A 144,179-nucleotide genomic window follows, 5' to 3' on the forward strand; every position below is an offset into this window, starting at 1 on the left:
TTTAATGAGGCTGCTAAGCTATCTACTGATGCTGCTTTGTTTTACACAGAGGAAATACCACTGACTGATTTCGAAATTCTTGATAATGGCAGAGGCATAGGCTGCACATTTTGTGACAATTTAATTCTTCTCTATGCCCCTTTAGGATCTGGCTGTTTCACAGATCATGCGCGATTTTATAAAGACGATATTGTTTATGTTTTTCGTAAAACTCTGCAGAACCTTCTGTTAGGCGTAGATTCTAATTGTGTTTTGCGTCCTGTGGTTCAGACCTCTACTCTCGTCAGGTATACCCATGTTACGACGACTTCCAGCACCAGATTCGAGCCGGCCGGAGTGGCCGTGCGGTTCTAGGCGCTACAGTCTGGAACCGAGCGACCGCTACGGTCGCAGGTTCGAATCCTGCCTCGGGCATGGATGTGTGTGATGTCCTTAGGTTAGTTAGGTTTAAGTAGTTCTAAGTTCTAGGCGACTGATGTCCTCAGAAGTCAAGTCACATAGTACTCCGAGCCATTTTTGAGCAGATTCGACAGCTTTTATTTTTCTGATTGCTTATGTGGACAGCTGTTAACGATAGACGTATTATCAACTTGTTCCACTAATCACTGTGCCGTAGCTATCATTTTAAATCATGTGCTCCCCTGGATGTTAAACGCCTTGCTCTTTAAGGATCCTTCCCTCTCGATTATCGTTAGAGAGGTTTAGGTCCGTAGCTTGCTTTTGCAGGACCGTTATCCTTCTCTTATGGATTGGTGATCAGGGCATGCTAAGCCTTTGCTGTTAATGCGTCACGGTGCTGAGAGGGCGAGGGATCTCCGTCAGACACAGGAATTTTATTATTCCGTTTTGCGAAAACTTTATGACGGTGCCAGACAAGCTCCCCTTACGGATTATGGATGTCCGCCATGCTAAGTTAATAAGGCAACAAATGCAAGGACTCAGGGTACGATCGAAATCCCGCTCTTTCCTACCGGGTGAACTGACCTCCTTATAGCCGGCTGGTGTGGCCGAGCGGTTCTAGGGGCTTCAGTCTTGAACCGCGCTGCTGCTACGGTCGCAGGTTCGAATCCTGCCTCGGGCATGGATGTGTGTGATGTCCTTAGGTTAGTTAGGTTTAAGCAGTTCTTTAGTTCTAGGGGACTGATGACCTCAGATGTTAATCCCATACTGCTCAGAGCCATTTGAACCATTTTTTGACCTCCTTATATCACCCTATCCTCTTGAGGACGCGTCGAAAACGAGCGTGTATCACGTCCCTTACACCGATGGTCACGTAATGACGACCCAACGTGACGTTTGCAGAGCGATCTATAATTACTTTACCGACCTTTATGATGTCCCTGCTATTGATACGACTGTCCCTGATGCATTTATTTCTCTCCAGGTTGTGTAGTTACTCCCGCATTAAATGATGAATTTGTAAGTGACTTTACTCGCGATGATATATATCGTGTTATTATTGATTCAGCATCGCAAAAATCGCCAGAACTCGATGGTATTCCAAAGGAATTTTATGTACTTGTTTGGCCTCTTATAGATGATACCATTACGTCACCGGTAATTAATATGATTACTCGGGGAGGTGGGGGGGGGGGGCGTTTGATTCCTGACCTCTTCAAGGTTTGTAAAATCGTTCTAATTCCGAAGACAACCGGACGTCAAGACACTTATGAATTCTGCCCGATCTACAACTTAATTTCGATTCCAAAACTGTCACCCGGGTGGTTAATAGCAGTTTGTCGATACTGATAGAGAAAATTCTTGCTGTTCGCGAAAGCTGTGTACCTGGGCGCACTATTCTGACATCTGCAGTCGAATGCCGGGATGTCGACGAGGTGCTGTAGCGATATCTGTCTCTGGAGTCTTGCGTTTCCTTGATTTTAATAAGGAATTTGACCGGGTCACTCACGGTTTCTTGATGCCGATGCTCAAAGTGACCGGTTTCAGTCATACTGCGTGTCAGATATTATCCAATCTTTTTACTGGTATTCTCGCATCTGTCGTACTGAATGGACAACTTACTCCCAGCTTACCGCAGGGGAGCACCTTCTCCATGTCGCTTTTTTCTTGTCCTTGGAACCTCTGCTTCGCCGTATTGCTGATCAATTACGTGGCTGGAAGGTAATACGAGAAACCTTCCCGTTACGAGCGTATGCGGATGATATTATGGTATAGCTACGTCGTATCGCCGGCAGGTGTGGCCGTGCGGTTCTAGGCGCTTCAGTCTGGAACCGTGTGACCGCTACGGTAGCAGGTTCGAATCCTGCCTCGGGCATGGATGTGTGTGATGTCCTTAGGTTAGTTAGGTTTAATTAATTTTAAGTACTAGGCGACTGATGACCTCAGAAGTTAAGTCGCATAGTGCTCAGAGCCATTTGAACCATACGTCGTATCGATGACATATCTTTGCTCAAGGATATATTGGAATCCTTTTGTTCTCTGTCTGGGACCCGAATTAATGGACTGAAATGTACCCTGCTACCTTTGCAGGATTTTGAACAAGCTCTTATTCCATGGACAACGGTAGTTGCTCGCCACAAATCGTTGGGGATTTCCGTGGATCGCTGCCCGATGAAAACGGTTGAACTCAATTGGCGGGAGCTGATGACCCGAATTCAACACGAACACGAACGACGTTCCCTTAGTCTTCTTTCTCGGCTGAACTTCTTCTGCGTCCGGACTTTCCTGTTTTCCCTCTGACGAAATCTAATGCGATCGTGTGGCTCCTATGGCTATATAGTCGGGTGTGACAACGATCCCGATCTCCTTGTCTTTCTCGACAATATGGTTCAAATGGCTCTGAGCACTATGCGACTTAACATCTGAGGTCATCAGTCGCCTAGAACTTAGAACTACTTAAACCTAACTAACCTAAGGACATCACACACATCCATGAACGAGGTAGGATTCGAACCTGCGACCGTAGCGGTCGCTCGGTTCCAGACTGTAGCACCTAGAAACGCACGGCCACCTTCGACAATATGGTGAACGCTCATTGAAGTGGGGGACGCTTCCACGTTGTTGTTGTTGTTGTTGTTGTTGTGGTCTTCAGTCCTGAGACTGGTTTGATGCAGCTCTCCATGCTGCTCTATACTGTGCAAGTTTCATCATCTCCCAGTACGTACTGCTGCCTACATCCTTCTGAATCTGCTTAGTGTATTCAGCTCTTGCTCTCCCTCTACGATTTTTACCCTCCACGCTGCCCTCTAACACAAAATTGGTGATCCCTTTATACCTCAGAACATGTCCTACCAACCGATCCCTTCTTCTACTCAAGTTGTGCCACAAACTTATCTTCTCCCCAATTCTATTCAATACCTCCTCATTAGCTATGTGATCTACCCATCTAATCTTCAGCATTCTTCTGTAGCACCACATTTCGAAAGCTTCAATTTGCTTCTTGTCCAAACTATATATCGTCCATGTTTCACTTCCATTCGTGGCTACACTCCACACAAATACTTTCAGAAACGACTTCCTGAAACTTAAATCTATACTCGATGTTAACAAATTTCTCTTCTTCAGAAACGCTTTCCTTGCCATTGCCAATCTACATTTTATATCCTCTCTACTTCGACCATCATAAGTTTTTTTGTTCCCTAAATAGCAAAATTCCTTTACTACATTAAGTGTCTCATTTCCTAATCTAATTCCCTCAGCATCACCCGACTTAATTCGACTACATTCCATTATCCTTGTTTTGCTTTTGTTGATGTTCATCTTATATCCTCCTTTCAAGACACTGTCCATTCCGTTCAACTGCTCTTCCAGGTCCTTTGCTGTCTCTGACAGAATTACAATGTCATCGGCGAGCCTCAGAGTTTTTATTTCTTCTCCATGGATTTTAATACCTACTCCGAATTTTTCATTTGTTTCCTTTACTGCTTGCTCAATATACAGGTTGAACAGAATTGGGGAGAGGCTACAACCCTATCTCACTCCCTTCCCAACCACTGCTTCCCTCTTCCCTTTCATGCCCCTCGACTCTTATAACTGGCATCTGATTTCTGTACAGATTGCAAATAGCATTTCGCTCCCTGTATTTTTCCCCTGCCCCCTTCAGAATTTGAAAGAGAGTATTCCAGTCAATATTGTCAAAAGCTTTCTTTAAGTCTACAAATGCTAGAAACGTAGGTTTGCCTTTTCTCAATCTAGCTTGTAAAATAAGTCGTAGAGTCAGTATTGCTTCACGTGTTCCCATATTTCTACGGAATCCAAACTGATCTTCCCCGAGGTTGGCTTCTATCAGTTTTTCCATTCGTCTGTAAAGAATTCGCGTTAGTGTTTTGCAGCTGTGACTTATTAAACTGATAGTTCAATAATTTTCACATCTGTCAACACCTGATTTCTTTGGGATTGGAATTATTATATTCTCCTTGAAGTCTGAGGGTATTTCGCCTGTCTCATACATTTTGCTCACCAGATGGTAGAGTTTTGTCAGGACTGTCTCTTCCAAGGCGGTCAGTAGTTCTAATGGAATGTTGTCTACTCCCGGGGCCTTGTTTCGACTTAGGTCTTTCAGTGCTCTATCAAACACTTCACGCAGTATCATATCTCCCATTTCATCTTCATCTACATCCTCTTCCATTTCTATAACATTGCCCTCAAGTACATCGCCCTTGTATAGACCCTCTATGTACTCCTTCCACCTTTCTGCTTTCCCTTCTTTGCTTAGAACTGGGTTTTCATCTGAGCTCTTGATATTTATACAAGTGGTTCTCTTTTCTCCAAAGGTCTCTTTAATTTTCCTGTAGGCAGTATCTATCTTACCCCTAGTGAGACAAGCCTCTACATCCTTACATTTGTCCTCTAGTCATGCCTGCTTAGCCATTTTGCACTTCCTGTCAATCTCATTTTTGAGACTTTTGTATCCCTTTTTGCCTCCTTCATTTACTGCATTTTTATATTTTCTCTTTTCGTCAAATAAATTCAATGTTTCTTCTGTCACGTAAGGATTTCTACTAGCCCTCGTCTTTTTACCTACTTGATCCTCTGCTGCATCCACTACTTTATTCCTCAAAGCTACCCATTCTTCTTCTACTGTATTTCTTTCCCCCATTCTTGTCAATTGTTCCGTTATGCTCTCCCTGAAACTCTGTACAACCTCTGGTTTAGTCAGTTTATCCAGATCCCATATCCTTAAATTCCCACCTTTTTGCAGTTTCTTCAGTTTCAATATACAGTTCATAAGCAATAGATTGTGCTCTGAGTCCACATCTGCCCCTGGAAATGTCTTACAACTTAAAACCTGGTTCCTAAATCTCTGTCTTACCATTATATAATCTATCTGAAACCTGTCAGTATATCCAGGCTTCTTCCATGTATACAACCTTCTTTTATGATTCTTGAACCAAGTGTTAGCTATGATTAAGTTGTGCTCTGTGCAAAATTCCCACTAGGCGGCTTCCTCTTTCATTTCTTACCCCCAATCCATATTCACCTACTACGTTTCCTTCTCTTCCTTTTTCTGCTATCGAATTCCAGTCACCCATGACTATTAACTTTTCGTTTCCCTTCACTATCTGAATAATTTGTTTTATCTGATCATACATTTCTTCAATTTCTTCGTCATCTGCAGAGCTAGTAGGCATATAGACGTGTACTACTGTCGAAGGCGTGGGCTTCGTGTCTGTCTAGGCCATAACAACGCGTTCGCTGTGCTGTTTGTAGTAGCTTACCCGCATTCCTATTGTTTTATTCATTACTAAACCTACTCCTGCATTATATGGCTCTGAGCACTATGGGACTCAACTTCTGAGGTCATTAGTCCCCTAGAACTTAGAACTAGTTAAACCTAACTAACCTAAGGACATCACAAACATCCATGCCCGAGGCAGGATTCGAACCTGCGACCGTAGCGGTCTTGCGGTTCCAGACTGCAGCGACTTTAACCGCACGGCCACTTCGGCCGGCTACTCCTGCATTACCCCTATTTGATTTTGTATTTATAACCCTGTATTCACCTGACTAAAAGTCTTGTTCCTCCTGTCACCGAACTTCACTAATTCCCACTATATCCAACTTTAACCTATCCATTTCCCTTTTTAAATTTCCTAACCTACCTGCCCGATTAAGGGATCTGAAATTCCACGCTCCGATTCGTAGAACGCCAGTTTTCTTTCTCCTGATTACGACGTCCTCCTGAGTAGTCCCCGCCCGGAGATCCGAATGGGGGACTATTTTACCTCCGGAATATTTTACCCAAGAGGACGCCATCATCATTTATCCATACAGTAAAGCTGCATGCCCTCGGGAAAATTACGGCCGTTGTTTCACCTTGCTTTCAGCCGTTCGCAGTACCAGCACAGCAAGGCCGTTTTGGTTAGTGTTACAAGGCCAGATCAGTCAATCATCCAGACTGTTGCCCCTGCAACTACTGAAAAGGCTGCTGCCCTTCTTGAGGAACCATATGTTGGTCTGGCCTCTCAACAGATACCCCTCCGTTGTGGTTGCACCTATGGTACGGCTATCCGTATCGCTGAGGCACGCAAGCCTCCCCACCAACGGCAAGGTCTATGGTTCATGGTGAACGCTCATTGGAACTGGCAGAGGCTTCCACGTTATCGTGCTTTATTTGTAAATATTTTGGACCTTGTCTTTAATCGTCAAGGAATTGGGTAGCTTTGTTTGTATGTTCTTTTCTTCCTTGCTCTGGAGTCTTCTCTCATTGTGTTCTTCCTAGAGAAAAAAATGTTTTCTTTTGAATCCCGGAATTGTGGAATTAGTCTCTCTAATTTTATATTCATAAAAAATAACAAAAATAGGAAAAAATAAAAAATATAAAAACTGCTAGAAATAATAAAAACATGAATAACTAAAAAGCCAACCTAGTACCAAGTCCATGTGAAGGACCAGCACAGTGACATGTCTCGGCTTTCGACACTTTCCCTCCTTGTCTCCACCCAGCCTGGAGCTGACAGTGTCCGCTCGATTCCCAGCTGGTCGGAGGTTTCTCTCCTCTCGGGACCGGGTATCGTGTTCTCCTTATGTTCATATCGTCAGACATGACATTCCACTATTGAGATGGCTGTATGTGCACGTCAATAAAGCCAATAAATTAAAAAAAAAAATCCGTACACAAAGCAATTTTGAATGTCAGTACGCATGCCCAGTTAGCGATCCTGACACATCAGCTTACGTCAACACCACTATCAAAATATTCCCAAACATTATACGTTTACTTCAGAGATCATATGTAGTGTATGGAAATATATTTGTTTTGATGTTCTCTATTTCCTGTATTAATTTAAACGAATAGTTTCGAAAAAACACGTATGCCGAAAAGATACGTTAGACTCCTGAGGAGCCGGCTGCAGTGGCCGAGCAGTTCTAGGCGCTACAGTCTGGAACCGCGCGACCGCTGCGGTCCCAGGTTGGAATCCTTCCTCGGGCATGGATGTGTATGATTTCCATAGGTTAGTTAGGTTTAACTAGTTCTAAGTTCTAGGGGACTGATGACCTCAGATGTTAAGTCCCATAGTGCTCAGAGCCATCTGAACCATTTTTGAACATTTTTAGACAATTGCCTCGAATAACTAGTCCAACAGGGCACACATGAAAAATATATTTTGGACATCATGGCATCAAACAAAATAGTTTTTGTGTCACGAAGGAGAAACGGATTATCATAATGACACTAGAGGGACGATAGTCACTACAGGCAGAAAGAAAACTACAATCTATTTAAGAATGGCAGAACTAGCAGACAGCCAGTAAAAATTTATATAAAATACAGACTCCGAACGGCTCTGGTTGAAGTTAAAACATATTATAAATTGCGCTCGAGGTAAATCTGCACCAATAAAAGTAACAAAACAGAACCTTGGTTTTATGGTACCGATCGTAGAAACCGAACGAGATGACGCAGAGGATGAGACGCCGGACTCGCATTCGGGTGATTTCCCTGAATCTCGTAAGGCAAAGTCGGAATGGTTTTTTTGATAGACACGGCCAATTTCCTTCATCATCCTTTCCTAATCCGAGCTTGTGCTCCGACACTAATGACCACGATGACGACGGGACGCTAGAAACTAATCTTCCTTGATTCATTTCGAATGAGAGAGGACGGCGGTACAAATGCCTGTATGGAGAATCTGATTTAGGTTTTCTGCGGTTAACTTAAGTCGCTTAAGGCAAATTACGTTGCAAAGTACATGGCCGAGTTCTTCCCCATCCTCCCCCAAGTGCTGCGTCTCCAATGACCACGTTGTCGACTAAACGTTACACCCTAATCTTCCTTGCTACCAATAGGAGAAACATTGTCACACCTCGGCTACAAAAGAGAATGCAGGGAAACTAATAGAAGAAATATTGTGGAAAATCGTACATATTTAACAAATGTTATGCACAAAGCGCATAACAATTTCCCCATCTGATCCCGGTGAAAGTCTGCCAGAAAATCCTACAAAGTTCAGCTCAAATGTATGGACCCAAATTTTATATCCAATATCTTGTGGATTGTTCTGGTGCTGAAACTGAAGACGTTAGACAAGAAGGCTAAATATCAAATACCACATTTAAACTCGTATTCACCCATGAGGATATTACCATACGAAATTTATTTTTTCAGTGCTATATATTGAGGTTTCCATGGTTTTATGGTAAGAGAAATTATAAAAGTAGCTATCAGTCATAAAATGTATGACATTGTTTCAAAACATGTCGTTGTTTCTTACCATTATCGGTTTCGAACTTTTTGTTCATCATCATTTTTCATTACCAGCTGTTAATCAGCAGTCGAAGTTTTGCATGCTATGGTGGACTGTAGTGGAAAGTAATTTTATCTTGAGAAATATTCGAAATGAAGATAAAGGAACAGCTCAAGTAAAAACCAACAGGATAAATTAATGTCCATGGTAGATGGAGATCTTGTGCCTACGTCATCAGAGACCTGTAAAAGCAAGCCACGTGTGCCAAGGCTAAACATTTCATCTGCCACTGATCTAGTTCGCGATAAGCAAAAGTGTGTTTTGGCCCCCACTGCAAGTACGTTTATTTCGTCGCTTCGTGAGTGATAGCTTTGATCTTTGATTTATTCATGTGATGTTCATGAAGTATCGCTCAAACCTCGTCAGCTGATAAATAGCTTTTGTTTTCCAATAAGTTTACTTCCTGCAACATTTCGCAAATGGCTGTGTCTGCTACGACGACGAGTTGTACGGAAGATAAGATGACAATCGTCAACTTATCCCTCTAATATTTTCGCTAGTTCATAGTATTATTTGACCACTCATCAAACTCCTCAGATTTTTAAACAATACTTTATTGACATTTTTACTGCACTGTAATTAAAATTTTAGAGTCCACAATAATCTGTACAGTTTTTTGTATTCTAATGATTCTGGTTCAATCCAGCCACCCTCTAGCTGCTTCAACGTTCTTCGCTCATCCTCCACCTGACTTTTTATCTTCCGAAACTCCTGACTCCGTAAGGAACAAAACTCAAGGCGACTCAAGATAAAACTACCTGTTATGGCCGGCCGCGGTAGTCTCGCGGTTCTAGGCGCTCAGTCCGGAACCGCGTGACTGCTACGGTTGCAGGTTCGAATCCTGCCTCGGGCATGGATGTGTGTGATGTCCTTAGGTTAGTTAGGTTTAAGTAGTTCTAAGTTCTAGGGGACTGATGACCACAGATTTTAAGTCCCATAGTGCTCAGAGCCATTTGAACCATTTTTTTTACCTGTTATGTATCTCACTAGCACTCCAATGAAATAAACAGGAACAAGGAAAAAGTTGGAAAAGAGAGAGAATGAGAGTTGGTAAAATACTGGATTCGCCAAAATTAAATGCGCCGAACTGTGGTGTTCTGCTAAACAGAAGAGCCACTGGAGTTTCAAATCAGCTTTGACCCGTCAGAAGCTTCCGAGTCCTTTAACATCCTGTTAGCTGATACATACGAGACCATAGAGAAAACTACATTAATTGTGGTGAAATAGAGAAAATGAATTATAGTTTCCACTTTATATGTGCAAGTAGTGAGCCAACGCCGCGTGTGATTTGCTATCAAGAGTTTTTAAGTGACTGAGGTAGCTTAATACGACTACTGCAGTTAAGAAACTGTAGGTGGCTGTGCAGTGCTGGAAGTGTATTATGTGGCTTTCACTCCGTCAAAATCAGAATACTTTTGTGTTTGTTTTAGTCTCTAGAATACAGTATGGCTGAAAAATTATCCGCTGGGGTTTTGCGAGAACAATGTCATCTTACTTCAAAGAATTTACATTATGTTCCTTGAGCATCATTGTTACACTTTCGTATGAGCTCTACTTACGCGTTACGATCCTAGATACGCTACGCTATCAACAAACTGGTCTCTTGTTGAGAGAAATGTGTTTGCCGCTAGGGTGACTGCATCGAAGAATAAATATGCACACAAAGAATAAATACATAGAATATTAATAACGTTTATTTTATTTAAAAAGCTTACAGGGTTTTCAACTAACAAATTTGGAGGTATTACTTTCCAGGAGGCCTTCGTAATCACAAACGTTATACGAAGCACAGCCTCATGTTTTACAACAACAAAAACAGCAGAAGGTGCTGAAAGCTGCCTATGGCGATAACCAGTGCCGATTCCTTCATGTAAGTCCAAAATCAATTACTAAATTTAAATTCTGACTAGGAAACATAATGTGATCTTACGTTCACTATTCTCCAGATACAACACTCTCCTCTACCGTGATCCGAGCAGTTGCGATTTTGCCTCTTTTCAAATGACTTACGGCATTGAGTGCAGATGGGCCAACCGGCCGTTTAACCAGCAGTGCGTGGAGGTTATGGTTCATTCCTGACGTGGTCTGTGATATTACACTGGTGTTTTCCGTGCTGTTACGTGACACCACTCATTCATATTACTGTGGACGTTAACCATGACGTTTACTTGCAGTTCCTTCTACATCGTCATGATCAGTATGCTGTAGACACTCCTGCTTTTCAAGATGCCAACAAACATGATCGCAGGGCTGTACGCATACGTTCCTGGTTTCAGGAACACACAGGCATTCTGTCACATCTCGACTGGCTAGTTAACTCGCCCGAGGTTTTCTCATGGAAAATGTCTGAAACTCTTTGAAACAGTTGGTAAAAAGTAGTGATCGACATCCCCTCGCTTCACTAGATCTACGAGATCAGTAAGTGACTTCATCTGGACATGAAATAACTGAAGAAACTATTGGACACTCTTCCTAGTCGAACTGAGAACATTAGCATGGTCAGGAAACCAAACAGAACCATTTGATATTCTACAAGGGCGTGCTTGAAAAGTAATGTCTCCGAGTATTTTATGTTACAAATCTTACAGATTTTTAAATAAAACAAACTTTATTAACGTTCTACATCTTTATTCTTCACGTCTACATATTTATTTCTCCACATAGTCAGCCAGACAACGAACATATTTCTCCCATCGATAGACAAGTTTGTAGATACCTACACTGTAGAATGTCTGAATTTGTCGACGGAGCCACAGCCTTACTTCTACTTGCAAAGCTCCTTCACTATTAAAGAGAAATCCTCGAAGGTGTTCTTTACGTTTTGGAAACAGATAAAAATGGGATGGGGCCAAGTGGGGGCTGTATGGAGGATGATCAGTGACAGAGAACCTGAGGCATCTGATTGTTGGAGATGTCCAGCGCTCGTGTGTGGTGTGGCATTGTCATGCTGAAGGAAAGGATGCTCCATGTGTGGACGAGCTCTTTGAATTCCCATCTCGAGTACAACACCCTGTTTTTCACTCAGCGACGGAGTTAAATTACACACCGCCATGTTACACGCTACAATTGGGAACGCTCCAGCGGCAGAGGATTGTAACCTGCGACAGCGAAGCGAGAAAGCCGATCGAGTAATATGCATGACATGTAATGCCTCAACCGATATTGAGAACAGATTAAAAAAATTCGGAGGGGTTACTTTACAGCATATCCTCGTATATTCGCTTTAGTCGATAACCATTCTAACTATTAATGACAGAGTTGCAATAATCCAGACTGACAGCGGGATAACACTTGATTCATTACGAAATTCGAAGAGTCATAACTTTTTGATTGAAGACATACTATCCAAAATCAGAAGATTACAGAAGCACAGCTGGAAGGTAAGTTTAGGTTGGGTTCACACTAACACACGGGTATGGGTAGTGAACTAGTTGATAGTCTAGCTAAGAGAGCAGCCCGATCACGCAGAACAGTTAGTTGCACTCAACTACCTATACGTGCAATAATGAACAGACTGAGAGAAGAGTTTAGAAACAAATGGGAGATTGAGGGGCAACGAACTGTAAGCAGAGCAAACACGAAATAGTATTTCCCTACGGTCGACCAATGTTTACACTTAAGCTACCACAATTACCGAATTAAACAGCCATGTTAGGAGGCCATGGAAAACTGAAAGCCTATTATAAACGTTTCCTAATATGTGAAGAGGCGCTGTGCACATGTAATGGAGAGGATCAAACTATTGATCACCTACTTTGTGACTATAATAATTCAACGTCAGTGAGCGATACTGTCAGGAAGAAGATAACTGAATAATGACGACGATGGCCCATAAATAAATCAGACTTAGTTCATAAATTCACAACAGGTTTTTATACATTTTGTAATTCGATAAGATTCGCAGTTGGATGAGAATACTTAGTGTCGTCTATAACTTCATACATGCCTTGAAACACCTGCATGTATGGTGGAAGCCTAACAGCTTTGTATTCGTAGCTCGCACAGTCACTGACTCAGTTGTTAGATTGTTTCAAAACACAGAGTGCTCATATCCATAATTCAGTGTTCATTTAAGCAGTGAATATCTTAAAGACACAAATCATTACACGTAGATATGAATTTTATATTTAAGCTGATTGTTAAGTTTTGGCACATTCTAATTTTATATTTGGGACGTAACGCACCTGATGAAACCACATGACTTGTATGAGCCTTGTTGATCTCAAATTCAGTTGATAGCGTTTTATGTTAACTTTCAAACACTTAATATTACATTGTAATGGGACATGTTTAATAAATGGATAAAAAAAAGAAGCTATTAATGTGATTTCTCCCGGGAATGAAAAATATTTTTCCGATGTGTTTATATTGGAACATTATCGGTCTTGTTACGCCATCTTGGGCCATAACCTATCTTATTTTCTCTTCTGTCGAAGTCTCGCCTATCAGTATAACATAATGTGTTCGGTTAGCTAAAAAATCTTCGAACATGTCATATATTTGTGAAGAAACTGTGTATGATTGTATATCGGTTCTCCATAGAAAAGAAGTACATAAAAGAAACTGTTGGCGTATCTCTCCGTACCCGCAGATAACGCGTTTAAGTGAAGTGTTACTGGCAAAAGCGAACGGCTGAGCGGCGCCTTCGATGAGAATCTCTTGTCCGGCATTACTGGCGAGGCGCGATTCGATTAGATCGGGTCGTAGGCGCGTTAAGAGGCCGGTCGCAGGTAGCGCCAGCCATCTGATAAGCCGTAATGACCGCCGGCTCATCACGCCGCCTCCGCCGGCCGACCGCCGCCCGTTTCCACGCGGCTGCGTTTTCATTTCGTCTTCCGATGGCCGGGATTTCGGAGGACGACCCCGCCGCAGCCACTCTCCGGAAAATCCGTTGTCGCCAAACGGTCCTGCCAGTTCACTGCTTCCCTCTACTCTTTCCGAATGGCTCTCCGATTTCTGCAGACACTTTCCGTGTCGTTGATTAAGCGCAGTAAAATAGCTGGTAGTCAGTTGTGTTCATACACCAATGTACACATTCACTCTTTCTCGTATACAGTGCGTCTCTTTGCTAACTCCGTTTTGAGTAATTTCATTACAGGGAATTGGAGTTCGATTACTAAATAGCAGGAATATAATCAAATAAAGGAAAACTCTTTCTTTTCGTTGGTGTAAGTCAGACATATAGAACAGGTATGGACGACGCCTTCATTTAACGGTAATACGCTCGTATAACGTCAAGGTATCGAGTCTGAAGCGAGCTGTAGCTCGGTACGTTAAATAATCGTCAAGATAAAGGTTGTCGAAGATATTTCAAACATAGTCTACGAACCAGACTATATTTTTTATTTTTGTTAAAATTAAATTTCACAACGGTAGGGAAGTTATAACAGATGGATACAAGGGTTAGGAAAGGCCATTGTTTTCTCAAAAGAATCCAGCAAAATTTTCATCGGCTGTGGTTACGTCTGTTGATTGGGATCCTTTAAGTTCACATCCATAGTTTGATGCTGATGCCAATGGCGGTTACTACTACTATTGATACTGCAATTGTCACCCCATATGCTAAAATCTTATGACACCAATGAAGTGTCTATCGTCAGTCTGTTTATGTATACAGGCTGAAGCGAAATTCTCGCACTCGGGCTTCGCAGCGCGGCTCCTCACATACCAGCGATAAAAAAATGTATGTCACAAAATTTCGTCCGGCGAGTACATTCGGCAGAAGAAGGACGTTAAAGGGTGGCAATCTCGCAACACTGTAACCGCATGTATGGCAACTACCTCTCACAGTACAAGTCACTAGTGCTGTGCAGTGGACATAGTTTTGGGTTAGCATGCAGGAGATAGATGGTTCGATCCTGGGTCGAAACATATGTTTTTTAGTTGGTAAATGTCCAAGTGGTACTGTATCTGGCATCTTAATTGTCAACAGCGAATGCAACGGGTCCTCTAGAAAACATTTGCACTTACATACTACAATCGTAGAAATGGAAGATTGATCAGCGTTGAAAGTAGCCCTTTCCACGTCGTGGGCGTGAATTTTTTTTGACCACTTTATCTACTACATGCGAAACCTGTTTTCTTTGTACCCTCCTCCAATGGTCCCACAGATTAGTACCAACTATTATTCTTGCCTCGTTCAGGTTCTTTGCATTTCGTTAGGGCCTTCATTACCAGTAGGACTAGCAACGCGCTTTGCGAATAATGTCCAAACTCGGTTATTATTCGTATGTGTTATCACCATGGTTCCACTAATTATGCCTTTCAATATCAAGTCTGGTAACTGAATGCTGTTTAGTACGTATCTCAATGCATTCATATTGTTATTGTTACTATTATTCTGTCGATGGGATTGTGGAAACGTCACGTCTATTACCATTAGGGGAAACAGTGTAATTCGAAACCGAACATATCACAATTAGCGGTATCGGGATGAATCATGCTGAACAATACCTGTCAGGGATAATGCACGTTAGGTGGAACAGCGCACAGGACTGACCGAGTGTTTATACTGTATGCGCTGTCCATCAAACAGGGACTACTTGCGAGTGCAGTAAGGCGCCCGTGACAGACACCAATGTACATGCGTACACGTTCCGAATTTTCTCACTGTAAACGTCTAAACCAGTGTGGTAGACGTATGTTATACACAAGCGATGAATATGTGGATATGCTTCTGGTCCTTGGTGCATCTGGCAACCGGGCTGGTGTTCCTGCTCGTGAATATGCTGCCAGATATCCTCGTCAACGCCATCCAGATCAAAATGTGTTTCGTCGTCTGGAGCTGCGCCTTCGAGAATCAGGTTCCCTCATTCCACCACTGCGTGGCAGAGGTCGTCCACGGACTCGCTGTACTCCAGCTACTGACGAAGCTGTTCTGGAGGCCATACACCAAGAACCTCAGCGATGTACACGTAGCGTAGCAGGGCAGCTGCGTGTCTCGCGAGGCACGGTCGTTCACGTGCTGCACGAGCATGAACTGCACCCCTATCATTATGCTTTCACGCCACACCTGCGTCCTGCAGATCGCATTCAGCAGATGAAATTTTATGAATGAATGGTTCCAAGTACAACAGGAAGCCAACTATCACTTCGTGGACACCGTAACACGGTCGCGTGAAGCAGCGTTCACACTTGAGGTTGTCTTCAATACGCACAATGCCCACCATTGGTGTGAGGTTAACCCGCACGCCACCTGCCACCGTGGATATCAGGTTCGCTTTGGTATCAACCTACATGTTGCCTGACCGGTTGGCTGCACGACGGTATTATGTAATCCTCTCAGACTATCTGCCTGGTAGATGTTCCGCTATATATCTTGAATTAATGTGAGATAGCATTTGCATAGAAAATTTCCTGTGAAATAGCTCGGACGTGGAGGTCCAGTTGTATGGCCACAGCGTTCACCTGGCCTAATTCCCCTGGATTTCTTCCTGTGGGGACAACTGAAGGAGCACGTGTACTCTACTCCACCGAAAAATGTGGAAGAATTGGTAGCGCGTGTTCATGTTGCTCTTGTTACTGTGGACGGTGCTTTGCTTCAAAGTGTTCAGAGCTGTATTGTCTGTCGGGTTGCGCATCGTTTGGACGTGCATGGAGGTCACTTTGAGCATCTGTTGTTCTGGGAACAACGTATTCTGTTGTAAAGGTCATGGGTTATTAATGTGGACATTATCATTGTCACTGGTTGCTAATGTGTTAACGTGAGCGCTCGTATTACCTGTAGTATAAATGGTAAGTAGATGTTGTGTTATTATACTGTGCCATCATCTTTAGCAACTCGAAATTGATATTGGTTTTGTAGTTATTCTGTCCTATGACAGGCAATTTTTTCCAACTGTCTATTTCTTAATTGCCTAACCACGTATTTTTTATGTTCAGCGTTACAAAATGTTGTAAATTTAGGATACATGTGACCTAAGAAACGGTGTATATTGCAGTATGACATGTTTGAATGAAATTAGCAAATAAAAAATAATGCACCCCAACCCAGGATTTAACCCTCGACCTCATGCATGCTAACCCAAAATTCAATCCACTGCACAAATTGTACAGAAATACTGCACTAGTCTGACCGAGATGGTTACCATGCATCTGGTTACAGTGTTGCAAGATTGCCACTCTGTAACGTCCTCATACTGCCGTATGTACTCGCCAGGCGAAATTTTGTGAGAGACATTATTTTTATCCCTGGCATGTGAGGAGTCGCGTTGCGAAGCCCGACTGCGCGAATTTCGCTTTACCCTGTCTAAAGCAGTGTGTGTGTGTGTGTGTGTGTGTGTGTGTGTGTGTGTGTGTGTGTGTATGTGTGTGTGTGTCTGAAATTGTCCCCCAAACACCCCTGGCACGATTTCAACCAAATTTGGCACAGAAACAGCAGGCCTCACGAGTATCATCACTGTGGGATTTATAATCTGCTATCTCTAATATGAGCGGAGATATAGGATAAAATAGTATTTGCCTACAAAATCAACCTGATATGCAGGGCTGTCTACATGTCAGGGGCGAGAAACAGTTTTCCAGGCCAGAACATGTAGACTGCCTGCATGTTGTGGGAATGGTATTGGCCTCCTTTACTGAACTGTATTACAAGAGCTACATATGCCAGTGAGAATGGATGGGGACAGACTGATACGGATAGAGGAGGGGATGGACAGAGGAGAAAATGAACAGAGAGAGGAGAGGAGGGTGATATGCATGAGACAGGTGAAAGGTGTAGAGAATTGTGGGCAGGTGGAAAAAGAAATGGTGGTAAAGAGGAAGAGACAGGGGGGGAGAGGAGGATAAAGTTAGAGGGAGAGGGGAGGGATATATGGTTAGAGAGAAGGGGTAGATGGAATAGACTAAGAGGGGGGGAGGAGCAGATGAAGAGACGGAGAGAGTGTGGGGAAGGAGATAAACAGATAGAGGTGGGAAGATGAGATGAGCTGAGAGAGGGAGGAAGAGGTGGACACAGAGAGCGTGAAAAGGAATTGTGTTCAATATATGTGTCGAGCAGCCGGCCTGAGTGACCGTGCGGTTCTAGGCGCTACAGTCTGGAACCGCGGGACCGCTACGGTCACAGGTTTGAATCCTGCCTCGGGCATGGATGTGTGTGATGTCCTTAGGTTAGTTAGGTTTAAGTAGTTCTAAGTTCTAGGGGACTGATGACCTCAGAAGTTGAGTCCCATAGTGCTCAGAGCCATTTGATCCATTTTTTGTATCGAGCACATACACGAGGAAAGCCATAGAAAAGGCTAGTCGCACTATAAAAGAACTTAATGTAATTTTTTACCGTATCATTCTCACTCATTTACATCGAAGCATACGAATCCTACTTTTTGGGGTTACGTTTGCGTCATTTATTTCAAATGCAATAACAAATAATCGAACGAAAGCCTGAGGAAACGTGTAAGAGCTGTCTGGTGATTTGTGGTAATTAATGACTCAACCAGTTTGAAAAGACTGAAAAATCTCTTGCAGCTATTTAGAAAGTACTTAAGTAGTTGCAGCTACATTGTATAAAAAAAATATGAAGAATTTATTTGAAGATCAGCTAAAACTAAAAATGTATCCTGAAGCGATCTCTTATTTGGCCTCTAGTCAGCCTTTAAACGCATTGTACGAGAAACATGTGACTCATTTTCTGCTGATGTATGACCTTCACTTCGTCCATTAGCATAGTGCGTCAAACGAGTGTCTACATAGCGTAAACGACTATGTTTAACAGTTTTTCTGTGTAGTATTTTGGTAATGCTATTTTTTGGACTGCAGGGCGAATAAACGTTAAACACAATCAGTTAAAATGTTCTTTATTGAAATTATTTTGTTCAAGCATCTCACAATAATGTGTACCCTCAGTGAGCAGGAATTCATTGGCCACAACTCTATCCAGAGGTACGATAGAACGAGCGTGACTTTTGAACTGTTCTTATTAGCTACTGAATGAAGCCGTGACAAGAAATATGCTCAATGATAACTACCGTAAGATGGACAATGTTGTGTATGGGATACAAACAGTGTTGACGCAGTTCTCACATTGTTGTGGAAGTTTCGATACTAATCTGTTTGACAACGAACACTGTTAATGAATCGTGATGGTTGGACTTAATCAATCAGCAGTGCCTGGATAGTCTCCACACATTCCAGCAACGTCTGCCCATCTATGCCATTGTATTCATATCCCAAGAATTTGCTGTGGATCGTTGTATGTAAATGCCACTACAGACTAGTTTTTTAAATTTATTTTTATTTAAGGACTTTCTGTGTTTTAGCTTTTCATTGTAATGGTTAGTTATTGTCTGATTTACACTCAACATAGCAGTTTATTGTAGCAAGTACTCCTCGATCACTCACATATAAATATTCTGATAACTTACAGACCAAAAGAAAAATAAATTAATGACAACCATGATGACAAGGACTGTCAAATCAATATCTCACTGCTGTTAATTTATGGTGTTTCGGTAAGCTCATACACGTTTGCTTACACTTGTCGTATTTCAGGTATCTGTCAGCTTGTTGGCTGTTTCCGTTGTGTCTTCGGTGAGTAACCTTCACTCCTGGATTGCTAGGCCGCTCAAGAAGCACATCGGCTGTGGAAACGTATTCCTTCCTGCTTCGACGATGACTAGGACTCCGCAACATTGTACAATATGTCTGACCGTCGTTTCATAGTCAACTTACTTTCTGGAGTGACGCAGAATTAGAGAATTATCCTGCTAAATTCGTTTGATGTTTCCTTGCTACTAATACTGTTAGCAGACGGACGAGGTGTGGTTTACTAACTCACTGATGAATCGATTTCAGTAATTCAGCCTTTTTTTTTTGCAGTGCTCACCGCTGACCACAAACAGATAGCAAAGCAGTGTAACTGAGGTGGAACGAAACAGTATAGGTGGAAACTTCCCTAGTTTCCAGTTCGCAGCTTCTATAGATGGCTGAAGTAGCTGTTTAATGTCGATTCAATCCAACAATGAAATGAATGTATTGAACAGGCTGTAATCCACTCCAGGGGCTCAGTGAGTCGTCATTATCGCCCGGTATGGTCCACCCGCGTTATGACAAAATCATGACGAAGCTACATTTAGAGTTTCGTGGTCTGATGGATTGATGGTTGGTTTCTATACTTGGGAGCTGGGTTGGATTCCCACTTCAGCCAATGGTTTTTAATAGGCAGCAAACAAATCCTGCTCACCTCTGGCAACACCAGGTGAATAATATAAGATTTCACCATGATCACACATTCACATTAAGCGTGACGTCCATTTGCTATTGAGTAGAGGTCAGCTTAGGCCACGACAGAGTAGAAGTGTCAGCATGCAAAAACTTTGTCACTAAATATCTTTCTTACACTTAGTATGTAAAACAAACGCCATTTAATGTCACAGCACACGTATTCCATTTTTTTAGCTTGAAATGTGGAATATATTGGTTTGGACTGGGATTCGAACTCGGATCTTCCCTTTTGCAGAACTGTTCTGTTCATGATGACACAATTCCATCAAATCTTTGTCTGCTCAAGATTAAAAACTCCTCAACGTCTCCGCGAAAGGCGCGTGTTTGGGTTCGAATCCTGGTCCAACGCAAGAATTTTATCATGCGTTTTCAAGGGTTAGCCTGAACAAATCTAATTCCTGGTGGAAAATCATTTTGGTTATCGTCGTCTCTTCATTCGTTGTCAACAGTAACGATATGGGACGGTTTCAACTGCCGACAAGACACAGAACATTTCACCACACCATTTCAAGATCACATATGACACACCTAACTGCTGGTGAAAAAGGATTTGATAGACGACGTTCTTCATGTTTAGTCAAAGAAGATATGTGTAGTGTTCGATTCCCAGTCAACACTGAACTCTTAGTCATGTTACTTCTGGTACTATGATGCACGCATATCGTTACTGATGAAAGAAATCTGTATTTAACGTCGATTTTCACTAGAAAACAAAGGCGACAGGTATTGGTTTCTATTCCTGGGCAGGCAAAAATTATTCCTTCAGCTGTAAGTAGGCTCTTTAGGTTATCTTATTGGTAACGCCACGTAGCACTCTGTATGAAAATCACAGGCTGTGCTGTGTGCAGTCTGTGGCTAGTTTGCATTGTTGTCTGCCATTGTAGTGTTGGGCAGCTGGATGTTAACAGCGCGTAGCGTTGCGCGGTTGGAGGTGAGCCGCCAGCAGTGATGGCTGTGGGGAAGTGAGATGGCGGATTTTTGAGAGCGGATGATCTGGACGTGTGTCCATCAGAGACAGTACATTTGTAAGACTGGATGTCATGAACTGATATATATAATATGGCTTTTGAACAATATTAAGGTAAATACATTGTTTGTTCTCTATCAAAATCTTTCTTTTGCTAACTGTGCCTATCAGTAGTTAGTGCCTTCAGTAGTTTGAATCTTTTATTTAGCTGGCAGTAGTGGCGCTCGCTGTATTGCAGTAGTTAGAGTAACGAAGATTTTTGTGAGGTAAGTGATTTTTGAAAGGTATAGGTTAATTTAGTCTGGGCCATTCTCTTGTAGGGATAATTGAAAGTCAGATTGAGTTGCGCTAAAAATATTGTGTGTCAGTATAAGCACAGTCATGTATAATTGTTCAAAGGGGACGTTTCATATGTCGACCCTTAACCGAGGATACCTCACTGGAATCTTCTGATTTGTTCTTGTAGTTTGTGTAATTAGTGTAGCCTTTGTTTATTGCTAGCGCGTAATTGTAGAGAAATTTCCTTTGTAGTTGTAGTTTTTAATTGTTGTACAGTAAAACAGTTGTGGCATGCATGTAGATTTGCACCAAGTATTCCGCAGCTGCGCTTGCAATTAACGAGATATTATTTTCAATGCTGTGTTAATGTGTTTTCTTATTTTGCTCTTCAAATTGTGCTTTTCTGTGTTATCGTGTGAAATATTGTAACAATTATGGCGTGTGAAAAACGTAATACTAGGCTGCAAAGTAAACTGAGAAATGACAGTGAAGACGAAAGCAGTGTGTTAGCGCCACCGTGTAATGAATTAACTAATGTTCAACATAGTAATTTGGTAATTGTGCATGGGGAAATGGAGCGGGCGGCAAACAATGGTGTAGACAGTGAAACAATTAGTGAACAGGGAAGCATTATAGATCAATCGGTCGGCCTCATGAATCGGGAATGACAGGACACAATCTTGCAAATACTGCAGATTCAGGTTTGGGTCCTCATCGTTTTCTCTAATAAGTCAAGACACATTTTCCTGCTTGTCAAAATGTGAATGTTGCCGGTGCAATTTCACTGCCGAAAAGCACTGAGGAACATGTTTCACACACCAGGGCATTGTTATTACAGTTAATGCAACAAATGGGAAAAAGGCTACAAAAGTTAGACACAACGCTTGAACAAAATCAGAAACAAATGGGACAAAATCTTCAAAAGTTAGACTAGTGGAACATACGCTTGAAAAAACACATGAAGATTTAACTACTGAGTTACATAAAATCGAATCGAAATGTCAAAAAGTCTGTAATGACGGAAAAACACAAATTTGTGAGCATTTCCAACCTATTTTTTCGCGGCATGAAAATACATTACAGAATCACGAAGCAGCCATAAAAGAACTGCAAACTATTGGTAATGAAAATTATGAGACCTGGAAAGCTAAAATTGACTCAGTTGCATCTACCGATTCGGTTACGCAACTTGCAAAAACTCAGGAAAACTTAAAGGAAACAGTAGATACGATTTCAACACAAATGGACACTCTGAAACTTGGTTCAGAGAAACACACTGAGGAAATAAGTACACTATCGGAGAAAGTAGCCGAACTTTCGGACCAGTTCACTAACTTATCTGTAAAGGTAGATGATGATCTGAATGACAAAAGACCTGTAGCCATCACTGACACAGAAGAGTATGAACAAATTAAGAAATTCAAACAAAATCAGAATCAAATTAGTACGCAACATAAAAGAGAAATCCGGGAAGTACAAGATCAGCTGGCACAAGTAATACAAAAATTACATGTTTCAGAGAACACTCGCGCTCCAACACGGGAAGAGGGTCTTAGAAATACGGAAAAGCCACAAAATAATAACACAGGGCATTTTGGAAATTATGAAAGAAATTGGCAAGGTGCACCGAATTTTGAGATGGAACCGCCGACACGACGTAACAATGACCGATATGCTACTCGTCGACACGATGATTTTGACTATAAGCTGTTCATTACTACACGTAAATTCAAAACATTTAAGAATTCTGGCAACGACATTCACCCACAAGCAAGGCTCCATCAATTCTCTGATTGTTTTCCTCCCAACTGGTCATTAGAGCAGAGATTAGAGTTTATATTTGGCTACTTAGAGAATGAACCAGCTGAAAGAATGCGATCGGTCAATCACGATTGTCACAGTGAAGGAGAATTTTATCATGCCTTCTTCTCAGCATATTGGTCTCAAGCTACACAAGACCGAGTAAAACATAGCATCATAATGATGAAACATTTCGAACAATCTGAATTTTCCAATCTTGTGAAATATTTTGAAGACATGTTGCACAAGAATCAGTACCTGTCAAACCCATACAGCCCCTCAGAACTCATCCGCATTTGTTTCATCAAATTACCTGAACATTTATGACATATTATTTTGGCAGGACGTTGCAAAGACGACATTGAAGCTTTTCAGGGACTCTTACAAGAATTAGAAATTGACACTGACAATCGCGGAACGCGAAAACAGGAACACAAGAATTGCAGGTCACATCCGTCGCAATTCCGCGATGAAAGAAATAATAACTGGACACGACAAGGCAATTCTCACAACACAAATCGTGACCAAAACAGACACCACCCGTGTGACAACCGTTGGCAGAGTAGTAATAATTACAGGGAAAGATCACCTCTCTGTGGCAGTGACTATCACAGAGACAATCAGAGAAACAGGCAATATGGGAACCAAAATAAATATTATCAAGGGAGACAGAATAACTTTAGATGCAACGGTCCAGCGCGCAGTTACGATTCAGGGAGAAATTCTCCACCACGTGACCGACAAGAAAGAAACTATGGAATCTGCCTACTTGACGACAGACGATATGATCGTAACGACAGACCTGAATTGCATCAGAACTGGCGGGATTCAAACAGGGCAGGGCCCTCTCGACGAGGTGAATTTGTAGAAGTTAGGTCTCCAAATACCAATAACGACGCGTGCCATCAAAGAGACAATAGGCAATGACTCATACCGCTGGCAGCCACAAAACGTACTTACGAAACTGACGACGCAGCTGCCGTAGCTAGTAATTACGTAAAAATGGAAGACATTAGGGACATCTTACTCCAGGAACATGACGTAAAACATAACAACATTGCATATCCTGTGATTCACATTACAATAAATGGCGTAAAATTTACGGCAGTACTTGAGTCTGGCAGTCCCATTTCAGTAATTAGTGAAACAGCCTTTAGCAAATGCAACAAATCGAACGATTGCCCCACACTTCCATTACGTAAGATTAAATTACAAGGTGCAATCTTTGGAAAAAGTGTAGATGTACGCCAACAAACCAACTTAGAATTCTTTTGTCAAAGCCACAGCTTCCCTATGAACTTTCTTATTGTTCCATTATTGTCGACAGAAATTATATTGGGAGTAGACTTTTTGAACGAATACAAAGCAATCTTAAACTTCCACGATGCTGAAATAAGTTTAGAAAAAGAAGGTAAGTCAATAGCTTTGAAATTTGAAGATTGGCTCTCAAACCATGACGAAGAAATTAATCGGCTTTACCTCCTGTTAGACAACAGTTCGGAATTTTCGACGGAACTTGACACTAATAATCACTCTGCAAGTACTGACAGGGATGATATCGACGGCGCATTTGATACTAATGAGTTAATTCAGAATAAAATTCAAACAATTGAGAATTGTAATGATTTTGAGATTTTACTAGCACATTCCACAGTTTTTACTCACAAAGCAGGAACAATCAAGGGATTTCAATACCAATTTCGTGTTCGTGAGCATACTAAATTTTGTGTTAGACCATACGTAATTCCGGCACATTATAGGGACCGTGTTAGAACAGAAATACAATCTATGCTTGACGAGGGAATTATTGAGCCTGCAGTAAGCTCATACAACAATCCATTACATGTTGTTGAGAAGAAAAATGGATCGATCAGGCTTGTCTTAGATTAGAGACAAATCAGTACTATCATCATTCATGAAACAGACAGGCCGCAAACGTTGGAAGAACTTCTTCAAAATTTTAATGGTGTAAAAGTGTTGTCTTCTATTGATCTTAGATCCAGCTTCTATCAGGTCGAACTTCATCCAGAATGTAGAAAATACACAGCTTTCCTTTGTTTCGGCGTTTGTTACGAGTTTCGGAAACTTCCTTTTGGTTTGAAAATTTCTTTGGCAGCATTCATTCGCGGACTAAATTCCATATTACCTGAGTTTCTTAAAACGTTACATCACCTTATATGTGGATGATATTCTAATAGCAGAAGCTTCATGGGAACAACATAATCGCATCCTCAACAGTTTGTTACGTATTTTTGCAGAATCTGGAATTAGTTAACTTGGAAAAGTCTGAATTCGGTAGGACAAAGGTGAGGTTTTTGGGACATATTATTTCTTCTGAAGGCATTCAGCCGGATCCTGAAAAGGTAGAAGCAATCACAGCCATTCCAGTTCCATCCACAAAAAAACAAGTCCGCAGTTTTCTAGGTCTCGTAAATTTTTACCGTCGTTTTCTGAATATGCAAATTCTAGTTACACCAAAACTTTGTTCTCTCACTGGAAAAAATACTATTTGGAACTGGGACGAACAAGCACAGTTGGAATTCAATTCTTTGAAAGAAGCGTTCCATAACGCGCCAATACTAGCTCATCCAGATCTGTCACAAGACATCTGCCTTAGCACGTATTCTTCTAAAGTCGGTCTTGGTGCCCATTTATTTCAAAAATCCATAGAAAATGACACTACTGTTCAGAAAACCATTGCTTTTGCTAGCAGAGTGCTAACAAAATCTGAAAAAAATTATTTCGTTACTGAATTAGAAGCTTTAGCTATCGTTTGGGCATTTAACAAATTCCGTTTCTTTCTTTCTGGTAAGCACGTAAAAGTGTACAGTGATCATCGTGCATTACAATTTCTTGTGTCTTCAAAATTAAATCATGACAGGTTAAAACGTTGGGCATTGTTTCTGCAAGAATTCCACTTCACAATAGTCTACATTCCCGGCAAGGAGAACATTGTTGCGGACGCACTGCCACGCGCACCGGCTGGGCTTGAGCAAACTAACACAGAAGGCAACCTAGAGAAAAATTTCAGTATTCTTTACATTCAGAAAGTCGCCTTTGAAAACTTCATCACCACATCTTTAAAGGACATTGCTCATGAACAAGATAAAGATCCGATTTGGAAAGACATCAAAAGTAAATGGCATGAAAAGACACACACAGATTCGGCTTTATTATCTGGTTAGGAACAACATACTGTTCAAACGCTGCACTGTTGATGACAAGCTATGGGTACTTTGCATTCCTGACGATTTTGTTAATAAGCTCATTTGGTTCATTCATTTCAGCTATGCACATTTTGGTCCACGAAAATGTTATCATATTCTTAGGACGACTTGTTATTTTAACAATATGGAAAAGAGAATTCGAAGAGTCTTGTCTATTTGTAAACTTTGTCAAAAGGCGAAACCATCTACTATCTCACATCGTGCTCCGTTGTTTCCTATTATTCCTTCTAAATTAAAAGAATTTGCTGCTGTTAATGTCTTGGGACCCCTTGTCAGAACATCTAATGGATTTTCGTACGTTCTAGTCGCTGTTGAACTTACTTCAAAATTTGTTTCTTTCACTCCGTTACGTAAAGCCACTGGACGGTCTGTATCCAACGCCTTTGTTAAAAACTTCTTACGTGAAGTTGGACACGTTAGTAAAGTCATTTCAGATAACCCACCGCAATTCAGATCTGCTGTTTGGTCACGCATGCTTCGGAACCATAAAGTCAAACCTGTTTTTATTTCATTGTACTCACCACATTGTAACCCGTATGAACGGATTATGAAAGAAATCAATAAGCTTTGCAGACTTTGTCACAGAAAGCATCAGTATTGGGACAGATATTTACACTTATTTCAAAACGTGCTGAATGAAATGCCTCATGACTCCAGTGCTTTACCACATATTCGTGTACTGAAGAATGAAGAACCATCGAACAGAATCAGAGAGCTTGTACCTTTCCCAAATACACGTAAACTTCGACACAAAGACATAATTGATTTGGCTATTAAAATTATAAAATCTGCAGCAGACAAAAGGGGAAAACTACACGGTAAAGCAAATGCAAAGAAATTATATATTGGTCAGAAAGTTCTCATTAAAGCTCATTCATTGTCAGATAAGAAGAAGCACTAGAGTCACAAATTCTTTCTAGTTTACAATGGACGTTACAGAATCCGACGTATACCACATGATAATTGCGTTGACGTTGAAACTCTGCGTACTAGGAAGAGTAAAGGTTTACACCATATTTCACATGTGAAACCGTTTATTGAAAGATAATCTGCAATGTTTGAAGTTAAATATCCAGTCAAGAACTAAGAGAACTTATTTAAACAGAAATTACAAATGCATTGTTATAGTGAGCAGACGACACAGTGTTCTTATTTGTACATTCTTGCTTGTTAGTTGCACGATCACGTAATGACTATAAGGATCACATACTTAGAACATACACTGGTACTGCTAATGAGATTTTAATGCAACATTTTGGTTTACTTGAAAAGACATCCTTTATTTGAAGTACATTCTGTGGGATTAAAGATGACTTACCATTTGGTTTCTTTGACAGCTACACGATTATATCACGACGCTACTAATGTGTGACACAATTTACATTGTTACTTTTATGCTGTATCTGCTTTATATCTGCACAGTTTCTTCTGAATTCTTCTGGAAAGTAAAACATGTTTTAGTAGAAACTTTTGTGGTATAGCTACAATGAGACAGCCTTTTTCGTAGCACAACAATATGTTACAGTATAGTACTTTCTTGATCACGGTAATGTACATAATAACTACGATATCTATACGCAAAGCGTATCACATTCGTTTATGATGAGGTAAGTACATTGACTTCAGCAGAACTTTGCTTACAGAGGACGATAACTACGACACTTCCACAGAATTATCTTACAGCAAGGCGCACATTTAGCACTACAGGACACGCATTTGAGTGATTAATTTTGTACTTAAACCATTTATTTTTAAAGATTTTTGAATTACAAAGAAAGTTTTCCGTGATACATTTCATTCCATTGCTGTAATCTGTAACACCTGAGGGTATAATTACATTAATCCTAAGGGGGGTACACACTTACTTTGTGTACCATTTGTTTGGCAAGCACAAGGAGCCCTAGCTAATATGGTATTTGCTCATACAACTTTACACATTGGTACCATATTTCTCTAACACATAAATTACGCAGCTATCTGATCATTTAACTGAGAGAGACAAACATTTATTTTACTACATCAGTGACAGATGTTTACGCAATTACACAGTTGGATAACTTCACACTTATGAAACTGTATTTTGTATGTACATTGTGAACTCTTCATATTTTTTCAGAACCATTCCGATACTATGAGAGCTTTGAATGATGTATTTGGTATGAGATGATGATTTTTAAAGTACGTTTGAGGTAGATGACACTATTGAAATGAGCAGAGAATATTTTTTTAGGGTTTGAATTTATTGCAGAAAGCTATGACGTTTTTGAGATTTGGCGGAGGTTTTATGATGTTGTTATTACGACGACGATGTGTATTATGCTGTTGAGGTATGTTTATGATCAATAAGTTGATGCTATATGAGGAATTTGATTATGCTATGTATCTATTATGATGAAATATTGAAGAAATGTCGACGAATATGTATATGTGTAATAAGGTAAGGAATAATGAGTAGTGGTTAGGGACGCTGATTTGTGAAAAAGGATGCTGGAAACGAAGAATCATACTTTAAGAGTCATGAAATGTGTGTACGTGCGTGAATGTATCACAATACCGGCGAAAATTTTTTGCACAATGTTATATTCATATTTTGTTTCTACACATTTGCAATGCAAATTCTCGACCTGTAAAATTTTTTATGTGAGACTGTCACTGTAGTGCAAACTGGTGTCGTAAATATTTCGGTAAGAAAGTTAAGTGCCCTTCACGTAATGTGTCGTGGGCACCCAGCTGCACGACAGTCGCCTGGAAAAAAGTCATTAGTGTGTGCCTTTCAGAGGCACAGGTGGAGAAAAAAAGGAGGCCATTATCCTCACTATTGACATTTCTTTGTAGAAAGCATCGCAAATACGACACGCTCAAACTTGAAAACATATGATTATATTGTGGAGCTCTTAATTTATGATATTTACTAAAATGCCTAATGAAATGTTGAGAAACATTTTACATTTAGTTGAGAGTTTGCTCATTTTGTTTAATATCTAGTTTCTAGCTGCACTGCAGCATTGGTTAAAATAAAATTTTATAGATGTACTAATATAGATATTTTACGCCTACAGATCCAGTAAATAACAACTTTATGATCTACTTCAAAAAAACGAAGGAGCACAAAAAGACATATCCCTTCACAGGACTTGCATACATAATTTTCTTTTCAACTAATTGGTAATATTTTTCATAGAACAAGTTGTGGTGCACCACTTTAATTACATAGACATTAAGATGTGAATATACATTTCCCTTATCTGCATTGTTGTTTTTAGTGTAATATTTTTTCTGCTTGAGCTGTGTCATATTTAGGTATAAGTTATTGCATTTGCTGCTGCTGTTTGCCAGGCCTAGTGCTACTGAATTTCAATTTTTATTACTCTGTTAATCCAGTTTTACTACTGATTTATTTTTCTTGTTGCTGCACATTGGCTCATATTAGTTGTGTTGCATTTGCTTGGTAATTTAGATTTACTGTAGCTTGCTTTGCCAATTTGCATTTTTTGTCATTGCTGTTTGTGTTAATTGTTTTGTGCTGCTGCATTGCCTCGTCCCTTAGTATATATATCTGAGATCAGTAGATTTAAGTTAGCTTAAGAGGTGGTAGACTATATAAGAAACTAACTATGATGAATAGGAAGAAATACATTGAGAAACTATAAGAAAATGGTTTGGCCAAAAAAAGTATTTTGAAAGAGGATATGAACAAAAAAGTAGGGTTTAGAGACAACAGGTTTAGGTAGGATTTCCTTGGAAATAAATGATGAGGTAAGATAATGGAAAATAAATAATGAGGTAAGAAATAATGAACATATAAATACAGAAAGCATGCTTTGATAGGATTTTTTTGGTGGAAACAAATGTTGAAATAAGACGAAAGATCTATGGAATGAAGTTCTTAGGTTGGACCGCAGTACCAAATGTTACACTGAAAACAAACCCTGCCCTTTCCCCTTGTGTTATCCCACTATGTGTTCGTGTACCCTTGGGTATTTGTGTTTTTCCTGTCTTTATGTGTTTAGCTGATGAGAGTTATATTGTAGAATTTTTCTAATATTATGTTATTTACTTTGTAAAGATGTTTAGACATTATTTATTCTGTTTTGTTTTAATGCTCATGTGTGAAGTTGATGTTTCAAAAGTTATTCTGATCTTTTATATATTTACTTATGTCATAATTCCTGTAACACTGATGTATATGTTCATTTCTGTTCTTTTGTAAAGCCCCTATTACTACAAATGTTATCTGTATTATGTTCTTTAATGATGAATTTTGTACCTTTGTTAGTGTATTCTTATGTTATAAAATTGCAAATGACACCAGTTCATCAAATTAAGTAACTTGTAAGTTACATTTCACTGCACACGTTTCTGCTGGTCATAGTATATGGACAGTATGTGAGTAGTAGGGACTGTTAGTGTTTGCATGTGTGATATAATTCAGCAAGGGACTGGATAACAGCTTTGCTGGTTCTAAGGACATTTCAAAAAAAATTTTTGTGAGTGGACAAGTGGTGGTTTATGGACTTGCTATATAGTTAAAGACTCTTCGATGGTGATTGTGCACCTGCACAGTCACAACAGATGGCTGTTGGCCGTCTCTACAAGGACTACAGTGGGTCTGCATCTCTGGTGGCCCACCAATACCATTATTTCTACAAGGACTACAGTGGGTCTGCACGTTTGATGGCACACCAGTACCATTATCTCTACGAGGACTATAGTGGGTCTGCCCACCAATACCATAATATCTACCAGGACTACAGTGGGTCTACTCTGTGACGACCTACCTACCAATGTTCTTCAACACTTCGACTGACTGCTATGGGTTTGCTCTGTTGTGGACCAATACCTGTCTGCATGTCAAGAGTCAGCACTGTCTTTCTGTTGGAAGGACAACACTACTTCTTCAAGACTGCATTGAAATCCACTACTTCCGTGTGCATTTTCTTTTACTGCTCAGACATTGAGAAAAACACTGCTATTTTACTGTGATGAACGATCAGGACTGTCTTTATGGACTGTGAGAAAATTTTACTTTTGACCAACATTGTATCAATAACTGTGTGCATTTGATATCTTTGTTATTGTAATTATGAAAAATTTCTTCAAATCTGTATTGGCCACTGCCCAAAACAATTTATAAAATTTTTTGTGGGGAGCATGGGGGTTATGTAAGTAGGCTGTTTAGGTTTTCTTATTGGTAACGCCACGTAGCACTCTGTATGAAAATCACTGGCTGTGCTGTGTGCAGTCTGTGGCTAGTTTGCATTGTCGTCTGCCATTTTTTAGTGTTGGGCAGCTGGATGTTAGCAGCGTGTAGCGTTGCGCAGTTGGAGGTGAGCCGCCAGCAGTGGTGGATGTGGGGAGAGAGATGGCGGAGTTTTGAAATTTGTAAGACTGGATGTCATGAACTGCTATATACATTATGACTTTTGAACACTATTGAGGTAAATACATTGTTTGTTCTCTATCAAAATCTTTCATTTGCTAATTATGCCTATCAGTAGTTAGTGCCTTCAGTAGTTTGAATCTTTTATTTAGCTGGCACTAGTGGCGCTCACTGTATTGCAGTAGTTCGAGTAACGAAGATATTTGTGAGGTAAGTGATTTTTGAAAGGTATAGGTTAATTTAGTCTGGGCCATTCTCTTGTAGGGATTATTGAAAGTCAGATTGCGTTGCGCTAAAAATATTGTGTGTCAGTATAAGCACAGTCATGGATAATTTTTCAAAAGGGACGTTTCACAGCTCGTAAATTCAGGATCAAACTTCCTGCTACTGCTGAAAAAAATCGGTAACTAACAGCTGATTGTATTTGGTTAACAATTGAAATAGGCACTGAGTTCGATCCCTATCCAAAACAAAACTTTACCTCCCATCATTTCAAATTTTTTGCTTGTGAGTGAAAGTACATTTAACATCTTTCATGGTAAGTTAGCAGGGACAATAGTTGGTGGATAGTAGTCCTGACTCAGCACATAGATTGTCGTCATGCAGCTAAAAGTTCAGATTTACTACTGATACTAGTTAAAAATAAGGTACTCACATCTCTTTTTGACTAATAAGCAATGTTCAAGTCTCGTCATGCATGGAGGCTTTGCTTTGTTTGCATTGCTTATAGATACTTGGTTTGAATCCATATCCAGAACAAAATAGTTGATGATGTCTTTTATAGTTTAAACATAATCACAAATAGTTACTCATTACTTTTAATGACACTTTGTGTTAAATAACAAGAGCGATAGATATCTTTCGAAGTGCACTACTGGGGGGGGGGGGGGGGGAGGGGGGGAGCAAATAAAAGTGACACGGACGAGTGGTGGATACTATTGGTGAAGCATTAGCAGAGGAGGAAAAGAGCTACAGCTACTCTCAACGAGCTGGAGCAACTGCCCACACAGCCAGCTGAATCTTGGAGCTCATTTACACAACTTTCAGCCTGACAGAGTTGTTAGAAGAGGACAGCCTGGTCGCGGCGCTAGCTGGCCACCCCGGTCACCTAGTGTGTCATCAGTGTGCCATTACTTCGTGTGGGGAGCCTTCAAGTCTTAGGTGTATCGCAACAAACCTAATAGTCTTCAAGAACATTTCGGACGAGACTGCAGCAATTCCAGTAGTCAAGCTTCGATCCGCCTTCAGCAACGTGCTGACCAGAGCCCAAAAGTGTCAAGAGATGACTGGTGGTTACTTTCAACATCTGCTGTAGTCAGGCTAGTACTCTATGTCCTTCCCTCTGCTATGTTTCTTTCTATCCTGGAACTCTGTTCTCTTGACCATTTTTATTTATCCCACCCTCAAGACCCAAGTTCCATCATGAATACAGTGAAATTACTAGTGATACGTTGTCAGTGGTTTCCATAGAGCACCTGACGTTGTTAACCATGGTCTTCTAACTGTTTAGTTCATTAAGAAATTTATGTAAACGACGGTTAATAGATGGTTGAAAACATCTCTTAGAGTGGTAAAATACTTTGGATTGTCATTGAATTGTGCGAGTCCAGGTATTCTAGAAAAATCTCTTGTTCGGTAAAAAATTTAGTTTTGGGGAAGGATTACGGAATGATTTATGTGGTTGAGTTAGGGGTTTTATTTGTCTCAGAAACTAATGAGAGTGGTAACATTTTAGAAATGTCACTCATTGTTATAAATTTGAGTTTACATGAAAGATAGTTTCGTTATGTGACTGCATGCAAATCTGGCTGAACGCACTGCAGGTCATTCAGATACTTTTGAGCTTGATAGTACCTTATAAATCTATGCAGACTGCACTTACGCTCAAATCTGAAGTTGTCGTTGTTGTGGTCTTCAGTCCTGAGACTGGTTTGATGCAGCTATCCATGCTACTCTATCCTGTGCAAGCTTTTTCATCTCCCAGTACCTACTGCAACCTACATCCTTCTGAATCTGCTTAGTGTATTCATCTCTTGGTCTCCCTCTACGATTTTTACCCTCCACACTGCCCTCCAATACTAAATTGGTGATCCCTTGATGCCTCAGAACATGTCCTACCAACCGATCCCTTCTTCTGGTCAAGTTGTGCCACAAACTTCTCTTCTCCCCAATCCTATTCAATACTTCCTCATTAGTTATGTGATCTACCCATCTAATCTTCAGCATTCTTCTGTAGCACCACATTTCGAAAGCTTCTATTCTCTTCTTGTCCAAACTATTTATCGTCCATGTTTCACTTCCATACATGGCTACACTCCATACGAATACTTTCAGAAATGACTTCCTGACACTTAAATCAATACTGGATGTTAACAAATTTCTCTTCTTCAGAAACACTTTCCTTGCCATTGCCAGCCTACATTTTATATCCTCTCTACTTCGACCATCATCAGTTATTTTGCTCCCCAAATAGCAAAACTCAGTAAATCTGAAGTAGAACGACAAAAACTGCACTGGTGTTCTAGTGAAATCGCTAAGATTAAACGCTATAAGATAAGAAGAGCCTGTGCTCTAACTTTGTGAAAGGATAGAAAATAGGAAGTATCTGATCCCCAAGGGCCTATAACAGGCATATTTTCAGCACTTCTTTTATGACCAAGCAACGTAGCACCAGTTAAAGGTTTAGCCAAAATGTATACTATACTAGTAATTAGTTATTCATTTAAATAAATTTTATTTATTTCATGTTTTAATGTAAGTGAAAAGTGATGCAATGTCATATAAAAAAGTTGTATTATTCAGTAAGTGTAGCTGTACGTAATTTCTGTGTATTCTGACTCTTTCATCCAGAAGAGAAAGTTCACCCCGTGATAAATTTCTTAAGTAACAGGTGAAGGAAGTCAGTCATGGTCGAAACTTGTAAACGGAACGGTGCAGGCGCAGATTTAATTGGTGAAATAGTGATTGTTTTGCGGAAGATTATGCAGCCTTCATTGGGCTGGAAGTTGGAGACGGGAATCTGAAGCTGACAATACATCGAGACGCGTAGAGCCAGAAGCAGTTTCATCAAAAGAACAAAAATATATTGTGGTTTCTCTCCGTCAGTATACCGAACAGCTTTCCATCTTATTTTGGTAGAAGACTGTTTTATGAGAAGGGACTGACAGCAATATGTTTTGTTTGCAGAACTGTGAATCTGTCTGCAAAGGTTTACTACTTAATTAGCGTGGTGACCAAAGCGTGTGGTTTTTAAATAGTGTAAACGTGATGACTCGTCATTTTCGCATGTACTCTGTTACGCACTCATCCATGGTGTATCGCGATAGTCGCACGGCGTACTCCGATCCCGCAACCTGCTCTTGAACAGTTTACAATTTTACAGTGTATGTTCTACGACGAAACGAAGCACTGTAGAAGTAGATATTTTATTTTGCAACTTTTCAAATTAATTTTGCATTGACGAAATAGCAACAACAGTCTTGTGTTGGTCCAAAGAGATCTGTGGCATGTCTATACCAAAGAGCATCAAGCTCACCGACAGCGACACCATGTGAGACAATTGCATCTTCCAGCGATTTATACACGGAGCCAAGCTTTATTTTGCATTATGTGAGACAGCACCATAACATACTACCACGTGCCAACTGAAAAATAGTAAAATAGCAGAAATGTAATTCATTAAATAAAGAAACGCTCAGAATTTTATTATATCTTACTTTATTATCAACTCAAAACGTTCTCGTTGCTAGAATCTTTAACCATAACGCTTAAGAGGACTGTGAAAATATTAGTGATAGTATATAAAGTATCATGTGTTGCTACCACTTACTGCATCAGATAACCGTGTAATTACTGGCGTTTATTTTTCCCTAAATACGTTGAAGGGCAATAAAAGAGTGAATGGATTCACTTACACATAGCAAGAACAGGATTAAAGCTATACCATAAAATGACATGTATCAGAAGTTGGAAAGTATAACTTTTACGTTACAGTTTCTGTGGGGTTTAAGATTTTACAAGGAAGTGATTTTTTTAAATAAAGTTCTAGCAGGCGTGTCTATTCATATTTCAGCGTCTCAATTATTGTAAAACTGTGCACTTTTGTATACAACAAGAATTTTAACACAAAGTGTTCTCTTGACTTCAGACCATATAAGACTTACTAAATATACACTATGTGATCAAAAGTATCTGGACACCTGGCTGAAAATAACTTAGCCTTTATGACAGCTTCCAGTCTCGCAGGCATACGGTCAATCAGGCGCTAGAAGGTTTCTTTGGGAATGGCAGCCCATCCTTCACGTAGTGCTGCACTGAGGAGAGGTATCGATGTCGATCGGTGAGGCCTGGCAAGAAGTCGGTCTTCCAAAACATCCCAAAGGTGGTCGATATGGTTCAGGTCAGTACTCTGTGCAGGACAGTCCATTACATGGATGTTATTGTTGTGTAACCAACCCGCCACTGGCCATACATTATGAACAGGTGCTCGATCGCGTTGAAAGATGCAATCACCACTCCCGAAATGCTCTTCAACATTGGGAAGCAGGAAGATGCTTAAAACTTCAATATAAATCTGTGCTGTGATAGTGCCACGCAAAACAAGGGGTGCAAGCCCCCTTCATGAAATACACGACCACACGGTAACACCACAGCCTCCGAATTTTACTGTTTGCACTACACACACTGACAGATGACGTTCACCGGGCATTCGCCATACCCACACCCTGCCGTCGGATCGCCACATTGTGTACCGTGATTCGTCACTCCACACAACGTTTTTCCACCGTTCAATCGTCCAATAGTTACCCTCCTTACACCAAGCGAGGCGTCGTTTGCCATTTACCGGCGTGATGTGTGGCTTATGAGCAGCCGCTCGGCCATGAAATCCAAGTTTTCTCACCTCTCGCCTAACTGTCGTAGTACTTGCAGTGGATCTTGATTCAGTTTGTAATTGCTGTGTGATGGTCTGGATAGATGTCTGCCTATTACACATTACGACCGTCTTTAACTGTCGACAGTCTCTGTGAGTCAACAGACGAGGTCGGCCTGTTCGCTTTTGTGCTGTACGTGTCCCTTCACGTTTCTACTTCACTATCACGTCGGAAGTAGTGGACACAGAGATGTTTAGGAGTGTGAAAATTTCGCGTACAGACGTTTGACACAAGTGACACCCAATCACCTGATCCCGTTCGAAGTCCGTGAGTTCCGCGGAGCGTCTCATTCTGCTCTCTAAAGATGTCTAATGACTACTGAGGTCGCTGATACGGAGTACCTGGCAGTAGGTGGCAGCACAATGCGCCTAATATGAAAACCGTATGTTTTTGGTGGTGTCCGGATTCTTTTGATCTCATAGTGTACTTACCCACAACAAAGCTTACTAGATTTGATTCTCTGTGTAATTAGAAACTTATATTTCCTTCTGCTCGTCAGTATGCAGCTCCAGTTCAATAAATCCGTTACTATAAATTACAAAGTTCAAAGAGCAATGCAGGATATGGTACTAGTAAAAATCTGTGGCCTTAGATAAGTGCAAAATCTGTAATCCGTTCCAAGAGTAGAAACACGTCCACCAGGTGATGCCGTACAGATATTGTTTGCACTTCAACGCTTTCCAGAGCCACTCTAGTTTCAGTAATAATACACTCCTGGAAATGGAAAAAAGAACACATTGACACCGGTGTGTCAGACCCACCATACTTGCTCTGGACACTGCGAGAGGGCTGTACAATCAATGATCCCACGCACGGCACAGAGGACACACCAGGAACCGCGGTGTTGGCCGTCGAATGGCGCTAGCTGCGCAGCATTTGTGCACCGCCGCCGTCAGTGTCAGCCAGTTTGCCGTGGCATACGGAGCTCCATCGCAGTCTTTAACACTGGTAGCATGCCGCGACAGCGTGGACGTGAACCGTATGTGCAGTTGACGGACTTTGAGCGAGGGCGTATAGTGGGCATGCGGGAGGCCGGGTGGACGTACCGCCGAATCGCTCAACACGTGGGGCGTGAGGTCTCCACAGTACATCGATGTTGTCGCCAGTGGTCGGCGGAAGGTGCACGTGCCCGTCGACCTGGGACCGGACCGCAGCGACGCACGGATGCACACCAAGACCGTAGGATCCTACGCAGTGCCGTAGGGGACCGCACAGCCACTTCCCAGCAAATTAGGGACACTGTTGCTCCTGGGGTATCGGCGAGGACCATTCGCAACCGTCTCCATGAAGCTGGGCTACGGTCCCGCACACCGTTAGGCCGTCTTCCGCTCACGCCCCAACATCGTGCAGCCCGCCTCCAGTGGTGTCGCGACAGGCGTGAATGGAGGGACGAATGGAGACGTGTCGTCTTCAGCGATGAGAGTCGCTTCTGCCTTGGTGCCAATGATGGTCGTATGCGTGTTTGGCGCCGTGCAGGTGAGCGCCACAATCAGGACTGCATACGACCGAGGCACACAGGGCCAACACCCGGCATCATGGTGTGGGGAGCGATCTCCTACACTGGCCGTACACCACTGGTGATCGTCGAGGGGACACTCAATAGTGCACGATACATCCAAACCGTCATCGAACCCATCGTTCTACCATTCCTAGACCGGCAAGGGAACTTGCTGTTCCAACAGGACAATGCACGTCCGCATGTATCCCGTGCCACCCAACGTGCTCTAGAAGGTGTAAGTCAACTACCCTGGCCAGCAAGATCTCCGGATCTGTCCCCCATTGAGCATGTTTGGGACTGGATGAAGCGTCGTCTCACGCGGTCTGCACGTCCAGCACGAACGCTGGTCCAACTGAGGCGCCAGGTGGAAATGTCATGGCAAGCCGTTCCACAGGACTACATCCAGCATCTCTACGATCGTCTCCATGGGAGAATAGCAGCCTGCATTGCTGCGAAAGGTGGATATACACTGTACTAGTGCCGACATTGTGCATGCTCTGTTGCCTGTGTCTATGTGCCTGTGGTTCTGTCAGTGTGATCATGTGATGTATCTGACCCCAGGAATGTGTCAATAAAGTTTCCCCTTCCTGGGACAATGAATTCACGGTGTTCTTATTTCAATTTCCAGGAGTGTAAGATGTTAAGCCACGTCGAAGTCACGGAAAAGGGACAGCACTCCGTAGACTTAGTGTACGTATATGAGCCACGCCAACTGTAAACAAATTTTTGCTGGAAGAATAACTTTGTTACGACGGATAGCGGGAAAAATGACACATGAAGATGAGCTAAATAAAGCATTATCAAATGTTAAATTTTCTGCATTGTGTAGTGTTGCTCCACGAATGAACTATTCCTGTGACGCTCAGGAAAGCGACGTCATACAGAGCGAAGTGTGCGTCGGCCTGAAGTCCAGACACCATTTCACAAGAAGACATATTCAGAACCAAAGAACGCTTATTCAGGAAGCTAACAAAGCAGAAGAAGCTAGCAAACACCTTTGAAGGAGGAATTTGGTCAATATTACTGTTGTGGACTGGCAAGATAGCCAATCCACTATGACAGGTAGCCGAAAGGCACGCGTTTAAGCTCACGCAGGATGGCGTGAGGTCTGGAACAGGACAAGGTCTTTATAGTAGCAAAAATAGTACGTAGCTTCTGGAATACTTTAATCCATAATTGGTGAACATCGGTCTAACGGTACATGCATCACAAGATAAATAGCAATTGATAATGGCGCCTTGCTAGGTCGTAGCAAATGACGTAGCTGAAGGCTATGCTAACTATCGTCTCGGCAAATGAGAGCGTAATTTCTCAGTGAACCATCGCTAGCAAAGTCGGCTGTAGAACTGGGGCGAGTGTCAGGAAGTGTCTCTAGACCTGCCGTGTGGCGGCGCTCGGTCTGCAATCACTGATAGTGGCGACACGCGGGTCCGACGTATACTAACGGACCGCGGCCGATTTAAAGGCTACTACCTAGCAAGTGTGGTGTCTGGCGGAGACACCACAATTACAGCTACGGCTAGACCCCTGTAGAAGATGACTGAACACGAAAATCAGAACACTCAAAGTCATCGCAACGCGATGACGACACTTCTCTGCTACAGCGTGTTGTCTCTTCATGGTTGTGGGGGCTGCTGCTGCTGCTGTTAGAGAAGTACTCATAAATAACCCCTCCCTCCTCCCCGCCTCCCCCTCCCCCCACCCAAACCAGATGATCTCAGGTACACTTGCCAGTGTTCTCTGCACATGACTACATCAGCGTGCGTACGCCATGCCAAACTACTCCGTCTTCATCAGTTGTTAACTTCGAGGTGAATACCACTGCAGTGCGAGATGAGGTATCGAGTCACATTCCAACGACATCGTCTCCAGTAGCTGTAGGTGACCATCTGGGATGTGACCTGCATGTGGAAAATTTGGCGTCTTTACACAGATGGGTCGTCTGACAGAAGTTTATCTTCTGCTGGCGACCACACCCCTGGTATATGCATGTTCGAGCCTGGGCTAGGGCTGCCCCGTCCCTATGTTGCTGTTTACTAGTTCCTGCAGCACACCACACCGTGGCACCCAGCAAGGCCAAAGTCGAAGGTGTATCCCAGCAGTGTACTCCCGCGCTAGGCAGTGCTCAGCAACGACGGTGCCCGGATCTCTGCATGTCATACATTGACAGCAACCTCAGGCTTTTGCGGCTTCGCTGACGCCAGCGCCCGTGGCTTCTAACGCGTGCTGTCTCCCGGGAGCGAGGCATATGTGCAGTCAACCGTGGCAATGAAGAGCCAGAGGAACTGTTATAGGCATTCGTATTCAAATACAGAGATATGTAAACAGGCAGAATACGCCGCCGTGGTCGGCAACGCCTATATAGGACAAGTGTCTGGCGCAGTTGTTAGATCGGTTACTGCTGCTAGAATGACAGGTTATCAAGATTTAACTGTGTTCGAACGTGGTGTTGTAGTCGATGCACGAGCGATGGGATACAACATCTCTGAGGCAGCGATGAAGTGGGGATTTTTCCGTACGACCATTTCACGAGTGTACTGTGACTATCAGGAACCGGTAAAACATCAAATCTCCGACATCGATGCGCCCGGAAAAAGACCCTACAAGAACAGGATCAACGACAACTGAAGAGAATCGTTCAACATCACAGATGTGCAACCATTCCGCAAATTTCAATGCTGGGCATTCAACAAGTGTCAGCGTGTGAACATTCAACGAAACATCGATATGGGGTTTCGGAGCCGAAGACTCACTCGTGTACCCTTGATGACTGCACGACACGAAGCTTTACGCCTCGCCTGGGCCCTTCAATACTGACATTGGACTTTAGATGACTGGAAACATGTTGCCTGGTCGGACGAGTCTCGTTTCAAATTGTATCGAGCGGATGGACGTGGAGACAACCTCATGAATCCACAGACCCTGCATGTCAGCAGGGGACAGTTCTAGCTGATGGAGGCTCTGTAATGGTGTGGGGAGTGTGCATTTGGAGTGATGTAGAACCCCTAATACGTCTAGATATTACAGTTGTTAATTTCGAGGTGAATACCACTGCAGTGCGAGGTGATACGTACTTGAGCATTCTGTCTCATCACCTGCATCCATTCATGTCCATTGTGCATTCCGACGGACTTGGGCTATTCCAGCAGGACAATGCGACACACCACACGTCTGGAATCGCTACAGAGTAGCTGCAGGATGACTCTTTCGAGCTTAAACACTTCTGCTGGTCGCCAATCTCCCCATACACGAACTTTATTGAACAGGTGTGGGATGCCTTGCAACGTGCAGTTCAAAAGAGATCCCCCCCCCCCCCTCCCCCGCCGTACTTCTTACGGATTTATGGACAATCCTGCAGCATTCATAGTGTTAGTTCCCTCCCCAGCACTACTTCAGACATTAGTCGAGTCCATGCCACGTCGTGTTGCGGCACTTGTGGGTCTCGGGGCCACTGCACTATATTGGGCAGGTGTACCAGTTTATTTGGCTCTTCAGTATAGAATAAATGATTATAAAATATGTAAATAAAGCATTAAGTTCAATGTCGAACAAGTTCAGTCGAAACCTAAGAAATTCATTGTTTGCATAATCATAAAATATGACTTAACACAGGTACAACCAATGTAAACAAATCTTATTTGTGCGAATTGAGCATTGAAATTTAGGGAAGTTACTACTGTTGATACTTTATTCTGCATATCCATATCTAGCACTAATAGACATGATTACAAATGCTGTTATTTGTGCTATCCAAACGTTCTATATATTTTTTTAAGCAGAATTTTTTTTAAAATTTCTTTTTTTTGTACTGAATTGGTTTCACTAACTTTTGCACATTGGTTGCTTTCGTGACATTTATTACTTACAAAATATGCCTATTTCTGATTTTTTAGGCACTGCAATAAAATCACGTACTTGATGATTAAAATTTGTTTATGTCCTGCTATTCTCTTCTATTCTACCCTACGTAGATACAAACAGAAACAATATTAGATAACATAGTGGGTTACAATATTTGAAGGAGTTCTCTACATGGAATTGTCACGGTATCTTTCCACAGTAGAGGAAGACGAAACAACCCTTTAAAACTCAAATAAAGTAAAATTTTCACTCTGTAACATTGTTCATCTACACCTACGTTATTGCTGTGCAGTTTACAATTAAGTGAGTGGCAGAGGTTTCATGGAACCCGCTTCAAGCTATTCCTCTACAATCCCTATCTCAAACATCTCGCGGGAAAAACGAACACTTAAATCTTTCTGTGCGGAGCCTCATTTCTCTTATTTTATTATGATGATCAGTCCTCCAAGTGCAGGTGGATACGAAAACAATGTTTTAGCATTCAGAAGAGAATGAGAAGATTCTGCTGCAACGAAAAACTGCTCTGTTTTAGTGATTGCCACCCCAATTCGCGTATCATACTCGTGGCACACTCTCCATTATTACTCTGTAACACAAAACGAGCTTCCCTTCTTTAAAATTTTTCTGCGTCCTCCGTCAATCTTATCTGATATGGATCCCACACCGCGCAGCAGTCCTCCATAAGTGTACGGACAGGCGTTGTGTAGGCAGTCTCTTTAGTAGACCTGTTACATTTTCTAACTGTTCTGCCAATGAATCCCAGCCTTTGGTTCGCTACACCCAAAATATTATCTGTGTGATCGTTCCAAGTTAATTCAGCATCACTTTCATCTGGTAAGTATTCCACGTAATCTCGTGGATTCAGTGGTAACGGGTTCTGGGAAAAAGCTCTACCCTGTAGATGTATAAAGGGAATTAACGGTTATAGGTCTTTGACCGTTTTTGCAGATAATCGTGTATGTGTTGTGTGAATAGCTTGCAAGTAATGATTCACGTGACGTTTTCCTCTTCTTGTTTTATTTCAACGCCTCTTGTGGACTGACAGGAAATTTTCTGTATACGTTCCGAAGTAAAATGCGGCTGTATTGCAAAAATTCTGTCTTTAGCAAAGGAACTGACTCTCTCAAAATGTTCTATTTTCTATGAACATAACATCGACAAACAAGTTCACTGAAATTAAGGAAATCGTTCTGCTTCACCTCTACTACATTTATCACTACACTTCCGGGAACTAATGTAATAAAATTATCCCAGTCCTTACGTGTTTGAAATTTTACACTTGTATCTTTTTTTTTTTATATAGCCGCATAAATGGAATCGGCCTTCATGTGGGGGCGATCAGGTTTAATACCTCCAACTTACTACTACAGTGTTTTTACTTCTGAAATATATTCGTGAGCATCCCAAATACAACACTGATATATGCTTGTTCGTCACAAAGTACACAGGTAAATTGAGGATCCACAGATACCTCTTACAGAAAGCTATCCCAGTGTGTAAAAGGTATGTAGGTAAACTCTTTTAAAAATCAAAGCAAAGGGAATAAATGCTTTAACTTTCTCAATTTTTTCCTTTGTTGATCTTCTTCTGCTCGTAGCTAGATTCTGGTAAGTATAATGCGTTGATTGCCGCACGCATAGTGATGGATGTTTCAACGTGAGGACAAGCCGCAGCATCCAGCGTGAGGCATTGCTCTGCTCACCAGTGGCCTCGTGGGATTCAACGTGTTAACTGAAATTTCTTCTCTTCTGTTTTTCTTCTTTCTGCCTCACTATCAGTTGTTTGTAAACGGAGGTTATACGTGTCACATTTCTCATATGTATCGTTCTTGGCTCGATGCAAGGACAAGTTAAAATTTTCGACAATCGTGTTCTGAAGACATTGACATGGCCTGAGACTAGAACAGCCTCGGAGTGTACCAAACGCCAGATGGGAGAAGGGAGTTGGACGGAACGATATGGCTCCCAGCCGCCAGCGCCGAGCAAAAAGGCCGCGTGGGAGCGCCGCAGACCGCAGCCGTTGTTTGCGCTGCAGCTGCTTAGGCGCGTCTATGATACGTATTAAGTCATAACGCCCACTATTAGCGGCCGTTGCGGCCGGCATGCGAACATGGCCGCTTCACGAATCATTAAACAGCTCCTAATGAGCCACGGTCTATTGTCATTTCGGGGAACGCCGATCGCTTTCTGACCTCCTCTTATTTTCCGTTCAGCAGCTATGTGAGCGAGTAATTTCACTAAAACGTTTTAAAGGCTGTGGCGATGCAGGGAATGGAGCGTTTTCAGAATAGGCACGTTCTCGGAGCAAGGACGCATCGCAGGGATGTACCTGTAGGGTCACGAGCTACCGTTTTCGTTTATAACAGAAGCTGCAAAAATCGCCTGGATTTTCGTCGAATGTCTGAGGCCGATTAAGGGCAATCCAGAGAAGTGTGAAAACCGTACGCTTGTTACTGGATAAAACTGTCGGAGTGAAAATAAATGAATCGAATTGAGAAGCTACAATGTCCACGTGATACTTCAAATTTCCATTACATTCTTCAAGGACGTTGCCACAGCACCCTCTGATTACAGATTCTTCCTGCATTGTCCTACCCTATTCAAGAGCAGCTAACCGACTGCTTCACTACAAACAACGCACTCGACGAGTACTAGTCAGGTTTCCGTATATAACGCAGCACAACATCTGCCTCAACAAATTTAACAGATGAGCTGAAGCTTGCCAGCGATGGGCATGAGAAGACTATCATGTGCTTCTCACTCTCGAGCAAAGACTGTTACTGTTGACTTCAGCATTTTACTTGCCAAACTCATTAGCCGAAATTTATCGCCAAGTGCAGTGCAATAGTTTCTTGCGTACCTGATGACTCACTAGCAGTGTGTCATGTCCGGTACCATAAAGTCATAATGGAGACAGGTAGAATCAGACGTCCCCCAGCGTTCGATATTAGGTCCTTTACTCTTTCATTTATGCGTCAATGATGTGTCTTCCAATGTTACTTATAATCCGTCTTGATTGCAAAATTTGTATTCGTTTGACCTGTTTCGGTTCATATAGAACGATCTTCAGATCTGATATTTCGGCTACAGGAGTAACCCGTCCAAATCCAGCAACTTTCACATGCTGCTGTCAACAAATAAGCATATGGAAAAGCACTGTATTAATTTTTTACACAACTTTTATTGTCCCATATTAAAGCCGTAAGTTAAAACAAATAAATTCTAACTGTAGCTTATGACTCTATTGCTCCATATATGTTGAACAACAAACGAACGAACTAGACGATTGCTCTATGGAATGAACGGTTTTTCCCCAGTTTCTGTTTTGTGTTTGCGCGTGCGTTTTATAGTTTATTTTAAAGTATACAATAGTGGCCTGTGGTTCGTTTCCTTGTAAATTCTACGTGTCATTGAAAGTGAACGTAGTAATATGGCAAAATGGCCTAGCATATCCGGTTTTTCCGTAGGCAACAAAAGGTTATTAAACCAAATGAGTATCTGTAACTAAAGAGGTTCATTTTCATGATCCAGAAAACGAATTAGAAAAAATTGATTGATGATGATGATGAAATGGAAGAAGGAAAATAATTAAACAGTTGGAAAACGAAAAAAATGGGAGAAAATAGAGATAATGATTCATTTTCTGTTCGTAGCAGTAGCACCACCAGCACTAATCCATCTTCTTCATTTTCTGATAAACATACTAATGAGCCAAAATTACTCCTATTAAGGCATTTTTCCTTTCCTCTTGTTTGGAGATGGGACTAGAAATCTGCATCCACGTTGGTACAAAATTCATCCATGGCTGGCATATACCATCATAAATGATGCTGTATTTTGTTTTTTCTTCACATTCTTCCGTCCTCCAAACTCAAGGTACTAAAAACGAGTTCCTTAGCTTTGTAAGGGAAGGTTTCACTAATTCGAAAACAGCAAAGGAGTCTAATTCCAGCTTTATGTAGCGTGAGAACAGCTTCACCCCCAAAAACTCTGTAGTTGCTTGGGATCTTTCAAAATTTTGGAAGGTAAGTTTGAAGAGGATGCACAAGTTGCTGCTCCACTAGATGAAACGTGTTCTAAGAGTTCAAGGAAACATGGGATACATAGAAACTATTGCCCTTTAAGGATTAGTTGATGGAGGTTCTAATAAATAGAAAGATAGTGCACATAACTGAATTTTTTTAGAGTTAATGGAACTTATAGCGAAAAAATGTCCAACTATTAGGAAAAACCGTAAATCTAAATAGGAAAAATAAACACATCATGATATACAAAATGAAATTGTTATCACCATGAGTTATATCGTTGTACGAGTATAACATATCGCAGGTGACGTGAAAGAAGCACAGTATTTTGCTCTGATGGTTGATGAGTCAAAATATTGTTCAAAAACTGAGCAAATATCAGTGAAATTGTGTATTATTTAGATGGTAACGTATACGAAACGTTTCTAGGTTTTGAAACTGCAAAGAAATTGCATGCTTCTTCTTTGTTAGTCTGAATTTAAAAAAATTAGCGAACTATGGAGTTAATTTAAATTGCTGTGTTGCACAGACATATGATGGAGCTTCAGTTATGAGTGGTCCTTGTGCAGATGTTCATGCTCTTTTAAGCAGGTGAGTCCCACAAGGTATCTACACACACTGTTTGAGCCATAAGTTGTATCTCATCACAGTAGCAACATGTAGAGGGATCATCTTGGCTACAGATTTCTTTATGACATTATAGGTACACTGTGTTTTTATGAATGGGTGAACAGTAAATCAACTGTCTACTGATAAACAATTAAAAATGAAGACTGGAAAAGTGGAATTAAAAAAAGGCAAGTGACACTAGATGGATGTGTCAGTACGGTTCAAGTTTGGCTGTGAAGAGGACAACAGAAGCTGTCATTGTGATCTTAGTAAACATGAAGACAGAAAATTCAGAACAAGCTACAGAATAATCAGGATTTAGTCCAAAGTTAAACGTTTCTTTTATTTTTCATTTATGCCTGTTCACATGTTTGGAACAAAAGTGCAGTTCACTATCTGATTTCCTTCATGTGAAAGATTGTGATATTGTTGCTGCAATCAATTTAATAGAAGCTGCAAGGGATGATTTCTACCAAGTGCGTGTATCAGACTCAGATTTCACTTATGAATGGAAAGACAGTTTAGATGTGGCAGTAAAACCGGTGCTGATATTCCCACAGATTTATCTTGCGTTGGTAAAAAGTTTGAAAATTACCAAACGTTCCTGGGGAACACCTGGAATGTGTACGTTATTGATCCATCCACGTTAATTGATTTCTAACAATTAGTATTTGATAAAGTCATGGGTATAATAAATAGTGAATTTAAGAGACGTTTCGTATCAGAATCTTTACTAATTGAAGAAATCACTTTTCTAAACGCAAGGTTAAACAAACGTTACTACTATTGGCACAAAATTATTAGTGCTATAGCGAAGCGTTGGAGGTAGAACTTAAGATATTATTATTTTTTTGCCATAAGACGACCAGTAAACCAGAGTGAAGACTGACAATTTGGTAACATTACTCAAATTATGTGAGAAATATAAACTTGCATTACACGACCTGTACAAATTAAGTCAAACAGTAGTGACTATTGCAGCGTTCTCTGCATGATATGAAAGAACATTTTCGTATATGTGTCGTGTAAAAAGTTATTTAAGGGATTCCATTTCTGATGATAGCCTAAGTTATTTTTCTACTCTATCAATAGAAAGAAAAAAAATGGTTCAAATGGCTCTGAGCACTATGGGACTTAACTTCTGAGGTCATCAGTCTCCTAGAACTTAGAACTAATTAAAGCTAACTAACCTAAGGACATCACACATCCATGCCCGAGGCAGGAATCGAACCTGCGACCGTAGCGCCTAGAACCGCTTGGCCACCGCGGCCGGCTCAATAGAAAGAACTACACTAGATACCATAGACTCAACACAACAGAACCTTTTTATTCATGCCCACAGTAGCAAACAGAAATTTGGGAATATTGTAGAAGTGGAATGTTAATCAATTACTTTAATGTCTCCTATTACTTATTACTATTAAGTTACATATGTAAATGAACTGTCACACGTTATTTTTAAAAAGTATTCTCGTTCAAGGTGGAAGGTTATCTGAGTCTGTAACCGTAAGCTTCAAATAACAACAAAAAGACACAGTCAGTGGTTTTATTTTATAACTACAGTGGATTTCGATGGTTGCTCCATAAACTTCAGGTGGTTCATTCTCAAATTAAACTGATTTACGTTCCGTTTCGTACCAACAAGTGACATCATTGGCATGTTTTGAATCTTCTTGCAGTTTTATCTGCATCAAAAAGATTATCGATATTTTCACTAAAACTCTACTTTTTGCTAAAACTGTACGAGTTATTTTAAGTTAGTCAAAGACGACGATATAAAATTTCCAAGGGGGCGTGACAAACCAAATGATGTTCTTGACAAAAGATAGAATGACGGACAGAAGTTCAATTCGCTGCAAATATCGCGTACACATAGCCACCCTATAAAATTATATCTCTTTGATGCAGATACAAATGCGCAGAATAACTGTAAGTACACAGCGACTGTCAATACACCGTACACAGGCATAAATTTAATTTGATTTACAAATAAAATCTGGCACTTTATAATTTCTATCACAATGAATTTACTGGCGAAATTGTGAAAGGTCAATAAATAATATCGAAGTTGTTACTATATTTTGTCCTTCATATTTATCCACGTTAACTCTAGGTTAGGGACACCCATTTTGTAATCTAGCGCACCCTCGTCCCACCTATGAGGCACTTGGTAGAGCCGCTACTGCTGACAAGCCAGTAAACGAAAGTTGGTTGGATGCAGAAAGGAGTGAAACTGACCCACCACGTGGCTATGGACGCTGAACAGCAGGCCGAGATGCTGATTGAGTCTACAACTAAAGCATGTATTTTCAACAAAAACGCTGAAATCACTCCTGAAAGAGCTACAGAAAATCTAATGACAGCATTGAAATCGCAATAAAGATACGAGTTCAGAAAAATTATCACCGTGGTCGCACAACAAATACCGACGAAGTCATTAACATTTATATCTGAAATTACAACGGTAACAAAGGCTACAAACACGAACCAGTCACGCACGACATACTATTTGAAAGCACTTGAACTCAACTATAAAATGAGTAATTTGACTCACTACAGAGCAGACTAAGTAAGCATTAAAAATAAATTGTTGTATAAGATTCTATTCAAGTGCCAAAACAAGAACTCTTTGCATCTATACTAAAGATTAGCAACAGCATGAACAATTCACCTAGCTATCGCAGTTTATTTAGATACCTTTAAACTGAAAGTTTGGTAATATAATGTTATAGATGTTCAGTACAGTAGTAACATAGGGGCGTGAAGAATAAATATCTGAAATATACTAGGGTCCTACAATTCCGATTTGTAGTGTACAATAGTTACCCAAAACATGACTGCAGCTAAGTACAGAATTAATCTGTGCAATAATGGGATGTAAATGGATTGTAAATACATCTTAATTGTTTGAAAATGGAATGTGTCAAAAATATCTAAATATACAGGGGGATTCTAAAAAATGAAATTGACAGGAAGGACAAAACGGCTAAGCAGGAATGGCTAGAGAACAAATGTAAGGATTTAGAATCATATGTCACAAGCGGTAAAACAGATAATGCCTACAAGAAAATTAATGGGCCTTTTGGAGAAAAGAGAAGCTGCTGTATGAATATATAAAGCTCAAATAGAAAATGAGTCCTAAGTAAAGAAGGGAAAGGTGGAAGGAGTACAATGGAGAGTCTATAAAACGGAGATGTACTCGAGGGCAATATTGTAGAAATGGAAGAGGTGGGAGATATGATACTGCGAGAAGAATTTGACAGAACACTGAAAGATCTGCGTCGAAATAAAGCCCCAGGAGTAGACGACATTCCGTCAGAAGTACTGATAGCCCTGGGAGGACCAGCCACGACAAAATCTTTCCACCTGGTGTGCAAGATGTATGAGACAGGCGGAATATGCTTAGACTTCAAGAAGAATATAATAATTCCAATTTCAAAGAAAGCAGGTGCTGACATATGCGAATATTACCGATCTATCAGCTCAGTAAATCATGGATGCAAAATACTAACACGAATTATTTACAGAAGAATGGAAAAACTGGTGAAACCCGACCTCTGAGAAGATCAGTCTGGAATCCACACAAATATAGTAACATACGAGGCAATACTGACCCTACGATTTATCTTAGAAGACAGATTAAGGAGAGGTAAACCTACATTTATAGTATTTGTAGACTTAGAGAAATGTTTTGACAGCAGTGATTGGAAAACTCTCTTGGAAATTGTCAAGGTATTGGGGGTAAAATACTGGGAGCGAAAGACTATTTACCACCTATACAGAAACCAGACGGCAGATACAATAGTTCAGAGACATGAAAGGGAAGTAGTGGTTGAGAAGAGAGCGAGAGTTGTAGCCTGTCACGGTGTTACTCAATCTTAACATTGAACAAGTAGTAAAGGAAGTCAAAGAAAAATCTGAAGTAGGTATTAAAGTTCAGGGAGCAGAAATAAAAACCTTGACATTTGTCGATAACGTTGTAATTCTGTCAGAGACAGCAAAGAACTTGGCAGAGCAGTTGAACGGAATGAACAATTTCTTGAAAAGGGGATATAAGATGAACATCAACAGAAGCAAAACGAGGATAATGGTATGTAGTCGAATTAAATCGGGTGATGCTTTTATTATTATTTCGTTTGGCATCAAGGACACATTATCTGAATTGAACAGCAATGATGTTACTGGTAACACAATAAGCACATACTACAAATAAAATAGAGTACATTCATTTGTGGTACTAAAAGTCTTAGATTAGATCGATAAATCAATAATATACATATGGACAAAAACACTAGGATGAGTTACATGTAAAAGAGAAAATGTGGTTTTTATAAACAGTAATGTTGACAAACAGAGCTTCAAGTTGTAATAAAAACTATAGGTTAATATCTAAAGTATCCAGCCAGGAGATTGCTTCCTCAGAGACCTCATGTATGCTGGTCAGAGTTCCAGCATATTTCCGTAGGGGACACTCTGTGACTATGTGGTGTATTGTTTGTCGTTGGTGTCCGCAGTCGCACTTGGCACTTCCAGCGATTCCCCACTTATGCTTCAAGTCCTGGCATCTTCCGTGCTTGGTGCGTATGCGATTTAGGGTGGTCCACGACCTCCTAGGTAAGTGGAATCCAGGAGGGACTCGTGTAGGATCAGCAATGAGACCTGCAGAATCGGGACTGGCTGCGAACCATTCTTCCCGCCATGCTGTTTCTAGTTGGAATCCTTCAGAAGTAAGCCTTTTTCCAAGTCCCCAGGAGGGTTTCCTGGACTTAAGACGTTGCCTTTGAGTGGCATCACAGTCCTGGTGTAGCGGTAACTCGGGATTCTTGGAGCATTTCTCCCATTCCCTTTTCAACGCTGCTTGACGTCGTAACTTCGGTGGTGCAATATTAGACAGAACAGTTAGCCATTCTGTGGGTGTGGATTTTATTGTCCCGGATACGCTTCTCATGGCTACATTCAGCTGCGTGTCTACCATGGCTGTATGAGCGCTGTTCAGCCGTACTGGGCTGCAATATTCCCCAAACAGAGTATACAAGTGAGAGGGCAGTTGTTTAGAGTACTGATGCCTTAGCTCCCCAGCTTGTTCCGGAGAGTTTGTGTAATATATTGTTTCTGGTTCTCATTTTTAAAGCTGTTTCAGTTAGGTGTTTTATATATGTTAGCGAACGATCCAAGGTCACGCCGAGATATTTTGGGAATAGGTTATATAACAGCAACTGATTTCTAAAGGAAATTTGCGGTTTATAGCGAGCGTGCCTATTACTCAGATGGAAGGTGGAGGATTCAGTTTTATTTCTGTTTACTTTGAGTCGCCATCCATTAAAAAATTCATCTGGAATTCGCAGATCCTGAGTGAGAGTCATTTCTGAAGTTGTAAAATCGTTAGCCTGCGTCACCAAGGCTATGTCATCAGCGTAGATAAATGTTCTTGCTTTCGTTTCTGGCAAGTCAGCGACATATAAATTGAAAGATAGGGGGGCCAATACTGATCCTTGTGGTAGTCCGTCATTTAAATTGTATACCTTGCTTACTTGACCTTTTAGGTGAACTTGGAATTTCCTGTTGGACAGCATGTTATTGAGTAGTTGTGCAATTCTTTTACATGGAATTATTCTTAAGAACTTAAGAAGCATGCCTTTCCGCCACACTGTATCATATGCTGATGTTAGGTCAATAAACACGGCCATTGTTTTCTTCAGGTCTTCGAAGCCCTTCTCTATGTGTGTTGCCAACGCTAGCACTTGATCGCTACAACTGCGGTCTCGTCTGAAGCCAGCCTGTTCTACAGGAGTGTGTTTCAGGATAGTTTGTGCGATTCTATTATAGAGTTCTCTCTCCAGCAGTTTATAGCAGACATTTAGAAGTGCAATGGGTCTATAGTCCTCAGCATTGTTACCAGATTTTGATGGTTTCTGGATGGCAATGATTTTAGTTTTCTTAAAAAGATTTGGCAGTCTTCCTGTTGCGAGAATTTCATTAAACAGTGCAGTTAGCCACTGCACTGCACCTTGGCCAGCATGTTTAAGGAACTCCGGGTATATACCATCACAACCAGCAGCTTTACCAGATTTCAGAGTATCTAGGGCTGAAACAACTTCGGCTGCAGAGATTTTCTGTGCAAATTCGGTAGGCTGTGCTTGAGACATTTTAGACTTTAGCTCATGTTTTATTTCTTTGGCTTTCTGTTTGTTGTTGTTGCTTGGCGTTCTCGTTATATTAACAATCCTGGCTGCTATTTTGTTAGGATTTATTTTGTCTGATAAGATATTAACTTTTGTGGCACTGCCGAGCTTTCTTAATAAATTCCAAGCTTTCTTACTCGAGTGTTGGAAAGACATGTTTTCAGTTAGTTCTATCCATTTCTTTTGCCTAGCTGATTCTAGGGCCGAAATCAATTCATCTGCTACTTTGGTGTCTCGAGTCGTTTTAAATTCGTCATACAATTCTTGATATCTAGGGCTCCATCCAGGACTGTAGTTCTCTCTGTAGCCTCTTGGAATATGTTTTCTGGCAACTGAATGAATTAGTCTAACAAAGCGGTCGTAGTACCTAACTTTAGGTGGAATAAACTGAACAATATGATCAACCTCTTCAGAGAATTTTTCCCATTTGGCTTTTTGGAAGTTCCGTCGTGGCTTAGGTATAGACTTCACAACTGGGATTTCGAGTCCAATTTTCACCAGTACAGGTCGGTGTTGGCTTCTACGGAAATCACAGAGCACCTTCCTGCTGCTCTGCAAGGGTACTCCTTTGTTGTTAGTGGTAACGAAACAGAGATCGGGAGTGTAGTCCTGAGCCCATCTAGCTGAGCGGAATGTCCCTTTGTCCTTCCCGTCAAATAGTAAGAAAAGGCGTTCCATTTTAGCCCATTCTGATACTTTCTCACCATCTTCATTCGTGGTTCTGTAGCCCCATTGTGTGTTATGGCTGTTGAAGTCTCCAATTACTATTCCTGGATGTGGAATATTTTGAGCAGCTTCATTTACCCATGGTAGTGGTTCAAATGGCTCTGAGCACTACGGGACTTAACTTCTAAGGTCGTCAGTCCCCTAGAACTTAGAACTACTTAAACCTAACTAACCTAAGGACATCACATACATCCATGCCCGAGGCAGGATTCGAACCTGCGACCGTAGCGGCCGCGCGGTTCCAGACTGTAGCGCCTTTAACCGCTTGGCCACCACGGCCGGCCCCATGGTAGTGCTGGAGGCTTATAGATGATCACAATCTCTGTGTTGGCGACTTTCAGCCTGATGGTATGGATGTTATTTTCCGTTTTTGTTTGGGCATCTGTTACCTCTTCAAGATCATTCTTGATATATATTGCAGATCCGTAACTTGCATGGTATGTCGCAGCAGCTAACGTGTAGCCAGGGAGCTTAAACCTGGAATGAAGTTGGGTTTCGTCTGAGCAGTGGGTTTCCTGTAGTAGAACAACGTCCACCTTGTTTTCAATCAATATTTGAGTGAGATACTCACTTTTTGCTCTGCTTGTTCCCTCTATGTTTAGATGTAAGAGCCGGAGGGTATTCCCTAAGTCCTTTGTCAGGAAGTTCTTGGCAGAACTGTTTTGCTTCATTGCTGCGTATCCTCTAACAGCTGGGATATCCTAAGGTAATTTGCAACCACCAGAGGTCCAGCAGCCTATATCTGTAGACTATTTAGCCGAAACTTAGTTACGTTGCCCGGGGTACACCACTTGGAGGTTAGTCTACTTTGTACCACGGGTGATGCTGAGGGAATTAAATTAGGAAATGAGACATTAAAATTAGTACATGAGTTTTGCTATTTGGGCATCAAAATAACACGACGGCCGAAGTAGAGAGGATATAACATGTAGATCGGCAATGGAAAGATACGCGTTTCTGAAGAAGAGAATTTGTTAACATCGAATACAGAGTTCTGTCAGGAAGTCTTTTCTAAAGAATTTGAACGGGTTGCAGCCATGTATGGAAGTGGATCATAAACAGTTTAGACATGTTTGTTCGGTGGTGGGAATACTTCGACGTGCGCTTATTTCGGACTTAGTCGTCTATCAGTTTGCAGTTGAAAAAGTATTTCGGTTGACCGAACGCTTTCTGAGACCTCAAGGGACCACCAGTTCAGTACTGCAGGAAAGTATGTGTGTGTTTGTGTGGTGGGGGGGGGGGGGGGGACTCGTAGAGGACGATCAAGAGATGAACGCAGTAAGCAGATTCAGAAGGATTTAGGTTGCAGTAGTTATTTGGAGATGAAGAATCTTGCACTGGATAGAGCAGCATGGAGAGGTCCAACAAATGGTTCAAATGGGACTTGAGATCTCAGGCCATCAGTTCCCTAGAACTTAGAACTACTTAGACCTAACTGACCTAAGGACATCACACACACCCAAGCCCGAGGAAGGATTCGATGCTGCGACCGTAGCAGCAGCGCAGTTCCGGACTGAAGCGCCTTAAACCACTCGGCCACAACGGCCGGAAGAGGCCCATCAAACCATTCTTCGGGCTGAAAGCCACAACAACAACAGCACAGAAGGATCCTGTGATGATGTTACAGATTTTAATGTATGATGGAGAAGTGTAAACGTATAAATTTGAGGTAAGGGGCACTGGTCCTGAAACGATCGAGTCGAAAGCTGTAAGCGGAAATCGTGCCGAAACCTCTGATGGTGGAACTCTTCTACTGCAAGGTCTTTGCTTTCCGTATTTTGGGACGAGGTAGTATGGATCAAGAGAGGAAAAAAAGTCCAGTAAGCGTGGGATTAAAAGTGAATAGCTTACCTATTGTGAAATGCATCTCTTCTACTGAACAAGTGCTCTTAGCTCTTAAGGTACACAGTTTAGAGGCCACGTTTACTATAAAAGATTTTCTTGGTTTGGACCATGCTACCTCCTCCCATAATATGGAAAGCAAAGAGATTGTAGAAGAAGAGTGTCAAGGTCAGAGGTATAAATTTCGATTCGATCGTTTCCAGACCAGGGTCTCTTTTCTGAAATTGACATATTTGCCTCTCCGCATAATCCCAGAAGGTTTGTAACATTATTACATTATTTGAATGGTGGTCTAGAACTTAATATCTATCTACAGCAATAGTCACGTGACAGAGTTGAGGAAGGAAGAAGCAGAGATGGGAAACGGAATCTTTTTCATGTTCGTAACTAGTTGGGTAACATTTCTAATAAGAAAAGAGCGGCCAAAGTGCTGTACGGGTTCAGGACTGTTCGGTGGTGGGAATACTTCGACGTGCGCTTATTTCGGACTTAGTCGTCTATCAGTTTGCAGTTGAAAAAGTATTTTAAACAGTAACTGTTAGTAAAGCTAACAGTGACTGACCTTCACTGTTGTGAACTGAACATAAAACTTTGGTAGTATTTATTGAGCGTTAGTAGTTTATGCAGTTCAGTCGAATTAGTGCACTGCTCGATGCCTCTGGGTTATAATAGCCATTGCCTGTGAACGCTCACCACCAGGACATTAATTCCTGATTTCCTTTATAGCAGTGTATTTTATATTATTATGTGTAAGGCCACGAATCAAAGTAAATTTGTTTTCTGTGACTAAACTAATAGTGAAAAATAATAGTGCGGTTAGATTACATTAATACCCTGAGGCACCGTAGCACTTGTTTCCATTTTTATTCATTCACTTATATATTTATTCGTGCGTTTTATATAGCATTTATATCCTGTTTCTTTAGGTCTCCAAGATAATTATTAGACGTTTTCATATTGCACAATGCAATAATGTACAATCGAAAACCTACGTGTGAAAACGAATCAATCAGTTTTACGGTTGTGAACTCTATTTGGTGGACTGGTAGCAGCAAATAAATTCAATTGGTCAATAATATGTACAAAAGATACGGAGATAATTACAATCGCCCCATTCATTGCAGTGATGGCGTATCCGGACACGACCAGTGACCTAGCGTAAGAACAAACGTGTTCATTCGACCAAGCTACCCGTTTCCAGGGTTCACTCTCGATGATCCCGTGCCCACTGCAGGTGTAACTGACGGTGTCTGATTAAACATGAGAACTCGTGGTGCGCTGCGGAGCCCCATGTTCTAGCATGTGCGCTGAACAGTGTGCTCCGAAACACTTGTGCCTGCATCAGTATCAGTATGTGCTCCATCGTCAGATAGGCCGAGTTCTATCCAGCTCCACAGAGAGGGCAGCTCTCCGATCTCCAAGTTGTGTGATGAGGCACGGACGCCGAACACATTGCAGCCTAGTCGTGGTTTCGTCATGCTTCATCCACTTTCAACAGATGCTCATGACATTAGCTAGCGGTCATCCGAGCAGCTTCGTCGTTTCCGAGATGCTCGTTCCCATGCACCGAGCCACAACAATCTGCCCTTTGTCAGATTCACTTATGTCAGTGGATTTCCCCACATGCGGCACGAATCGTCGATATAATGATTCCACTTTTGTCTTTCCTCCATTTATATACTTTCCTTGCCGCTTCACGTTCTCCATTTCCACCAAACAGAATGCTCGTCACCTTTGCAGTCCAGCGACCCCGAAGAATGAAAGCTAGCGGCCTGAGTCCTGTCCTTCTCATGCATTCATAAAACGTTTTTACTCAGCATCCTTTGTGCCTGACCTCTTTGTCATGCTGTGTGTTGGTCTGATGGGGTTGCTGACCTAAAGCTGTTCCTGACAGAATACACTGATGATATCAGAGCTGCGAAATTCACTTCATTAGCAGTTCCAAATCTTCTCAGTTTTAGTGACACTGACAGTAGTTTAGATTTCTTAATCCACATCTCCAATTCCCATATTTGGAATTATACCTCTTTCTTGCTCTCCTCTCAAACTCATGATGTCAGCAGCTCGTGGTCTAGAGGCTAGCGTTGCTGCCTCTGTATCACGGCGCCCGGGGTTCGATTCCCGGCCGGGTTGAGGATTTTCTCTACCCGGAGACTAGGTGTCTGTGTTGTTCTCCTCATCATTTCATCATCATCATCATCTCTCATGACAGTGGCTCAATTGGACTGTGTAAAAATTTGAACTTTGTACGGGTGCTAATGATCGCGCAGTTGAGCGTCCCACAAATCCAACATCATCATCATCAAACTCATTATGGAATATACAAGGTACCTTACAAAGTTTCGTGGATGTTATCATAAGACAAGTAAAATAGAGTATACAAAAAAATACATTCATCTGCCGTCAGAGGCGTTACCATTTGTGAATCTGCTAGTGGTGTTTACGCTATGAATTTTTATTCAGAAAACAGTATCTGGTTTAGCGACTTGTGGCTGGCAAGTAGTGACTGGGACAGATAGGTGGGCGGGCGCTCAACGGTGTTCGAGGCTTTGCAGCGAGAAATGGAAGAGGTGAGATAGCTGTTTAGATGGCCGCAGTGCGTGCTCTACTTGGAAACACCATAGTAGTTGGTGTAAATTGTGGCATCGCATGCGGAAAGCAAAATAACCAGGTTCTCACTGTGTTAAAACTGAGGCTTCGATTACTCACTATAGTACTAAAACCACTTCCAAACATGCTGCAGAAAATCTAAAGATAGCGTTGGAATTGCAATAAAAGAACGAACTTGCTAAAATATTTCCATGTACGTATTGTACAGTCACACAACCTATTATTACGACACACAGTTGTATAGGGCTTGATACGAGTTAAAGAATGACACATAGCCAACCAGCATTTAAAAACAAATTAAAGGAATTTCTGAACGACAACTCCTACTCAGTAGATGAATTTTTAGATATGAAGTAATACTTGGTACTCTTTTAGGGATTAATCAGTAAGTTATTTACAACAGTTTCATTATATTAATACTTGTTCCATAGATCATGAGTACGACATTTCTTAATGGTGGGAAACGTGTAAGGAAAAGTTGTGTTAAACCGACACGTTCCACACCATTAAGAAACGTCGTGTTCATGATCTATGGAACAGGTATTAGTATAATGAAACTGTTGTAAATAATTTACTGATTAATCTCTGAAAGAGTACCAAAGGCAAGGTTTCTCCACATATACATTGCCGATTAATGTCAGAATGAGTGATTAGTTGCACTGCCCAAATTTTTAATGTATATTTAATGAGAATTTAAGAAGCCAATGTTTGTAAGATGACAATATGAGTTGCGTAGTACTGGAACGGCAAACTGAATAAAGATGACAACTTAACAAGCACTTCGCCATTCCGTTTTTGGTGTATAAAATTTCGACAAAAGACAATTTTTAAGCGATGTTAACTATTTAATAATGTAATATCAGACTCCAAATAAAGTATGTGCTACACGTGTCTGAAATATGTAAAAGTTGTAATATGTATGCTCATAAGAATGGTGTTTAAGTCGCCAGATGCTCCATTGAATCTAGTAGTGGGTCACTAAGTTTCAAAAGAGTCAGGCAGATCATTGTTTGAGGCCATTTCTTTTGCAGGAGTTTGTGAATATAGTGGTTTAAGGATCGTGTGGCCAGATTGGTGCTTGTGTTTCAGTGATGGCTGGGTCTTAGAATTATTTCGATTTTCACCAGTTTGGCAATTAGAAATTATTTCGAATGGGGCTATCACTATGAATTTTATAGCCAAAGTGAATTTTGTTATTGTATAAAATCTCGAGTGCATTTAGTGGACTTCAGATATTTGAGCACGGCTCCACGCCTTTGATTTTCATTCGTTACTGCCTGCGAACGGTCTGCTTGCTCTGCTCTCTGTATTTTGTAAAATGTGAACTTCCACGGCTGGAATTGTCACAATTAATAAAATACACCAGGCCATTATGCCGTGGTCCAAGGGATTTCACTTCAAAACCCGACGTTTCGTCCCCATCTGCGGTGGGCATTTACAAGGGGGATCGTAGCTTTGTTGAATGTCCGATTCACACCCTGGCTCGCTACTGACTACAGCAAAATTCCGCTTCCGCGCAGTGGCGTGACGTCACATGTTTTGAATACGAGAGCGCAACTGGCCGTTGTCGACTGCCGTCGTCCGCTGTTGCTATCATTCCATGGTGGAAGACCGGTACACATTTTCTTCAGCACCGGAATCCAAATTTAAAGTGAAATTCCTTAGACCACGGCATAATAGCTCGGAATACCTCTATATTTTGTTCAGATAAAGAGCTGTGCGAAGCCACTATTCGAAGTAAATATGTGTCCGATTTCAATAAAGTGAAAGTTACCATAAATCGTTTTTTTCTTATCTACTTTTTTACCCTATGGGATTTTTACTATTCTTGCCATTCACTAGTTTTTCTACGCCAAATCAGTGTGCCGCGTGACACATACGTGTTTCTATTATTGCTTAAAGCAACAGTGCTTGACTGAGACAACCTAGTCTGAGTTAGTTAAGCCGGCCGCGGTGGCCAAGCATTTCTAGGCGCTTCAGTACGGAACCGCGCGACCGCTACGGTCACAGGTTCGAATCCTGCCTCGGGCACGGATGTGTGTGATGTCCTTAGGTCAGTTAGGTTTAAGTAGTTCTAAGTTCTAGGGGACTGATGACCTCAGATGTTAAGTCCCATAGTGCTCAGAGCCATTTGAACCATTTATTTTTGAGTTAGTTAACTACGACTACAATGGATCAAGCCAACCGGTGTGGCAACTGGGTTGGCTAGTTCGAGAAAGGACTATATTTGCGATTAATTTTAAGATTTATTTCATGGTGGAATGTACCAGTAAATGACCCAGTGCCTTAGAAATAGACAATTAGTGTGGGGCTCCGAGCTTAATTCAGTGCGCAGCAGCAGTGTGAGCTTGAGTATAACCGTTAGCTATGGGATTACGGTTTGGTATTGTAGCAAGCAGAAGTCCACGTGAAGCTGCAGCACGCGTACGCTGTATGCTTGCCGTTGCGTCTCTTTCCCACGATCCCTGTGTAACAAGTCCGTGCTGCTGCCTGTCGGCGCCGCAGCCATTGCAGTGGGCAGCTGCGTACACGCGCCGCCGCCTGTTCGCGCTGCAGTAGCTTCCTCGGCGCAGCGTCTCAGCACTCCATTCTCCGATCTGTGGCTGTCTGGGCCACCAGCTCCACACGCCATCGCCTGTCTGTGCTTCCGTCTACGTGCCTCACCATCTTCCTCGCCGAAGCGTCTCTGGGCCACCGTTTCCAGACACCACTGTCCATTCTTGTCGCCGTCTTCATGCCACATCAGCTTTATCACTGTGGTGCCCCAGGCCACTGCCTGTCCACTCTGCAGTGTCCTGACCGACGTGTCCACATCCCGCCGTCAGTTCACACCTCAGTCTCCAGGCTGCTCTGCCCGTGCCACTGTCTGTCCTCGCCACTATGCCCGGGTTGCTGTGTCCATGCTGCCACCCGCGGAGTCTACAGTCTCTGCAGTGACAATGTATCAATACGCCAAAGTCTCCCGACAACAGCGTCTCCGCATCACATCATCTCTGCATCACAGATGGTGACAATCCCAAATGTCGCCTACAGTAGCACATCGCACTGACTGAAAAAAAGCAGAGGCATCATACGAGAAATTTGAGTTAATTACAGTTAGTGGCTGCATTTTCTTGTGGTTTTTATCGTCAGCCATGGCCAACGAAGTCAGATAGTTGCTTAGGTATTTTAGGGAAGTATTGAGTGATTCAGGCAATCATAAATTGCCAAGAGAAGTAGAGATCAAAAGATGGAACGCCACTGAAATTTTACTAAAGTTGAATGCAGTTTTTAACAAATGAGATAAAAAATTCAAAGCTTCATAATATGTTATCAAAATATGATATTTTAGTCTAGAGGGAGGGGGGATCCTAGCAAGAAAACTGTCGAAGGGAGACTAATAACAGAAACTTAATTAGCAGAAAGGGATCTAGGGATGACTAAATAAAAATTATGAAAGGGTTGAAATTAGCTGCGGGGATCGAAGAAACAAATGTAGTCAACGCTGATATCGATCACATTGAGGAGATAATTGGAGATAACACTAAGTATATAATGAAAAGGACTGAGACGAGTTGCTCTGAAATGGAAAATATAGATGATGTCTTAACTGTAGCACATGTTGAAGCTATAATTAGTGATCTTCGGGATACAGAGGCACAAGAGCTGGAGGGTGTAGTATATGAATTGCAAACAAAGTCAGAGTTTACAGCGTTGGAATGTAAATGAATGTAATAGAGCTATTAAAAATAAAAATAAAAGTTTAGGAATGGAGGTGAGCATTATTGAAAGAAAAAGGTTTAATTTGGAAGAAGGCATACCCTAACAGCTAATGAGCATGGGATGTAAATTTATTGGGTTTTTCAATGAAGGGAAAAATTAACAGCTTTAACAACTTGCAGGAAGCTGAGGAATAAAAGAAAGCGATCGAAGTGTGCCAGTGGCAGTTTATTAGAAGGAAAGGAGAAAATTGTGGGGAGAATGAAGGAAGACATGTGCCAGTTAAACAGGAACAGTAGCTGTAGTGCGTATAGAAGTAGTAAAAAATATAGTGTGAGTTGCAGTTATCATGTTAAAATGTATGGTAGATGTAATAAGGATGAAAGATGTGTTACTGACGTAAAAAAGTTGGAATCTATTGCAATTATTCTGGTATCTGTAATAGGGACTGTGATGTTTCACAATTGGAGAACATGTGTTGTGTTGCAGCAGAAGGACAATTTAGTTTGTGGTAAAGAAGTTATTAACAAGGAATTCCTGTGTGTGTGTGTGTGTGTGTGTGTGTGTGTGTGTGTGTGTGCCTGGGCGTGCCTGGTAGCTTGTATTGGTGATGGTATTCTTCATTTATTACATGGGCCTGTTCAAAAGAAGCATCTGCCTGATACTGAGGTTTTATTGGAAACAATACAGCAGATGGTGTGAGGATTCTTCGTTTGTTATTAAATGAGCCTCTTCAAACTGAACATATCTCTGATATTGTGGTTTCATTGGTTATAATTTAGCATAAGGTATGAGTCTTCTTAGAGTTTTTTTTAAGATTGTGCCTGCACCAGTGGATGTGCTTGGTAATATGTTAGTGTTGAATGAGTGAATGAAGTGGAAATTAATTGTTGCAATGGTAGTGTTATTAATGACAGTTTGTCATGCGTCAGAAGTCGAAAAACGGATTGTTATGGAAGATTCAGATTACATGTTCTTAGAGAACGATCTCATTAGTAGCTGGGTAAAGAACAAACAAGCAGGATTGATTTAAAATCAAAAGAAGCGAAGAGAGATATTGGTTATATTAAAGAGTTTATCATGGTTCTGTGTAGGTTCAATTATTTTAGGCAATAACATTATGTGTAGTTAATGCAGTATAATGTGATATGATGTGCACAGCTGGTATGAAAATGTCAGAGGTTTATTTGTATGGCAAGCAGAAACGTAGTTTCATGAGTCATTTTGCATAGGAACACGTGCATGCAAGTCAAGTGAAAGTGAACAGTTATTGTGGGATGTTATTTTTGTGGAGGCATATTGGAGATAACGTTTATTTACGCAACATGGCTGTATGCATGTTATGATGTGTAAGTGAAGATTTGCGGCAGCTAAATATTGACGTGAGTGGACGTATAGGGCTTTTCAGCTCATTTAAAAGTATTATTCTTGCCAGATGAAAGTAATTTGGTGCGATATATTCGTATATGAGTATATGGATGAATCATCATCGTGTAAGACAGGGTGCTTAAATTTGATGAATGAAATTGCAGAAAGAGGGCGAGATTTTAAAGAGAGCTGAAAGGTGGTAAATTTATGGTAAATTTACACGTGAAAAAAATCATGACTATGATTATATTTTAATATGTAAGATTTGCATTTAGATATTATGTTGGCTGTAGCTAAATGTATATATTAGGGGTTTTATGCGGGTCAAAGTATGGCACCGGGAAGTTGAGTGTGGTGTGTGGAGGTGGAGTTAATAGTAGGATACTTATATGAACCATTTTTTTAAAGAACTAAGCTAGAAGTAATTTGTATATTCATTGTTTATACAGGGTGGTCCACTGATAGTGACCGGGCCAAATATCTCACGAAATAAGTATCAAACGAAAAAAAAGTTGAAGGATATTTGCTATCGTGATCAACCGACAACGCCTGACAACATGCGTCAGCGCATTGTCAATGCATGTGCGAACATTACGGATGGCGAACTACTCGCTGTTGAGAGGAATGTCGTTACACGTATTGCCAAATGCATTGAGGATGACGGACATCATTTTGAGCATTTATTGCATTAATCTGGTGTTTACAGGTACTCACGCTGTAAGAGAATGTTCTCAGAAATGATAAGTTCACAACGGTACATGTATCACATTGGAACAACCGAAATAAAATGTTCAAACGTACCTAGTTCTGTATTTTATTTTAAAAACCTACCTCTTACCAACTGTTCGTCTAAAATTGTGAGCCATATGTTTGTGATTATTACAGCGCCATCTATCACAAATCGAAAAAAGTGGTCCAACTAAAACATTCATATGTCTTTACGTACTACACGAATATGTAATAAAAATGGGGGTTCCTATTTAAAAAAACACAATTGATATCCGTTTGACCTATGGCAGCGCCATCTAGTGGGCCAACCACAGAGCCATTTGGTTTCCCCCTTCTAGCTAGACAAGTTTAGTTCTTTGTAGTTTTTTCGTTTGACGCTTATTTCGTGAGATATTTGGCCCGGTCACGATCAATGGACCATCCTGTATATAGTACCATGGGGAAATTGGGACACAAATTAATTATTAAAATTAAATGACACATTGAAATCTGTGGGAGATTGTTGGGTCATGCACAATATTCGAATTTTATGTGTGTGCAGTTTTCTTCCTTATGGATTTGATAGGAAATTCCTTGGCTGGCAACAGGTACACAGCACTGTTAACTGTACCTAGGTGTGACTACAGAGGGATTGCAATCACACTGGTAAAAGAAACTTGTTGTGTGCAGCTAGCACAATAATTGGACAATACACATATAGCCAACCTCAGGGATGCTTGGGTGCCTTCAGTGCAGGATGACTGGCAGCAGGGGGTTGCGTCAGGGCTACTGGCTGGAGGCATTCAAAATTAACGCTTTACTCAGACAATTGCACCTTTCGGACATGAAGCAGTGACAAAAGCTTTCATCACATTGTGAGAACACCGTAGCCATAGAGGTGACAGCTAGTGCCCAGCCAGCTGTCTGTGACATGGGCATCCATCATTGCTGATGCCAGTGCCCAGTATGGAGCACGCAACCCACACACATGGTGCCAGTGGCACTGGAAGGCAGCCGGAATGCTTGTAGTGGTAGCCAACTTCCTAGTGGACAGCTGTGTCCTGAAGGGTGATGGTGTCAGGTGCACTGGCGCTTGCACCAGCTAATGCGGAAGGTAGCTGTCATGCCTGAGACTCGACCTGCTGTCCCCTGGGCTGTATTTCAGCTTCCTGATGGGAAGGCCATGGGATAGCCCTACTGCGCCATTGCACCATGTCTGGAAGGTGGACTTAAAACAGGAAGCAGACAAAGTGATGGAGGCCACATCTCTTGACTGCTGAATGTGGCTCCACGTCCTATTACTAATACTGGGCTGTGAATGAATCTCCTACAAAATGACAGCTATTTATATCGGATGGCAACGCACTTGTCACGTCAATGCAACGCTTCTAGTCATTTTCTAGACAACAGCACTAAAGTATGTCGGTGGAGAAATTTCTTGCCTGTACTGCATGACCGTTATTTTTCCGTTGTACTGTCAGATTTTACAGAGCCAGCCGTGGCCCACCTCGAAATGCATTAACAGCCCTGTTCCCATACTCAGAATGCCAACACCTCGCGTTTGTCAGCTGTTGGCGGGTGCTGAAATGCTTTACCGCTATGCTCCCACAGATTTACCCCCAAAATAACAGTGGCTCTGCACTACCCCATTCTCCGGAAAGACATGGCTACTCAGGTCCTCTTTAGAACCATTGTGCACCAGAGATTCCCAAGTCCACTGAGTGTAGTGCCAAATTTCTGGAAACAATTTCCACCACAGGAGTGTTTGGTGGCTTAAACAACTCGGTTCACAAACCTCGTTTAGCCTACAAAGCTTACTCACTAGACTTCTTCTTACATCACCAGGCTACTTATTTAATCTTCCACTTAATAGCCCAATATCTCTTGGAACATACAGCACACCATGCCTTTACTATTTGTTCCGCTGATCATGTGCCCTTAATAACTCTGTCTGCATGCCTTCACGTCCTGTTCTAAGGCCTCATATCCACATAAACTTTATGGAATATATTTCTCATGGACACTCACACTAGGACGTTCTGCTTACACTCCTCGTCATGGTCACTCGCCATTGCCTTTCGCTATACTGCTACACATTCTGCATCAACTGTTCCGCTGAAACCCGTCCTTCTTGCGCGGCTGTGAGTGGGTTCATGGAATGGTTGAAGTCTAGTTTATGTTTGTTATTGAAGAAGGTTAAATTACCCATCAGAAGTACCTTTAGAGATTCATCTAGCCAGTACCATTCTGGTTATGTTACATTTAACTTGATAGCCCCTGTGACCGTCACAGGTTAATGTAATGTTGGTCCTGTTATGTCACATGCTGCTCCATTAATCAACACTACTCGTAACAGTTTGTCGCCACTATCACAACGTCATAGACAGACTGAATCCAGTGTCGTGCCACTTTCTGCAAGTAAGGTTTAAGTTCCATAATCTCCCTCAGACAATACTGGCCATCTGTTTTGACTAAGAACAGCTACTCCACACATCCGTCTGCACCAGTTTGAATTACTCATTCTAGACATGTTGTAATCACCTTCCTCCGGCAGTGTTGCAGTTCCTTCTCCCTCATCACTACATACCTATCCCCTTCTTCTGAGAGTAACAACACTACATGTGTCCATAACTGTACAAAATTTTCTAAGACCCCCTACTCACTGGGTAGTTGAGAATGGCGCAACATTTAAACTGCACATGTTTACTCACTACTAGGAACTGAATCAGTATATACAACCGTGACTTGTCAGTCCTCGCCTCTATCGATGCAGCATGATAATAAAGAGCCTACTGGGCTTTTCAGTCTGTATCAACTCCGGCGGTAGTTTCCCTCACAGCATTCGTAATCCCAACAAATATTTCTCCATTGATAACAGGACTGGACTCAACTGCCTGTGCAATGTGTAATGAATAGATTCCTGTAAGCTCGTCATCACCACACGTGCATCCCACATACTGTCTGCTAAGGACGATAACAGCCTTTTTATTTTGACTCTTGTATCCAACACATCCACATGTGCTTGCATAATTCCCAGGTCCAGATTTATGGTGTCCTCTGATGCCGTTGGATATTCCATCAACTTGCTTGTCAGCTTCTATAGGAAACGCATATTGTTTGATACTTCAGTCTTGAACCCTCTTATCACCGACTTGCCACCTTACCTTCTTCACGGCCTCTACAATCCTGTTGAGCTCTCTAATGTCACTGGCACCTGCCGTTCCGAACACAGCCTTCAAAATTCTCCATCCCCTAGCACCGATCCAACCTCTTTGAGGTTTGCTTAGCAAACGTGGCACCAACTGACTTACCGCTCCTCAGTAATGAATATGCAAAGCTAGTTCTTTTTGTTGATGATACAAATATAATAATCACACCCAACAAACAAGAATTAGTCGATAAAATTTTAAACCATGTCTTTCAGATAATTATTAAGTGGACTCTCATTAAATTTTGATAAAACACAACACATATTTTTCTGTACAGTAAGTGGTATAAATTACTAAATATAGAGCCTGTACAGAAGTCTGTAGCTAAGGCAGAATATTCCAGGGATTTGTGTGTGTGCATTGATGAGAAATTGAATTGGAGGAAACACATTTACGATCTACTGAAACGTCTGAATTCAGCTACTTATGCTGTTAGGATTATTGCAAATTTTGGTGATAAAAATATCAGTGAATCAGCTTAATATGCTTACTTTCAGTCACTACTTTCGTATGGAATCATGTTTTAGAGTAATTCATCATTAAGAGAAAAGTATTCATTGTACAAAAGTTTGTAGTCAGAATAATACCTGGAGCACATCCATGATTATCTTACTGACATTTATTTAAGAAACTAGGGATATTCAGAGTAGTTTCACAATATATACAGGGTGATCATTTTAACGGAAGACATCGAAATATCTCGCGCCATGGACTACTGTGACTGTTCCGACGGTTCAGGTAATAGTAGTACTGCTAGCGCAGTATCAAAAACAATGAAGTCTTAAGTATAACGAAACACACATTTGTAATAATAATATTTTAGAGATGGACGCAATACTTACTGATGACAACTGTCTCCTGAGTGGTGGAAAACTTGATATACACTTTAAACGTGTGCAAATTTCCGGCAAAAGCAGCACATTTTGTTGGTGGACCCAATCAGCTACTGTCTCTTCTTGCCATTTCGTTGCGTTGCCAGTATTTGTTGAAGAATATTCCTCCTCCCTGCAGTCATGCATTCCTCTGTTATCATGCCTTCCATTCTTCATGCAGAAAGCTGTGAGCATATTTCTCTGACAGATGTTTACAACAAATAAAATTGTTAAAGTATTCTTTACTATGCCAGTATTTCGTCACGTGAACACATGATCCCTAGACGTATGTACAGAAACTGTAGAAATCACGGGGTGCACTCAGACTATAAATATTAAAATTGCTCGAAGGTTGGTGCCGGAGCAGAAATGCTATTGGCGCGCTGGGAACCCCTTGGTGTAGCGCCATTGGTCACAAATAGTGTGCCAGATGCTAGTATCAGATATTCCACGTAAGGTAATGCTGATGTCATCAATTCCGGAAGTGATGCATAAAGAAAAAAAGACACATCACGAAGGAATTATCTAAATGGGACGGAAATCGGTAGGTGCCACCCTAAGAAAAAAGATTACAGTTCCAGAAAAAAATGATAAAATGATGGTTTATTCAAGAGAAAGAGCTTCACAAACAGTGCAAGTCAATAACGTATTGAGCCACATCTAGCACGTATGCAAACAGTTATTCGGCTTGACACTGATTGTCAGAGTTGTTGCATGTCCTCCAGAGGAGTATCGAGCCAAATTCTGTCCAATTGCGCATTAGTTTGTCAAAATACCGAGTTGATCAGGCTTAATTCGATGCGGGACGTATCACTTTTCTACAATTCTACTTCAGTCAATGAGATTCCAGGCCGAAGACGTGTCTGGAGATACCCCAGATAACAGTGCGATACGAAATTGACTGTCGCCCGCCGTACGGCCCGACAGCCAGGAGTGATGGTCTGCCGTTGCATTTATTTTTATAGCAGGACACCTTTGGTTGTCATTCGTGGCACACGTTTTTCTGCCCTTAATGGCGAGCCATCCTGAACTTACGTTTCATCAAGATAATGCCCCTCTCGATGAGATTTTCTACTCTTTTTCTTCGTGCTTCTCAAACCCTACCTTGGCCAGCAAAATCACCGGATGTCTCCTCAGTTGAGAACAGTTGGAACATTACTGTCAGGGAACTCCATCCAACCGGGTTTCTGACGATATAACTCACTAATTGGAGAGAACGTGGCACGATATCCCTCAGGAGGACATCCAACAACTCTGTCAATCAATACCAAACCGAATAACTGCTTGCGTAAGAGTCAGAGGCGGATATACATGATACTGGCTTACTCAATTTGTGAAGCTCTTACACCCCTATCATGAAGAACATGTACCAGCACTGAGATATACGAATTTAGAGGCTCACATTCACTTCTGTCAATAGACTATCCACTGCAGTGATGTAGTGCCTAATTTTGTATGGTTTTTACTGTTCACGAATGAGGCTTCATTCATCATTGATTGTGTTTTCAACAGCCTCATCAGCTATGAGTGAAGTGAGGGCAAGCCCCACGCCACCCACATCGGTGGCTACCAGCAACAATTCTCTATCAAGGTGTAGGTGGGCAATGTCAAGATCATCTAATAGGACCTTACTTGCTGCCTCCCCATTTGACTGATCCATATTACTTTGTGTTCCTGCGAGATGTGCTGCCAGAGTTCTTGGATAGTGTACCCATTGTTGTCCGTGAAAGGATGTAATTTCAACACGACGGTGCACCAACCCACTTTGACGTTAATGTCCATGAGCACCTTAAGTACACGTACTGTCATCACTGGATTGAAGGGGAGATCCTGTCCTGTGGCCAGCGTGATAACTGGATCTCACACCTCTGGACTTTTTCCTCTGTGGTAACGTCAAGACTCTGGTGTATGAAACCCTCATAGAAACGGATGAAAACCTATTTGCTAGGACCTTTGATGCTGTCTCCTGGTACAACAGACACCAGAGATTTTTGAGAGAGTGCGGTAGGGTCTCATGCATGCATGCATTGAGACCGTTGGTCGTCACTTTAACCATTACTGTGAGCTACGTTGTTGTTATGCGGTGTACGCTGAGTATGTCCATAAAACAATAAAAGTGTATTCGCGATCTTTGGTTCCCCGTCTCAATATAATCGGTTGTGGACACACTCTCATCTGTTTCGCTTTGACCTAGAAGGTTTGAGACACCCTGTATATGCAGGCATCACTGGAGAAAGCTGTTAGACATTTGTAAGTGTTATTATAAAGGTCCCCCCATGAACCATGGACCTTGCCGTTGGTGGGGAGGATTGCGTGCCTCAGCGATACAGATAGTCGTACCGAAGGTGCAACCACAACGGAGGGGTATCTGTTGAGAGGCCAGACAAACGTGTGGTTCCTGAAGAGGGGCAGCAACCTTTTCAGTAGTTGCAGGGGCAACAGTCTGGATGATTGACTGATCTGGCATTGTAACACTAACCAAAACGGCCTTGCTGTGTTGGTACTGCGAACGGCTGAAAGCAAGGGGAAACTACAGCCGTAATTTTTCCCCAGGGCATGCAGCTTTACTGTATGGTGAAATGATGATGGCGTCCTCTTGGGTAAAATATTTCGGAGGTAAAATAGTCCCCCATTCGGATCTCCGGGCGGTGACTACTCTGGAGGATATTGTTATCAGGAGAAAGAAAACTAGGTTATAGTGGGAATTAGTGAAGTTCGGTGGCAAGAGGAACAAGACTTCTGGTCTGGTGAATACAGGGTTATAAATACAAAACAAAATATGGATAATGCAGGAGTAGGTTTAATACTGAATAAAAAAGTAGGAATGCGGGTAAGCTACTACATACAGCACAGTGAACGGGTTATTGTGGCCAAGATAGATACGAAGACCATGCTTACCACAGCAGTACAAGTTTATATGCCAACTAGCTCCGCAGACGATGAAGAGACTGATGAAATGTATGATGAGATAAAAGAAATTATTCAGATAGTTAAGGGAGACGAAAATTTAATAGTCATGGGTGACTAGATTTCGATAGTAGGAAAAGGGAGAGAAGGAAATGTAGTAGGTGAATACGGATTGGGGGTAAGAAATGAAAGCGGAAGCCGCCTGGTAGAATTCTGCACAGAGCATAACTTAATCATAGCTAACACTTGGTTCAAGAATCATAAAAGAAGGCTGTATACATGGAAGAGGCCTGGAGATACTGGAAGGTGTCAGATAGATTATATAATGGTAAGACAGAGATTTACGAACAAGGTTTTAAATTGTAAGACATTTCCAGTGGCAGATGTGGACTCTGACCACAATCCATTGGTTATTAACTGTAGATTAAAACTGAAGAAATTGCAAAAAGGTGGGAATTTAAGGAGATGGAACCTGGATAAATTAAAGGAACCAGAGGTTGTAGAGAGTTTCAGGGAGAGCATTAAGGAACGATTGACAAGAATGGGGGAAAGAAATACAGTAGAAGAAGAATGGGTAGCTTTAAGAGATGAAATAGTTAAAGCAGCAGAGGATCAAGTAGGTAAAAAGACGAGGGCTAATATAAATCGTTGGGTAACAGAAGAGATATTGAATTTAATTGATGAAAGCAGAAAATACAAAAATACAGTAAATGAAGCAGGCAAAAAGGAATACAAACTTCTCAAAAATGAGATAGACAGGAAGTGCAAAATGGCTAAGCAGGGTTGGCTAGAGCACAAATGTAAGGATGTAGAGGCAAATATCACTAGGGATAACATAGATACTGCCTACAGGAAAAGAGACCTTAGGGGAAAAGAGAACCACTTGCATGAATATCAAGAGCTCAGATGGAAACCCAGTTCTAAGCTAAGAAGCGAAAGCAGAAAGGTGGGAGTAGTATATAGAGGGTCTATAGAAGGGCGATGTTCTTGAGGACAATATTATGGAAATGGAAGAGGAGGTAGAAGAAGATGAAATGGGAGATATGATACTGCGTGAAGAGTTTGACAGAGCACTGAAAGACCTAAGTCGAAACAAGGCTCCGGGAATAGGCAACATTCCACTAGAACTACTGATAGCCTTGGCAGAGCCAGCCCTGACAAAACTCAACCATCTGGTGAGCAAGGTGTATGAGAAGGGCGAAATACCCTCAAATTTCAAGAAGAATATAATAATTCCAATCCCAAAGAAAGCAGGTGCCGATAGATGTGAAAATTACCGAACTATCAGTTTAATAAGCCACGGCTGCAAAATACTAGCACGAATTCTTTGCAGACGAATGGAAAAACTGGTAGAAGCCGACCTCGGGGAAGATCAGTTTGGATTCCGCAGAGATGTTGGAACACGTAAGGCAATACTGACCCTACTACTTGTCTTAGAGAATAGATTAAGGAAAGGCAAACCTACATTTCTAGCATTTGTAGACTAAGAGAAAGCGTTTGACAATGTTGATTGGAATACTCTCTTTCAAATTCTGAAGGTGGCAAGGGTAAAATACAGGGAGCGAAAGGCTATTTACAATCTGTACAAAAACCAGGTGGCAGTTACAAGAATCGAGGCGCATGAAAGGGAAGCAGTGGTTGGGAAGGGACTGAGACAGGGTTGTAGCCTATCCCCAATGTTATTCAATCTGTGTGTTGAGCAAGCAGCGAAGGAAACAAAAGAAAAATTCGGAGTAGGTATTAAAATCCAATGAGGAGAAATAAAAACTTTGAGGTTCGCCGATGACATTGTAATTCTGTCAGAGACAGCAAAGGACATGGAAGAGCAGCTGAACGGAATGGACATTGTCTTGAAAGGAGGATATAAGATGAACATCACAAAAGCAAAACGTGGATAATGGAATGTAGTCGAATTAAATCGGGTGATGCTGCGGGAACTAGATTAGGAAATGAGACGCTTAAAGTAATAAATGAGTTTTGCTATTTGGGGAACAAAATAACTTATGATGGTCGAAATAGAGAGGATATAAAATGTAGACTGGCAATGGCAAGGAATGCGTTTCTGAAGAAGAGAAATTTGTTAACATCGAGTATAGATTTAAGTGTCAGGAAGTCGTTTCTGAAAGTATTTGTACGGAGTGTAGCCGCGTAAGGAAGTGAAACGTGGACGATAAATACTTTAGACATGAAGAGAATAGAAGCTTTCGAAATGTGGTGCTACAGAAGAATTCTGATGATTAGATGGGTAGATCACATAACTAATGAGGAGGTATTGAATAGAATTGGGGAGAAGAGAAATTTGTGGCACATCTTGACTAGAAGAAGGGATCGGTTGGTAGGACATAATCTGAGGCATCAAGTGATCACCAATTTAGTATTGGAGGGCAGCGTGGAGGGTAAAAATCGTAGAGGGAGACCAAGAGATGAATACACTAAACAGATTCAGAAAGATGTAGGTTGCAGTAGGTATTGGGAGATGAAGCAGCTTGCACAGGATAGAGTAGCATGGAGAGCTGCATCAGACCAGTCTCTGGACTGAGGACCACAACAACAACATTATAAAGATGGTCACAGGCGAAATATATGTACTATTATGAATGTTATCACACAAAAATTACCAACGGCACAAAAGCTCTGACGTAAGCAAAAAGATGCTCCAGAATACAATATCGTAAGACATGTTGCAACTTCTGTGATCTAAAGCAAACAGCTATTAACAAACAGGATTACTTGGAAATGTAAAAAATTACCGAAACCAGCTCGTTGCGATGTAAAAATAACGAATCAATAAAATGTCAGTTGCATCAAAGAACCAGAGGAATATATATACAGGGTGAGTCACCTAACATTACCGCTGGATATATTTCGTAAATCACATCAATTACTGACGAACCGATTCGACAGACCGAACGTGAGGAGAGGGGCTAGTGTAATTGTTTAATACAAACCATACAAAAATGCACGGAAGTATGTTTTTTAACACAAGCTTACGTTTTTTTAAATGGAACCACGTTAGTTTTGTTAGCACATCTGAACATATAAACAAATACGTTATCAGTGCCGTTTGTTGCAGCGTAAAATGTTAATTGCATCCGGAGATATTGTAACCTAAATTTGACGCTTGAAACCTCCGACGTTCTGTTGCGTGTTGTAACAAACACGGGCCACGGTCGGCGAGCAGCATCTGCAGGGACATGTTTACGATGACGACCGTGTTTACGAGTGTGGCTGTAGTGCACTGTTGTGGTTTGGTCTAGCTGTTGCAGTATCCGCATGTAGCGCTTGCTGCTATTGTTATTCTGCATTCGTCTCCGCACGCAGACCAACTGTAGTACACCGTGTTACCAGACGTCTGTGATAGTGTAGTATTGTAGGAACTGTGACCATGGTGTATTCGAACTCTGAAAGAGTGGAGATGATACTCATCTATGGCGAGTGTCGACGAAATGCAGCTGAAGCCTGCATGGTGTATGCAGAACGGTACCCGGACAGAGAGCATCCAACGTGCCGCACATTGCAAAACATCTACCGCCAACTGTATGCAACAGGTATGGTCGTAGCACGCAAATTGGTCCGTAACAGGCCCGTCACAGGAGAAGCAGGTGCAGTTGGTGTGTTAGCTGCTGTTGCCATGAACCCACACATGAGTACACGGGACATTGCGAGAGCCGGTGGACTGAGTCAAAGAAGTGTCATGCGCATACTGCATCGTCACCGCTTTCACCCGTTTCATGTGTCGCTACATCAGCAATTACATGGTGATGACTTTAATCATCGAGTGCAATTCTGTCAATGGGCATTAACAGAGAATGCGTTACAGTTCTACCTGTTTACCGATGAAGCGGGTTTCACAAACCACGGGGCAGTGAATCTACGGAACATGCATTACTGGTCCGTGGACAATCCTCGCTGGCTCAGGTAGAGCGACAGCGACCGTGGACTGTAAATGTATGGTGCGGAATCATTGGCGACCACCTCATTGGTCCTCACTTCATTGCAGGGGCCCAAACAGCCGCTCTCCTTACGTTCGGTCTGTGGAATCGGTTCGTCAGTATTTGATGTGGCTTACGAAATATATCCAGCGGTAACGTTAAGTGACTCACCCTGTATATATATATTTATATCGTTCTATAGGCTCATCAGAAAGAAAAGTTTTGTGCCAGGGAAGGTGATAAGTGATAGCGGTATCAGAAGTACCTTCTATCACACACTGTAAGGTGGCTTGCACAGTATAGGTGCAGATGAACTAGAGTACTGACATTCTTGCTCCAAATCTCTCGATTAAAATGAAGAACGCGTAGTCATCTACATTTGACGACCGATGTAGGCTGCAAACCAAATGCTTTCAATGCAAATGATGTTCCGAGAGTCACTTACGGTGTGAAATGGAAGTCAGTACGTGACACTATCTATAGGTCTGCGTCAATGTGTTACAGAAAGGTAACAACGGCTCCTAACGAGCACCTAATTTCTCGACAGATGAAGGCAGGCATATATTTACAGCTCGCCTGCCACTGGCACTGGACAAGTCGGCCTTTAGCTGCGTTGCGTGACTGAGAAATGCGGTCTACAGCAGCCAAAATATAGCTTACAGTAAACTGATTACTGAGTGTTAATACATCATAGCAATAAAGTTAGCTTGGTGTAGTTAATTGCTGTTATCTTAACGTTCGTGGTCACAGCCTTGGAATAGGTGTGATCTCTGCCCATCCCTTGAGGATTACGTTAATGGCTGACTTGGGACTTTCAGTTACGTGAAATTATCGATAATCATAAATCTCTTGGAAGAAAAGGAGGAAGAGGGAGGCGTTCTGATGACTCAGGCCTTAAGAGAAAGGTCTGAAGAAAAGAAGATTGTTACCAGAAATGGTTAAATTCTAAAAGGCAGGAAGATAGAGATCACTACAACATAGTTAAGAGATAAGTAAAAAAGGATGGTTATCGGGGCTAAAGAGAGTCGTGAGAGAAGAAATATGCCAACGTAGAACATTTAGTTGGATAAAAGAGGGCGTCAGAAACTGGACGAGTTATGCATGAACTGAGAGCTGCTACTAAAATCAGAAGAACAGCTAGAATGATTGGAAGACAAATGGAGGACAAATTTTAAAGATCTTCTTACAGGGGTTAAAAAAATGGTTCAAATGGCTCTGAGCACTATGGGACTTAACATCTGTGGTCATCAGTTCCCTAGAACTTAGAACTGCTTAAACCTAACTAACCTAAGGACATCACACACATCCATGCCCGAGGCAGGATTCGAACCTGCGATCGTAGCGGTCACACGGTTCCAGACTGAAGCGCCTAGAACCGAACGGCCACACCGGCTTGCTACAGGGGTTAGGCAGAGTGTCGAGAAGCACAGCTTGAAATGGAGATCTATACTGTGGAATAAATGGCTGACAAAGAAGTTTACCAGGCCTTTCAAAAATCAAAAAAATGGAAAGGCAGCTGGTCCTGGAGGTACAGTAATGGAATTATCGAAGTATGGAAGACCTAAAGTACTAGCAACACTAGTAACTATTTTTAATAGAGTGGTTCGAAGAGGTGAAGTATCCCAAGAATGGAAGATATATTACCATCATATATAAGAAAGGGAGCAGAAGAGAACCGACTAATTACACGGGAATAAGTGTGGTGGCTTAGGTGAGTAGGTTGTTCGGTAGTATAGTAAAGAACAGCCTGGAAAAGGTTTCGCATGTCATTGTATCTCAGGGACAGTCGCGGTTTACGGCCTTGCCGCTGGGAAAAAAAAAGTGTTAATATCTTTTGTGTACGTCATGTGTGTCAGAAAATGATCGCAAAATATCACGATCTCCATTTGGTATTTTTTGATTTAGTAAAAGCATGCGATTCCATGCCAAGGAAGCAACTGTGGACGGCTTTGAAATGGTGGAGTGGATGGTGAATTAATACAGTTGGTGAAATGGATGTACCACCAACGCTACAATGAAAGTTGATGGTAATATGTCGGAAAGTTTTAAAACAAGTAAAAGATTAAGATAATGTTGTTCTGTGTCACCAACCATATTTAAATTGAGTTTTGGCAGTTGTTCTTGGTTACAGAAATAGACAGTGCAGAAGTGTAGGTGTGGCAGTTCGGCATCTACATTTACATTCATTTCTGTTTGCCAGCGATCAAGCACTTACACCTCCGAATAAGGATGATGCTATCTATCAAATTAGAAAGTTAATAGGTGCTTATAAACAATGGAGACTAACAGTCAGTATGGAAAAAGCAAGATACGTTGTTGTTGGAAGTGAGTAAGGTGAGGATTTGGATTATCAGTTTGGCCGAATTAGAAATTTAGAAGCGATCAAGTATTTGGGTTCAGTAATCGACAAGACTGTCCAGCGTAAAGTGGACATATCCTGCAAGATATGTCAAGCGAGGGTAGCTATTAGATCATTAAACGGTATCTTTTGGAGTCCTCACATATCCAGATGATCAAAGAAAGTAGTTCTACGTGCTGTGTCTGAAACCATTCCGGCATACGGCTCAGTGTGTTGGAAACGGCACGAGGGGCAGGAAGGGAAAATTGAGGCTACAGAACGGACGGGTTACGGTGGAGCATAAGAACGACTGTCTTCGGTCGACTGAGTACCGAATACGTAAGAATGGAAATGGGTGTGATGGATCCAGTCACAGACAGCATTGATGCTCGAGCACTGAGATGATATGGACATGTCCAACATATAGAGGAACAACGGAGGACGCAGTGCTTGCTCAACTGCCACCGCCAGATCTCGGGAGATGGATCCGAGGGAGGCCGATCGAAACATGGAGGAGAACTACAGCCCAAGCAATTGAAAGAAGAGTTACTGGAAGAAGACTGACGGGGTAGAACTTTGCGACATCTGAGAACGGGCAACTAATGATAAGTGGAAAAACCTGCTAAGATAAACGTAAGTATAATTTGGAAACGTATGTCATATCAGATCAAAATGTCAATATGCAGATCAGTTCTAAACACAACTTATTTATGTTTTAAAATACGTGCTTATTTATTTTCTTGCAAATATTCTCTCATCCTCTTTGCATAATTTAAGTAATATAAACTGAAAATGAAACTATATTTCGATATACACTTAATCTGAGTACATCATACACTGAAGCGCCAAAGAAACTGGTATAGGCATGCCTATTAAAATACAGAGATATGTAAACATGTAGAATACGGCGCCGCTATCGGCAACGCCTGTATAAGACAGGAAGTTAAAAAAAACGTTCAAATGTGTGTGAAATCTTATGGGACTTAAATGCTAAGGTCATCAGTCCCTAAGCTTACACACTGCTTAACCTAAATTATCCTAAGGACAAACACATACACCCAAGTCCGAGAGAGGACTCTAACCCCCGCCGGGATCAGCGGCACAGTCCATGGCTGCAGCGCGTTAGACTGCTCGGGTAATCCTGCGCGGCTAAGACAGGAAGTGTCTGGCGCAGTTGTTAGATCGGTTACTGCTGCTACAGCGGCAGGTTATCAAGATTTAAGTGAATCTAAACATGGTGTTATTAGTCGGAGCACGAGCGATGGGACACCGCATCTTCAAGGTGGCGATGAAGTGGGGTGGGGATTTTCCCGTACGACCATTTCACGAGTGTACCGTCAATATCAGAAATCCGGTAAAGCATCAAATCTCCGACATCGCTGCGGCTGGGAAAAGATCCTGCAGGAACGGGACCAACGACCACTGAATAGAATCGTTCAACGTGACAGAAGTGCAACCCTTCAGCAAATTGCTGCAGGTTTCAATGCTGGACCGTCAACAAGTGTCAGCGTGCGAACCTGTCAACGAAACATCATCGACATGGGCTTTCGGAGCCAAAGGCCTACTCGTGTAGCCTTGATTACTGCACGATAAAAAGCTTTACGTCTCGCCTGGGCCCGCCAATACCGACATTGGACTGTTGATGACTGGAAACAGGTTACCTGGTCGGACGAGTCTCGTTTCAAATTGTATCGGGCGGATGGACGAGTACGGGTATAGAGACAGCCTCATGAATCCATGGACCCTGCATGTCAGCAGGGGACTGTTAAAGCTGTTAGAGGCTCTGCTGTGGTGTGGGGCGTGTGTAGTTGGAGTGACATAGGACCCCTGATACGTCTAGATACGACTCTGACAGGTGACACGTACGTAAGCATCCTGTCTGATCACCTGCATCGATTAATGTCCATTCTGCATTCCAAAGGACATGGGCAATTTCAGCAGGACAAAGCGACATCCCAAACGTCCAGAATTCCTACAGAGTGGCTCCAGGAACACTCTTTAGAATTTAAACACTTCTGCTGGCCACCGAACTCCCCAGACATGAACATTATGAAGCGTATCTGGGTAGCCTTGCAACGTGCTGTTCAGAAGAGGTCTCCACCCCCTAGTACTCTTACGGATTTATGGACAGCCCTGCAGGGTTCATGGTGTCAATTCCCTTCAGTACTACTTGAGACATTAGTCGATGCCATGCCTCGTCGTGCTACGGCACTTCTGCGTGCTCCGCGCGGGGGCCCTCTACAATATTAGGGAGGTGTACCAGTTTTTGTGGCTTTTCAGTGTATTTGCAATAATGTCGTTTATTTATTGATCTATTTGCGGATATAAGGTGTGTCGTAGTGACACGAACATGTTCTGAAAGAAATCCAACTGCTCAACTTTTCAGAGGTAGAGATACCATTATTATCAAAGAAAATGGGACAAGTAATCGACTCCAAAACTTTGCGTTATCTATGGTTCATCGATTGTAAAAAGACCTCCGCTGGATATCAAATGCCAATGGACATCAAATCGTGGTATCCAGTTGAATCATTATTCGAGCAGCGTGAAATTCTGTAGACCATCAGACTGAGAGTATATAACATAGCTTGAGAGCACATTTGGTAATGTTCCATCAGTTACTAGGCACGTAGCAGCGACAACATTATTTCTTGTTCTAGTATTTCGACTGCTGATCCTTTTCTACCTCCACAGTAAATTTAATGTCGGCATAGGGCTCAAATGGCTCTGAGCACTATGGGACTTAACAGCTATGGTCATCAGTCCCCTAGAACTTAGAACTACTTAAACCAAACTAACCTAAGGACATCACACAAATCCATGCCCGAGGCAGGATTCGAACCTGCGACCGTAGCAGTCCCGCGGTTCCGGACTGCAGCGCCTAGAACCGCACGGCCACCGCGGCCGGCGTACTTTTGGCTGAAGCCTTCTTCAGAGCCCTCTCGGCACTAACGTTCTCGCCTGACGTGCCGGCGCTTGACGTTACGCCGGAACAACAGGTGTCGACGACTTACCTGTCCCACACCTTAGGTATACAGCTGCCGAGTCCAGCGCCTGTTTTTCGAAATGCTTCTTGAGGAAACTGCCAACCACTGGACTAACTGGAGTAACCATGGCGATGTCTTCCAGCTGTGGCAAGACATACATGAAACAGTTTGATAATGTCCTGAGGGAATATGGAGCCGATATGCTCTGGAAAGTCATAGACTGGCTCTTTTATAAACAAATAAACAACATAAAAGCTGATCAAGATGTCGCTTGGCCCTTCACATGGCAGTCATACATACTGACCTCTCATAACGTATGAAAAAATAGGAACTAGATACATAATTAAAATGTTAAATGAAATGTTTTATTTGAATCGCTTTCATTTTACTACATGACGTCCACTTGTGGGCTGCGGAGAATAACCAGGACACGGTGGCACCCATTCAGCTTCAGTGTTTGGGGGGGGGGGGGGATTTTTGGCGACTGCCTCGATGGAGCAGTCATCCTTCCATGGCATCTCATATGTGAGGCGTATCTGCAATTCCTGTGGGTGACCTGCCTCCTCCACTAGAAGACGTGCCTCCGGTGGTACAAATGGTGTTCAACAATTCCTATAACAGGCTTTAGGGGTTGTAGAGGGAACTTGGAAGACAAAGTTTTGATAAGTTTGAAGATCAGATCACATTCATATCTCTTTCTTTATAGTATGCACACAGTGGAGACAATGAGCTCTGCACAGGAGTTGCTTCATGTGGCAACCCTGCTGTTTGTTGCAGAAGGTATATCTGCGACGCATGCATTCATACATATGGTCCACAAACGCTGGTGGTGCTGAATAGTTTCTACCACCGCCACATCTCGGGCGAGGAGAGATTCTTCAGGAGTCTGATGCACAAGACTCTTCATATGGTCACACAAGAAAAGATCGAGAGGATTTAAATCTGGCTTCTGTCGTAGCAAGGATTTGGTCCACTTTGATTTACCCACATTTCACTGTATGTTTGGTTGACATGTTTGTAGACGTCAGGTGCAAATTGCACAGATGCACCAACACATTGCAACTACATTTGCTGAGAGTGGCAGCTGCAAGTCTTCTAATAACTCCACCAGTGCCTCTTGCATATACGTCAAGTATCTGGGAACCATTAGGCAGTATGGCCCAACACAATGACTGTCAATGATACCAGCCCATACACTGATACAGAACGATAGCTAAAATCCACGTACACATGTGGGATGAAACTTTTAGTCATCCAAAATGTGGTTGTTTCGACAGTTCAAATAGCCCACTTGGTGAAACGAGCGCCATCCGTAAAACGACCTCGACTAGAAAATTCAGGGATATCGACCCAGTGATGTAGAAATCACGTACAGGAAATGGATAGTAAAGGGAAATCTGCCAGCCTGCCAGCATTAACGCACACACATTGAGCCAGTGGTGTGGGTGGTGCTACTGTTCATTCAGAACACTCCTGACTCTCTCGTGGGACACATCCATGGCATGGGCAATGTTTCTAATACTCGTCGTCGGGTTTATTCCACGTGGCAAATGATGGCGTCTGCAAAGTCGAGAGTATGGCGCCACCGTGGACCACCACAGTCAACCTACCTAACTGCGAATGTACCAGTTTCTCGCAGCTGTAGTTATAGTTCTGCGAAATTGGCATGTGATGGACTGAGGCAATATGGAATTCGTTCCTGATACACACGTTTTGCAGCTCTACCGTTACCTCCATTTTCACCATAAACTATCAACACCTCTGTGTACTCTTCAAAAGCGTATTCCACCATCCTGTACTTTTTCGTTCGTCCTTATCGCTGAGTGACAGACTGACAGGCGATTAGAACGTTGAAGCTGTGATTGTAAACAGAATGTGCATTATGTCACAGGACTGATGACGGTACTCTCCTCTCAGTTTGTGTGAATACCATGAAATGGAAGATTTTAAAGTGATCTGATCTTCAAATTGTGCATTTCCGGATATGTAGAGGGTGAATCAGAACTCCAGTGCAAACTTTCGGAGCTGACAGTATGAACCAAAACAAAAAATTCTAGTAAACATGGGGATTAAAATGCATACCTTAAGAGCTATAAGCACTTGTTTATCTTTGATACATGACACACATGTCTTCTACTGCAAGCTCGAAAGTGCAATCTTATGAGTTATGAGCATTTGTTCAGTAAAAGAGATGTATTTAACAATAGTGAAAATTAACATGTGCAATGTATGTAGAATAGGATGACTGTATGTGTGTATGTCCAGTATATCCTACTAAACCACTGGATCAATTTGAAACAAATTTGGTTCAGATACTGCTTGTTATGTGAGAATCAGCACTGTTGGGGTTAAAACCTTCTAGCTCCCATAAGATCAGAGATTCAGGCAAAATGTGTATTCTTCCCCTGACATATAGGCAGCTCTGCATGACAGGATCATTGTGTACATTGTATTGACATGTCTTTCAGGTGCTACAGGTGCAGATGGGGACAACTGAGCGGAGAGAGTGGGCGACTGGGAAAAATGGATAGTGAGAGAGATGGAGGAAATGGACAGAGAAAGAGGGGAGGAGGAAATGGAATAACAGAGAGGAGGAGGAGGTGATGGACAGAGAAAGTGGAGAGGAGGATCGATAGAGAGATGGGGGAGGATGATATGGATAGAGAGTGTGGGGACAGATAGAGAGGGGAGGGGGGATGTTGTATAAGTAGTATTGGTATGTCTTGCAGGGGCTACATCTACATCTACATTTATACTCCGCAAGCCATCCAACGGTGTGTGGCGGAGGGCACTTTACATGCCACTGTCATTACCTCCCTTTCCTGTTCCAGTCACGTATGGTTCGCGGGAAGAACGACTGTCTGAAAGCCTCCGTGCGCGCTCTAATCTCTCTAATTTTACATTCGTGATCTCCTCGGGATGTATAAGTAGGGGGAAGCAATATATTCGATACCTCATCCAGAAACGCACCCTCTCGAAACCTGGCGAGCAATCTACACCGCGATGCAGAGCGCCTGTCTTGCAGAGTCTGCCACTTGAGTTTATTAAACATCTCCGTAACGCTATCACGGTTACCAAATAACCCTGTGACGAAACGCACCGCTCTTCTTTGGATCTTCTCTATCTCCTCCGTCAAACCGATCTGGTACGGATCCCACACTGATGAGCAATACTCAAGTATAGGTCGAACGAGTGTTTTGTAAGCCACCTCCTTTGTTTATGGACTACATTTTCTAAGCACTCTCCCAATGAATCTCAACCTGGTACCCGCCTTACCAACAATTAATTTTACATGATCATTCCACTTCAAATCGTTCCGCACGCATACTGCCAGATATTTTACGGAAGTAACTGCTACCAGTGTTTGTTCCGCTATCATATAATCATACAATAAAGGATCCTTCTTTCTATGTATTGGCAATACATTACATTTGTCTATGTTAAGGGACAGTTGCCACTCCCTGCACCAAGTGCCTATCCGCTGCAGATCTTCCTGCATTTCGCTACAATTTTCTAATGCTGCAACTTCTCTGTATACTACAGCATCATCCGCGAAAAGCCGCATGGAACTTCCGACACTATCTACTAGGTCATTTATATATATTGTGAAAAGCAATGGTCCCATAACACTCCCCTGTGGCACGCCAGAGGTTACTTTAACGTCTGTAGACGTCTCTCCATTGATAACAACATGCTGTGTTCTGTTTGCTAAAAACTCTTCAATTCAGCCACACAGCTGGTCTGATATTCCGTAGGCTCTTACTTTGTTTATCAGGCGACAGTGCGGAACTGTATCGAACGTCTTCCGGAAGTCAAGAAAAATAGCATCTACCTGGGAGCCTGTATCTAATGTTTTCTGGGTCTCATGAACAAATAAAGCGAGTTGGGTCTCACACGATCGCTGTTTCCGGAATCTATGTTGATTCCTACATAGTAGATTCTGGGTTTCCAAAAGCGACATGATACTCGAGCAAAAAACATGTTCTAAAATTCTACAACAGATCGACGTCAGAGATATAGGTCTATAGTTTTGCGCATCTGCTCGACGACCCTTCTTGAAGACTGGGACTACCTGTGCTCTTTTCCAATCATTTGGAACCCTCCGTTCCTCTAGAGACTTGCGGTACACGGCTGTTAGAAGGGGGGCAAGTTCTTTCGCGTACTCTGTGTAGAATCGAATTGGTATCCCGTCAGGTCCAGTGGACTTTCCTTCATTGAGTGATTCCAGTTGCTTTTCTATTCCTTGGACACTTATTTCGATGTCAGCCATTTTTTCGTTTGTGCGAGGATTTAGAGAAGGAACTGCAGTGCGGTCTTCCTCTGTGAAACAGCTTTGGAAGAAGGTGTTTAGTATTTCAGCTTTACGCGTGTCATCCTCTGTTTCAATGCCATCTCCATCCCGTAGTGTCTGGATATGCTGTTTCGAGCCACTTACTGATTTAACGTAAGACCAGAACTTCCTAGGATTTTCTGTCAAGTCGGTACATAGAATTTTACTTTCGAATTCACTGAACGCTTCACGCATAGCCCTCCTTACGCTAACTTTGACATCGTTTAGCTTCTGTTTGTCTGAGAGGTTTTGGCTGCGTTTAAACTTGGAGTGAAGCTCTCTTTGCTTTCGCAGTAGTTTCCTAACTTTGTTGTTGTACCACGGTGGGTTTTTCCCGTCCCTCACAGTTTTACTCGGCACGTACCTGTCTAAAACGCATTTTACGATTGCCTTGAACTTTTTCCATAAACACTCAACATTGTCAGTGTCGGAACAGAAATTTTCGTTTTGATCTGTTGGGTAGTCTGAAATCTGCCTTCTATTACTCTTGCTAAACAGATAAACCTTCCTCCCTTTTTTTATATTCCTATTAACTTCCATATTCAGGGATGCTGCAACGGCCTTATGATCGCTGATTCCCTGTTCTGTACATACAGAGTCGAAAAGTTCGGGTCTGTTTGTTATCAGTAGGTCCAAGATGTTATCTCCACGAGTCGGTTCTCTGTTTAATTGCTCGAGGTAATTTTCGGATAGTGCACTCAGTATAATGTCACTCGATGCTCTGTCCCTACCACCCGTCTTAAACATCTGAGTGTCCCAGTCTATATCTGGTAAATTGAAATCTCCACCTAAGACTATAACATGCTGAGAAAATTTATGTGAAATGTATTCCAAATTTTCTCTCAGTTGTTCTGCCACTAATGCTGCTGAGTCGGGAGGTCGGTAAAAGGAGCCAATTATTAACCTAGCTCGGTTGTTGAGTGTAGCCTCCACACATAATAATTCACAGGAACTATCCACTTCTACTTCACTACAGGATAAACTACTACTAACAGCGACGAACACTCCACCACCGGTTGCATGCAATCTATCCTTTCTAAACACCGTCTGTACCTTTGTAAAAATTTCGGCAGAATTTATCTCTGGCTTAAGCCAGCTTTCTGTACCTATAACGATTTCAGCTTCGGTGCTTTCTATCAGCGCTTGAAGTTCTGGTACTTTACCAACACAGCTTCGACAGTTGACAATTACAATACTGATTGCTGCTTGGTCCCCGCATGTCCTGACTTTGCCCCGCACCCGTTGAGGCTGTTGCCCTTTCTGTACTTGCCCAAGGCCATCTAACCTAAAAAACCGCCCAGCCCACGCCACACAACCCCTGCTACCCGTGTAGCCGCTTGTTGCGTGTAGTGGACTCCTGACCTATCCAGCGGAACCCGAAACCCCACCACCCTATGGCGCAAGTTGAGGAATCTGCAGCCCACACGGTCGCAGAACCGTCTCAGCCTCTGATTCAGACCCTCCACTCGGCTCTGTACCAAAGGTCCGCAGTCAGTCCTGTCGACGATGCTGCAGATGGTGAGCTCTGCTTTCATCCCGCTAGCGAGACTGGCAGTCTTCACCAAATCAGATAGCCGCCGGAAGCCAGAGAGGATTTCCTCCGATCCATAGCGACACACATCATTGGTGCCGACATGAGCGACCACCTGCAGATGGGTGCACCCTGTACCCTTCATGGCATCCGGAAGGACCCTTTCCACATCTGAAATGACTCCCCCCGGTATGCACACGGAGTGCACATTGGTTTTCTTCCCCTCTCTTGCTGCCATTTCCCTAAGATGTGCAGATTGCCATGGATAAACAGAGGGAGGGGAGGAGATGGATAGTGAGAGATGGGGAGGATCAGATGGACGGAGAAGGAGGAGAGGAGGAGAGGGACAGACAGAGTTGAGGGAGGAGGTAATGGAAAGAGAGAGGATGGAGGAGGGGTTGGATAGAGAGTGGGGAGAATGTGAACGACAGAGAGAGTGGGAGAAGGAGATGGACAGAGAGAGGGGGTAGAAGGAGATAGACAGAGAGAGATGGCAAAGGAGATGAACAGAAAGTGTGTGGATGAGGAGGACATGAGGGCATGGGCACAGAGAGGGTAAGGAAGATATGGACACAGATAGTGTGAGGAGACGGTCAGAGAGAAGCGGGAGTGGAAGAAGTATGAGGCTAGTGGAGAGTGTAGATGGGTAGTGAACACTTGAAGAAGGAAGAGGGTGGAAGAGGAGATGTATAGAGAGAGAGGGAGTAGAATATGGACAGAGAGAGGTGAAGGAAGATATGGTCAGAGAGAGAGGGCAGAGGAGGTGGAGAAAAAGAGGGGGATAGAGGAGATGAAGAAGCAGACAGTGTGGGGAGGAGGAGACAGAGTAAGTTGAGTGAGGATGAGGTGTATAAAGAGATGGGGTGAGGAAGATGTGGGCACAAAGAGGGGGAGGAGAAGTCGTGTGCAATATATGTGTCGAATGCTTACATGTGTGTAAATGTGTGTGAATACACATGTGCGTGCATGCTTGCGAGAGCATGCGTGCATGCGTGTGTGTGTGTGTGTGTGTGTGTGTGTGTGTGTGTGTGTGTGTGTGTGTGTGTGTGTGATTCACGGTGGATTTTTCGTAAGTATATGTACCCTTGGTAATAGCACGTAATCTGAAGAAGAAAATTTGACACTTCGTTAATTTTGAGAAAGAATTAAAATAGTTCCAAAGTCAGGGATTTATTTAGTAAGTGGTCAACTGAATATGTAATGAAATGAGTGGCATTACATCGTTTCAGTGTAGAAATGGTGCCCACTGCAAACTTACTGAACGAGCAATATCTTCGGACGTGTTTTAATGATCGAATTGACAAACTATGCCTGCAGAGATGGCGTTTAAATTTGAACTGCTGTCTCATTTCAGACAAGCCGTAGCCTACACCTAGAAACGATCTCATCATTCAACAAGAATGAGCAGGGAAACGCGATCGAATTTTGGTCTCGGCACAGCTTTACAGCCTGGAGAGTCGTGGCTGGCGTGTCGGCTCCCGTCGCCACTTCTTCTGCATCTGAAGACCTGTTTCCAGCGCTCAACGGTCCATTAGCTCCTTAATTGGCCTCTCGACACCGTGCGAATACTGAAAAACTCGACCACGCAATGGAAGTCGAACTGGAGACCCAAGCAAGCGAACCGCTTGTGTAGTTGACTCAACTACCTAAGGAGCTCCTGATAAAATGAGAAAGAACTACATCAAACAAAATTCGTGGATCATAACAGGGAATTCACTTCGTATCAGCAAAGTGCCTCGTTGCACGATCGTAATGAAACTTGTGGAGGTAATGTATCGTTAACGGAAATTTTCGGTTCAGATACGTTCAACGACTCATTTGTGGAAACAGAAGATAGTAATTTTAAAACTTAACTGCAGAAAAGACTACAGGCCATCACAAAATATAAAGAAACTGCTGAATCACCGTAAAACTGCGACGCTAACTTCAATCAGCTTAGACGTGATCAGTACAAACAATGACGAATGTTGACCACCTCCGTATCAGCTGCTATTGGCATCAGGCGCTGAAAGATGGAACCGTACAAAATAAGGGCACGACAGTGAAGGTTATGTAACTTTTTCAGAGTTTTTCGGAAGTCATAAACGTCATTAACCTCTTACTGCTAGTAACCTGTGGTTTGTTCACAACTTCCTGGACGAGGGCTCCGTAGTTCTGGATCGGTTGAGGACAGTCGAAGTCGATCAACTTCGGGATCCCAATGTGTAGTGTCCGGCCACTACTAACACTGACGATCTAAGAATACAGTACCTGTGTGTAGTAGCCGTTACGAGGTGATTGTTGTGCCGTGCCAAAGCAATAATCCCGTGTGTGCCAGCACTGCGTGACGAAAGTACAGTTTGTTCCCTCTGCACCGCCACTCTAACTCCAACTGTCTGTGTGGTGGGTTCCGGTAGGCGGAGCTTGTTTCCTCCATTCCCTGCACTCACCTGAAATCTCGGTCAGATCATCGTGAACATATGATATGTGTTCCATAGATAATTTGGACGACATGTTGTAGCAATTGTGCACCGAGTCATTTTACGCACGGTTTAACATAAACTTCCTATACCGCTGGAAAATGGCTTAGGTTCAGTACCCATTCGGCCCTAGGACTTTTTCAGTCGCCTATCGGTTGTGGTAGTGACTTCTTAGTGTGGACAAATTCAGGTTGCACCGTGATTCCAATTCCATGTTAATCAGTACGTTCTGATATATGTGTGAATGAGAGAGAGAGACAGAGAGAGAGAGAGAGAGAGAGAGAGAGAGAGAGACAGAGACAAAACTCTCAAAAAGACATACGGTCTTTACTGGAAAGCTGTCACCAGAGCCAAGGCTTTCCTGCGGAAGTATGAAGAGACAGAAGTGGATTATGGACTGTATCTTGTCCATACGGTGGAGCGTATACGTCGTTAGGAATCTAGCCCATGGCCAGCTACACGGAAATGACGCGATGAGTCCGTCGTTGTTTTGCCAACAGAACGAAGCTGGCATTTGTCTTAAGTAATTCAGGAAGAGACCGGAAGATTAAATTAGTATCAATGTTCAGAGATATGAGCAGCGCTCTTCTCGAATTTACGGTCAGTGATTTAAGTGCTATATAAAATTCGAAGCTTTGTTTCAATTAACAATACGAAAGAGTTTTCGCTGCCTCCAGTTTTGGGAAGTGTCATAGAGTGATATTGTGAATTATTTTTTTCGGCGTACCACATTTCATCGTACAAAAGTGCTGTTGTTTCCAAGTGATATCTTGCAGACGCTTGCAAGTAACAGGTATTATCCGTGAACTGTAATCTTTGCTTCACACAAGTACTCGTTTTATTCATCACGACAGTTTACAATCTCTGGAACGAAAATGTAACTATTAAATTTTTCATTATAGACACTGATTTGATTCACGATTATCAAAAAATACATAATATACCTATAATGAAGTTATTCTGCTGTTCACTCCATATCTGTTTCTCTCTCCACTGTCTGCTCTTTTCAAGAAGCCATTGTCTCTCATACTACCCAACTGGTTACACCCATGAGTTCACTATTAGCAGATTCCGTTAATTTGTTATATAAACAATCGGTGACTGCATACTTTACAAAATGTTTTTGCATATATACTACTATTTATTTCTGTATGAAAGCCACATGATCGTCAAATAATTTACTTATGTTATTTTAGCCTGTAACGTAAATGCTCATGTTTAATTTCAGGCATTGGCGTGAATACATCTACATCCACATGTGCACTGCTACTCTGCAGTTTACACGTAAGTGGTTGGCAGGGGGTCATCAGACCAATTCTGCACTGTTCCACTCTGAAACAGTCCATGAAAAAAATTAACACTTAAATCTTTCCGATCGACCCCTGAATTCTCTGATATTATTACGATGATCGTTCCTCCCTATGTAGGTTGACGTCAGTAAAATATTTTCGCATTCGTGGCAGAGAGTTGGTGATTCAAATCTCGTGAAATGATCTTGCCGCAACGAAGACCGGCTTTGTTTTAATGATAGCACTCCAACTCTCTTATCATATCCGTGACACTCTCTCCCTTGCTTCGCGGCAATACAAGACGAACTGCACTTCTTTGAACTTTTCCGACGTCCTCCGTTATTGTAATCTCGTAAGGAATCCATACCGCACAGCAATACTCTAAAGGAGGGCGGACAAGCTCAGTGTAGTCAGTGTCTTGAGTAGACCTGTTACATCTTCTATGTGTTTTGTCAGTAAAATGCAGTCATTGGTTTATCTTCCCTACAGTGTTACCTATACGGTCGTTCCAATTTAAATTATTCGTAATTGTAATCAACAAGTATTTAGTGGTAGTCACAGCCATTAGACTTGTGTGATTTCTCACATAGCCGAAATTTAGCAGATTCCTTTCAGTACTCATGTAGATGACTTCAGACTTGTCAGCATTTAAAATCAGCTGCCACTTTTAGCACCAAACAGATACAGTGTCTAAGTCTTTTTCAGTTAGTTTTGATCTTCTGATGACTTTACCAGACCGTAAATGACATCATCATCTGCAAAAAATTTAACGGAGCTGCTCAGATTGTCCCGTAAACATTTCATATAGATTAGGAACAGCAGAGGGCCTATAACGCTTCCTTGGAGAACAGATGATATTGTTATTTTTTTCTGTAAGATACGAAAGTAAAAAAAGTTTCGAGATTTAATTGTGTTATATTTCACACAAGTTAATTATTGTTCTTGTAGTGCTGAAATATTCATGCAATTTGTCATGTTCTTTGAAACTTGTAGTGACTATATTTATTCTTGTGTAATTCTGCATATTTTTCACCTCATGTTCGTAAACTGCAATTAAGAATGCATTATAACACCTACAGATATTTGTTTCTGTCGTGCTGACACTGCTATAAAAGTCCTCACTTAAGAACTTAAGCCCTGGAAAAGATGAGCCTGTGACTTCGAAATATACATCGTCGTAGTGGAAACGCTATAAAACATGTTAGACGGATTTTATAATTAAATTTTTCATTAGTTGTCTCGGTTTATCGAGAACTGTTAATACGCATACCATGAAATTTTGAAATAAGTAGATAGATTTAAGTGACAATTAACTTAGAATTCACTAGTGACGAAGTGGGAAAATGTTCCAGCCCACGGGATAAACGCCTGTCTGGCAGCGACAGCTTCCACTCTGGAGCCGTGAAGTAATTGAATTAAAAGCGGAGCGCTCGATCCGCTTGCCTTAGCAGCTTGTGAGCGCTGACCCGCTAAATGACAGGCCGAACACCAATTAGACGCGCGTGCCGGCTGCCGGAAGTGCAGCGCCGCCTGAAGTAAAGGAAAGCACACATTTCTGCCGTCTCGTATCGCGCCTTTTTTGTGGCTGGCCCGCTGAAAGCATAATTGGCAGGTAATTTACGGGGAGGCCGCGGGTAGGATTCGGCTCCACGGCTCACGCACGCGAGGGCCCTTCCTGAGCTCCACACATCTCTTCCCTGCAGTCGACAACTCACGCTCCAGCTGTCGAAAGCGACGTTGTTTGCTAATTGAAGCGCCGTCGTATCTCTGCTAATTAGGTGAAAAGAAGAATCCCCGGTATATTTCGTAGTTATTTATCGGCTTATACAATCCCGAAATGAAATACTACGCGCGCCGTTGAGCCTAGCACCTAGCTTTTGAGGATCTTATTCCAATAACTTCGAGAAGCTTCGGCATTAATTACGTTGGTTATTCGAGGCTTATTTTATAATTCATCCGCTCTTTTCTCCGTTCGACGCTGTGCATCTCGGCAGGTACTGTTTTCTATAAAAGCTGAATAACGACGGGGGATTAAAACGTTCTATGTAGACGCGGGAGATAATTTTAGTTTATTGTAGTTACACTGGCTTTATTCGTGACCCTTTAGAGTCATAGCACAATTGTGGTGGGTGAGCGCACACAGGTAGAGAGAATTAGCCAAAATAGCGCTTATTCATCGGATGAATGGGACCATCATTTAGAGATTATCCCAGAAAAGGCAAACACGTGTTAACTGGTTTTTCCTAATACTGAACTAGTCTCTTTAAGGGTACTGAAATTGTACACGTCTATAACATAACAGCAAAATTATTTTGCGACGATCTGCAGAAGCAGTTCTACATTTATCTGTATGTGGTAATGGATAAATTGCGAGCTAAAATAGAGGTTAAGTGTAGTGCACATTACTGCAGTGACGCATCCAGTTGTGAAGATAATGCTTAAAAACAGTATTTTGGGCTGAATAAAATATTAACGTATCACCTTCCTGGAGTTTCACTGTAGAAGGAATGAATTTGCTTATGAAAACAATTTTAAAGTCAGCCACAACACACTCTTAACATCCGTACTTCGAATAGATGCCAATTACTGCCCTAATGTGTACGTAGGTTCGATATCTCAGTCACCCACTCGATAATTGTATATGGTTGACGATTATCACTCGATGAATTGTCATTTTGAAGTTAAAGAAAGTAGACTTTTTTCACATTTCTCAACTGGACATTGACAAAAGTTCACATCGTCGCTTCAGTAATTACGTAAGAAACAGATTTCACAGTTACAAACATGACAATGACACTCGAGTGTGCGATAAAAAATAATTGCTATAGATCCATTATTCCTCAATTTGGTAGAGCTGAAAAAAATTGGTATGGACATTAGAAGCAGAAGTTGGGCGCAGCAAGAGAAACGTTGGCAACAGCGAAAATAGGTGACAAGTATTGTCTCGGCAATACTGCGTCTTTCAATTGCCCCAACGACGTCTGGCTGTCACATGTCCGTTGTCTTCGACAATCTTTCCACAAATTCAAAGTGCTTTCCTTGTCTCGGTGGAACAACATATATATTTTTATTCCGTGTACGAAATGGATCCTTTAGTATCTTTCACAGTGTGGTTTTAAACTGCAATTTGAAACCTTCTGAGTGTGCATTTCTGGAATGAAATCCCCGTCGTTATTTCGTATTTGAATTTCAACCAGAGCAGAAATCAGTATAATCTCTCACTCTCCATTTGCGGACCTCCACTGGTTAAACCGTAAGCACTATTTTGTCTGTCATAAATATTGTTGTGGGTTGGCAGGAGAGCCGACACCGGGTACTAGAGGAAGCCGAAAGGCACGCGTTTTAGCTCACGCAGGCTGGCGTGAGGTCTGGAACAGGACAAGGAATTTAGACTTTAGAAAAACAGACGTAGCTGGTGGAATACTTAACTTTAATCCATTAATGATGAGCGTCGCTCTTGACTGTACATGACTCAGTATCAATAGTAACTGGTAATGGCGCCTTGCTAGGTCGTAGCAAATGACGTAGCAGAAGGCTGTGCTAACTATCGTCTCGGCAAATGAGAGCGTATTTTGTCAGTGAACCATCGCTAGCAAAGTCGGTCGTCCAACTGGGGCGACTGCTAGGAAGTCTCTCTAGACCTGCCGTGTGGCGGCGCTCGGTCTGTAATCACTGATACTGGCGACACGCGTGTCCGACGTATACTACCGGACCGCGGCCGATTTAAAGGCTACCACCTAGCAAGTGTGGTGTCTGGCGGTGACAACACAAATATAACGTCTCCTACGCATATGCACGAATTTGTGACGCTTGCGCCAAACAGGGAAATGTGTCCTTGGTCGACTTTCTACAAATCGCACAGGCAGACGACGTGACACACGGAACATACACACAGGTGGGAGGGAAAGAGAAAGTTTCGGAAGCACACCAGGCACCACAGCGCCGCACATATAATTCCTCATCAGGCCTGTCCATTAAAACACACAATTTTTTTCTCAGCCGTACCTCACAGAGTGCCTTGCAGTAAACAAAGAACTCAGCCTGCGCGGTGTCGCCCTGTGATGCAGCAACTTTTATGAACACGTCTATTGGCAGTGGGACGTTGGCTATCGGATCACCTGGTTTTAAACACCCATCTGAAAATGCACCCACAAGTCTTTCCGACAGATCGTGAAAGTAATCGATATAATATGTTAAACTTATTTTTACAGTTCTACGTGAAATATGGGGGTAGGTGGACATTGAGAGTTCTGGAAAAACTTGCTGATGTCAGTACTTCCTGGAACATCCCGTGTCAGATTACAGCTGATGCAGTTCTTCAGATTACATTCAAGGTCACCCCTTTCCATCTCCTACTTTGTTCTCATCCAACCATACATCAAAGTCGTTTCCTCTGGCCAATTTGCTCTTGACCAATGGGACTAAAACTTCCCCTCTCCTTCCCTTTTTTATTGTAAAAATTCAGTTGCCCTCATTCAAGACCTGAACGTCATTGTTAAAGGATTACTATGAAGTTCTGTCAATAGGAACCAGCCACTAGCACTAGTCAGAATAAAAAGCGAAAGAAGACTGTTAGATTTCAAAGCAAGTCCGTTTTGATTGTGCTCAAAAGTATTCGAAATATTGAAAAAAAAATACATCAAAGCCTCTTAATTGCACAAAAAATGACGAATTGAGTTTGCATTACTGACTTGAAAAGATCGCTCATGGACTGGCTCCCAACTCACATCAGTAAATTTCATTTGAAGCAATATACCATTCACTATGGATTAGTGGAATGAGTATATAGCGTATATACTGTGTAAAATGTAATTAAAGAATTAGTAATGTGCAGTTATTGAACATGAGTTTCACTTTAAATACTGTTCCACAAATCCTGAAAAATGCAAAATAAAGTCTTCCGCTATTTCATGTTCCAGTTGCTCACTCTCACCAAAAGCTGCTGCAGTATAGAAAATGTGCTTAGTTCGCTCTTTATACAACAAACTTCATATTGTCACCAATAGATGTCTGCACTGGTAAAAGAAATTTTTCTTGAAGTGCCGTAAAACGGTTTTACTCATACCGCACATCCTCTCAAGAATGTGTAATAGTTGTAACTGAAGGTCCTAATGGAGGGACATACCATCAGGTATCCCACAAGGATCAATATTGGGCCATTGCTTTTCTCATTACATATTCATGACAACTACCCTCTCCCACTGCAAATATCACCTATATGCTGATGACATTCAATTATATCTAAATGCAAGTCCAATGAACAGCCGTCCAGCATGTAAATGATGACTCATTTGCCTTATCTGATTGAGTGCAGAAATTATGTTTAAACTTAAGCTGTCCAAAGTGCAAGCAGTCTTAGTCATACAAAAACGCTTATCACAATGTTGTTCAGAGCATATCTTCCAGCCTTACTCCTAAATGGCATAGAAATAACTTTTCCGTCTTCTTCAAAGGACTCGGGATTAATTCTGGTCCATCAATTAGACTGGACTGAAAACACAACAGCAATCTGTAATAAGTTGTCAGTGTCACTTCATTCACTACAGAAATATAAAAATGCATTTCCTTTTGAGGTTAAAGAGGAGCTCATAGAGTCACTAATACTCACTGTACTTGATTATACAGACGCTATTCTCCAAGGACTTTTGTATAAAATCTCATGCAGGCTAAAAAGGGTGATGAACGCTTGTGTGTGATGCACTTGTGTTGTATGCTCTTTCGAACATATCTTTCTCCTATGAACAGTTACCATGACTGCATGGCGATAAGTGTAGAGACTATCATATTCTACAACTTCTTTATCTTCTTCTCAAACACTGCCTCATTTTGGTCTTCAGCTCTTACACTACTGTCTAAACAGCACAATAGAAATACTCACACTCAACAAATTAAAATCCTCTCTGTAGCAGCACATAGCACTGCCATGTTCTCTAAATCACTTTCTGTATCAGGAACCTGGCTTTGGGACAATCTTCCTCAAAAAATCAGAGAAATTAAGTTCTTTCCTAACTTCAAAATGCAGTTGGTTGTCCATCTTCTATCACAATAGCCATCTCAGCCATATAGGGTAAACCTTAGTAATTTCGTGAGGATTTCTGTATTAAGTTAATTTAAAGCACATAAAAATATTTTGAAAGCCTGCTGAATTACATATGTAAGTCTGTCCTTAAATTCATTACTCAATATGCACAATGTTATGACTAGTTGATTCTACATTCTCTCCCTTATGATTTCATCAACTAAGAATTTTCTAGGTTATTTCGTGATACCCCTTGGTAAGTTCGTGACGTTACTTGGGTAATTTCGTGATAATGCAGTAATTTCGTGATAATGCAGTAATTAAATAATGAAAGCATTGTATTTCTATAAAAGATTTTATTTTGACATTTTACGACATTGAGGCTTATTTATGATAATAATGATAAAGTACTGACGAAGTAATGAGCAAAAACACTGAACTGAATTTACTGATTAAATGAAAGCCTCATTTTAGTCTTCATCCGAAAGGTTTTGACACTTGGTACAAATAAAAATGTCCTCATTCTCTTCAAAAGTATGTTGACACTTCGAATGGTACCACATTAAACAAAAACTACACTGAATCCATGTTGTTGTTGTGGTCTTCAGTCCTGAGGCTGGTTTTGATGCAGCTCTCCATGCTACTCTATCCTGTGCAAGCTTCTTCATCTCCCAGTACCTACTGCAGCCTACATCCTTCTGAATCTGCTTAGTGTATTCATCTCTTGGTCTCCCTCTACGATTTTTACCCTCTACGCTGCCCTCCATTACTAAATTGGTGATCCCTCGATGTCTCAGAACATGTCCTACCAACCGATCCCTTCTTCTAGTCAAGTTGTGCCACAAGCTCCTCTTCTCCCCAATTCTATTCAATACCTCCTCATTAGTTATGTGATCTACCCTTCTACCCATCTAAATCCATAGCGCCCCTGATTTTTTCCTCACGTCTTCTAAATAACTGTGGCCACAGGATCCACATTTATTGTCATCCTTCGACCTCTTTGTCACTCCAGAGGTGCTGGGTTGTGGATTTAATGTATCTTCCTTTCGTGGCCTACCTTCAAATCAATAAATTTCATTAAAATAAATAACCAACATCTCAAAGGAACAACTGTCAACTCTGTTAATGAAGCACTTGAGATAATATTTTAGAAAATGCGTAGGCCTACCTCTGGTTCTTTTGGGAGCTGCTTCTTGGATTGGAGTCAGACATTTTACCTTGCTATCTGTCTTTCTCCTCAACTTGCATTTGTTCCCATCATCTGTTACGACAGGCAGAGCAAGAAGTTCATTCCCCTCTGAATGACTTTCTGAATCATCTAATGCTGGTTCCAGATTGTCTTCTGCAGGTTTGTCTCTCAGCTTTGATGTTGGTATTGCCTCATCAGTCACAGCGGCAGGATTAAATGGATGTATCCCAGTCTTCCTAAAAGCTGATATGATAGTCTCAGGACTGAAAGCACTGTAGTAAGCAGGTTTCAACAATTTGTGGAAATCAGATCTCTTGGGTCTGAGACCTGGATTCTTGACCGTGTAGCTATTTAAAGATTTTCCCCATGATCTTTTAAGTTGCCTATATACCCCTACATCCAATGGTTGCAGAATGTGAGTAGTGTGAGAAGGAAATGTCAGAAGAAAGATTCGGTTCTTCTTGGCCAGATCAATGACCACCTCTTAAATATGGGATCCATGGGAATCCATTACTAAAATTATAGGTCTTGCAGGAGGTATACATTGTATGAAATGATTGAACCATTCCAGAAAAAGTTCTCCATTTATCCACTCTTTTGGTGATAGTTTCAGAAGGTGCCAGGAATTACATCTTTCAGAAGATCTTCTGACATTAGAACACCCTTGGTGGTATTCAGTGACCACTAGCATTGACGCAAGCAAGCAACGTGTGATTTTCACCTCGATCAGCAAACGCTCTGCTTTATGTACATACTTTTTGCCAATTGCTGTAACGATCTTGGATGCTTTCACCATATATGAGAGCCCTGTCTCATCGCAATTCCATACTAGATCTGGACGATCTTGAACTCCTAAACTGTGACTAATGCTTCTAATTTTTGATAAAAGTCAGTAATTATTGACCTATTTCCCATTGAAGACCTATAAGCAGCTATATTTTCAGGTACTCTTAAGAGTAAGCCCATAACGTGTTTTAAAATCTTTCCACCACCAGTCCCCTGCAGCTTGTTCTTCTTCATTGAAGGGTTGTTTCCTATCAGTTGTTGTAGCTAGCTTATATGCCAGTTTTCGAATCTGAATTACAGTCAGTCCGAATCCTAATTCCAGCATGGAAAATATGTAATTGCATATTCTTCGTTCCATTTGTACAGGTAAAGCAAACAGTTTCCCTAATTTAGGTAGGCCTACACATTCACATTCAGTCCTGCTAAGAAAGTCTTTCAGCGTAGACCATGGCACTTCACATTGCTTTGAAGCCTTGTAAATTGAGTACTGCTCCTCTTTTACCAACCTTGCTGCTGTAATAATATTTTGGTTGGCATATTTGCGATATTTTGGATGCATCTAAAATGCAGAAGAAAAAAACTGGTTAAGTTCGTGATAGCTTGGTTAATTCGTGATACGTAAATTTAATATGTTATCTGGTTTAAAATGAAGTACTCTATGTATACCACGGGCATAATTAAATCTCCGCCGGCCGCGGTGGTCTCGTGGTTCTAGGCGCGCAGTCCGGAACCGCGCGATTGCTACGGTCGCAGGTTCGAATCCTGCCTCGGGCATGGATGTGTGTGCTGTCCTTAGGTTAGTTAGGTTTAAGTAGTTCTAAGTTCTAGGGGACTGATGACCACAGCTGTTAAGTCCCATAGCGCTCAGAGCCATTTGAGCCAATTAAATCTCCGCTTTTAAATACTTTTATTAGGCAGTATTTGCGAAGACTGTATAGGGTGGTGCAAGATGGCAGGTAAAATGCTAAGATTTTTAGTAACGCAGCTAAGGCTATTACGTCTAAACTAACGAACGCAAAAACACAAACCTTAATCAGAAAAATTTATTTATATCACATAAACAACTGTGCAAAATCAAAAAATGTTACCTTGTTAATATGATGAGTAATCAACGCTGAAAACACGTGGGATTCTGCAGCGCGAAAGCGAAAGACAACTACCCCCCACCGAAGAAATCAACTCACTGTGCTGCCAAGGCCGCTGGTAGCGCGGCGTGAAATGCCGCTGAAGGTAGGGGACATGTGCTGCTTGTCTGTGGGTCAGCGACTGCACTTCTAGCATGGTTGACAAATCCGTGAAGAGGAATTAACAAAGTGTCAAGAAATAAGCAATGCCACGAACTTACCAAGGTTTACCCTACTAGCCTGCAGCTCACTCTCATGAATCCCCCCACAACTTCTTCCTCCTCTACCTTGGCAAGTTCTTTATTTAAATTCCGTTCTTTCCCAACATCCACTGTCACTGTCATTTCAATCCTAACCTCTTTCTTTATAATTTTCACTTCTATAATACTAAACATGTATTCATATGTGCTAAACTAATCTGTATCATTCTTAATGTCCTTTACCATCACTATCACGATTATTATCAGTGTCAACAATTATTACTATTGTTGTTATTATTACTAATGTGCATATTTTTATAATATCTTTGATATATATTTACCTGGTTATGTCTAAAAGAGGACCTTAAAGCTCTAATCTGGTCAGGCTAAATAAGCAATAAATAAATAATTAAATAAATTATTTTCCACATCAATGACCCTTCTCAAATGCCACGATATTATTTTCAAGCATCATCTACATCAGTGTGCCTTCCCCCGCCTCCCACCGCAATCTTTGCATATACGCTCCTGGAAATTGAAATAAGAACACCGTGAATTCATTGTCCCAGGAAGGGGAAACTCTATTGACACATTCCTGGGGTCAGATACATCACATGATCACACTGACAGAACCACAGGCACATAGACACAGGCAACAGAGCATGCACAATGTCGGCACTAGTGCAGTGTATATCCACCTTTCGCAGCAATGCAGGCTGCTATTCTCCCATGGAGACGATCGTAGAGATGCTGGATGTAGTCCTGTGGAACGGCTTGCCATGCCATTTCCACCTGGCGCCTCAGTTGGACCAGCGTTCGTGCTGGACGTGCAGACCGCGTGAGACGACGCTTCATCCAGTCCCAAACATGCTCAATGGGGGACAGATCCGGAGATCTTGCTGGCCAGGGTAGTTGACTTACACCTTCTAGAGCACGTTGGGTGGCACGGGATACATGCGGACGTGCATTGTCCTGTTGGAACAGCAAGTTCCCTTGCCGGTCTAGGAATGGTAGAACGATGGGTTCGATGACGGTTTGGATGTACCGTGCACTATTCAGTGTCCCCTCGACGATCACCAGTGGTGTACGGCCAGTGTAGGAGATCGCTCCCCACACCATGATGCCGGGTGTTGGCCCTGTGTGCCTCGGTCGTATGCAGTCCTGATTGTGGCGCTCACCTGCACGGCGCCAAACACGCATACGACCATCATTGGCACCCAGGCAGAAGCGACTCTCATCGCTGAAGACGACACGTCTCCATTCGTCCCTCCATTCACGCCTGTCGCGACACCACTGGAGGCGGGTTGCACGATGTTGGGGCGTGAGCGGAAGACGGCCTAACGGTGTGCGGGACCGTAGCCCAGCTTCATGGAGACGGTTGCGAATGATCCTCGCCGATACCCCAGGAGCAACAGTGTCCCTAATTTGCTGGGAAGTGGCGGTGCGGTCCCCTACGGCACTGCGTAGGATCCTACGGTCTTGGCGTGCATCCGTGCGTCGCTGCGGTCCGGTCCCAGGTCGACGAGCACGTGCACCTTCCGCCGACCACTGGCGACAACATCGATGTACTGTGGAGACCTCACGCCCCACGTGTTGAGCAATTCGGCGGTACGTCCACCCGGCCTCCCGCATGCCCACTATACGCCCTCGCTCAAAGTCCGTCAACTGCACATACGGTTCACGTCCACGCTGTCGCGGCATGCTACAAGTGTTAAAGACTGCGATGGAGCTCCGTATGCCACGGCAAACTGGCTGACACTGACGGCGGCGGTGCACAAATGCTGCGCAGCTAGCGCCATTCGACGGCCAACACCGCGGTTCCTGGTGTGTCCGCTGTGCCGTGCGTGTGATCATTGCTTGTACAGCCCTCTCGCAGTGTCCGGAGCAAGTATGGTGGGTCTGACACACCGGTGTCAATGTGTTCTTTTTTCCATTTCCAGGAGTGTATATGTCGTCCGATGATGTCCAATATGTGCTCCACCGAAGACAGATATATATGGATTAGCTTTGACAGTTGGCATTACGTTAACAAAAGTTTTTTTCCCAGGAAGAATTTGAAAGAAGACTAGGTGCTCAGCAAACACTCTGTAGGTAAGAGAAACATTATATCATACGTCTTATTTGATGCTTCATTGTGTAGTAAACGACAGTAAAAATTTATATGGTGTCTTCCAAATTCTTTCAGAATGAAGATTGCATTGGCGGGCCAGCAACGATTTAAAGATAAAGTAAATACACTGACGGAAAAAATCGCAACACATAAAAGTGATTAATGTAAAATAATGACATTTCAGGAGTAATTTTGTATATTTAGGTTATTAACGTTGCAAGATTAGCGAGATAAGTCATTGAAAATATGAAACACTGGTACATTAATAACTGTTGTAACCGCGAGAAAGTTGAATGCCAGCATGCAAACGTGTGTGCATTGTGTTTTATGGGTGCTGGGACGACTAATGCTGGTTTGTAGGACGCTAGAGTTGTCGTCCGATGATGTCCAATATGTGCTCCACTGGAGACAGTTATGGTGATCGAGCAGGCCAAGGCCAAATGTCGACGCTCTGTAGAGCATATTGGGTATCAACAGCGATATGTGGGCCAGCGTTATTCTATTAGAAAACACTTCCTGGAATGCTGTTCTTAAATTGCAGCACATCAGGTCGATTTACTAGATTAACGTATAATTTGCAGTCTGGGTGTGTGAGATAACCACGAGAGTGCCCCTGCTCTCATACGAAATCGCACCCCAGACCATAACTTCAGGTGTAGGTCCAGTGTGTCTGGCACACAGACAGGTTGGTTACTGGCTCTCAACTGGCCACCTTCTAACCAATAAACGGCAATCACTGGTACCAAGGTGGAACCAGCTTTCATCAGAAAACACAACAGACCTTCACGCTACCCTCCAATGAGTTCTCGCTTGACACCGCTGAAGTCCCAAGTTGCGGTTGGTTGGTGTCAGTGGAATGCACGCTACAGGGCGTCTGGCTCGGAGCTGTCCCTGAAGCAACCGATTTGTAACAGTTCGCTGTGTCACTGTGGTGCCAATTGCTGCTCAAATTTTCGCTGGGGATGCTGTATTTTGCGCCAGAGCCATACGCAGAGCACGATGGTCTTCCCTCTCATTAGTGCCACGTGGCCTTCCGGAGCCCGCTCTTCTTGCGACCGTACATTGGCGTGACCACCTTTGCCAGCAGTCCTGCACAGTGGCTACATTCCTGCCAAGTCTTTCTGAAATATCGCAGAAGGAACATTCAGCTTCTCGAAGCCCTCCTACACGACCTCCTTCAAATTCAGTGAGGTGTTGTCAATGGCGTCTTGATTAGCTTAAAGGCATTTCTGACTAACATCAACCCACCATGTCCGGCCACAAAGGTAACTAACGCTGACGACCATTAATTAAAGCAAACGTGATCAGCGTCCTCATAGTAGCGCTACTAGCGCCATTCTTATTCGACTGGCGCGAAATTTGAATAGACGTCATCTTTCAGATGTAGAAACGTGCCTACCAACTTCCTTTTATATCGCACAACGCTTTCTTGGTGTTGCAACTTTTTTTTCGTTGATGTAGTTTTGTGATAAACCTACTCCTGAATGGCTAGTTAGTTACCACCGAGGTTACTAACATAATAGCACAGGAAGCAGCATTTAGGATCCTGTTACAAGAAATGCAGAAAATGAACTCACCGTTTCTACGATATCACCACCGTCAGCAGTGAGGGGTGGACCGAGTGGAACGACTCACTGCGAGAAACACACTGTGGGAGTTGTGTAGATGTGCGTATTACGGGAGCGTGCTGAAAAGTACTTCTACCAAATTTTTATGTGAAAACTCCTTAAGCTTTTCAAATAAAACAAACGTAAAGAAGATTACACATTTCTATTTTTCTTGAGTACGTATTTATTTCTCAACATAGCCACATTGGCGACCAATACATTTCTCCGAACGAGAGAACTGTTTGCTGATACCGTCGCTGTAAAATGTTTGACTTTGTTAACGGAGCCACAACCACACCTGTGCTTGCACCGCTTCATCGCTACCAAAGTGAAGTCCTAGATGCTGTTCTTTAAGGCTTGGAAACAGATGAGAATAGGATAGGGCCAAGTCAGGACTGTGTGGAAGATGATCGATGATAGTGAACCCAAGGCGTAAGATTGTTCCAGATGTCGCAGCGCTCGTGTGGTCTGGCACTGCCATGCTGAATAATAGGGTTCACCACATGTGGACGGACCCTGCGGATTCGCAACTCAATTACAGCGCGCTGTTTCACACGCAACGTCATAGTTACGTTAAAGATCAACATGTTACGCACTATAATTCGAAGCCCTCTAGCGATAGAGGGCTGCAGATATTTAAACAGAGTGGATATATATGTAGAATATTAATAACGTTTGTTATATTTATTTTGTTTAGAAAGCTTTAAGAGTTTTCACATAAAACTTCGGATACATTATTTTTCAGCATGCACTCGTACTTTATGGTACGGATGATAAAAAAGTAAAGTAGTTTTCCTGTCTTCTAGGTGTGGATCCTGTCTAAATAGTTAGCACGCAGTATCGTGATTGTCCATTGCTCAAAAACTGAAGAAATATTTCAATACTACTGATTATTACTATTTACAGTGTCTAGGACTCATATACAGGGTGAGTCACTAACTATTGCCACCAAGAATAACTCCGAAAATATGATAGGAGCCGAAAAGTTTGTGGGACAAATGTTGCATGGGACAACGGGAACCATAATATGACGTTGGTTTTTTGTTGCTAGATGGGGTCGCGTCAGAGATATGAAAGGTCAACTTTGTTTTTTTTTTAATGGGATGCTATAGTTTGGTACTTATTTTCTGGTAGCGGCTATCGAGACGAATCCAATGATATGTAACAGTAAGGTCTTTGAAGGTCAATTAAGGTCAAAAAAGTGGCATGAACGTCCATTTACAAAAGGTGTTCGAAGTGATGACCGTTGGTATCAATGCAGTGTTGCAATCCTCTTATCGTGGATTGAGTGGTATTCCGTATCATATCGGCACTTATCGAAGCACATGCTTTGACAATTCTCTCTCGTATATCGCGCAAATAACAAATATTCGCCGAATACGGCGTATTCATCTATCGTGCCACTGACATGTAAACACCATTAGACGGTTTCGTAATACAGCACTAATAGGAACGGCAAGACCTGTATCGTCGAATCAGGCGAAAGTGAATGATGTATTCCTTCGAAGAACAAGTCGATATGCTTCTCATTTACGGAGAATGCCAACGAAATTCAGTGAGAGCTGGAGACATATGCTGAAAGATATCCTCAACGTACTCACCCTAAACGTTGTACATTTAAATATGTGTATGATAAATTGAGAACAACTGAATCTTTAACGCATCGGGAACACATTCGGCAAAGGTTCAAATGGCTCTGAGCACTGTGGGACTCAACTTCTAAGGTCATCAGTCTCCTAGAACTCAGAACTACTTAAACCTAACTAACCTAAGGACATCACACACATCCATGTCCGAGGCAGGATTCGAACCTGCGACCGTAGCGGTTTCGCGGTTCCAGACTGTAGCGCCTAGAACCGCTCGGCCACCAGCGGCCGGCTATGCGGCAAAGGAAGGTTACTAACGAGGAAACGGAAATAGGGACTCTGGCCACTGTGTTTCGAGATCCTTGTGTCAGTTCGCGTCAGATTGCAAGAGAATCTGGGATGTGCCAGAGTAGTGTTGTTCGTGTTCTGCATCACCAGAAATATCATCCTTACCATATCAGTCTCCACCAAGAATTAACTGGTACGGATTATATGCGTCGCACTGAATTCTGCCGATGGGCTCAACTTCAGATTCAGAGGGATGATACATTGATTGATTTGAGTTTGTTACTGACGAGGCTACATTAACGAACCATGGAAATGTTAATTTGCATAACATGCATTATTGGGAAACTAAAAATCTATGTTGGTGCTGCACGTTGCACACAAAAAACCCTGGTCTGTGAATGTATGGTGTGGGATTATGGAGGACAGTGTTATAGGTCCCTATTTCATCGAAGGAAATCTTAATGGTAGGAAGTACAGCACATTCCTACATGAACCATTAGGTCTGTTATTGGAAGAAATATCTTTAGGAACAAGGAACAGAATGTTGTATCAACACGATGGGTGTCCGTCACATTTTTCGCCGATGGCTAGAAATGAGTTGCAGAGACGAATATCAAATTGTTGGATTGTACGTGGAGATGTGTCGTGGCCGGCTCGTTCGACAGACTTCACGCCTCTGGATTTTTTTTCTTGTGGGGATTCGTAAAAGACATTGTTTATAAAGACGTTCCAACTACAGCTGAAGATATACGAAGAGAATTGTCAAAGCATGTGCTTCGATAAGTGCCGATGTGATAAGGAATATCACTCAATCCATTATACGAAGATTGCAGCACTGCATTGATACCAACGGTCATCACCTTCTGTAAATCGACGTTCATGCCACCTTTGTGACGTTCGTTGACCTTCAAAGACATTACTGTTACACATCATTGGATTAGTCTCGATAGCCGCTGTCAGAAAATAAGTACCAAACAACAGTATCCCATTTAAAAATTAAAGTTCACCTCCATATCTTTGACGCGACCCCACCTAGCAACAAAGAACCAACGTCATATATGGCACCCGTTGTCACGTGCAACATTCGTCCCACAAACTTTTCAGCTACTTTCATACTTTCGGAGTTATTCTTGGTGGCAATAGTTAGTGACTCACCCTGTATATTGACTAAGAGATTAAATTGTGTAAATCACCTTACGAAACATCTCAACAATTCAATTACAGTCCAGCCATGCAACGTAAGGTGTTGTTAGTATCACTCATACATATGACTAATAGATTTGACAGCTATGAAATAATCAAGGAACCTATTGGGAGCTATATCTCAGCAGTTCAATGTAATGCTAGAGGACAACACTTCTCAAGTATAGCTCACATGAAGTAGTGTGTGTGTCTGCCTACTGTGAAACTGAGCACATGTAATGAGGCGTTGGAAGCTGCGTTACGTGATTGGTTGATTTATTATATTTTTGATGTGTATGTTAGGGGCTGTTAGCCTACCGCTACACCGTTATAAAGAGATAACAATATATGTAGAAATATGTTACAGCTCCACCATGCTACGTTGATGTCAATACGCCATCATAAAAATACCTACGACTACCCGTCCTCTTTGATCTAATATATAATTATTTTCACTTGCATGACACGTTCCAGAAAATGCTCCACATCAAGTGCGTTATTTGTGATGTGTTAGGTAAAAGTACATCAGGTTACGGCATTTGCTAGTCAGCCTAAGACCCGTACCAGGACTGATTAATAGAAGTGGAATATAATTATAGTGCAACCGATCTCGAACGTATGTTCACTATTAAAGTTAGCCACTAGAGTTTCGCAAGAACTACACTCATGGTGAAAATAAACAGGACACATAGGTTCAAATGGTTCAAATGGCTCTGAGCACTATGGGACTTAACATCTGAGGTCATCAGTCCCCTAGAACGTAGAACTACTTAAACCTAACTAACCTAAGGACATCACACAAATCCATGCCCGAGGCAGGATTCAAACCTGCGACCGTAGCGGTCGCGCGGTTCCAGACTCAAGCGCCTAGGGCACATAGAACGACTAGAGATAGGGCATTCATATTCACAGAAAATGTTCATTAGTATGTTATGCAGAAATGATTAGTATTTCAGTTACTTCGGTCCAGCATGTGTTCTCTTGCCTATTAGACACAGGCTCCGCCATAGGCCCTGATAGCATGTGCCATGCGTGATGGCATCGGCGCGTTTAAGGCGCGAATGGCGTTCTGAGGTATAGCCATCCACGCTGCATTCTCCTGGCTCTAAAGTTCATCTGTGGTGGTCGGCATTGGGTCACAGCGCTGCAACCGTCGTTTCACCATATCCTACACATTTTCGATTGGCGACAAGTCTGGTGATCTAGCGGATCAGGGGTAAAGGCTGACATCGTGTGATACCAAGATGCATTGGCTTGCTGAAAAATGGCGCCTGTGGTGTTGTGCAGAAACGGTATGACTATGGATCGCAGGATGTCATTCACGTAGTCACGCTGGTCACAGTGCACTGAACACGCACCAGTTTGATTTGTGGCTGTACCCAACAGCATCCTACACCATAAGGTCTCGAGTTGGCGCTGTATGTTTTGTGTGAATGGAGTCGCTGTGATTCCGCTCCCCATGTCTGCGATGAACCAATATGCGGCCATCATTTTCAGATAGAACCTGCGTTCATCGGAAAACACTGTCTGATGCCGTCCCTGTCCAGAGTGATGTCGTTACATACACCACTGTCGTATAGCATGTTTCTGGGTCCGGGTGGTGCGACCCAACCTATCTCGTCGTGTTCTACGGCCTTCCATGAATGTTCTGCACACACCTGTTGCTCTGCTGAAACACTTGGTCCTACGCGAGCAGCAATTTCCCAGATGGATGCATCACATTCCGTCATGCCAATAATGCGGCCTCTTTCAGACTCACTGATTTGACGGCACGGTTGGCATATGAGTCTGCAAAGCATCCTGCACGTCCGCTCGAGTCACACTGATCCATTACCTTTGGTTTATAGCAACAACGGGAGCCGCAGGCACATTTTGCTCGTGTGTGGTGTTGCGCCGCGATATCGATGTTGACCTTGAGCCCGACGGTCGACATTGTTCACATGCTAAACATTTCTGCAGAGTATACTAATTTACATGTCCTGTGAATATGAACGTCCTATCTCTAGTCGTTCAAGGTGCTCTGGTTTTTCTCTGAACATGAGTGTATGTTGTTCTTTGTTAGGTGATAGTCGTTACTGGGTGTTCATAGAGAATTCCAACGTCAGATGGTCACAAATCCGGAAACTGGATTTGCCGCGCGTGCTGGAGATCCACACTTGCTACAGGGGCATCGCTTTAGATATATGACATGAGGTGGAACCACCCAGACACGTGTAAACTGGTACGCGAGGGCCACAGCTCACACAGTAGCGCTAAAAGACATAGAGAAACACGTTAGTTATGTAAAAAATAAAACTGAACATGGAGGAGAAGTAGTAAAAGGAAGTTCATTTCCAGGTGAGATGTGTGCGTCAGTTAACATGTTAAATGATTTGGATACAGACGATCGTCGACCGTTAGCACTTTCAGCACAGTATAGATGATGATGATGATGATGATGATGATGATGATGATGATGATGATGAAGTCCCATACTCCGAGGAACGTAGGGGACGATGCGGGAGACCCGCACCACTGTACTAGGCAAGGTCCTAGTGGAGGTAGTTTGCCATTGCCTTCCTCCGACCGTAATGGGAAGGAATCAATGATGATGATGAAGACGACACAACAACATCCAGTCATCTCGAGGCAGGAAAAATCCCTGACCTCGCTGGGAATCGAACCCGGGACCCCGCGCTAGCGAGAACGCTACCGCAAAACCACGAGCTACGGACATGCACCGTATAGAGGAAGGCGCCTAAAACTATATCTCCTACCCTTAATGTATTGCATAGGCAATGTGTGATGAATACTTGCCTGCATAAAAAAGCATCTAAAACGATATAGGAGAATCACAAAACTATCATGTTCGACAATGTCCCTGGATGCATTTCGTATTTCCAGCTCTAGTCATATGAAGTTAAGTCTGACATTGTCGAAAATGATCGTTTTGGTGATCTGGGTGATACTGTGTGGGGAGACACAACGTTGAATGGGTTTACCGACTTCCAAATCCTTGCACACGCTACACTCACCGGCGAGCGTCATTGTGACTCTCTATTCCTTTCCCATGTTCGTCTTTTCAGGGGTGTATTCGACTCTGACTTCATTTTTGTGGATGTCAATGAGTGATTGCATCGAAAAATTCAGATGGAGGAGCGTGAGTGAGCGTACTGGCCTGCCTATTCCCCCGACTTACATCTCATCTAGCACGTGTAGAATGCGTTGAGGAGACTTAGGGCAGCACGTCCACTACGCACTATTGGCCATGCAGCAGTTGTCTATTTCGCTGGTGGAGGATAGGAGCGCCCTGCGGCAAGAACTCCTTACCAACCTTGTGGCCAGTATGAGATCTCGTTGCAGAGCATGAGTTGTTGTCCGTGGTGGTCACACACCCTATTAAGAACCATGTTCTGCTGTTTCTAATGCCACGGGAACTATCATAAATCGCGGTGACTTCAGTGTAATTATTATTATTTGGATACGAGCGTCATTCCTGTTCGTCTGATTGCTTATTTCTTTCAGTTACCTTCCGTGCTGTACTGTATCTATGTATGGTCTAAGTTTCATCGAGCTAAATTAATTATCAGTGAAAAATCAAACGAAAGTTACATTCACCCTTACGTTTACCACACCAGCGTACAAATGTGCACGCTGAAGAATGAAATCAAAAGCTCGGTATCCAGATAGACGAAATCGTGGAAGAAGATGGTAAAAAACTGCGCTCTGGTCGACAATTGCAGATTGACGCTCTGGCTGATGAATTTCCTCATGTCGGAAAAGATACGCGCCATAAAAAAGGAAGGGTGTGGGGAACTGTCGTCTGGGATGGTCCTCATTCATGAAAACGCGTGTCCAAGTACCACTGCCCCTACCAAGAATAAAATTCGGCATTTCCATCGAGACATAATTGATTTAATATCTTTCCTGCTCCATACGTTTTATAAACTTCAGAGTTTTCATAAAAAAGTTACAAAAATACATTTTATTGAATTGAGATTGATATAATCATAGAATAACGTTACCTTTACGTATATAATGAATTAGTTTGAGTTTTATGGCATGATAAAAGTAAAATGTACGATCTGTTTCACAGTCTAGGTAACAGGTCCCAAATTTATGGAAATAAATAAATAAAATAAATAAATTTCCATTAATACCTTCTCAACCATACACTCCACAGTCCTGGCCTTGCAACCTGCAACTACTACCTCCTGTGGCACTTGAAACAATGGCTTGGTGGACAACGGTTTGAAGTTGAAAACGACTTAATGGCACCGATGCAAACTGATTCAGTTACCAGGCACAGCATTTCTTAGCAGACGAATTGAAGAAGCTCGTGCAGTGTTATGAGAAGAAAAGGATGATTATGTGGAAAATTAAAGGAAATCTTGTAGAAAACTGAAAGTACCTGTAAAAGCTTCCGCTAACAGATATTTTTATGACCTTACGGCCCTTAATTTCGGAATACGAATCGTAAAAATGCTATTATCTGACTAAAAATCAAGTCTTGCTGTGCATTATGCAAGCGACAAAGATTCATTTAACGTGCAATTTTTGTTGTACAGGAGACTAGAGAAAGCCACAGAAAGTGATGGGTGAAATATCACCGAAATATGTAAACGTGATAAAACAACAAGAATTTGTGTTTTCCTCAAGGTAGAATATTTTCAGAACATATTTATTGGCTCGAATAAACCCATTCGCTGAAGGTATGCCTATTATGTGGGACCTGGGTCCAGCACAGCATCCTGCAGGTGCCTGAGTTCATTGCGGACGTATCGCAACGAAGTTTCAATAACAGAGGAGAGCAAATCTTCAAAACTCTAACCGTATCGTGCTTAATTCATAAGAGAATGAGAATGTAGTAGATATAGATTTACTTGATGCAGTATAGGCCTACTTGATGCAGTAATAAAATATTGAACTTTAAACTCTATGGCCGTCTTTGTAGGCCAGATGGCAGTACCTTATATAGGGTTCACATCATCCTAAGCTAAAATCATAATGATTTCTGATTAACGAAGATAGCACAAACGAGTTGCATGGAAGTCTTCCCTGTAAAAATATTGATGTGAACGAAAAGAAAATTGCTAATCAATGACAGACATGAAAGACGTGCTTATACTTCTTACACTGTGCCCATTAGTATTAATTTCCAAAGCTCCCTGCCGCCGTTGGATAAGCAGCTGAGCAGCAAGTCGTATACTCCTAGCTCACTCATTTGTTACATAGTTTAATTCTTAATTTCTTTGCGTGTTTTTGGTTCTTGCATTGTTTAATTCATAAATTTCGGGCGTATTATAGTATTTGAGAGTTGTAGCATCGCGTTTTAGTACCTGAATAGTGTAAATTCGCGTAGTCGTTTGTCTACTGTTTTGTTTTGAACGGCCAGTGTCGGTTGGTCGCAGTCAGTGTGCCCCCTGCCGCCGTTGGATAAGCAGCTGAGCAGCAAGTCGTATACTCCTAGCTCACTCATTTGTTACATAGTTTAATTCTTAATTTCTTTGCGTGTTTTTGGTACTTGCATTGTTTAATTCATAAATTTCGGGCGTATTATAGTATTTGAGAGTTGTAGCATCGCGTTTTAGTACCTGAATAGTGTAAATTCGCGTAGTCGTTTGTCTACTGTTTTGTTTTGAACGGCCAGTGTCGGTTGGTCGCAGTCAGTGTGCTCCCTGCCGCCGTTGGATAAGCAGCTGAGCAGCAAGTCGTATACTCCTAGCTCACTCATTTGTTACATAGTTTAATTCTTAATTTCTTTGCGTGTTTTTGGTTCTTGCATTGTTTAATTCATAAATTTCGGGCGTATTATAGTATTTGAGAGTGTACCATCGTGTTTTAGTACCTGAATAGTGTAATTTCGCTTAGTCTCCTTCCGCCGCCGAGCAGTGTCAGCAGTGCGCAAGTAGCAGCATTACTGCATTTACTAGGCAATCTTGTATTTTAATAACCGTTTAAATTTTGTCGATTTGTTTGCGCTCTCTGTAGATTAGTTCAGACGTTCTTTGCAAAACAGTTTTTAGCATGGATAGGGACTGCAACTGCTGTGTTCGGATGCAGGCTGAGTTGGCATCTCTTTGCTCCCAGCTTCAGGCAGTGTTGGCTTCGGTCACACAGCTTGAGGCTGTTGCCAATGGGCATCACTGTGGGGGTCCGGATGGGGGTTTGTCGGGGACTGCCAGCTCGTCCCACGCATCCCCTGATCGGACTAAGACTGTGGTTGCCCGGGATACTGCCCGCATTGAGGCTGATCCCTCACCTGTGGTAGAGTGGGAGGTCGTTTCAAGGTGTGGCAGGGGGCGAAAGACATTCCGGAGGGCTGAACGGAAAGCCTCTCCAGTTTGTCTGACGAACCGGTTTCAGGCTCTGTCTCAGGCTGATACTGATCTTCGGTCTGACATGGCTGCTTGTCCTGTTCCAGAGGTTGCCCCTCAGTCTGCAAGATCCGGGCAGTCGCAGAGGGTGGGCTTACTGGTAGTTGGGAGCTCCAACGTCAGGCGCGTAATGGGGCCCCTTAGGGAAATGGCAGCAAGAGAGGGGAAGAAAACCAATGTGCACTCCGTGTGCATACCGGGGGGAGTCATTCCAGATGTGGAAAGGGTCCTTCCGGATGCCATGAAGGGTACAGGGTGCACCCATCTGCAGGTGGTCGCTCATGTCGGCACCAATGATGTGTGTCGCTATGGATCGGAGGAAATCCTCTCTGGCTTCCGGCGGCTATCTGATTTGGTGAAGACTGCCAGTCTCGCTAGCGGGATGAAAGCAGAGCTCACCATCTGCAGCATCGTCGACAGGACTGACTGCGGACCTTTGGTACAGAGCCGAGTGGAGGGTCTGAATCAGAGGCTGAGACGGTTCTGCGACCGTGTGGGCTGCAGATTCCTCGACTTGCGCCATAGGGTGGTGGGGTTTCGGGTTCCGCTGGATAGGTCAGGAGTCCACTACACGCAACAAGCGGCTACACGGGTAGCAGGGGTTGTGTGGCGTGGGCTGGGCGGTTTTTTAGGTTAGATGGCCTTGGGCAAGTACAGAAAGGGCAACAGCCTCAACGGGTGCGGGGCAAAGTCAGGACATGCGGGGACCAAGCAGCAATCGGTATTGTAATTGTCAACTGTCGAAGCTGCGTTGGTAAAGTACCGGAACTTCAAGCGCTGATAGAAAGCACCGAAGCTGAAATCGTTATAGGTACAGAAAGCTGGCTTAAGCCAGAGATAAATTCTGCCGAAATTTTTACAAAGGTACAGACGGTGTTTAGAAAGGATAGATTGCATGCAACCGGTGGTGGAGTGTTCATCGCTGTTAGTAGTAGTTTATCCTGTAGTGAAGTAGAAGTGGATAGTTCCTGTGAATTATTATGGGTGGAGGTTACACTAAACAACCGAACTAGGTTAATAATTGGCTCCTTTTACCGACCTCCCGACTCAGCAGCATTAGTGGCAGAACAACTGAGAGAAAATTTGGAATACATTGCACATAAATTTTCTCAGCATGTTATAGTCTTAGGTGGAGATTTCAATTTACCAGATATAGACTGGGACACTCAGATGTTTAGGACGGGTGGTAGGGACAGAGCATCGAGTGACATTATACTGAGTGCACTATCCGAAAATTACCTCGAGCAATTAAACAGAGAACCGACTCGTCGAGATAACATATTGGACCTACTGATAACAAACAGACCCGAACTTTTCGACTCTGTATGTACAGAACAGGGAATCAGTGATCATAAGGCCGTTGCAGCATCCCTGAATATGGAAGTTAATAGGAATATAAAAAAAGGGAGGAAGGTTTATCTGTTTAGCAAGAGTAACAGAAGGCAGATTTCAGACTACCTAACAGATCAAAACGAAAATTTCTGTTCCGACACTGACAATGTTGAGTGTTTATGGAAAAAGTTCAAGGCAATCGTAAAATGCGTTTTAGACAGGTACGTGCCGAGTAAAACTGTGAGGGACGGGAAAAACCCACCGTGGTACAACAACAAAGTTAGGAAACTACTGCGAAAGCAAAGAGAGCTCCACTCCAAGTTTAAACGCAGCCAAAACCTCTCAGACAAACAGAAGCTAAACGATGTCAAAGTTAGCGTAAGGAGGGCTATGCGTGAAGCGTTCATTGAATTCGAAAGTAAAATTCTATGTACCGACTTGACAGAAAATCCTAGGAAGTTCTGGTCTTACGTTAAATCAGTAAATGGCTCGAAACAGCATATCCAGACACTACGGGATGATGATGGCATTGAAACAGAGGATGACACGCGTAAAGCTGAAATACTAACCACCTTTTTCCAAAGCTGTTTCACAGAGGAAGACCGCACTGCAGTTCCTTCTCTAAATCCTCGCACAAACGAAAAAATGGCTGACATCGAAATAAGTGTCCAAGGAATAGAAAAGCAACTGGAATCACTCAATAGAGGAAAGTCCACTGGACCTGACGGGATACCAATTCGATTCTACACAGAGTACGCGAAAGAACTTGCCCCCCTTCTAACAGCCGTGTACCGCAAGTCTCTAGAGGAACGGAGGGTTCCAAATGATTGGAAAAGAGCACAGATAGTCCCAGTCTTCAAGAAGGGTCGTCGAGCAGATGCGCAAAACTATAGACCTATATCTCTTACGTCGATCTCTTGTAGAATTTTAGAACATGTTTTTTGCTCGCGTATCATGTCATTTCTGGAAACCCAGAATCTACTATGTAGGAATCAACATGGATTCCGGAAACAGCGATCGTGTGAGACCCAACTTGCCTTATTTGTTCATGAGACCCAGAAAATATTAGATACAGGCTCCCAGGTAGATGCTATTTTTCTTGACTTCCGGAAGGCGTTCGATACAGTTCCGCACTGTCGCCTGATAAACAAAGTAAGAGCCTACGGAATATCAGACCAGCTGTGTGGCTGGATTGAAGAGTTTTTAGCAAACAGAACACAGCATGTTGTTATCAACGGAGAGACGTCTACAGACGTTAAAGTAACCTCTGGCGTGCCACAGGGGAGTGTTATGGGACCATTGCTTTTCACAATATATATAAATGACTTAGTAGATAGTGTCGGAAGTTCCATACGGCTTTTCGCGGATGATGCTGTAGTATACAGAGAAGTTGCTGCATTAGAAAATTGTAGCGAAATACAGGAAGATCTGCTGCGGATAGGCACTTGGTGCAGGGAGTGGCAACTGACCCTTAACATAGACAAATGTAATGTATTGCGAATACATAGAAAGAAGGATCCTTTATTGTATGATTATATGATAGCGGAACAAACACTGGTAGCAGTTACTTCTGTAAAATATCTGGGAGTATGCGTACGGAACGATTTGAAGTGGAATGATCATATAAAATTAATTGTTGGTAAGGCGGGTACCAGGTTGAGATTCATTGGGAGAGTGCTTAGAAAATGTAGTCCATCAACAAAGGAGGTGGCTTACAAAACACTCGTTCGACCTATACTTGAGTATTGCTCATCAGTGTGGGATCCGTACCAGGTCGGGTTGAAGGAGGAGATAGAGAAGATCCAAAGAAGAGCGGCGCGTTTCGTCACCGGGTTATTTGGTAACCGTGATAGCGTTACGGAGATGTTTAATAAACTCAAGTGGCAGACTCTGCAAGAGAGGCGCTCTGCATCGCGGTGTAGCTTGCTCGCCAGGTTTCGAGAGGGTGCGTTTCTGGATGAGGTATCGAATATATTGCTTCCCCCTACTTATACTTCCCGAGGAGATCACGAATGTAAAATTAGAGAGATTAGAGCGCGCACGGAGGCTTTCAGGCAGTCGTTCTTCCCGCGAACCATACGCGACTGGAACAGGAAAGGGAGGTAATGACAGTGGCACGTGAAGTGCCCTCCGCCACACACCGTTGGGTGGCTTGCGGAGTATCAATGTAGATGTAGATGTAGATTTGGACAAGTGGCAACGGACGATTTCCCGCATTAAAGGATTTCGTTTTCCATCAAGTATCCGGCGTGTACTCATAATTTAATTAGCAAGTTACAGCTAAGTCCAGTAAGCCTGCGCATAGATGTCCACTGAGCAGCATTACAATACAAACCACAGTTGTTGCAGTGTAATAATAACACACTTCAGTTTCATTGCTCGAACCGCGTTGTTAAGGTGTTTTTACGTTATTTACAGCCGATGAGTTTTGTAACCTATGCTGTTTAAGCGCGCTCGCAAACAGTCTAGAATAAGAAGAGATGCTATTCCTGCGCACATCATTCCGTGTTTACTGGGCGTTAATTCAGAAATGTTACAAATGTCTATGTAGGTATCTAAAAGGAACCTCGTTCGTAACGTTCGCACTTTAGTTTTTGTCCAGTGATATATGAACATGTATGTTTGTAAATTATAAGGTAACGAAACACATTTACCGGTTTTTCAATTTTAAACATGATAATGCTTCACGAAGCTGTTAACCTCTGAGTAAATAGTAAAAGAAATAAAAGTAGATGGGGGAGGATGGAAGAGGAGAAAAAAGTAGAAGTGCTATCTATGTTACAAAAGATACGATGAAGATACAGCAATGACACCAGCACTGCTGTTTCATTACCGAAGCAAGAAGATTTTACGTTACTGCCGTAGATTTTTTTTCTTTGCTACTCTCACATTCCTTCCGGAGCAACCGTCAGCCTGAGGTGGAAAGTTTTCCTAACAATGAATTTTTAATTTGAGGAGAGAAAACTATTGCGTTTGTAAAATAGTTAGATCGTCGTTTTTGCTATTAGAAAGAGTGGCCATTGGATCTCATATTTTATTTCATTTTACTACTGATACGACTCACTAATGACATATCTATTTTTCCTTTCCAGGAAGAAAACCATCTTTAGTCATTTGTGTCATTGGCCGCTGATACTTCATCATGTAAAATTATTATTATTTTCAACATTGAATAATTTTTAACTGTCAAGATGGCTAAAATCATTTATTCATATTGATGACGGTTTTGAAAGTTCTCTGTTGCCATCTTCGGATATGCAAAAGATGGAACCGGAAATGCTAGGACACAGAAAGTAACATAACAGCGCACATAGTTATATCCAAGATTTGCAATACATAGAGCAGTAACATACCTATATTTACATCATTACATAACTTCTCCTTCAATACACTTAAGCGGTGCCATACAATGTGTGTCCATTCTGGTATAGTGAGCTATTCTAGAAGTCGGCATGTCACTTTCAAATAATAACCATGTACACACATGTTACTGCGCCGATTACACATGCTCACATTCATCATCACTTTAAAATTGACAGACCCCAGCATAAACGTCTTTAGTCATACATAAGTACATCAGATAGCGGAGTGGGAGTACGATGGATATTATCATCTCACATTAGATTAAGGCATGGATCTACTGTTCCATATAATTACGTGAATCCATATTGTTGTCATAACTTAAAATCCAAGTCAGTATTCTGCATTTAAAAAAAATTGTCTGTAAAATTACGTCCAACATTCATAAAACATAATTTATACATAAACCTTTTTATATCTTTTTGGAAAATGTTTAAAAAATTCACTAGAATTCTTACTAATTCCTTACCAAAGTTTCCTTTATACATAATCACAACCTACATGACAACCTATGACCGCTTAAAAGCTCTGTCTGTACAAATAATGGTACCATATTTATGGTGATTTTAATAATCCAGGAATAGTTCGATATAAACTGGCACAAATATGATACTTCGACAAGAATACATTCAAGGTATATGTACCAACAATGGAGCGATTTAATGTTTGTGCTTTTATTGTCAATTACGATGTTTTCATGAGCTTATCCACGACAACACGTCAATCGATGTCCAGATGGAATCTCGTCACCTGACGCCTATGTGCAATGTGATCACCTGATATCAAGCTGAACACTCTTCCAATGTTTAACATAACCGATGTACAATTGCTACACCGTTTGAGATTGCAATCGCTCTTAAACTGAGCCCATGATCTAGCATTACCAGCACATTCTTACATATGCCTGTGCCGGAACATATATGTTCACGTGATATTCATCCTAGCTGACTAATATACAAAACGCCATCATGTAAGAGAATACGGGTAACGTTCGGATAATCATAGTTCTCAAAACATTTTTACAAAAAGTTCGTAAAACAAATTTTCGTGCAGAATTACCTTATATGGCAATCTTTTTCTAAAAAACTTTTTCCAAAAATATTTCTAAAAATATCTTAACAGTTCATAATATCAGATTACATAAAATCAACCTAAAAATTATTTTAAAAGATCTTATGCCTGTCTTAAAATGCCATATGTGAGTCTCTGAAATACACACAGTACCTATTTAGCAATGGAACTGAAACTAATAGTTTGCATTTTTTAGCAAACATGCTGTTTGTACTAGCTTGTAAACGACAATACGTCGTTGGAAGTCTAGATGAGAGCTCATTCCCCGCTGTCTACCTGCAGTTTCATCACGTAATGTCTAGGTGAAATCTCTTCCACATTTGATCTATCAGTGTACAATTAATTTATCACAAGGAACTGCAATTACTGCTAACTAAACTTCTGAAGTATGTATTTAGAATATTTTTCTCTTATTGCAAGATGTAATGTATACATGAACTTATCTGCAACAACACTTTATACGACGTCTAGGTAAACTCACTTTACCCGACGTGTAAATACATACTCGTCAGCCGAGTTCTCGACCAAATCTCTTCCATTGTTTTTTATGGTCAGCACACAGTTATAGCCCTCTTTAGACTACAAATTCTCGTAAAAAAACCTGTAATTTAATGCTGCTAATCATTCATAGACATCTGTTCAAAAAATGCTTCAAATGGCTCTGAGCACAATGGGACTTAACATCTGTGGTCATCAGTCCCCTAGAACTTAGAACTACTGAAACGTAACCAACCTAAGGACATCACACACATCCATGCCCGAGGCAGGATTCGAACCTGCGACCGTAGCAGTCGTGCGGTTCCGGACTGAGCGCCTAGAACCGCTAGACCACCGCGGCCGGCCATAGACTTCTGTATGTAATAATATATTCATAGGTATTTTCTCTGGATGTCCATCGTAATTCTAGGCGGAATAAAGTAAATCCAGATGATGTTACTGTACACAGTGGCACACTGAATGATTTGTCCTTCGCAGCAGCTTTTCATTCTTGCGCTGTGTTTTTCTCTACTTTTTCTCTCCATACTGCGCCTGTCTTTTTCTTTATTTTTTCCTGGAAGCCCTTGAAAAGCTACTTTTGCTCTGAAGTTTTCTCTTTTTGCTATTTCTTCCTCCGTTACTTCCATTTCCCTCGGGTCTGCCTTAACTTTTTTTAATGTTTTTGGGTTTCTGCGAAAAAAATTAAAACTTCTTTTTGTTATGTGTAGCCGTTTTCCGTGTCCACTGAAAACAATTCTTCTCTTCCTCATTGTGTCTAATATTTGCTCTACTTCTTTTATAAACTTCTTTATTACTTCTTGATTGTCATTTCCCACTGTCGTATGAAGTCCCAAGATATTCACGATTATTGCCCTTTCCTTCTTTTCTATTTCACGTAATTGTTTAACTGTATTTGCCGAAAGGCAGTGTGAAGCATAAATGTGTCCTAGCCTAATGACAGTATTGTAGTGCCAGAGTTTTGTATTTATGTCAACAGATTTTTTGATTTACAGCTTTTTTTTTAGTTGTAAAGCAGCTCCCATTTTCCTCGCTTTTGCTAAATTAGTCTGTTTAAATGTATTTCGATACCTCCTTCGCGTCTGTTACATATTCTGTTTTTTCAAAAGACCTACAAAGGCCTGATTTTGAATCCGTCTGTTGTAGAAGATTTATCTATATTGTTGCATCTTCTATAGTTTCGACTAAGACGACAAGGTCGTCTGCAAAAGTCAAACAATCAGTTCTCGTATTACCTTCTTTTCTCCCAATTGTGATTTCCTTTTGATTCCATCTTCTTCTGTTCTTGTCCACCATTCCCATCTCCTTGTTGGACAACAGTTTTGAACTCAAAACTCTCGGAAGTTTCACTTAAAAATTCAATTTTGCATTTTGTATTTGTTAGTGCGTTTTGTTATGATTGTGACTGATTTGTTTTCAACTCTAAACTCTTTTAAGGTGATGAATAATGTTTGCCTGTCAATCGATCCATATGCTTTTTTAAAGTCTACAAATACTATACATTGACGGAAAAAAATCACAACACGAACAAGGTGTTATCCAACATACACGAAAGTTGGTAGGCGTGTTTCTACATCTGGAAGATAATGTCTATTCATATTTAGCGCCAGTCTCACGAGAGTGGCGCTAGTAGCGCCACTATAAGGATGCAGATCAGTTTTGCTTTAATACAAGCGGTAACGGTCGTGGGCGTTAGTTATCTTTGAGACTGAGCGTGGTGGGATGATGCTAGTGAAGAATGTGTATAAGGCAACAAATACACCATTAGCAACGCCTCACTGAATTTGAACGGGGTCGTCTAAGAGGACTTCGAGAGGCAAAATGTTCCTTCTGTGATACTGCAGAAGAATTTGGCATCAATGTAGCCATCGTACATGACTGGTGGCAGCGGTGGTCACGAGGATGTACCCTCGCAAGAAGAGCGGCTCCGGACGGTCAGTGGCACTAGCGAGAAGCAAGAACGTGGTGTTCCGCGTTTGGCTCTGGCGCAACGTGCTGCATTTTCAGCAGCAATATGAGCAGCAGTTGGCACAACATTGACACAATGAACTGTTAGAAATCGTTTACTTCGAGGACAGCTGCGAGTTGGATGCCCTGTATTGTGCATTCCACTGACCCAAAACCACCGCCATCTGCAACTTTAGCGGTGTCAAGGGGGAGCTCGTTAGAGGACAGGGTGGAGGTCTGTTGTTTTTTCTGATGAAAGCTGGTTCTGCCTCGATGTCTGTGAGGCCCGTGTGTTGGTTAAATGGAGACCAGCTGAAGGCATCCAACCGAACTGTGCTAGACACGTTGAAAGTACACTTGGAGTTATGGTTTGGGGTGCGATTACGTATGCCATGCAAGAACAGCATCGCAGATAGTGTTTTCCAACAGGATAACGCTCCCCCACATACCACTGTTGTACCCCAACATTCTGTACAGAGTGTCGACATATTGTTTTGGCCTGCTAGATCACCCGGTCTGTCTCCAATCGGGAACATATGGGGCATCATCGGGCGATAACTCTCACGTTATCGACAAACAAAATTAACCGTCCGTGTATTGACCGACTGAGTGCTACAGGTATGGAACTCCATCCCACAAACTTGCATATGACACCTGTACATCACAATGGATGCACGTTTGCATGCTTGCATTCAACATTTCGATGGTTGCAACTGTTATTAATGTACTAACATATTACACTTGCAATGGGTTATCTCGTACTTACATAGGCCTCGAGCTTGCAATGTTAATCACTTAAACATGTTACCTAGAGAACTGTATTCCCGAATTTTAGTTAGCCTTCATCAATTATTTTTTGGTGTTGCAATTTTTTCCGTCAGTGTATAAATATTTTTGCTTCTCATTCTTCTATATGCGATAAAAAATTTCAGTTTTAAAATTTGTTCCACACAGGATCGTCGTACGTTCCAGTTGGCTTTCCAGCTTGATTTTATGCTTTGGAAAGAGTTTTTTAAGTCAGTGGAGTGAGGGAAATCCTTCTGTAATTGTTGGGGTCAGTTTTATCTCATTTTTTGTGGACCGGATGAGTTAATGCTGTTTCCCAATATTTTGGTATAGCTTCTGTTTGCCAGACTTTTTGAAAGACTCCCTGTAGCTTCTTGACTGTTCAAGCACCTGTAATTTTCCACATTTCAGCATTTACGGAATCTTTCCTGGGGCCTTACCCTCCTTCAAATGTTTTATGATCATTTGGATTTCATCCATTCTGGGGGTTCTGAGTTTTTGTAAGTGCATACTGGATTTTGATCTACAAATTTTGCGGTTGGTTCCTCACAAACCATCACAATTGTCCTTTTCACGCCAGGCCCCTACAAATGATAACAGTCGACCTGTGGGACGAAACCATTGTCGTACACTGGATAAGATCGCACTTCAACACGCCGTAGCGCTCCTTATCGCCGTACTGATGTACCAGCCACTCCTCTAGTCGTCGATTTTTTTTTTAAAAAAAAGAGCTGCCCATCTACGCAGATGAAAATCCTCCATGGATGACAGTCACCATACTGTCAGGAAATCTCATTGACGACTTGTTTGGGCGCTTGTCGACTCACGGGCCTCTTTTTCTGTAATATCGAATTTTATTGCCGCTATCTAAAGGAAAACTGTGTTCCGTGATACAAAGGGAGGTTCCAAATGGGATACATGTCCAACTGATAAAAAAATGTATTGCAAGAGTAACAGTCAACGACAGAACACAGCCCTTCGGATCTGTAGTTTTAAATGAATATAGTCATAGTGTTATTCTCGGATGGGACTTCTTGCAGGCATTGCAATCAATCATAGACTGCGAAAGATCAGAGCTTCAGATTGACGAAGCCATTCCAGCAAGCCAAATAACAAGGACTGCTGTGGGTGTTTGTTTGCCACTGACGACGTTGCTATGCTGCCGTCATCAATCGTCAATCGAGATGCTCAGTTAAACTGCGACGCTTTTGTCGAGTGCAAAAAGCTACTCAGTCTCACAAAACAAATAGACATGTCGATGACGACTATAAACATTGCAAATGGTCAAGGAGAATTTTGGATGACTAATTTACAGAAGAAGCCACAATTCATTCCTAAAGATATGTTCGTAGGAAAACTGAACCAATCCAGAATGAGCAGCTCAGTGCCACTGATGAAGATTTGTGCTTGGATACAACTACAAGTAACACAGAGGAGGAAGCCACTCGTACTTGTGGCCTGTCCGAGGCACACGATCTGTGAGTCTTAGCCGTTCAGCGCCAGCTGTCAGATGCTTTCAAATCCATCTTGGAGGAAAGAGAGTCTAGCTGGTAGAATGTAATAACAATGGAGATCATCCATAAATTAGCAAGAAATCGAATAGTATGTTGCCGGCTGAACGACTCATAATTCCGGAGGAAGTGGGAAGTGTTTAGTCCTCTTCTGTGGTCTTTGTGATGGAGGAGGACGGCACATGGCGTCTCTGTGTCTACAACCGACTACTAAACAGAATCACTAAAAATGGGGATTTACAATAAGGTCTTAAAGAGATTAAATCGAAATGAAGTTTGCTGGAAGTTTAAATTTTAAAATTGCCTAGGAAAGGATTTTATTGATTATGTTGTAAGATACTGATTTCGTAACGTGAGGCCGTTTGTTCAAATCACCGTGTAGCTATCCATATTCAGTTTTTCTCTTGTTTTCCCTAAATCGCTTCAGGTAACTGCCTGGATGATTCCTCTGAGAAGGACACAACCAGTTTTTCTGCCCCATCTTTGCACAGTGTTATTTTGTGTTCCTCTAAAAACCTCATGGTCGACTCTTATGTTACTCGACGCTCTGCATGGGCAACATCAGACACACAAGCTGATGAAGGGTGAATTAACTGATATTTCGCCCAGGCCACTCGAAACTGGATCGCCTCTAGTCGTGTTTAGAAGGAAATTAAAAGCTTTGTTGGTGGTGGCCTACCCACATTCGTTACATGACATGAACGTCACCTGGCGCTGCGGAAAATATTATCCTACAGTACCTACACCAGTTTCAAGATGTTCTTAGGAAACAGACTGGTATATTTTTGTGGTTTTTAGTGAACCTCCGAATATGGCGCTAGTTGAACGACGCCACCGTTAATGTAGGTGTCCGTAGGTGGCTCACGTTCTGGATTGGAACAGAAAAACTTTCATTTTTGTTTGAGTGTTTGAAAATCGGTGATCCCTGAGTGAAACGACTGGATGCTTACGTACCTGATAAAATACTAACCTAGAACCTACAGTATAGCTTTGCTGATAGTACTGTGACGACAGAAGCTCTCTACTTTCACTTAACGACAAAACTACTGCACCTGGTAAGTGAGCTACGAAAGAGAAACATACTTAACATTGTGAAAAGTCGTTAAAGATCTGGAAAGCTACGAAGTGTAGTTGGAGGCGGTGCAGGTACACGTCTAACGTCTCTTCCATCTCGTTAAACGATGGTAGCACCAGGGGTGACGGTGGATTTGATTCCGTACATTGCCTCTAAAATCAGTGGATTTTGCACTGCTTTAGAGTTAGCAGGTGATTCCAATAGTCCTGCCGGTATTTCCACAGCTTCACGATATCTGTATCCACGACTGTAAATTCCATACACATGGTGACGGTCGAAAAAGTGAGGAGTAAAGTGTTCTGTTGTAGTAAAAATTGCGACATAAATCTTTCAATTGAAGATGGTCACTAAAATGTTACTTCTGGTCCCCTTTTCCCTCCCTGGAGGAAATTTCGATGGCGTTTACACCAAGATGGTGGAAATGTCCCTCATACTCTCTCTGAAATTTGGAGGGTAATATGAAAACAAGGCTATTTCTTCTACTTAAAATGGCGGAGTGTCAGAGTAAACCAGTAATCCAACGCAAAAAGTGAAGAAAGTCCGGCTATAAAATTTGCATTATGTAAACATGCCGGAAAATTTTCCATTTGACCTTGCTACCTGGTTTCAGCTTCTGACCCCCTCACACTTTTTTCTTTTCTTCGATAGATCTTAGCTTAGAAATACGTCTTAATTAGCAAGACAGTGAACAGTTAAGTGTTGTGTTAGTAGAAAAAAATTACCACTGGTGGCGGAAAGAAAATGAAGAGGAAAATAATAAGACACTTGCTCTGTATTTGCAAAGTGCGAGTAAGCGAAATTGGCGTCTCTATAATCATAACATGCAAGGTAGAAGTAATGATGTGGATATGTGATATGGTACACTTTTGAATTATTAGCAAAGTGCAAAAATCGTAGAAAAGGGCGTAATTAGTGAAAAATGTGAGAAATTGCCGTCGATGGGATACAATTTCTCGACATTCTGTGTGAGGCACGGAAGCTAGAGCTGGACACAAGGGGGTGGGGGAGGACAAATAAGTTTTTTCCTGACATATATGCCAATTCTGCGTCCTTGTATTTTCACATCAATTTTAACTTAGTACCAGTCTTGGATATTTTCCTGACAATAAGCTGCCAACGCGACTGAATTGTCTCCAGGGATTGAGAAGGGGCTTCGAAATTGACTTTATCGTGTCATTGTTGAACTGAGGAACCTCTGCGATACTTTTGATGACACCAGAACATCCACTTCTGCAGGTGGTTTGAGGTTGCGTTCGTTATTGTGTCTGATGTAGGTTTTCTGTAGATGTCAAATGTGACAAACACACACACGCGTTTCGAAATGTAATACAAATCATTAAACATTTTCAGATCATCTTAAACAGGAATACCACAGACCAAGCACTACAGAAAACACTATAAAACACTATAAAAAATTCAGTAAGGACCGGCACCTCCTCGTTTTCGAAGAAAACTTTCGCATATGCGAAGCATTAACGCACAATAAACTGTTACTCAATGACCTTATAAATATTGGAAACCAGACACTGTATAAAACGATAGAAAAAAACACACAGAAAAATTTTCCCTTTTTCCGTCCTTCACCCCAGCTCATTCTACTCCCACACCCGATTTCATTTCATCTCTTGCTCCTCACCCTTTCCCTCCAGCTCACTCTCCATCTCACTACTTTGCATTCACTCTTCACTCGCCTCCTCCGACCAACTCACCACTTAGATTTACAACTAGCCGGCCGCGGTGGTCTAGCGGTTCTAGGCGCGCAGTCCGGAACCGCGCGACTGCTACGGTCGCAGGTTCGAATCCTGCCTCGGGCATGGATGTGTGTTATGTTAGGTTTAAGTAGTTCTAAGTTCCAGGGGACTGATGACCACAGATGTTAAGTCCCATAGTGCTCAGAGACATTTGAACCATTTTGACTTACAACTGCATCCACTACTTCTTCATTTCCCTTAAACATTACATAAATATATAATAATGTAATTAAACGAAATACACAAATGACGAACTGCAGAAAAAATACTGGTTTAGATCAAAGTAAAACTAGCGGGTAGGTTGGTAACACTACACAAAACAGGCGGTACATATTTAGCCATAAAGATACGAATAAACATGGTTGGAACTACATTAAGTTAGGTTTAACATAAACAATGCATATTTCTGGAAAATGGTGTGGGATTAGGCTAGAAATAACCGTGTCAAACAATGAAAGAACTCACAAACGTGCATCAAACTGCGTTTCCTGATGTGAGCAGAAATCCAGACAATAAATGCCGTAATTAAAAGATAAAATCTTTTGTATGAAGTGTTTTAGATGTAAAAAACAAGTCAAATTCTGAATATCTTTCATTATAGACCAATGATAATGTTTTATTTCAATAACGTAAAAGCGTTTGTTGACAAAAACTCTCATTTTCTTGTAGTTGAGAAGACCAGATTAAAATACCAACAAGTATACAAGTAGAAACTTTTTGCCGCACTGGGATTCAACCCGGTTCGCTGTCTTTCGCTGCCAGTGACGCCTAAACTCGTGAAAGGCTTCCTACGAACTGTCTTAAGGTAATGTCAACGCACCGGAAGTATAGTGCCAGATTGTCTAGTCAACCCTAATTAATCTTCAGCAGCACATCTCAGTCAAATCAGATAAACTAGAAGTTTTAATTTGAAGAGTAATGTGAGGCTTAGATTCAACCACATAAATATACATCATTTTAGATACAGTGTCCTATCGTAAAAATGGCGACTCCGCAACTTAACCGCATACGTGTATTTTCTGTCTGTCTAAAACTAGAAATCCATCCTGTTCTAATTATATTTACCAGCGGAATTAGTGCTAGACTGGGAGTATTTCGTAAGCTAGGAGCGAGTCTACGAATATATACAGAGAAACTACTTGACGAAGTGGACACGGCAAGATAAGCTCGGCGAGCTGCAAAAAATATAATCGGAGAAGCTAGGAAAAACAGAAGACAGACTTGGAAGACGACCTGCAATACGGAATAGGGTGTTTTTAATGAATGTCACGTAACGATAGAAGTAAGAAATGTCATTAAAATTAAAATGCTTTTTTCGCAGTTTATACACATACCATTTCAAACGCCCTTTTTCCTCTGGAGCTGTAATACTTATGGATCTCATACTGTTACAGGCTCCTCCACAACGATTCTCAAAGCTATGCTTCAATATATGCTCAGTTGTTTTTGTGTAAATTTTCGTGTCAAAATTATAAGAAAAATGTAATCTTTGAGTAAAATCAATACACAGGCTGACAATAAAGAGAAGCACACAGCAGGAGAGGAGGAAGCAAAATTGAACTTCGTAAGTTGAGAGGGTATGCGATGTTATTTTGGTGATTACAAAATTGAGTAAATTTACATTAGAACTTGGCCGTATGAGACCACTTATTATGATGTAGCACTGCCTCTGGCATGCCCTGATCTGGTTGGGTAGAGCATCATCAAATAATTGTATTCTCTCCTGAGGTAATCTGGCGTCCAGCTGTTGTGAATGGTTTTTGATACCCTGGGTGCTGGCGAGGAGTGGGAGTTTATGTCCAAGTTGGTCCCACACTTGTTATACTGGGGATAGATCTGCGGACATTGCTAGCCACCAGAGTATCTCAACAACTCACAGACAGTTTTAGAGACATGTGCCATGTGTGGACGAGCATTGTCCGGTTGAAAAATCGCACCACGTTGCTGTCGCCTGAGAGGGAAACCTGAGGGCGCTGGATGTCCGTGACGTACTGTTGTGCCTTCATAGATCCCTCAGCCACTACCAGCCGTGACACCTGAAGCCATACTCGATGGCTCCCCGCACCACGACTCCAGGAGTAACACCGTTGTACCCCTCCAAAACACTGGAAGGACGGGACCTCTCTCCAAGTCGCCGCCATACTCGCCAACGATGGTCATCCGGGTTTTGCAGTTACTGATCAGCACCGCTATTGGCCAGGCACAGCACCCCTCCAAGAACAGCCGTTTGTACAGGGTGTTTCAAAAATGACCGGTATATTTGAAACGGCAATAAAAACTAAACGAGCAGCGATAGAAATACACCGTTTGTTGCAATATGCTTGGGACAACAGTACATTTTCAGGCAGACAAACTTTCGAAATTACAGTAGTTACAATTTTCAACAACAGATGGCGCTGCGGTCTGGGAAACTCTATAGTACGATATTTTCCACATATCCACCATGCGTAGCAATAATATAGCGTAGTCTCTGAATGAAATTACCCGAAACCTTTGCCAACGTGTCTGGCGGAATGGCTTCACATGCAGATGAGATGTACTGCTTCAGCTGTTCAATTGTTTCTGGATTCTGGCGGTACACCTGGTCTTTCAAGTGTCCCCACAGAAAGAAGTCACAGGGGTTCATGTCTGACGAATAGGGAGGCCAATCCACGCCGCCTCCTGTATGTTTCGGATAGCCCAAAGCAATCACACGATCATCGAAATATTCATTCAGGAAATTAAAGACGTCGGCCGTGCGATGTGGCCGGGCACCATCTTGCATAAACCACGAGGTGTTCGCAGTGTCGTCTAAGGCAGTTTGTACCGCCACAAATTCACGAAGAATGTCCAGATAGCGTGATGCAGTAATCGTTTCGGATCTGAAAAATGGGCCAATGATTCCTTTGGAAGAAATGGCGGCCCAGACCAGTACTTTTTGAGGATGCAGGGACGATGGGACTGCAACATGGGGCTTTTCGGTTCCCCATATGCGCCAGTTCTGTTTATTGACGAAGCCGTCCAGGTAAAAATAAGCTTCGTCAGTAAACCAAATGCTGCCCACATGCATATCGCCGTCATCAATCCTGTGCACTATATCGTTAGCGAATGTCTCTCGTGCAGCAATGGTAGCGGCGCTGAGGGGTTGCCGCGTTTGAATTTTGTATGGATAGAGGTGTAAACTCTGGCGCATGAGACGATACGTGGACGTTGGCGTAATTTGGATCGCAGCTGCAACACGGCGAACGGAAACCCGAGACCGCTGTTGGATCACCTGCTGCACTAGCTGCGCGTTGCCCTCTGTGGTTGCCGTACGCGGTCACCCTACCTTTCCAGCACGTTCATCCGTCACGTTCCCAGTCCGTTGAAATTTTTCAAACAGATCCTTTATTGTATCGCTTTTCGGTCCTTTGGTTACATTAAACCTCCGTTGAAAACTTCGTCTTATTGCAACAACAGTGTGTTCTAGGCGGTGGAATTCCAACACCAGAAAAATCCTCTGTTCTAAGGAATAAACCATGTTGTCTACAGCACACTTGAACGTTGTGAAGAGCACACGCTTACAGCAGAAAGACGACGTACAGAATGGCGCACCCACAGACTGCGTTGTCTTCTATATCTTTCACATCACTTGCAGCGCCATCTGTTGTTGAAAATTGTAACTACTGTAATTTCGAAAGTTTGTCTGCCTGAAAATGTACTGTTGTCCCAAGCATATTGCAACAAACGGTGTATTTCTATCGCTGCTCGTTTAGTTTTTATTGCCGTTTCAAATATACCGGTCATTTTTGAAACACCCTGTATTTTGGTGTTCACAGCACCTTACATGTAGGACAGAAATTCTCTCGTCCGGTTGGCGCCAGTCTCCAACCAATGGTGGGGATTGACGTAATATGTTTGAGGGAGTCAGCTAACTGTTCTCGGATGGCAGACGTAAACGTGAAAGGATTACGATGTGCTCGGTGCATAGCAAGACGATCGCCCTTGCCGTAGTAAGGCATGGGCGACTGGAACATTGACAAGGAGTATGCGTGCCCGCACGTTCCCATGCAGTCCGGGATCGGGGCGCTGTCACATCTGAATGCCCCACAAATCTGGATATTGCACGATTCGAGCAGATGGCTACATGGAGATCCGTAGTTCAAAAAATGGCTCTGAGCACTATGGGACTCAACTGCTGTGGTCATAAGTCCCCTAGAACTTAGAAGTACTTAAACCTAACTAACCTAAGGACATCACTCACATCCATGCCCGAGGCAGGATTCGAACCTGCGACCCTAGCGGTCGTGCGGTTCCAGACTGTAGCGCCTTTAACCGCTCGGCCACTCTGGCCGGCTGAGATCCGTAGTGAGGCATCTTTCAAACTCAGGTGTTAATAATGCTTCCTCACACGAGTACGCTTTATTTCCGTCTCCTTCACAGTGGTCACTTAACATACGATGCTGTTCACGCCTCTTATATACAGTAAGGGGCCGGTTAATAACCCTAAATACGAACAAAACTAATGTACTGTGGTGGCCGTTCTACCTGTCACAGAGAATTCCAACGCTAATCATTTACATACTCGTCGGTGGTGTGTACGTGTACTAAGTTAATCTGACATCCGACCATGTCTTCTGGGTGCTTCTCTTCTTTAGTCAAGTAGTATATAAGCTCTTTCGTATTAATGTAAACTTGTGATTGTAGATCTGCTGAATGACGTCACTATAGTTAATATACGGTAGAAATTCCTAACGGTCTCTGACATGAGTTCACGAACATCGTAAATTTAACATGTGCAAGATAGGACACCCGGTCTTCATTTAAGAGGTTTACGGAATTCTCGTGAAACGTAAATATGTATGAGCGAATGGGAATATGAATTCCGCCCCTTCACAATGCAATTCTACTGCCTTAAGCACTGCGACGTCTCCATCGACACCCTTACGCTTAAACGGCACCTCGTGCAACGATCCAAGACTTTCATGAAGCTACAACGTCGGCGGTTACTTGCCTACCGTTGCGAAATGTAAATCTGTGGTTGAAGCCTTTATGTTCTATGGTTGTATGATTCGGACGTGTATATGACTGTTTTTATCTGTCATATTAATAAACAAATTGATGTTCTGAGCTTCCGGTGCAGTGAAAACAACTTCGGGCTAAGTAAGGCACTGTGTTGTTTTCTTATCATTAGAAATTTAGCCTGGTTTCTTGAGGAAACCCCTTAGAGTCGATGGTAACCGTGTTGTCTCAGTATCTGCTAACAAGCATCCGCGTAGTTCTTGAAGAAAGGTATGCACGCGTTAATGATCAGTACTGCTTAGTTGCATTAAAGTTACTCTCAAACAGAATTTGTCTGCCACACAAATTATGCACCAGGTCTGTCCAAACTCCCCAACAATCACTGGATTTCGACGTAAACTTTAAAATTTATTTCGAAATTCGACCTTTTTGAGCCCACAGTCAATAATGCTTACGAATTCCCCAAAATCAATAGGAAAGCTGTGTGGCTGATCGAGTTACTAAGTGTTCGCTCTTGGAGACTTCGTGAAGGAACTGGGGAAGCGTTATAGGTGTTAAAAGCTTCGTATGGAGAGCTGGATGCAGCAGCTGTGAGAGAGCACGAGACGTTATTACCGGGCAGCCTAATGCAGGTAAGGGAGGCGGGAGGCGTGTTTTTTAACTACATGTCTCGTCTTGATTGGGTTGGGTATCCGTGGGATCGGGACTGGGCCGTCCACGCCCCTCTGGAGAGACCAAACAGGTATGAGTCGGCCGGTCGGCGGACCCTGGTCCCTGCAACACAGCTGGACGCAGTCGGAGTCACTGCGGTTTATTCCACTTCTGCACTTTCGTCAGTGACAAAGAGCACACAACACTAACAAATTCAAATCCGAACGATCCTTTCATTGAGCCACGACATGTTACTTAGGGCTAACTAGTACAGTTACACAGCGTTTCTTGTTATAAGAAGTAGACTCCAAATTGTTAAACAACTGATCTGCGGCACAGTTTTTATAATTTTTTTTTGCGGTATAACTGCTTCTAGTGATTAAGTTGAAGAACTATATTTTTTCAGCATCTAAATCTATACTCCACCAGCCACTTAACGGTGTATGGCGGGAGCAATTGCGTTACCCCTATCACCTCCCCCTTTATCTCTTCCATTCACGATTGGTGCATGGGAAGAACTAGTGTCAGTAAGGCCCCGCATAAGGTCTAATCTATCTGATTACATCTACATCTACATCATACCCCGCAAGCCACCCAGTGGTGTGTGGCGGAGGATGCTTCTAGTATCACTAACTGATCCGCCCCTACCTTGTTTCCCTCGCGAATGTCACGTGGGGAGAATGTATTGGCTTTTACTTCTCGGATTTTCTCGTGGTGGTTATTGCGCAAGATGTATGTGGGAGGAATTAAACGTTATCCGACTCCTCCCGGAAAGTGCTCTCTCGAAATTTCAATAATAATACTCTCCTTAATGCACAAAGCCTCTCTTGTAATGTCTGCCAATGAAGATTGTTGAGCATCTCAGTAACACTCTCGTGCCGACTAAACGATCCCGTGGCGAAACGCGTCGTCCTTTCTTGGATTTTCACTATCTCTTCTAACAGTCCTATTTGATAAGAATCCTATGTTGATAAACAATACTCAAGAATCGGTCGAACAAGCGCCTTATAAGCCACTTTCTTCGTGAATGAGTAACATTTCCTTAAGATTCTTCCTATGAATCTCAGTCTGGCATCTGCTTTTCCTACTCTTTGTTTTATGTGATCACTTCACTTCAGGTCACTCTGAATAGTTGCTCGCAGATATTTTACGGTAGATACTGTTCCCAGCAGTTTCTCATCAATACGATAGTTGTAAAGTTGTGGCTTTCTTTTTAACATATGACCAATATATAACATTTATTTACGTTCACGGTCAATTGCCAGAACTTGCACCATTCATGAATCATCTGCAGGTCGTTCTGCAAATCGATGCTGTCTACTGTCGTTGCTACTTTTCTGTAGACAACTGAATCATTTGCAAATGGTCTTAAAGAGCATCCGACGTTTTCTACTAGATCATTTATGTACATTGTAAACAGTGACGTTCCTACCACACTTCCTCAGGGTATTCTGGAAATTAATTTTACATCTGTCGATTTAATTCCGTTAAGAGCGACGTGTTGAGTTCTGTGTATAAGGAAGTCTTGATCCCAGTCGCAAATCTGGATCGATACTCGATAACCTCTTTTTTTCACTAAGCGACAGTACGGGACGGTGTCAAATGCCTTCCCGAAGTCGAGGAACACGGCATCAACCTGAACGTCGTTCTCTGCAGCGCTATGGTTCTCATGCAGGAACAGTGCGAGATGAATTTTGCAATATTTCTGTTTGCGGTATCCGTGTTGATTTTTGTAGAGAGGTTTTCGTTTTTCAAAAACGTCATAACTCTTGAGCATAACTCTACAACAGACTGACGTCAAAGATGTGTGTGTGTGTGTGTGTGTGTGTGTGTGTGTGTGTGTGTGTGTGTGGTCTTCAGTCCAGAGACTGGTTTGATGCAGCTCTCTTTGCTACTCTATCCTGTGCAAGCTTGTTCAACTCCCAGTACCTACTGCAAGCTACATTATTCTGAATCTGTTTAGTGTATTCATATCTTGGTCTCCCTCTACGATTTTTACCCTCCACTCTACCATCCAGTACTAAATTGGTGATCCCTTGATGCCTCAGAATATGTCCTACCAACCGATCCCTTCTTCTAGTCAAGCTGTGCCACAAATTTCTCTTCTCCCCAATTCTGTTCAGTACCTCCTCATTAGTTATGTGATCTACCCATCTAATCTTCTGCATTTTTCTGTAGCATCACATTTCGAAAGCTTCTATTCTCTTCTTCTCTAAACTATTGATCGTTCACATTTCACTTCCATACATTACTACACTCCATACAAATACTTTCAGAAACGACTTCCTGACACTTAAGTCTATACTCGATGTTAACAAATTTTTCTTCTTCAGAAACGCTTTCCTTGCCATTGCCAGTATACATTTTATATCCTCTCTACTTCGACCCTCATCAGCTATTTTGCTCCCAAATAGCAAAACTCGTTTACTACTTTAAGTGTCTCATTTCCTAAACTAATTCCTTCAGCATCACCCGACTTAATTCGACTACATTCCATTATCCCCGTTTTGCTTTTGTTGATGTTCATCTTATATCCTCCTTTCAAGACACTGTCCATTCGCTTCAGCTGCTCTTTCAGGTCCTTTGCTGTCTCTGATAGAATTACAGTGTCATCGGCGAACCTCAAAATTTTTATTTCTTCTCCGTTGATTTTAATCCCTACTCGGAATTTTTCTTTTGTTTCCTTTACTGCTTGCTCAATATGCAGATTCAATGACATCGGATATAGGCTAAAACGCTGTCTCACTCCCTCCCCAACCACTACTTCTCTTTCATGCCTCTCGACTCTTATAACTGTCATCTGATTTCTGTACAAATTGTAAATAGCCTTTCGCTCACTGTATTTTACCCAAATGGCTCTGAGCACTATGGGACTCAACTGCTGAGGTCATTAGTCCCCTAGAACTTAGAACTAGTTAAACCTAACTAACCTAAGGACATCACAAACATCCATGCCCGAGGCAGGATTCGAACCTGCGACCGTAGCGGTCTTGCGGTTCCAGACTGCAGCGCCTTTAACCGCACGGCCACTTCGGCCGGCTGTATTTTACCCCTGCCACCTTCAGAATTTTAAAGAGAGTATTCCAGTCAACATTGTCAAAAACTTTCTCTAAGTCTACAAATGCTAGAAACGTAGGTTTGCCTTTCCTTAATCTATTTTCTAAGATAAGTCGTAGGGTCAGTATTGCCTCACGTGTTCCAACATTTCTACGGAATCCAAATTGATCTTCCCAGAGGTCGGCTTCTACCACTTTTTCCATTCGTCTGTAAAGAATTCGCGTTAGTATTTTGCAGCTGTGGCTTATTAAACTGATAGTTTCGTAATTTTCACATGTCAACATCTGCATCCCGCGTCCGGCCATCCTGATTTAGGTTTTCCGTGATTTCCCTAAATCACTCCAGGCAAATGCCGGGATGGTTCCTTTCAAAGGGCACGTCCGACTTCCTTCCCTGTCCTTCCCTAATCCGATGAGACCGATGACCTCGCTGTCTGGTCTTCCCCAAAACAACCAACCAACCAACCATGTCAACATCTGCTTTCTTTGGGATTGAAATTATTATGTTCTTCTTGAAGTCTGAGGGTATTTCGCCTGTCTCATACGTCTTACTCACCAGATGGTAGAGTTTTCTCCCAAGGCTATCAGTAGTTGTAATGGAATGTTGTCTACTCACGAGGCCTTGTTTCGACTTAGGTCTTTCAGTGCTCTGTCAAACTCTTCACGCAATATCATATCTCCCATTTCATCTTCATCTATATCCTCTTGCATTTCTATAATTTTGTCCTCAAGTACATCGCCCTCGTATAGACCCTTCCATCTTTCTGCTTTCCCTTCTTTGCTTAGAACTGGGTTTCCATCAGAGCTCTTGATATTCATGCAAGTGGTTCTCTTTTCTCCAAAGATCTCTTTAATTTTCCTGTAGGCAGTATCTATCTTACCCCTACTGAAATACGCCACTACATTCCTTACATTTTTCCTCTAGCCATCCCTGCTTAGCCATTTTGCACTTCCTATCGATCTCATTTTTGAGACGTTTGTATTCCTTTTTGCCTGCTTCACTTACTGTATTTTTGTATTGTTTCTTTTCATCAATTAAATTCATCATCTCTTCTGTTACCCAAGGATTTCTATTAATCCTCGTCTTTTTACCTACTTGATCCTCTGCTGCCTTCACTATTTCGTCTCTCCAAGGTACCCATTCTTCTTCTACTGTATTTCTTTCCTCCATTCTTATCAATCGTTCCCTAATGCTCTCCCTGAAACTCTCTACAACCTCTGGATCTGTCAGTTTATCCAGGTTCCATCTCCTTAAATTCCCACCTTGTCGCAGTTTCTTCAGTTTTAATCTACAGTTCATTACCAATAGATTGTGGTCAGAGTCCACATCTGTCGCTGGAAATGTCTTACAATTTAAAACCTGGTTCCTAAATCTCTGTCTTACCATTATATAATCTGTCTGACACCTTCCAGTATCTCCAGGCTTCTTCTTTGTATACGACCTTCTTTCATGATTCTTGAACCAAGTGTTGGCTATGACTAAGTTCTGCTCTGTGCAAAATTCTAACAGGCGGCTCCCTCTTTCATTCCTTAGCCCCACTCCATATTCACCTACTAAATTTCCTTCTCTTCCTTTTCCTACTATCGAATTCCAGTCACACATAACTATAAAATTTTTGTCTTCCTTCACTATTTTTTTATCTCATCATACATTTCATCAATCTCTTCGTCATCTGCGGAGCAGGTGAACATTGCACCGAGAGTGCCATCTAGTAGCCGCAAGTACAACGTGGCTACTTAACAGTCAAATAAGGACGGACGAATATTATGATGAACATTATCCAGCACATGACGTAAAATGCAATATTTTGTTTGACAGCAGCAGATAAGGTAACATTTTGTCTACATCAGAGCTTACAAGTACAGTTTAAAGGATGAAAACACCATTACAGAAAATACAAAAAGTGCTGAATGACACAGCCTGCAGAAAACGGTATAACATGAAATATAGCCAATGTAAACCATTTAATAAACGAAAAGCTACGGGTTGACTTAGATGAAGAAAAAAAAAAAAAATTTCGCTAACTGCGCGAGGAAACCCAAAATCAAATATCAAGTAACGGCTTTATACCGCTGAAGAAGTTATTATTACGCAACTGCAGCTGCTCATTGAGAATGAGGCTATAATTTCGAGAAAGATGTTTAAAAATTTTTAATTTGTTCGAGAATAGCTAATCTACGCCCTTTCATCTCGGCGTGCAAAATGTTGATATCGTGAATAGCTTTACGCTCGTGACCTGTAATAAGAAGGTGGTCGACAAAAGATGAATTTTGGGTGCTAGTGCCACTTTTTCTTAAAAGATGTTCTTCATATCTGGTTGTAAAGGGACGTCCTGTTTATTGTTTGTTGTAAGAAGTGAAGGTGTCGCAGAAAATCTTATAGACGTCAGAATTTTCCGAAGTGGAAAGAGACGATTTTAAATTGTGAATGCAATTTTTTTCAAATTATGGTTGGTAGGAAAGGCAACGTTACAGTTGTATTTATTACGAAGAAGGCGTTGAATGTGATAGGAGATGGGCCCCAAGAAAGTAATAGAAAAATATTTTTAATGTGATAGGAGATGGGCCCCAAGAAAGTAATAGAAAAATATTTTTAATGTGAGAGGAGATGGGCCCCAAGAAAGGAATAGAAAAATATTTTTTTTGGGTTGGATTCAATGATAGAGGTGCCGAGCGTAGTGACTCTTTTAACAGTTTTGTTTTTAAGGATGTCATTCACAATGCCGGGTTCATATTCATTATTAATTGCTATAGTTTTGAGTAAATTAATTTGATCATTGAATTTTTCTTTCTAGAGTGGAACAGAAGTAGCTCTGTGAATAGCATAGTTAAAGAAAGCGTTTTTATGAGATTGTGGATGCATGGAAGACACAGGTACGATATGATCAGTGTATGTTTCTTTACGAAAATGCCTGCCGTTGTGGCCGAGTGGTTCTAGGCACTTCAGTCCGGAACCGCGCGATTGCTACGGTCGGAAGTTCGAATCCTGCCTCGGCCATGGATGTTTGTAATGTCCTTAGGTTAGTTAGGTTTAAGTAGTTTTAAGTTATAGAGGACTGATGACCTCAGATGTTAAGTCCCATAGTGCTCAGAGCCATTTGAATCATTTTTTTTTACGAGAAACGTTGAGTGAGATTTTATTTTCTTCTACTGTAAGCGATAAGTCAAGAAAGTTTAATTGGTGGACTTCGTTTTCGAGTTCGATGGTGAAAGATATGTTGTCATGAAGTTCATTAAAGAGATTAAAATACGGTCAGTGCCATCAGCAGGTCAATTGTAAGTGACTAAAATATCATCAACGTACCTGAAATTGGAGAGAATTCCTAGTGCTGTAGCTGAAAAACAATTGAAAAACTTTTCTTCTAGAGTTACTGAAAATATCAGCAAGAATACCAGCTAACGGATTTCTCATTATGAGACCGTCGGATTGCTGGTGTAATTGTTCATTAAATTCAGAATAGTTGTATTTGACTACGACTGTGATGTGATTCATAAAGTCAGTGATTTGTTCATCTGAAAGATCTTTTTTGAAATAATATAAATTTTTTCTACGATTGTAAGCGTTTCTTGTACGGGAACGTCAGTATAAAGATTTTTGATGTTTAATGAAAACAACTTAGTATCAGTACTGCATTCTAAATCTTATATTTTATGGACTAAGCCGTGACTATTGGCGATGGAATAATTGTTCTCAGACAAGAATGATTTTTTCAGAAATTTGGCTAAAGCATGGTACGCGCTATTCAATCACTATCCGTATCGGATGGTTCAATTTTAAATTGAGACTGAAGTTTTGGGGGCTGAGATTTCATGTTGATAAGCATTTTCTTTTGGAAAGGTTTGATTAGAAATTTTGCGTTATTTATGGGTGACCTGACTTATTTTGTAATTCAGGAGTCGGATTGTCATGCAGATTCGAAACACTATTTCCGTTAAAAAATCTAATGTTTTAGAAATATATTCAGAAATGTAGGCAATAACTAAAGAGCAGCCTTTGTCAGACTCAGTTATTAAAGCATCAGCTTCTTTAAGTTTATGATTAATGGATTTAACCAATTTTCTATCGTTATACATAACATGAAGAGAGGCTGTGTTTTTACTGAGAATGTTAGCTACATCATAAGCAGTTCTAGTTCGATATGAATTATCTATTTTTTTACAATCAAGACCAATTTTTAGGTCGACAAGCATTTTTTCTATTACATTTTTGTCTCACAGGTTAGGCATGACATTGTAGTTCAGCCCTTTTTCAAGCAAGACAGTTTCATTCTATGTAAAAAGTAATGTTAGCTTTATTTAGAATTCCTTTATAAAATACGTGACTGCTTTTCTTGAAACTACTTTGAAGACATTTTTCTGCAGGATGCAGACAAAAAGTTTACTAAGTTTCTTTTCGTGCTTACGCAATATGCCTTGTTTACAAATTTCTAAATGTTCATTGATCTGTATCCAGAAATCGTCAACGTTAAAATTATAATTAATACGAAAGATATTTGCCTGCTCTAAATACAGATAATATGGATCTTCATTAAGAATATCTATTTTAGAGTAATGCATTTATCAGAAATGCATCTTACAATTTGCAAAATTAATATATTCTCTGACATAATTAGGGACTGGCCAAGTTTATTTCACATTGCTTATTAAACTGAATGGCCATACCTGTGCTTAGTAGTTTCTTCTTGAGATCTTTATAAAAAAATTAACAATAAGTATTTTAATGACTCACGACGCCTGTCTTGCGTTTGCCGCTGGTGTTGAGCATCTACGCAACGCTCTCGTGCTTGAAAAAGGAACCCGTGTTAAAGCGCTCAACACAGATATTCTGGATTTCTTCTGTTACCCTAACCCGGTAAGGGTTATATACTGATGACCAATACACAACGCCTCCACAACGCCTCCACAACGCCTGTCTTGTAGCGCCTGCTCTAAAATTTGTTGATCATCTCCATGATGGCATCTTGCTGCTTAAAAGTATCCGTGCGGACCGCGCCACTATAATCTGTAATTCACAGATGATCCAACGAAAAGTGATGTGTTGTGTATTGCTATTAATCCAACTTCGTATGGGTTGTATACTGACGAACAGTACTCGACGTGACGTGACAGTGCAAATTCTTATTAAATGAAACAAATGACTGAGCTGTTCGCCGGGACTTGGCAGAACATAACATTATTAAATGGGAACCACTTCCTGATGTTGGAGGTAAGCATAAAATATCATCCGAAATTGTGCTAAACGCATTCTCTGAAAATTATTTCGAGCAATTAATTCATGACCCCACTCGAACAGTAAACGGTTGTGCAAACACACTTGACCTCCTAGCAACAAATAATCTTGAGTTAATAAGGAGCATCAAAACCGATACAGGGATTAGTGAACACAGGGTTGTCGTAGCGAGGTTGAATATTGTAATCCCCAAATCCTCCAAAAATAAACGAAAAATATACCTGTTCATAAAAGCAGATACAAATTCACTTGACGCCTTTCTGAGAGACAATCTCCAATCATTCCTAATCAACAATATAAGTGTAGACCAGATGTGGCTTGAATTCAAAGAAATAGTATCGGCAGCAATTGAGAGATTTATACCAAATAAATTAACAAATGATAGAGCTGATCCTCCTTGGTACACAAAACAATTTAGAACTCTGTTGCAGAAACAACGAAACAAACATGCCAAATTTAAACAGACGTAAAATCCCCAAGATTGGCGACCTTTTACAGAAGCCCGAAATTTAGCGCGGACTTCAATGCGAGATGCTTATAACAGTTTCCACAACGAAACTTTGTCTCGAAACCTGGCAGAAAATTCAAAGAGATTCTGGTCATATGTGAAGTATGTTAGTGGCAAGACACAATCGATGCTTTATCTGCGTGATAGCAATGGAGATACTATCGAAGACAGAGCTACCAAAGCACAGTTACTAAACACACACTTTCGAAATGTCTTCACAAAAGAAGACGAAGAAAATATTCAAGAATTCGAATCGAGAACAGCTGCCAACATTGGTAACGTAGAAGCAAATATCCTCGGAGTTGTAAAGCAACTTAAATGACTTAATAAAAGCAAGTCTTCAGGTCCAGACTGTATACCAATTAGGTTCCGTTCGGAGTACGCTGATGCATTAGCTCCATACTTAACAATCATATACCACCGTTCGCTCGACGAAAGATGCGTACCTAAATACTAGAAAGTTGCACAGGTCACAACAATATTCAAGAAAGGTAGTAGGAGTAATCCACTTAATTACAGGTCCACATCGTTAACGTCGATATGCAGCAGGATTTTGGAACATATATTGTGTTCGAACATTATGAATTACCTCGAAAAGAACTGTCTATTGACACACAGTCAACATGGGTATAGAAAACATCGTTCTTGTGAAACGCAACTAGCTCTTTACTCACATGAAGTGTTGAGTGCTATTGACAAGGGATTTCAAATCTATTCCGTATTTCGGGATTTCCGGAAGGCTTTTGACACTGTACCACACAAGCAGCTTGTAGTGAAATTTCGAGCTTATGGAATATCGTCTCAGTTATGTGACTGGATTTGTGATTTCCTGTCAAAGAGGTCACAGTTCGCAGTAATTGACGGAAAGTCATCGAGTAGAACAGAAGTGATTTCTGGCATTCCCAAAGGTAGTGTTATAGGCCCTTTGCTTTTCCTTACCTATATAAACGATTTGGGAGACAATCTGAGCAGCCATCTTAGGTTGTTAGCAGCGGACGCTGTCGTTTATCGACTCATAAATTCATCAGAAGATCAAAACAAATTGCAAAACGATTTAGAAATGATATCTGAATGCTGTGAAAATTGGCAGTTGACCCTACATAACGAAAAGTGAGAGGTCATCCCCATGAGTGCTAAAAGGAATAGATTAAACTTAGGTTACACGACAAATCAGTCTAATCTAAAGGCCATAAATTCAACTAAATACCTGGGTATTACAATTACGAACAACTTAAATTGGAAGGAACACATAGAAAATGTTATGTGGAAGGCTAACCAAAGACTGCGTTTTATTGGCAGGACACTTAGAAAATGTAATAGACCTACTAAGGAGACTGCCTACACTACGCTTGTCCGTCCTCTTTTAGAATACTGCTGCGCGGTGTGGGATCCTTACCAGATGGGACTGATGGAGTACATCGAAAAAGTTCAAAGAAAGGCAGCACGTTTTGTATTATCGCGAAATATGGGAGAGAGCGTCACAGAACTGATACAGGGTTTGGGCTGGACATCATTAAAAGAAAGGCGTTTTTTGTTGCGACGGAATCTTCTCACGAAATTCCAATCACCAACTTTCTCCTCCGAATGCGAAAATATTTTGTTGACACTGATCTACATGGGGAGAAACGATCACCACGATGAAATAAGGGAAATAAGAACTCGTACGGAAAGATATATGTGTTGATTCTTTTCGCGCGCCATACGAAATTGCCATAATAGAGAATTGTGAAGGTGGTTCGATGAACCCTCTGCCAGGCACTTAAATGTGATTTGCAGAGTATCCATGTAGATGTTGATGTTCAGCAAAATTATATTGATTTGCTTATAAACCGGCTTCCACCTTCTTAGGCTCCGCAATCGTCAGGTATTTTGCAGTAAATTAGAAAGTGTTTCCAGTTTAATAAATTCAGCAATTACTTATGTTTAAATTATTTCGTGTGGCCTGTAGCCGCCATTTTTCCTTTATTGGTTGTACGATTAGATAATTCGAGTCTTAGACCATTATCAAGCATCTAAAATGAAACATCATACGTTCGGTGCATTAGCAGTCACTTAAGAATTTAACTCAAAAGCAGACCAGATACCCCAATACAATTAGGAAAAATTTAACTTACTTCACAAAAAATTCACCAGTGGCACCTTGTGGTTTGCAGGTCTCCGTTCCTGTGTATATTTAAATAACGTGCCTATAAATACACGCACCGTAATTGTCATAAAATTGGAAACACTAGCCCCCTTATTACGGGAGCACATCACAATTTTAAAAATAATATACCTTTCACGTTTCTCGCACCCTACACACACGTTACAGGCGCACAGTGCTCAGTGTGGTCCCGCGACTAGTAAACAGCTGTGGCAAATATCCTACGTTGAGGAGTACACATATACACAAAGTCGATGCACACAATGTACATACAAGGTGCACACGAGTTTTTCATGTGGACATAGTAGTAGTGAAGTAGATTAAATTAAAATAGAAGTCTAGGTGTACAATTTTACAGTCGAATGTGTAAAATGCTAAAATTGCGCTCTTACTGCTAAGTAAAAATAAAGTCATATAGCATGAAAGACTGGGAATGCCGAAGACCAAGTGAACCTGCCTTCGCTCTACATCTACATCTACATCCATACTCCGCAAGCCACCCGACGGTGTGTGGCGGAGGGTACCCTGAGTACCTCTATCGGTTCTCCCTTCTATTCCATTCTCGTATTGTTCGTGGAAAGAAGGATTGTCGGTATGCCTCTGTGTGGGCTCTAATCTCTCTGATTATATCCTCATGGTCTCTTCGCGAGATATACGTAGGAGGGAGCAATATACTGCTTGACTCGTCGGTGAAGGTATGTTCTCGAAACTTTGACAAAAGCCCGTACCGAGCTACTGAGCGTCTCTCCTGCAGAGTCTTCCACTGGAGTTTATCTATCATCTCCGTAACGCTTTCGCGATTACTTAATGATCCTGTAACGAAGCGCGCTGCTCTCCGTTGGATCTTCTCTATATCTTCTATCAACCCTATCTGGTACGGATCCCACACTGCTGAGCAGTATTCAAGCAGTGGGCGAACAAGCGTACTGTAACCTACTTCCTTTGTTTTCGGATTGCATTTCCTTAGGATTCTTCCAATGAATCTCAGTCTGGCATCTGCTTTACCGACGATCAACATTATATGATCATTCCATTTTAAATCACTCCTAATGCGTACTCCCAGATAATTTATGGTATTAACTGCTTCCAGTTGCTGACCTGCTATTTTGTAGCTAAATGATAAAGGATCTATCTTTCTGTGTATTCGCAGCACATTACACGTGTCTACATTGAGATTCAATTGCCATTCCCTGCACCATGCGTCAATTCGCTGCAGATCCTCCTGCATTTCAGTACAATTTTCCATTGTTACAACCTCTCGATACACCACAGCATCATCCGCAAAAAGCCTCAGTGAACTTCCGATGTCATCCACAAGGTAATTTATGTATATTGCGAATAGCAACGGTCCTATGACACTCCCCTGCGGCACACCTGAAATTACTCTTACTTCGGAAGACTTCTCTCCATTGAGAATGACATGCTGCGTCCTGTTATCTAGGAACTCCTCAATCCAATCACACAATTGGTCTGGTAGTCCATATGCTCTTACTTTGTTCATTAAACGACTGTGGGGAACTGTATCGAACGCCTTGGGAAGTCAAGAAACACGGCTTCTACCTGTGAACCCGTATCTATGGCCCTCTGAGTCTCGTGGACGAATAGCGCGAGCTGGGTTTCACATGACCGTCTTTTTCGAAACCCATGCTGATTCCTACAGAGTAGATTTCTAGTCTCCAGAAAAGTCATTATACTCGAACACAATACGTGTTCCAAAATTCTACAACTGATCGACGTTAGAGATATAGGTCTATAGTTCTGCACATCTGCTCGACGTCCCTTCTTGAAAACGGGGATGACCTGTGCCCTTTTCCAATCCTTTGGAACGCTACGCTCTTCTAGAGACCCACGGTACACCGCTGCAAGAAGGGGGGCAAGTTCCTTCGCGTACTCTGTGTAAAATTGAACTGGTATCCCATCAGGTCCAGAGGCCTTTCCTCTTTTGAGCGATTTTAATTGTTTCTCTATCCCTCTGTCGTCTATTTCGATGTCTACCATTTTGTCATCTGTGCGACAATCTAGAGAAGGAACTACAGTGCAATCTTCCTCTGTGAAACAACTTTGGAAAAAGACATTTAGTATTTCGGCCTTTAGTCTGTCATCCTCTGTTTCAGTACCATTTTGGTCACAGAGTGTCTGGACATTTTGTTTTGATCCACCTACCGCTTTGACATAAGACCAAAATTTCTTAGGATTTTCTGCCAAGTCAGTACATAGAACTTTACTTTCGAATTCATTGAACGCCTCTCGCATAGCCCTCCTCACACTACATTTCGCTTCGCGTAATTTTTGTTCGTCTGCAAGGCTTTGGCTATGTTTATGTTTGCTGTGAAGTTCCTTTTGCTT

This window comes from Schistocerca serialis, chromosome 3 (genome assembly GCF_023864345.2).
Source record: "Schistocerca serialis cubense isolate TAMUIC-IGC-003099 chromosome 3, iqSchSeri2.2, whole genome shotgun sequence".
Taxonomy (NCBI): Eukaryota; Metazoa; Arthropoda; class Insecta; order Orthoptera; family Acrididae; genus Schistocerca; species Schistocerca serialis.